Genomic DNA, 142654 nt, shown 5'->3' with positions numbered 1-142654 from the left:
TTCAATCATGCTATTGCCATGATTGTGGATAGAATTTTGAGGGACCAAGCATCACAAAACCATTGGACCACAGAAAAAGAGCAAACAAGATTTACAAAAGAAAAGAAAAAAAAAGTTGTGTGAAAGCTTGAAAGCACTAGAATTGTAGAATAAAGAAGAAGATTAGAATCAATAAAGTGAGCACTAATCACGCAGAATGACTATTAAACATCAACATCAGCTATGAAAGGATGTGTGCTAGAATGTGCTGAACTGTGAATTGATGTTCACTTGTAATTGCACAAGCTTACTGATTTTATGTGGTTTTTGATTCACAACTGATTTTAGAGCGTTGTTTCTTCAATTAAAGAACTTTTTCCTTCCTTTTTCTAAACACATACATATCAGGCTAAATGACATCAAGAATAAAATTATGTATACCAATTGAGACTCTTTTAATTTAATGATTATTATGATTATTATTATTAAATATTAATGATATGTTATTAGTAATTAAAATGTTAAAATCATAATTTTTAATACAGTGGAGTTTAAGCTTGCTTAATCAATACCCATGTTAAAATTAAACAAATAGAAATAAATTCTGGCAAGGAAATAGCTAGTTGAGGCATTAGTTGAGACATTTACTGTTATTCATAGGAATCAATGACAAATTTGTGCTTATACAGTTAAGCTCTGTCCAAAACTAAGAAAGAAAATGCATATCAGATCAATTCAGACTGAAATGTTCAGAGCAGTTCCATTCAAAAGGTTAATTAGCGATTACAAGCCATGTGAAAATAATTTAATGTCGCAGCCATTTTTATCAAGTTCTAAAGGACAAATGTCGATGAGATCAGTAAATAGGATATTTATTTTGTTATCTGGGGATTATAAAATTTTGAGAAAGGAGATATATTTTACCACATTTTGTTATAGATTTCATATGCACAATTTGATTCGATGAGCGAGAAAACTTCCAGCTTTTAGTAGTCATCCGTTAGACTGAACTAGTAGTCTAGCTCGTTAGCTTCATTAAAGGTTGAATACATTGCGGCTACTTCAGTAGCTTGACAAGCAATTCGATTAGGCTGCAATTTTAAGGGCATTAAGCAACATCCAATTAAGCTAATGATCACCAATTATGAGGAGCATATAGGGGCGCCGATGATTGATTAAAATTGTCCTGTAGAATTTCAATTATGTTTACTTTGAAGCATTTCGGTTGAAGAGTACCATGAGCAAGAATTGGGCTTGCTTGGAAATACAAGGAAGAGACTGAGGTCTTCGAGTAATCGACTAATACAGGAACAGAAAATACCTATGGAGTTCCACAAAAGCATCGTTAAAAGAACATTGATGAGAGTCCCGCATTGGCCCTAGTTCAATGGGAACAGCAGCACCTTCTTCTGGAAGAAAATTTAGTAATTTTCTCCCGCCAACGTTGTCAATGTTTTTATGGAGTTTTCTTAAAGAAAAATTACCAGCCCGAGATTTCCTACATAAGAGGTTCCCACAAGCTGCCCTGGAATGGAACTTGTGTGGGGCTCCATAAACAATTGGACATCTGTTCTTTGAATGCAATAGAGCAAGGGAAGTTTGGATCAATTCACCATTCTAAATCAGATCATCTTTCTTATAGGGCAGTTCCGTGATGGATATATGGACTGAACTTTCACAACCATCATTAATTGACCAAGGGCTAGATAAAGATTTTGTTCTCCTGTTGATTTCCTTTCTTTGGCAGATATGAAAAAGCCGCAATAATCCTATCTTCCAAAAAATAGTCCTTTTCAAGAGATTGCATCCTCAGCTAATCGTCACCATCAAGAGTTTGTATCAGCTCAAGCTGTAAAGGAGCCTCCTCAGTTAGGTAACCCAAGGTCTACAGTGGGCTGGGAACCTCCTCCTTCTCAATGGATCAAAATAAGTTTTAATGGTGGGACATCTAAACAGCAGAACCTGAACTCAATTACTGTAGTTGCTCGGGATAGCTTTGACAACCCTTGTGGATGGTCTTGTAAATAACTCTTGGCTCTGATTGATCCTCTTATTGTAGAAGTTGTAGCTTGTAGATAAACTATTCTATTCGCTAGAGCGAAAGGTGGAGTAGCTGTGGTAATTCAATCCTTGCAAGGGAACACCCCTTCAATTGAAATAAAAAAAGTTATTATAGATACTCTCGAACTGGCCAATGATTTTCACAGCAGCTCAGACGCTTGCTGCACAGCTTTGTAGTTGGCTTAATGGCCTGATGATTTCTTAATGAAATGACATCTTCCGAGAGAAAAAAAAAAGGGGGAAAATTATAAACTAATAAAGAAAAGGTACAAGAAGAAATGTAAAAGACGGTAAAACAAAAAACGTTTTGCCAAGAAAACATCAAATAGAGTAGTTAAGTCAGAAGGTTTTGATTTGAAGTCCTACCAAATTCATTTTATTTCCAAAGAACAAATCAACCGATCCTACGCTGCAACATTTGACTCTTGTTCTTGTAGGCGCACCTATATCAAAACAAAAGTGCAACTTTTGTACTTATTCGTGCAAGACACACATTAAACAAAGGCAAGACAATTAGAATTAGGCATCATGCCCTCCACTTCCAAATTCCCAAAAAGCAAAATCAGGAGCCCGCACCATTGTTGATCAAGGCTCTAACTACCTACACTTTTTTAAGGATGGTAAAAAATAGAACCTCCACCAACTTGGCCAAATCAGGGCCCTTTTAAGATTCATTAAGGCTATATGATTCATACGTAAGCAACACCTTCGACCTAACACTCGGTATTTGTTATTAAAACAACCTTGTCCATTCAGAGTCGTAATTCATATAATTAATTGATAATTATTTTACGATTCTAAATGAATCAATTATTTAAATGGATCAAGTATCAACCGCTCAATAAACACACTGATGTAAACCGAAGGTTCGACAGCTCAGCAAAGTTATCATTTGGGCAGCAATATCAGTCTAATTCACAAATCTTTCCATAGCCCATCAGTCGCATTTTACTTCACATGCCAAACCGTATGACAATGTACTACCAATTAATCCATTACAAAATGGCATCCACAACCAGGAACAGGTATATATATTCTCACCACTTAACTTCCGATAATAATAACCACTGAGAATAGAACAGCATACAGTCACACATCCCATTATCAAACCACATAGAATCCAAAAAAAAAAAAACGAAACAACAGAAGCAGAATTATGTAGGTGACATATCAAACCAACAAGACTTAGATTTAACAGCTTTAACACATGCTCGAGTTCAAACAGACGTTGAGCTCACATACAAGGGAACTGCACGATGCAGGGAGTTGATGCAGATTAGAAACCATGAATTTTTATTTTTTCCTTTTTCACAATGCCAGCCTGCCAAAGAAACAAAATATATTAAAATTTTGGAATACACTAAACCCCAACCAGAAAAGAAAGAATTACTAGAAAGAAGATTAATGGTTGAATTCACCACACAAAGTAGGTGATGGAAATTACCTGAACAAGGAATGTAGACACATTCTTCCGCTGATCACCTTGAAGCTGAATAACCTATATGAACACTAGCATGATTAGTCATTGAAGTATAAACACAGCGACCTGTTCAGATGCTGAACACACACCTGCCCTAATTCAGGGTCTTGCACCACTGTACCATTGCAGCAGAATTCCTTCTTGAGATCCTTGAGTATCTTATTGTAGCTGAATTCCTTCTTCAATCCCTGCACAGTAGTCAAGCTCTTTCTACCATTCCGTTGTTGTATACGAATATGCACATACTCTTTTGCACCAGCACCTGAGTCTTCAGCATTTGCATCAGCAAACGGATCTACCAGAACACAATATATTGTTAGATTTTCATGCTTCTATACATGAGAGCATATGAAGTCATGAGTTCAGTGGAGCCAGAAAAATCAGATTTGTAAACGCCCCCTGGTTCATGCAACTAGCTTACCAAAGGTAGAAGGAATCTGGGTTTCGAGCTCAGACATGAAACTTGGCTGACCAGAGAAGCCTAACAACCAGATGCTCAGACCTGAATTATGATATGCATTCCGTGTCAGTGACAACCAAAAGCTATAAATTCAAATATGCAGTAGATGTGCGAGAGACAAAAATGCTACTGTACGTCCTGGTTTAAGATCATTTCCAACACCCAAAGTATACATTTTTTTAGCAAAAATTTGCAATCAATACATTTTTCCATGAGCTGGTGCAGGCTAAAGAAAATTTCCAGCAGTCAAGAAAACCACAATTTACTGCATGTTTTCCCCAAGATAAACAGGTAAATCAGTTACTCCACCAACGAAAGCAGGATCGACAAATTTCCATAACAATAACCACCGTATAAGATCAAGTTACAAAGTTCCTCCAATATAATAATAATAATAATAATAACAATAATACCAAAGAATATGATAGGAACATGAGCTCATAAACCAAAAAAGAGATGCGGTACACAACTCACAACAGAAACAAGTATAAACAACCACAAGTCTAAATGCTCAAATTTGTCAAAAAAGATAATAGTATATACATACAAAAACAACAGAATACAGACCTCACCACACCAAGGCCACACTCCATTCACAAGAACCACCAAGAAAGAAAACAAAATCATAAACATAACCAAGCGCTCGGACACAAAAAAAAGAACAGCAAAGTATGCCACCACTCAAAGTGGAAAAAAATTATCACAACCACTAATTAAATCTCGAGAAATGATCACATCTTAAAGTCCTATAACAGTCTAAGGATTAAAACCGCATATTAGCACTACTATCAATGGCACATATCCAAAGGTAACCACAACTAACCACAAACAACAATCTATAACTAAACAACAATCACCAGAACTTACTGTAAAACAACAAAAACCATATCAAAACATTTTTTTTGGGCTAAACCCTTACTAATTAACTAATCCAATTACAAAACAGTTCTCAAAAGCCATGAAACTATAATCAAGGTACGAATAAAAAAAAATCCAATCTTTCCAGCCAAAAAGAAAAATTGAAACCGGAAAACTCAGGCTACAAAGATCTGATAGCAAACGGGAAACCCAATATTCAAAAAATTAACACAGAAAAAAGAATTTTAGCTAGCACAGAATGGAATGAAAAACAGAGATCGTAGGAGATAAAAGTATCACCTGATCCGAGGATTAGGGTTTCGCGAAGAAGATAATAAATTAGAAAGAAACCCTAAAATCAGACAAGTCTAAGCGCTCTGTGAAGTGTAGGCCGTTAGGGTCGCGAGAAAATGAGAGAGAGACCTTGAATACGGATGTGTGAGATATAAAAGAGTGGACTCTATTTTTATTTATTTTTATTTTTATTTTTCAATTAGGTCTGTTTTGTTTGTTTTTTCTCAATTGAAAACTTACAAAGAAGGGCGTTTATTGCTGATTCGATGTTTGGGGTTTTGTAGACCACGCGCTGAGTTCAGGTGTGCTGTTTGGTTTTCATTGGCAAAAACTATCACGTGGCTGTTAAGTATAGAGAGTGGCTGGAATCAGGGGATGATACGAGAGTGGATGTTTTTGAAGAAGGGTAAAACTGTCGATGAGAGAATATGAAGGAGGAGGAAAACGCCGTTCTCGTTCGGATAGATAGACATTGTTGTCCAACAAAGCTGCGTAGAAGCAAAGCTATTCATCAAACGACGACGTTTGCAATATTCCTGATATTTAATTGTCAGGCCGGCACTTGGCAGCGGCTGAACGGTGTCGTTTTAATTAAAAAAAAAAAAGAAAAAGCTAATTTCACCATTTCAATAATTATTTTTAATAAAATTAAATTTAAATAATTTTATTATTGGTTTAAATTAACTTGAATCGTTGTAGATGCAAAAATTCACTCAAATTAAAGATAACGAGTAAAATTAAGTCTCAAATATATATATATTTTTTAAAAAAGTCTCAAATAGATAACCTGTGTTATACTAGTAATTGAATTATGCATTGATCTGGTCCTCTAAGATATAGGATAAAGCAAGTCCTAATATTAGCAAAGTTGAAGACATATACATAATATAAAAGGCTCAAGGCTAGAAATATAAAAAGGAGAGCTATAGGCCCAAGAACTAAATTTTAAAAAGGCTTAAAAGAACTGAAAACCTGAGAGCCACTGAAAAAAGAAAATCATGACCCAAGTTAACCGCTGTTTGTTACCCTAAAAATTAAAAACAAAATTATATAATAAAATCGATGTATGTCACACATATCAATTTTATTTTAATTATTAATTATAATAAATTTTATGTATATTTTATTATAATAAATAATTATAATTAAATCATTATTGTACTAAATAAAAATTTTAGAAATAGAGAAGATACTACTTAAAAAATTAAAAAGGAAATCGACAGAAGTATCAGCAGTGCCAAATACAAGAAATTGCAATCTTTAACAAGGAATGGGATCCACCAAACCATCTTTCTTCTCTCAGAGTTGAACTACCGAAAAACCCACAACCCATAAGATCATCAACAGCCTTAGAAAGTGGTTCACGACAGAGTTCACGATAATCTAATCCTCATCCGATCTTAAGGGTTGGTTTCTGTTAACCGGATGGCATAATGGCTCCAATTATACCATGCACTTGAAGATAATAAACTCTCTGAAGATCCAAACTCAAGCCATATCAAGAGAAAACTCGACCTAGCTTTGCTTTTGTTGGACTAACACATGCTGATCAAAATAGGCATTCATCAAGTAGCAGAGCGATCTGCAGCAAAATCCTACAAAAGTTATTTATCCACAACCTTACCTGCTGTGAGAAAATGTTGTTGGAGGAGCCAATTATAGGTGTGCATTTTGGTTAATCAAACCAAATAGAGCAGAAAGTTTTGACTAACTAATTTTTTAACTGGCTTTTAAATAGTAATTAAATCAAACCAAAATTGAGAAAAAAAAATAAAACTTAACTTTTGTCAATTATCTTTATAATTAAACTAATTGAAAAATATAATATGTAATTTATATTATTACTTAATTAAATATAAATAAAAAATATATTTATAATTATTTTTATTTATAAAAAAAATGAATAATAGTTATTATTAATATAACATAATAACTCAACTCAACTAAGCCTTTATCCCAAAAATTTGGGGTCGGCTATATGGATTCGTTTTTTCCACTCTGAACGATTTTGGGTTAAATCCTCAGAAATGTGTAATGCTTCTAAGTCATGCTGTACTATTCTCCTCCAAGTCAATTTAGGTCTACCCCTTTTTTTCTTTCTATCCTCTAGCCTAATGTGCTCTACTTGTCTAACTGGAGCCTCCGTATGTCTACGCTTCACATGACCAAACCACCTCAATCTCCCTTCTCTCAACTTATCTTCAATTGGCACCACTCCTACCTTTTCTCTAATACTTTCATTACGGACTTTATCTAGTCTAGTATGGCCACTCATCCACCTTAACATTCTCATCTCTGCAACTCTTATCTTAGATGCGTAGGACTCTTTCAGTGCCCAACACTCACTACCATATAGCATAGGTATGGTAAAATTTTCCTTTTAATTTATTGGGAATCTTACGATCACATAAAACTCCTGGCACGTCTCCACTTCAACCATCCCGCTTTAATCCTATGACTAACATCCTCCTCACATCCCCATCTACTTGAAGGATCGAGCCTAGATATTTAAAGTGATTACTTTGGGACAGTGCCACTCCATTCAAACTAACTCCTTCCCTATCACCTTGGCCTTCACCGAACTTGCAATGCATGTATTCTTCTACTTAACTTAAAACCCTTTGACTCTAGAGTACTTCTCCAAAGTTCTAGCTTCCTATTGACTCCTTCTCGTGTCTCATCTATCGTAACAATATCATCCTCAAACATCATTCACCAAGGAATACTCACTTCTATATGTTTCTTCATCTAAAACTAATGTAAAAAGGTAAGGGCTTATGGTCGATCCTTGGTGTAATCCAATTGAGATCGAAAATCTCTTGTATCCCCTCCCACTGCGCACAATAGTAGTTGCTCCTTCATACATATCTTTCAATACTTGTATATACCTAATAGATACCCTCTTTGTTCTAACGCATTCCATAAGACCTCTCTTGGAACACTATCATAAGCCTTCTCCAAATCAATAAAACCATGTGTAGATCTTTATTCCCATCTCTATATTTCTCCATCAAGCTTCTAATGAGAAAGATCGCTTCCATAGTTGAACGACCAGGCATGAAACCAAATTGATTGAGAGAGATAGAAGTATCATGACGTAGTCGATGCTCCACAACTCTCTCCCACAACTTCATAGTATGGCTCATGAGTTTAATTCCCCTATAGTTTGAGCAACTCTGTATGTCTCCCTTATTTTTAAAAATAGGTACTAAAATACTCTTCTCCATTCATCCATTTTCTTTGAGTTTAGAATCTTATTAAATAATTTAGTTAACCATGCCACTCCCATATCTCCCAAATACTTCCACACTTCAATTGGTATTTCATCGGGTCCACAGCTTTACCTACTTTCATTCTCTTAAGTGCTTCCTTTACTTCTAAAGATCTAATCCTTCTAGTATAATTTACATTCTTTTCTATTGTTCTATAATCTATATTCACGCTATTTCCATTTTGACTATTATTAAAGAGATCATTAAAATAATTTCTCCATCTTTCTTTAATGTCCTCATCTTTCACCAACACTTTTCCTTCTTTATCCTTAATGCACCTAACTTGATTGAGATCTTGACATTTCCTTTCTACTCCTTGCTAATCTATAAATATCTTTCTCCCCTTCTTTAGTTCCAAGTTTCTCATATAACTTTTCAAAGGCGCTCTTGCTTGGCTAATCGCCTTTTGCCTCTTTCTTTGCTATCTTGTTCATATGCCTCATTATTATCACATTTAGGTAATTTCTTATACCATTCCCTTTTTCTCTTCAACGCCTTTGTACTTCCTCATTCCACCACCATCTCTCTTTTGAGGGTGGTCCATGTCCTTTAGACTCCCAAGTACTTTTCTAGCTACTTCTCTAATCTTTGATGCCATCTGTATCCACATATCATTGGCCTCCACATCTAGCTTCCATACTTCGGACTCAAGAAGCTCATTTTTGAACTTCACTTGCTTTACTCCTTTGAACTCCCACCACTTTGTTCGAGCTACACTATTTCTTCTGACCTTACTTGAATTGTTCCTAAACTTGACATCCAAGACCACCAACCTATGTTGACTTGTTAAAGCTTCTCCTGGAATGACCTTGCAATCCTTGCATAGAGCTCTATTTGTCTTCCTGGTTAAGAGGAAGTCGATTTGGCTTCTATGTTGCCCACTTTTGAAAGTCACTAAATGTGACTCTCTTTTTATAAAGTAGGTATTTGCTAGTATTAGGTCGTATGCCATAGCAAAATCCATGATGCTTTTTCCCTCCTCATTTCGACTGCCAAAACCAAAACCTCCATGAACATTCTCATAACCTTGCCTATCACTTCCTACATGTCCATTCAAATCTCCACCAATGAAAACATTCTCTTCATTCGGTATGCTTTGCAATATAACATAATAACATAAAAATAATAATCATTAAACTTTAAGAGAAATGAAAAATTAGATATATATTAGTAAAACAATAAAACAAAAAAACATCAGGTAAAAATAAATTTACAGCTATGTTAATCAATCCAAATTTTACATGACAAATAAGATCACTAATTTTGTTTGTTTGTGCAAATATAAATAAAATAAATTTTAATGTAAATGAAAAAAAACAATAAAAAGCTAAATAAAAGAAAAGACAAAGAAAAAAATGTTTATTGTATTCAAAAAAAAAAAAGAGAACAAAATATAAATTAAAAAATCTATATTATATGACCTATATTTAATTTCAAATAACAACTATTAATCAAATTTTAATTTATAAATTAAATACAAAAATTTAAATAATTAATTTTTAATTAAATTTTTATACTCATTAATGATCATAACTAAGTAATTTTAATACTTTAATTTAAATCATAATAAATAAATTATAAATTATTTGGTACTAATAGAAAATTTGTGAAGTTAATTAATGAAAATTTAAAATATACTATATCTATTTAAAATATTTTTATAAATATTTGGAGAGATCAATAAGAATTTAATAGATTAATTAATTAAAACCTAAATTTTAATATATATGTTTGGGGAGGCTAGGGCGTAGCCTCCTTGCCTCCACCCCTAAAGAAGGTCCCTCTGTCCAGATGGGATAAAGAAACCGCTGGAACTAGGGGTTAAGTCTATTTTGTTTGAACTAAATAAATTGAACTGAATCATCTTAATTCGATAATTCGGTTCGATTTTTAAGATAATTCGCTTTAGTTTGATTTTGCATTTTAAAATTTTCAATTATTTGGATTTAGTTTGGTTTTAGAAAAAAAAATATTATTGAACTGAACAGAACTAAATTGCTCTATTGAATTTTATATTTATTTATTTTTATAGGAAATTTATGAATCATATATATATAGTTTAATTTCATTGATTGATGGTTATTAGGTTCAAATCAATATAAAAATCAGATCAAATAACTTGAAAATCAAGTCTAAATTAAAAAAATTAATCAAAACTCAAAAATTGATCTGTTCGAACTGAACCGAAATAGAGCTATTCAGTTTGGGTCAATTTTTTATTCATTTTGGTTCAGTTTGGTTTCTAAAATATGATAATTCGGTTAATTCAATTTTAATGATTCAATTCAGTTCGGTTCGATTCGGTTCAATTTGAACTTAATGCTCAGCCCTAACTAGAACAACTCGAAAGAGGATTAGCACCAAGTAGAAGAGAAGATAATTTGATAGAAAAGTTCTTTCTCTATCTACTAAAAAGAGAATAACATTATGAGGAAAGTGGTTTGGTGATGCTGCCATAAGCATCCTTGAGGAACTTAAGGACGATGTCAGCTTACAACACACACAAAAGATAAGGTTGGCGGCTTATGGCTAGCCACTCCAATACTCAAGTAAGTGATTTGCTTTAAAAAAAGTAAGATTAATGAGAGTAGAATGTTATAATCAATCGAGCAGAGTAAGTATACCTGGCTTATGGTGCTATTCTGATGCCTTATAAATTGAAGCTTTAATAGCTATTGTAGGTGGTTTTAAGAATCTCTTATCATTCAATTGTAATACTGAGATCCTTGGCAGGCATGTCCATCATCTTCAGCTACATGATCCTCGAAGGTTGGTTACTCGAATTCTCTAGTTTGTTTAGCTAAACCCAACCATCGTTCGGATGGCTATTGCTTGATTGGATAACCAAGCCATCTAACGCTCAGGTCCTTTGGCCAAGCATGTTGACCTCTTGATTTTCTTGATCAAATCTCTTGACTTTCTGATTGAGCCATTTCACCATTTGACTCTTTGATCAAACTATTGTACTATTTGACTTTTGATTAAGCCATTTGACTCAATTTTAGAGGTGGGCTATATCATCAGGGAAAGAGAATTCAGACGATGAAATCCCAAACTAATTATAAAATGCATGATAGCATTTAAAAAATAGTATTCTCTTAAATATAAAATTATAGTTTTTTCTTATTCATAGACAATGAGAATATTAATGTATTTGCACACAGATAGCATGTATTTTGGGAGCATTGAATAAACTCTCGAGATCCTAAGGGTAAAGAAAAAACATGATTGGCTAACCAATTTGTGCAAAACTTTGCCCTTCTATATATATGCACTATCTGCACTTCCCAATTTAAATTCAGCAACTGTTTCACACTCGAGACCATAGAAGACATGGACACTGATACCAGATTTCTACCATGGATCATAGTAACAACAACAACACTGTCACTTTCCACAATTAATCTTCTAATGCCATCAACCCAAGCAAGCTTCAACCCTAACAAAATTGCCCACAACTCTGCCTTTAACATTGAGCAGAAAACTAACACCACTCTCTATAAATAACAATTCCGAAGAACTCCACCTGCTGCAGCTACTCTTAAGTTACCTTTGAAAGTGTTGGAATCCCACATCGAAAGAATATAAAGTAAAAGGGTAATATATAAATGGTTGGATCGCAACATTGATTTGGCTAGTCATTTTGATGCGTAAAGCAATCTAATAACTTATATAAGCCCAAATTAAATAAATTAAATTGTAATTTGATCAATACTCTTTCCGAATTTAACATGGTATCAGAGCCTGAACTGGATTGTGGGTTTCAGCTGCCCACAAGGCTGTATAATTGGGCCCAAATTTGGTTAAAAATAAAAAATATAAACTAATTGTCAAGTGATAACCATATGGTTGCACTTGAGGGGGGGAGTGTTGGAATCCCACATCGAAAGAATATAAAGTAAAAGGGCAATATATAAGTGGTTGGATTGCAACATTGATTTGGCTAGTCATTTTGATGTGTAAAGCAATCTAATAACTTATATAAGCCTGAATTAAATGAATTAAACTATAATTTGATCAACACTCTCTCCGAATTTAACAGTCTGACAAATTGCTGTGAGATAGGTGAGGAGAAATTTCAGAGCTTAATTAAATGGGCTGGGAGACATAATCAAAGATTGGTCCAACAAGTTTTCTCTCCAAGCCCATAGTTGTTCACAGAAAAATTCACCTCAGATACTTCAATTCATGCTCCAACTTATTTCCTTTTAGCTCTAAATGCATGTTGCAATTTAGTTGGAGATCCTGAAAATACACCTCTAAATATGGTAGGGTAGTATAGGAAATTAATTTGTTTCTAGATCATTCTTTCAAGCTGTATACTAACAATATACATAATCAATACAAGGGAAGCTTTTCTTGCTCAATTACAGAATTTATTAGTTTTTTTTCATGGTATCAGAGCACAACCTGTGCTACTGATATTGTTCTTCTCAACAATCCTAAAACCACTACAGAAACTGCTATTTTCTAATTGCTACAGAAAATGTCAGATGCACCCAGAGATGGAACTCAAACTCCTGATGGTGGAGACAAGACTCAGGTTGTTGATAGTGGAAATAATATTCTCCATTTGCATAATTCTGACCACCCGGGTATGATGCTTGTAAGTGCCCCACTTACTAGAAAGAACTACCTATCTTGGAGCAGGTCCATGGAATTAGGCTTCAGAGCCAAGGATAAGCTGGGTTTTGTAGATGGAAATTATGAGGCACCTGCTGCTGGTTCTGCTACTTTTGACAGGTGAAGGAAGGTGGACAGCATGGTCACCTCTTGGATCTTGAGTTCTCTATCAAAGGAGTTGGTGGATGCTTTCATTTATGCACCTTCATCAAAAGACCTATGGGAGGAGATCAAAGAGAGGTTTAGAGAAAGCAATGGACCTCTCTTATACTAGCTCAAACGTGAGATAAGTAATCAGACCCAAGCAAATGTATCAGTTATGGTGTATTTCACTAAACTTAAAAAATTATGGGATGAATTGGCATGCTTAAAACCATTACCAATGTGTGATTGTGGTGCAGCAAAATAAATAGATGAGACAAATAGTGAAGGCAAACTCATACAGTTTTTAATGGTGTTGAATCAGGCTTATGACAATGTCAGAAATCAGATCCTACTAATGGATCCTTTGCCTAGTGTTAACAAGGCATACTCTATGGTGTTAAGGGTGGAAAAGCAAAAGGAAATTCATGATGATGCAGCTGATGAGTTCAATTCAGTAATGACAGTGAAGGGACAAGTTCATAAGGAGAATTTTCAAGGCAAGAAGAAAGAATTTGGAAAGAAAGAAAATTAAGTTTTGTGACCATTGCAATACAAATGGCCATACCAGGGACACCTGTTTCAAGCTACATGGATACCCAGAATGGTTCACAGAACTCAAACAGAAGAAAGGGAAAACTAAGAACAATATAGCAGCAAATGTATATGAGAAACCATCTGAGGGAGAAAGCAGGGCAGATCACAATAATGAAGGACCTGATTGGGCAAGTCTAATACAGCAGGAAGTGGCCAAATATATACAGAACCAGTAATCTGTCATAAATGAGGCAAGCTGTGTTAATTTTACAGGCTTCGCAGGTAAGAATTCAAGTAACTACTCTTCTAGCAAACATGATAGGGATAATGATATATGGATAGTGGATTCAGGAGCTTCCACACATATGTGTCATGATTTTACCCTTTTCCAAAATATTTCAAAAATAAACAACCCAAGTTTTGTTACATTACCTGATGGAACCATAAAATGAGTGTTGCACAAAGGAACCATCGGAACCATCAAAATAAGCCCAAAATTGCACCTGCAAAATACATTTCGTACACCTAATTTCAAGTATAACCTAATGTCAGTAAGTGCCTTTACCAAAGTCACCAACATAGTTGTCGCATTCTTTGCTGACCACTGCCTTTTGCAGGACCCAGTGACTAAGGAAGTGGTAACAAGGGGAGAATTGCAAGGAGGCCTATACATAATAAGCAGTAAATCTTTTGAAAATAAGTGTAGTTCTAAAGCTTCTCATATCAGATGTACTGAACCTATGTTCCAAATGAATGAAGTTTATGAATCCTCTTCCAATTCTTATGAGTTATGGCATTACAGACTTAGGCATATGTCAAATACCAAATTATCACATATTTCTGCCATAAGTCCAAAGAACAAGTATCATGAAGTTATTTGTGAGGTATGTCCACCTGCTAAACAACAGAGGCTCAGTTTTCAAAAGAGCAAAATTACCACAAAAGAAGTTTTGATTTAATTCACATTGATTTATGGGGGCCACACATGGTACACTCCATTTCACAGTCAAAATATGTTCTCACTATTGTTGATGATTTTTCAAGAGTTACTTGGACATACTTATTGCATGATAAAACAAAGGTTTATTGTACTCTTCTTGGATTTTTTAATATGATAAAAACATAGTTTCAAAAGCAAGTAAAGGCAGTGAGATCTGATAATGGCACTGAATTTATAAACCAATAGTGTACCATGTTATTCAAAACAAAAGGGATCCTACATCAAAGAACTTGTTCTTACTCTCCACAACAAAATGGGATTGTGGAGAGGAAGCATAAGCATTTGCTGCAAGTAGCAAGGGCTTTGATGTTTGCATCCAATTTACCATAATGTTTTTGGGGAGAAAGTATTTTAATAGCAACCTATCTCATAAATAGGATGCCAAGTATAATTTTAAATTGGAAAACCCCCTATGAAATTTTGTTCAATAAAACACCAGATTACAGTCACCTTAGAATTTTTGGCTGGCTATGCTTTGCAACCAATATCAAGCCAAGAAAACATAAGTTTGAACCAAGGGCTGCCAAGTGCATTTTTATAGGATATGCTTCTGGTTTTAAGGCTTATAAGCTATATGATTTACAAAATAAAACAATAATAATTTCAAGAGATGTAGTTTTTTATGAAAATAATTTTCTATATTCAAAAAGGGCAACTGAGCAAGTGGATAACAACATCTTTCCTTTGCCAATTCCAGAAAATGAATCCACCCCTGTTCAACCTATACCTATAATGACTCCAACCCAAATTAAACAAATAGAAATTCCCACTACAAACATTAATTCTCCACCTTCATCAATTTCAAATAGCCCTTAATCAGATGTTCCCATACCAGTCAGGAGAAGCACCAAAACTGCTAAAAGACCACTCTGGCTAAATGACTTTGTAGCCTATGTTCATAAAGAAAATTTTATTGCTGCTCCACTTGCTACTACTTCCAAAAACCCTGTAGGTATGATTTCTTTGCCTACACCTTCTTATTCTATCCATTCTTTACAGTACAATCATAACTACATTAATTTTTTAGCAAATGTGTCGACTATCCATGAACCACATACCTACCATCAAGCTAGGGAGGATAGTAACTGGGTTCTTGCTATGAAGAATGAATTAAAAGCCTTAGAGAAGAACAATACATGGGAACTCACTTCTCTTCCGCAAGGTAAGAAGGCCATAGCTTCAAAAAGGGTGTATAGGGTTAAATACAGACCTGATGGCATGGTAGACAAATACAAAGCTAGATTGGTTGCAAAAGGTTACAACCAACTAGCAGGGATTGATTATCATGATAATTTCTCACCAGTGGATAAATTAGTCACAGTAAGATTGTTCCTAGCAATTGCTAATGCATTCAGCTGGCCAATACACCAGCTTGACATCAATAATGCATACTTACATGGATGCCTGGATGAAGATGTCTATATGCAGCCTCTAGAAGGCCATACAAAGGCTACACAAGGACAAGTATGCAAGCTTCTAAGATGCCTCTACGGCCTTAAACAAGCAGGGAGGCAATGGAACAAGGAATTGACCAGAAAATTACAAGAATTCGAATTTGTCCAGTCTGCATTTGACCATTGCCTATTCATCAAAGGGACTGGACATGATTTTATTTCACTAATTGTATATGTAGATGACTTGTTGATTGCAGGGGAAAATGAAAACCACATCAGATCAGTGAAGAGGCTCCTAGACAAGCAATTTACAATCAGAGACCTGGGCTACGCTCGATATTTTCTAGGAATTGAGATTGCCAGGTCAGAGAAGGGCACATTTCTAAATCAGTGAAAATATATCCTGGATATTCTCCATGATACAGGTCTACAAAATGCAAAAGCAGCAACCTATCCGCTGCCCAAAGGTCTCAAATTAGACAACGAAACTGGGAATTTACTACAAGAACCAGAAAGATATAGAAGACTTATAGGGAAATTGTTATACTTGGGACTTACCAGGCCGGATGTTTCCTTCGCAACCTAGAAGTTAAGCCAATTCATGCAAATTCCTTGCCAGCCACATTGGGATGCCGCTATACACGTACTCAAATACTTAAAAAGATGTCCTTCCAAGAGTCTCTTCTACCCATCGACAAATGATTTGAAGCTTCGAGCTTTTTGTGACGCAGACTAGGCGTCCTGCCCCATGACCAGAAAATCAATAACTGGTTTTTGTGTCTTCTTGGGACCTTCTTTAATCTCCTGGAAAGCAAAGAAACAAAGTACAGTAAGCAGGTCATCAGCCGAAGCAAAGTATAGAAGCATGGCGATGACAGTATGTGAACTCAAATGGATTAGTTACCTCATTGGTGATTTTGGCTTGAGACTGTCTCTTCCGATTGTTTTGCACTGTGACAATAAAGCAGCAGAGCACATAGCTGCAAATCCGGTATTCCATGAATGCACTAAGCATCTTGAAATTGACTGTCATGTGGTTCGAGATCAACTTAATGCTGGTTTCATCACCACCGTGCATGTTCCGTCAAGACATCAGCTAGCGGATCTCTTTACCAAACCCTCGATCTCTTTTTTATTCAACGAGCATCTTTCCAAGATGGGACTTCATGATGCCCATGTGTCTTCATCTTGAGGAGGGGCCTGACAGATTGCTGTGAGATAGGTGAGGAGAAATTTCAGAGCTTAATTAAATGGGCTGGGAGACATAATCAAAGATTGGCCCAACAAGTTTTCTCTCCAAGCCCATAGTTGTTCACAAAAAAATTCACCTCAGATACTTCAATTCATGCTCCAGCTTATTTCCTTTTAGCTCTAAATGCATGTTGTAATTCAGTTGGAGATCCTGAAAATACGCCTGTAAATATGGTAGGGTAGTATAGGAAATTAATTTGTTTCTAGATCATTCTTTCAAGCTGTATATAAACAATATACATAATCAATACAAGGGCAGCTTTTCTTGCTCAATTACAGAATTTATTAGTTTTTTTTTCAGAAAGAGCCATCAATGTTTAGCCAGCTTCACTCAGCCCATCAACGGCGCAATTCAGCTGATCCATTGGTTGCACCGGAGGTTATTTCTCGCCTTCTCAATCTGAAGATTGCATTAATGAAATATATGAAACTCTGAAGCTTGAAAAATTCTTATGTTCCTTCTATTCCACAAACACTAGCAAGGCACGTCGAATAGAATGTCCAATGCTACACTAACCCGCTTGTTCTTCATTTTTAAGTTCAGGTTTAACCGTCCATTATGAAGTTCTGCTCACTGAAAAAAATCCGTACATATCAGGAGGAATCAAAGATTGCCAAACCATACGAGAGAGGCAATAGTCTATTAGAACGTGGAATATGTCCTCTGCATGGCCTATGCAAACATCACAGGGCACTGTGAGGGGCCAAATGGTGCATGCCGCACTCTTTCTTTATTAGTGACAAGACGGTTCTGAGCTACCAGCCAGGACCACTCCATTGCCAGGTAAGTCTTCAAGTTAAGCAAGATAGTTGCTGAACCTTACGCAGACTTAACTGTGAACAAAACCGATTTCGAAATTTAATCATATGGTTGTTTTCTTAAATGACTGTTAGAATTTGATTATAATCATTATCTCAGTGGATTATGTTAAGCAATTTTGAAATTACATGTTTAACAAACTGCAAATTTCAAAACAGTATCGAATTCATTGCTTCAAACCCTGCAAATATATGTCAATCTAAATTAGAAAATGCGTTTGCCTTCATTAGTGAATCCTATTAGTGATTCAAAGAATTTTTTTTTTAAATAAAAATAAGGCTAACAATTATACATTTCAGTTTAATATAAGTATGAATAAATAATTTTTATTTTCAATTTATCCAATATATACGCACACATCAAATTTGCTAAAATTACGAAGAATCCAGCAAATAAACACCTCTCTAAAAGGAGCTCGAAGTAAAAATATCACATCAAATTAATCATATAATTAACTGATAAGAGCTTAATTTTCCATAGACATTGCCCATTGTCACTTGCGGATCTCTATGTAGGAACAAAAGCAAATATATAGTTGCTGGAGAATGGCAGTTGGGAACTTCTTACTTAGAGAGATTTAAAATATAATAGATATGATGAAATTCATACATAAGTAAAATTTATATTTTATATCTTTATCTATGCAATATATATATATATATATTTAGTGCTATGAAATAAATATTGCCTCCATCGCATCGCTTGTTGGCAATCCAAAATGATAAAAATTTAACTCTGACAAATATATATTAAAAAATGGAATAACAAAAACAAAACCTCAACAACTTTCAATTATGCCATTAAATCATATGGAAAAAGACAATGGCCTGGTCAATTGTTTGTAATTTTTTTTTATTTATTAAAAAAAAAGAAGGTTTTCGAAATTGAAATTTTGTTTAAGCATCACATTGAGCCTATGAATCCACTGATGTTCAACTGCTCTCTGATTTGCAAAAACTGGATGGATTGGGTTTTTTCTTGGCAATTTCACTTGCTAACCCAAAACAAAAGCTGTAAGCATATAATTTTCTACGTGTAGCCCTCGAATGTACGTGTAACCTTAGCTCACCATCTTCCAAATCAAACACTCATCCTCCAATCTAACACGTACTCGCCATGCAAAGCCTTTGCCTTCCCATAAATAGCCCTTCTCCTTCCCACCTCTCACCCATCATTACCATATCCCTTTCCAGTTTCCACTATGGCAAAGCTCACCGTCCTTATAGCCACCTTCATAGCCCTCCTCTTCGTGGTGGACGCCTCCATTTACCGTACCACCATGATCATCGACGAGGGTAGTGATGATACAGAAAACCCAAGTAGGCGAGGGTGCAGCCAACAGATCCAGCAGCAGCAAAATTTGAGGCAATGCCAGGAGTATATAAGGCAAAGAGTCCACGGCTCCAGAGGCCGAGGCCGCCCTGCAGCTGCATATGATGAAGTTGAAAATCAACGAGACCAATTTCGAAGGTGCTGCAACCAACTTCAACAGATGGATAGCCCGTGCCGATGTGAGGGTCTGAGGCAGGCGATTCACAGTCAACAAAGCCAGGGACAAATTCAAGGTCAAGATGTCCGTCAAGCATTCCAAGTGGCTCAGTACTTACCATCGGAGTGCGGTGTATCGCCAAGACGATGCCAAATCCAGTCGAGCTGGTGGATGTAAAGGAAATCTATAGTAGCTATATATAGCTAGGCGGCCAACCTCACTATATATATGCACATAGCAATAAACATCACTGCTCTGGCATTTTAGCTGGAGATTAGATGATTACTATTAGTCTTAATTAATAATAAGCACATTATCGTGTGTGGTTAATTTCTATGAAAGTTGTAGTCACTTTCGAGTTTTGAGAGTATATATGTTGTCAAATTCCCTGTTAATAATAATAATAATAATATCATCATCAAGAATAGCAATAAGAACATCTCTTTGTTTTTAATTTGTCTAATTACATCAAGGATTTTATATAATAAGGATTACATAAAATCCATCAATAATCAAAATTATCTATCAAATTATATAGTACTTAGATTAGATATAATGATTTTAAGTTAAATGAATTAATTAATGTCTTTTAATTATTAATTATTAATTAGTTGTGAATTATAATAATTTATTTTATAGATTAAACACTTTTATTTTTTAGTTCAATGGAATTTGAAACCAGGATTCGATGATATCCAACTTGAAAACATAGAATTAGAGAATACGTTTATTATAATTTCATGATTGATATTTTACATAATTATTTATTATTTGAAAATCATATTTTAATTTTAATCATAATATTTATTTTCATTTTATAAATTGAAATTTTTAAATATCATAAATTATATATATCTGTATAAATATGTGAGAATTTAAACTTTATATTTAAATAATTATATATATATATATATAGACGTTCAGAAAGTTCTTATGGTATCTTTTTATTAATTATTATTAAATAAATTATTAAATAAATAAAATAAAAATAAGATAATTATAAAATAAGAAAAATTATCAAAATTTAATATAAATTTTATTATATATACGAATTTCACTTATAAAATATATTGGAGGTTATATTTATATAAAATTAGTAATAGTGAATATCAAGTTCGTTCACTTGTATTCTATTTCTTTAATTTTTTTTAAAGCTATTTCTTTAATTTATTATGAAAAAGGTTGAGATATACTTTTACCATACATCTATATGACTAGTGAAAAGAAAGGTTAAATCAAACAGATATCCAAATAATATGTGTAAAATGGAACCTCACTCGATGTCCAAACAAATTCTCCGTAACAAACAGAATCATGAAGAGATGCAGCGATTGGAAAATGCAAAATCACCTCAGCACTAACACTCTTTTGGGAACTGAGAAAATGACCTCATTAACTTCAAAACCAAACAAAATCTAGAAAAGTTTTCTTCTTTGGCTGAACTCGCATGCTACTGTACGCGTAAACATTTCCCAGACCACCAAACCATTTGTAGCCACCCCATCAGAACACCAGAAGAGGATTACCATTATATCTTCCACGTTTTCAGCATGCACACAAAAAAATGCCCTCTAAAAACCCGAGTGATGAATATCCTAAACAGGTGCAACTCTTTGTTCAATAATGGCAAATAAGCTTATTCTCATCAGTGTTCTCTTGGTCATCATAGCCGCTGCATCTGCCTACAGAACCACAATCACTACTGTGGAGATCGACGAACCCAATCCCAGCTCCCAGGCTTGCCGCCGGGAGGTTGAAAGGAAGGACTTGAGCTCCTGCGAGGACTGCGTAGGACAGTCAAGGAGATCCCCAGTCTTGGCGCTGCGAAGATCAGAAAACCAGCAGGAGCAGGTCCCTAGGCAATGTTGCAACCAAATAAAGCAGTTGCGAGATGATTGCGAGTGTGAGGGAATAAAGTCTGTACTCCAGAAGCAGCTGGAGCAGGGGCAAGTAGGAAGAGAAGAATATAAGCAGGCGATGTGGCTTGCGTCAGCGCTGCCAAATCCAAGCAGCCTGGTACTAATGCACGCCGGCCGGTTACCATTCCGATGTGCAGATAAATAAAGTTCGCTTGTGTGAGAGATGTCTATCCGTGTACGTATAAAACTAAACACAACAGAGTGCGTTTTTGTACGAGTGTCGTCCTGTAATGTTGCTCCGAGTTTTCCTGGTGTCCTGTAATAAAAGCTGCGAGTTTTCTTTAGCTGATGCGATCAAGCACAAGCGTCTGGTTTCAAGTAGTCACAATAAAGAAAGAAAAGAAGAATGGAGAATATTAATTAATCCAGAAAATTATTAGCTTCGCTTACCCAAATCAACATACGATCATAAACTTTCAACTGATAGGCTTAGACTTCAGTGAAAGGTGATCATTTGGACCCGCTTGGATGGTCGATGATATTTAGGAATTAAATTTGGTTTTTCAGTGATTAGAAGCACACAGTTGAAAAAATATCCAGTTAATTGGAGGGTAATGGAATTAAATTATCACAAGGGATTAGACAAAACCTTTGGCTTAGCAATCCCAGTTAGCTAACAGAAGTCCCAAAAAAGATGCCTAGCTCGACCAACTATGCACATGAGACCGCCTACCATCCTTTTCAAGAAAAAGTGGACTGCAAGCGATGAATTACAAAGACCGCGAGTAATCAATGTGCACTAATAATAGAGATGACAGCAAGGAATTGCGATTTTAATCAGTAGTCATCCTTTCAATTGCAATTTTACATAACAGCGCAGATGAACCAATCAATTCTATATCCCCATCTAATACAGATGCAAACCATCACAGGCAGCATACATTGCCATAAAATATAATCACAAGCCAACATAGCATATGCAAAACGTTAATTTACAATTATCATCAAGTAGTTAGTTTAAATATGACATTTCACAGAAACTATTCCATCAATAATGTGGCACTTTTCCCACCTGCAGAAGAAAACCATTCTCATTCGGTTAGCAAAAAGACTTCTGCCCAACTCATTATTTCATTATGCCATTTCACAGTTCTTCATCCTTAATCCAGCTTCACGCTATCGCAATATCTCAATCCTAATCCAAAGTCGTAAAATCTAAGACAAAAGTTCCACAAAAGATCCACAATGCAGCCATGCACTACAAGATCTCAAAAAAAAGATGTAGAAGCAAACTAACACGAGAACAGCTAATGGAATATATGAAACTTACTTATATTCAAGAAACTTGTCTTATATTTAAGAAACTTCAAAAGAAATAACAAGATCCCGTCACAGGTTTTGCAAATTCCTAAAAGCAGAACTCAACGAACGGCTTCCAGCCACATCAACAGATTTCATTACAAACTAAAATCCAACATTTACTTAGAAGAAAGTTTGAAACTGGATAGGATGACCTACAGGCATCCCCCAGAATGACTCAGAAACCACCACGGAGGCGGAGGACAAGATGCAAAGTGGACTCCTTCTGAATATTGTAATCTGCCAGGGTTCGTCCATCTTCCAGCTGCTTCCCATCAAAGATCAACCTTTGTTGGTTTGGAGGGATTCCCTCCTTGTCCTGAATCTTTGCCTTTGTTGACCCCACAAGCTCAAAGGAGTATAGATTTTGATGATACCAAAACTCAACTAGAATCAAACTAACATTGTTTTAAGTGTTGTACTTTTCAAAGAATAAAGAAAAAGACACAAGAATTTCATGATGGAATCGTGATTTTGAAGAAAGGATGACATTCTAAGATAACACAGGACGAATCAAAGGAGATAAAAGAAGAAAAAGTTACCTTCCAAGGCTGCATTGAAAATCAAATTTGAAGGTACATATAGTATAGAAGTTAGATTTAACTTTTAGGATTGCTTGTGAAAAGAATTGAGGAGTAGAAGTTAATGATACTTATTTTTAATCCCTCAAAAGATTTTCTTTTAAATATCATTATTGGCCTAAAAGCATTTGATTATGATTTGGTGTAAAGTTTTAAAATTTTGAAAGTTATACAGAAAAGTTTTTCCTGGTATGCTAACTGGTTTGCTGCTTGTTTTAGTATGCTAACTAGTTTGCTATTTTTTTCCAGTATGCTAACTGTCTCAACTCTGCACAACATCGCAGAAAAAGACAAAATAACGGCTATTTTCTTGAAATTTGTAATTGTAACGTTCAAATGAGTTCTCAAACGGTCAAAAACGTTCCAAAGCTATAAATACACCTACCCTTGGCCATTTTGCACTTAATGAAAGTCTCTCCACTGTTCAAAATCATAAAAGCTTTCATTCAAAGTGCTCAAAGTGTTTTCATTGCTCATCATTGGCTTATCTACTCATCTCTCTTCTTTATAGATTCTGTTGTATTGAGTGAGAGTGAGTTTTAAACACCTTATTATCATTTATGAGAGGTCATTCAAGCACCTATTGAAGCTTGATTGTGGAAAAGTGTTTGGGATAACACTTGGTTGAAATGTGAAGCTACTTGTAAAAGCTTTGGTGAGAAGATTTATAAAAGGCTTTTTGTCTCTTGCCTTTAAAAGAGAAGAATAGTGAAGTGAAGACTCAAAGTGGGATCTTTGAGAGAGTGGATGTAAGCTAGTTGAGCCGAACCACTATAAAATTTCAGTGTTCAATTTTCTCAACCCTTACTCTTTACATTTATGCATTTTAACTTTATGATTGATGTGCTTTTGCTGATATGAAAATTAATGCTGTTTACTGTTAACCTTGCTACAAACTGAGAAAATTGGTTTACTGCTGAATCTGCTGATATCTGATTTAATCTGCTTATTGTTTGATTTGCTTTCAATTAAAATATCTGGTGTACTGCTCTGTTTGCTGTGTTTTGAACATATTCAGATTACTGAAATTCTTATTGAATACCAATATATTCTGTCAAATCAGTATACTGATAGCTTATGACCCAACCTTGAATCAACTTGTCAATAGAGCTGTATTGTTCATATTTCACATTAGAAAATTAGGTTGAACCAAGCAGCAATTTTCAAAGGTTTTGAGCAAGAACCGAAAATTGTTTTTAAAGTCCAATTCACCCCCCTCTTGGACATATTTTGGGACATCAATTTGGTATCAGAGCTTGTCTCTCTTGTTTGAGGATTAAACCCCTTAGAGTGATCCATACACATGGCTAGTTCATCAAGAAACTCAGCTGGTATACCTGCTCCCTTAGCTGAAGGTTATTCTATCACTAGACCACCACTTTTTAATGGCACAAATTACTCCTTTTAGAAAACTAGAATGAGAAACTTTATACAATCTGTTGACATTGATTCTTGGAGAATAATTAAAGATGGTCCTTATATTCCTTATAAAACCAGTGAAGGAACTGTACAAATTCCTAAAGCTGAAGTTGAATTTGATGATAATGATTGGAAGAAAATTTCTACAAATGCCAAGGCTATTAACATTCTTCATTGTGCTCTTGATATTAATGAGTATAATTGTGTTTCAGGATGTCAAACTGCAAAAGAAATTTGGGACAAACTAGAAGTCACATATGAAGGAACTGATGTTGTGAAAGAGTCAAAGGCAAACCTCCTCATCCGTGATTATGAGTTATTTGAGATGAAACCTGGTGAAACTATTGCTGAAATGAGTACCAGATTTACAGATCTTGTCAATCTTTTTAAAGCTCTTGGAAAAAGATTTGAGGAATAAGAACTTGTAAAGAAAATTTTGAGATCTCTTCCAAAGTCATGGGAAGCAAAGACTACTGTTATTCAAGACACCAAGGATTTCAGAAAATACACCTATGATGAGCTAATTGCACTACAAGAAAATTAATATTTAACGAGAGGAAAAATCATCGTTAAAAGTTAAAAAGTGGTCGTTAATAATAATTAACAACCACAAAAGTTGGTCGTTAAGTCGTCGTTATAGGCTCCGTCGTTAAAAAGTTTAACGAGGAATTTATATAACTCGTCGTTGATACTAATAACGAGGACACAATAAGCGATTGTTAAAATTATAGTATTAATGACTATTTTAGCCGTCGTTAATGTTATTAACAACGGAGAAAATGGTCATCAAATTTAAATTAAAAGATCGTTATTTTACAATGTAACGGCCTCTAAAAACTATTAACAATGAAAAAATTGGTCGTTAAAAAATATTAACAACAGCAAATAATGCTCGTTAATGGTTATTAACAATTAAAAAAAATCTCGTTAAAAAGTATTAACGAGAGCAAATGATGATCGTTAAAAATTACTAACGATAGTAAAAAGTAGTCGTTGAAAATAATTGAGGATGAACATTAAAAATTGATAACAACGATGCAAAATGGTCGTTAAAAATGATTAACAATCATAAAAATAGTTGTGAAAACATATTAACAATAACAAAAAGAGGTGATTAACAATCAATATGAATACAAAAATAATCATTAATACTTTTAAAACACTAAAAAATTTAATAAGCAATTAATAATAATAAATAATATGCTTCATAAATAAAATAACATTCATACATCAATATGAAAAATGTCATAACAACCGTCTCAAATGTCGGTTTAATATTAATTATTTACACTTAATTTGTTTATGTAAATAAGAAAACTATAAATACGTGAAGGCTGAAATAAAATTCAACAATATCTTCTAAGTTACTTTTGAACACCTTCACCCAAAAAAATTACTTCAATGCTTTTACTATTTGCATAATCACATCTGCACCACAATATAAAAATATAATTAGATTGCAATAACTATGAAATCCACTAATAGCTTGAAATAAGTTTCACATTTAACTTAAAATTTGTTAATATTTTATTTCTAAACAGTTTAAGTATAATATATCAAATAAAAAATTCGTCAAAATTCCATTTGTATTTTGAATATTTTCAAAATTTCAAACAAATAATTCAAATTCATAACTTGCATAAAACATAAATTCAAAAATATTCATCAACTTCCAATCCGATTTATGTACTCTTTAATTAAATTATATACATTTATCTTCAATAAATATATAATAGTGAATATTTATTTCCATTTGTAAATGTACAACTTAAAATATGACCTATATTAAAAACAATATAAAGAATATAGTAGATGAAAAAGAAGATAATTTACCTTATCACAATCAAGTAGATTGATCTGTAGATAGAGAAGTTCTAGATGGAGCATTAGAGTATTGGCTCAATAATAAGTCCTCCAGGTATTTCATCCTAGTTTCTACTTCAGACAAACGATCCTTAAGCAATCGATTCTCCTCTTGAAGGCCAACGTTGGAATGAGATTTCTTAACTTCTTTTGCCTTTATTCCACCCCCATAACCAATAACTTGATCACGATGTCGTGTTTCAAAACATTGTTCTACAACCTCCATATGAGACAAAGAAGGGTTGGATTGGATGACATCACGTATTTGATCCTATAATAATTATGATTAATCAATGACACAAATAAAACAATTTATGAAAAGACAAAGATATGCAATAAAAGTAATATAACATACATATTTCTCTTGAACATTAGAGTCAATCAAATTTGCACCCTTCTTATGAGTTTCAAAGAATATAGTTCTAATGTCTGGTGGATTGCCATCCTTGCCTCCCTTTACAAAATACGATATTGTTACACAATAGCATAATATATTTAATCTCTAAAATGCAAAAGCATGAAAAAATTTCACTAACATTACCAAATCATAGATAATTTGTCTGTAAGGTTTGCTACCAGTACGATGAAGCATAGTTAAATTTTTCCTATTTTCAAAGTTTCGAACACTTGTTTCCTACATTAAAAAAAGTATTTAAAAACATTATGTTAACCCTTCTAAAAAATAATAAAACTAAAGATAAAAATACTTATATTTAATTTACACAATTTCTAATATTGGTAAAATAAAATGTCATACCTTAAATTTTTTGGTGCAAAAATGGTTCTTAACTAACCACTCCCAATCTTCTTGATGCATCCCTTGAGGAACATTTTTCAACATCTCTGGAAAAGAACCACAAGGCTTTATATTGTGGCGTTTCAAATCCCCTCTCCAATTATTCCACAAATGATTCATATGCTCTAAAGTCTTTTCTCGATATAGCTCAATGTCAACATTTTTAAATTTCTCCTACAAAAAAAAAAGAATGAATGAATAGATGCAAATTAAATTAATCCAATGTTTTATTAAAAGTAAAGGTACCTTGACTGAATCCCACATATGATCTTTTGCATCTTCTCCAATTTGCTTCCATGAGTGCACTCTTATTGGACAAATATTTGGGTCACGCATTATTTTGCCCAAATGTCTTGACCATTCTGCATGATTTTCTCCAACAACTCGATTATTATAAAAAACCACATCCAGTTTCTCTCCATTCTTAAGTGCTGCAATCTTTTTACCCTTGTTCATTCCTCTTGTTTTTCTCTTCTTTTGTATAGTGGAAATACCTTAATAAAAAAGTCCTTAGAACTTCATTAATGATATAGAAATAATGCATCAATAATAAATATAAATTATTAATAATACATATGACAATAATTATTTGAACCTTCTTGTGTTTCTTCCTGAGCTGGATTATTATTACTTTGATGTTGCCTTGTTGTATTACATTCTGCAGTATCAAAATCTATCAATATTAAAAATAAAAAGTAAATTATTAATGTAAACTAAATTCATAACCCTGAATAAAATAGAAAAATAGGAGTTGAACCTTCATGCACTTGTTCAGGTATTTGTTCCTGTACTCCACCATCTTCTTCCCTATGATCAACATCTTGAAAAAGAGAGATGTCATTATGTGGCTCTAACGAACAACGTGCAATTGATGCAGTTTGACTTTGTGTGGATGTCATAGGTAAAAATGATCTTGATTGATGTCCATGTCCCCTTGCCCTTCTTAATGCACCCGGTGGTATAAATGAACTCTTCACTATATTTGTCCTAGGTCCTTTCTTTTTTTGTGACCCCATTTCTAGCGTCATTTACCTGGAATATTAGCACATCAAATATATGTGAATTTTTTTCAAACCAACAAAATATATCATGACATAAATAAATATGGGAAACAACATAAATAAAATATGGGAAAAAGACAAAATGAAATGTAAACTACATTGAATAACTTAATTACACATAAACATCCAAAATAAATTATGTATATATTATAGAGTTTATTTTGAAAAGAAACATTATACACTAGCATTCAAACAATAATAATTAAATAAACTTCATGATCCATGTTTTCTTTTCTTCTGTGTTGAAGATATATAAATTATTTGTGGCTCTATATCCATCCTCTTCCAACTAATTTGGTCATTTGCATCAGCTGTAGTTGTTTCTCCAGATTCAAGATTGACAGATTCATCAGCTTGATATGCTTCACCTAATTGATTCAAGTCAACGGGTCAATGTCTTCTTCTAATGGGATGTCATAAGAATCTCGAGGATGTGCCTTTATCACACAATGCCACCTTTGTGAATATTATGTCCGAACATAAAAGACTTGTGATGCTTGGTTAGCTAAAATGAAAGGTTCATTTGTTTTCAAAGTTCGTTTACAATTAACACTAACCCCCCCATATTCATCAATCTTAACCCCCCTCACTCGATCATAAACATCCCACCAATTACAACGAAATAACACCACACGTCTTCCTCCAAGATATTGCAATTGAATAATCTCAGTTAAGACACCGTAGTAATCTATGTTGTTAACTTCATCACCAATATCTCCAATTACAACAACTCCACTATTTTGTGTCCTCAAACCTTGGTCATGATATTTAGTATGAAACCTATACCCATTGACAATGTAACCATAAAAAGATGTCACATATCGAGCAGGACCGCGTGATAATGAGAGTAGGGCTCCCATCATTGGACTTGAGTCATTTTTATGCAACCACGCAACCTATAAAAAAAATTTGTTTGAAAAAGTGAAAAATCAATTCCTAATGGTTACAAACAATTGAAATAATTAATTACTCAAAATACATACAAAACTTAAAGTGTACTTACTTTCGTCTTAAACCATCTAACAAAATTTTTATTCCATTGACCTTCTGACATACCTACTAAATTGGTTGCTGGCAATTGTGAATACTCTCTAAGGGGCAAAAAAAAAAAAAGAGGATTATAGGCGATTGTGATAAATTAAAAAAAAAGAGTAAATACAATATGAATAAGCAAAAAAAAATATCATACTCGATGTATGGCTGGACTTCATCACAATTCTTTAATACATAAATATGAGCTTGCTCCCACTCCTGTGTATCAAGATCACGAGTTTTACTAGCACCTAATCCTCGTCCTACTTTGGAGAAAATTGATAAGCCTCCTTTATTTTTATTACTGCCACCATCATAGTTGCGCTCCATTCGATTGAACTTTGTCTCAATGCCATGCAAGTACCTTGAGCAAAGAGTCATGCACTCATTTGCAATGTATGCCTCTGCAATTGAACCTTCTACGCAAGCTCTATTACGAATACATGACTTAAATGAATATAATGCTCGTTCTATTGGGTACATCCAACGATATTGTACTGGTCCACCAATTTTAGCTTCATTAGCCAAATGCATAGGCAAATGCACCATAATGTCAAAAAATGAAGGTGGAAAGATCCTTTCTAGCTTGCAAAGAGTTATAGGAATTTGCTTTTCTAATTGCTCCAATACATCTACCTTTAATGACTTTGCTCCTAAATGAGTGAAAAACAATGACAGCTCAACAAGTGGTTCATATACTACCTTAGGAAGTAAACCACGTATTGCAAGAGGAAGTATATGTAATAGAAGAACGTGACAATCATGACTCTTTAATCCTGAGATTTTACTCTCTTTCATGTTTACACAAAGAGAAATATTGGATGAAAATCCATCTGGAACTTTTAACTGCTTCAAGAATTGGCAAAGCCTGTATTTTTCAGTAGTAGATAAACTGTACAATGCTGGAGGTATCACAACTTTATTCCCCTGTTGTACTGGGTGTAACTCTGGCCTTATATTTAATGCTTGCAAGTCAAGGCGAGTTTTGATGCCATCTTTAGTTTTTCCCTTTATGTTCATGATTGTCCCTAGTATATTATCGCATATATTCTTTTCAATGTGCATGACATCTAAGTTGTGACGTAGCAATAAGGTCCTCCAATATGGAAGGTCAAAGAATATACTCTTTTTATTCCAATTGTCCCCCCTACCATCATGTGAGATTGCTTTCTTCATATGAGGAGCCTTAGTTAATATGACCCCTTCAAGATTTTTCACTTGATCAAGTATATCATCTCCTGAAAGTGGCTTGGGTGGTAACCCTCGCTCCCTTGTGCCATCAAAAGATTCGTTATCATTTCTCCATTTGTGATTAAGAGGAAGATATCGTCGATGACCCATATAACATTGCTTGCCTCCATTAGCCAACCTCATCCAACAGGTGTCCTTATTACAACAAGGACAAGCCAACTTTCCCTTAGTACTCCAACCTGATAAGTTCGCATATGCAGGGAAATCATTGATAGTCCATAGTAAAACTGCATGTAACTTGAAATTACAGTGCATATGCATCAAATGTATCAATGCCAGTTTCCCATAACTCTCTTAGTTCTTCTACTAAGGGTTGAAGATAGATATCAATTGCATCTCCGGGACCCTCAGGACCTGGAATAAGCATTGATAAAATAAAATTTGATTGTTTCATGCACATCCAAGGTGGCAAATTGTATGGAATGAGTAAAACTGGCCAAACACTATATGGCATTTTTGAATTGGCAAAAGGTTGAAATCCATCACTAGCAAGGCCTAGTCTCACATTGCGAGAGTCTGAGGCAAAATTTGGATGTAGTTTGTCAAAGGAAATCCATGCCATTGAATCAGCAGGGTGTCTCATCACTCCATCATCTACCCTCTTATCTTTATGCCATCTCATCAAAGACGTTGTCTTTGTGGACATAAACAATCTTTGAAGTCTTGGCTTTAGTGGAAAGTAACGCAGAATTTTTTTTGGTATTCTCTTCCCATTGGTTTTAACCTTGTCTTCCCCATTATATTTATCAGTCTTCCATCTAGAATAGCCGCAAATCTTACAAAAATCTAGCCTCTCATCCTCTTTCCAATATAACATGCAATTATTTACACATGCATCAATTTTTTTGTATGAGAGACCAAGATCTTGAATTACTTTCTTTGCATCATAATACGATTGTGGCAAATTAGATCCTTGAGGTAATAATTCATCTTTCAATAATTGCAACAACATAGTAAATGACTCATTACTCCATCGACCAAGGCTCTTGATATGGAGCAATTTGACTAAGCAAGATAACTTTGAGCTCTTAGAACCTTGGTATAATGGTTGCTCAAAATCTCTTAGTAACCTATAGAATTTATTCGCTTCCTCATTCGGTTCCTCTTTATGAATATCACAAGCGAAGATATCCGTATCCATATCATTTGTATCTTGACCACAAAACTCTGGATATAAATCCCTTAAAATGTCATGCATCTCATTGCTAGGCTCATCTTCACTTTGTTCAACACTTTCTAAATTAGATTCAGATTCACCTACCCTTTCTCCATGGTGATACCAAAATGTATAATTACGTATTATTCCATACACCTTGAGATGTGTCCCTACCACTTCTCGTGTGGCGGAATATGTGTTACTACACTTGACACATGGACAACGTATTTTCCCATGCTTCCCAGTCTTCTTAAAAGCATAGTCTAAAAATTCTTCAACTCCACATAAATATATATTATTAAGACGATCACCAACAAGATCCATCCATCCTTTACTAGGAGCCATTATCTAATAAATAGATAGTTAGAAATATAACCTAAAAAAAATGCAAACACATTTGACAAAGAAAAAAATTTAGGTTACATTATTAAATAAATAAACATTAAAAAATTAAATAACATTGATCGCAAAAAGGATGGTGCCATGAAGGATAAAGAGGCCACTAAGCATTGTATAAACACGATAAAAGAAATTACTGTACCTCAACAAGCAAAGCAAAGAAAACCTAGCACTTTGTTTTATTAAATGATTTTTAAATTTGGACAAAAATTTTAATTTCAGTTTTGATAATTGAATATTTAAAATTAAAATAAATATTAAATATTAAGGATTAAAACAAAAAAAATTATAAATTTTAATTAAAATTATAAAATACATGAAGAAGCTTGAATTTTTTTAATCATAATTATGTCAAGAAAAATGTATATGGATGTTATTATTGATATTGAGAGACAACTCATTTCAAAATAAGTATACTTTGAGATAAAGCAAAGAAGTAATAAAGTGCAAATAATATAGTGATTTTTTTTTTTGAAAGACAAAATGAAAACGCATGCATGAAAGGGAAGTTTCTTAGCATTAATAGTGTAATAGGTATTACTTCAACTAAAATTTTATAATTATCAAACATTTAAAAACAATTATGGATTTTTAACTTAATATTATTATAATTATTTTTAATAAAAGTTTAAATTAGTCCTTCAGAAAATTTTACATGAAAGAAAATTTTAATTTTATTATTAATACTTGATCATTAAAAGCTATGTTTATTGTAGTGGTACTAACCTTGATTCAAATGTTTAACTAAATAAGCATAAGAGTGGCAATCTTCAATTCCCTTGTAACCAAGATAGTATCAAGCAAATTAGTAAACAAGAAACAAGACATTGCTAAAGTATCCAAATAACATAGGGAGAATTTCATTAAAAACAAAGACAAATTTCACTGGACATGACCAAGAACTGTAGATGCCATTTGAAGTCAATTTTCATGGCCAAATTATATATATATATGGTGTCCTATTTTACATATTATTCTAAAATTAAAAAAAAAAAAACAAGAAAGAATTTCTGGACTAGTAGCTTGAGCTTGGACAAAAATTTTAACCCGTTTACATTTTTTTTAAATAACCAATATTTTGGACTAGTTAAAGGGTCTCATTCAAAGCACTTTATAATTACATAATAATAACCATTATTGTGGAATGAGGTGTATGAAAAGGCCAATAAGAAACATAGCTTTATAAGTTTGTGGTTACACAATCCATCTTAATCTGCTAGGAATAATTTTTTTAAACAAAATTAACCCTTTAGCCTAACTACCTTTTGTCTTAAGATATCTTTTTTAAGCTTGGCAAAGTGCAATCCATCTACATGACTAGAATCATAAGTTGCTAATTGAATACCATCTCATTATGCATTTGGTGCTCTTGCTAAAAAGAAAGTATAATCGAGCAAAGGATAGATATGCAAGATTTTGACTGGAAAATATTTAAAAGTTCCTTATGACTCAAAAATAATAGATTATAGATTTATAATCTATATTCATGTTGAAGGCTGGCCTAGCAACACTTAAAGCAGCAATAATCTCTACCAAGTAATAAAATTCATTCTACAACTTAAGTATGTGCACCTCCATGACTAAACTAATTCCATCCTTCAAAATAAAATCCAGTAAATTCACAAATGGCAGAATCCACTGGTTTTAGGATTAAGAAAGATGAGTTATTCCATTTTTTTAATCAATAGCAAAGATACAATGCATTAGAATATCTGACAGAAAATCAAATTTTCTGCAAGGAATCCATTTTCAATAATTTCAAATCCACGTTTTCAAACTATAGAAGGGTCACCATAAACTGCACCCTAGGTTCCTGGTACTGCAAATGCTGGAAAAATAAGGAAGAAATTCATTAAGAAAAAATAAACCTTGGTTTCCATTAGCTAATCTAAAAGTGACCGTGTAGAACACAAAGAACACTTAAAAGGGAAGCGAAACAAATCTATAGGATCCCATATACACAAATACTTACAGATTAGTATCTGTATCTCTCAATTAGTTTGAGTTTCTATAAAAAATAGATAAGCCAAGATTAACAATGCAATTATTATAAATCAAAGATAAAACTAGGTACTGTTGATGTGCTGCACTCTTAACAAGTCATCTTTCATAAATCTCTAATTAATTTTCCTTCATTCTAATCCATTTGTCCACATTTAAGTTTATACCATAATCTAGTTGTTCCTACAGTACCACCCTCCATAATGGCATACTTATCCCTAGAACACTCATTGTTTGGGATGTTGCTTTACTGTCAAAACTTAGTCAATAACATCTATAAATCCAACTTCCCAAATCACATAACTTGAGGCATAATTACCAATATCAATATAAATTTGAGGCTTTCGAAAGTTAAAAGGATTACCAATAGAAATTCATTTCAATATAAGATTTTGAATAAATCACCTAAAGGCATTTTAAAAGAACAGAGACAATTAGTGACAATCAACCAAATTAAATTCATAAACCAGCATCAACCCTCAACCACAATTTGTTGCTAAAACATATAACCAAGTCTACATAAAATAGGGGTAAAAACAGATACATGAAAAAAATCAAAAAGAACAACAGAACCCACGAGGAATCTCTATAAAGAAAAAATTAGGAGAAAACAGCACCAAATATGGGGAAACAACCCACCGATTGTAGCACTTTCAATTCCAACAAAATTAAAAGAAAAAAAGGGTACAACCATGGATCATATCAATTTCTCCCATTACAGACTTTTTTCCAAAATCTAAAGTTTCTAAATGAATTAACCATCAAAGGGACTCAACAATTGGAATGGAAATTGTGAATGTGAGGCATACCTATATATGGAAGACACACACACAAGGAAGCTTCCAAATCCACACTTGGCACAGCAGAGGCTTCCAATGAGAATCGGGAGTAATAGACTTTCAATTTTGCAAAACCCTCGGGAGGAACTCATTAAGCCAGTGATAGACTATTTCAGTTTTCCAAGTTGCGCAAGTATACGGGAGTTATTAATTAGAAACCTTTTATGAAATAACCTCTTAAGAAAGAAAAGACCGCTAGAGGTAAAAGGAAAATCTAAAAAAAATTCATTTACGAGGACAATTTTGTCCTTGTGATAGACTTCTAAAATCAGGAAATTAAAATTTATATAAAAATTTACATATAACGACTAATATTTTAACTTTTAACAAGGGTTTTTTAAAATGGTAGTTAAAATTGTACATAATTACGACCAATTGTATTATTGCTCGTTATTTATATGTCATTAATGAGGAAAGTTTTATTTTATCGTTAATTATTGGTCGTTAAAAGCCATAATTTTTGTAGTGTTGGTTCTCTCATTGCACATGAGATGATCTATAAGAAAGATAAGAAAGAAGGTGATCAAAAGAAAAAGAAAGGTATAGCCTTCATATCCGAAAAGGTAGATGAGAAAAAGAAAAGTGTTGCTTTTAAAGATAGTTCAAGAGATGATTCAAGTGCTTCAAGTGATGATGATGAAGATATGGCTATAATAGTCAAAAGATTCAAAAGAGCATTTAGAAAAGGTGGAAGCAAATACAAGAAGTTCACAAAGAAATATGCTCTAAAGACTCCAAATCATTCAAGTGAAATAGTTTGTTATGAGTGTAACAAACCAGGCCACATTAAGCCAAAATGTCCTACATTGAAGAAGAAAAATAAGTTTAGAAAGGATAAAAGTAAAAAGGCTATGGCAGCAAAATGGAGTGATAGTGACTCTTCATCAAATGATGAAACAAGTGACAAAGAAGCTGCAAACACTTGTATGATGGCAATTGAAGAAAAAGGTGAAAGCTCACACATCGAAGATAGTGAAAATGAGGTAAATCTTAAACTTTCTAATATTAATGAATTAGAACTTGCATTTGTAAAGACATATGATAAATATAGAACTTTTAAAAAGAAATGCAAAATTTTGGTTCATGAAAATTGTGCTTTAAGATCATAAAATATTTCCTTGAGTATGGCTTCAAAGGAAAATGAATTTTACAAATCTCAAATGAAATTATTTAAGGAAGTTAATGATGAGCTTCAAAGATCAAAAGAAGTGTGTGAACAACTTCTTGAGAAAAACAGAATTCTTGAAGCAAAAGTTAAATCTTTGACAAGAGATTTAACTAAATTTACAAAAAGAAAAGAAACACTTGATATACTTCTTGGGAATCAAAGATCCACAAATGAAAAATTTGGAATTGGTTATGATGGATTTATGAAATTTGGAAAATACAAACATTATTTTGTTAAAGCTACATCTTTTTCTCAACCAAATATTACATGTTTTTATTGTAATCATAAAGGTCATATGATTAATGCTTGTCCTATTAGGAAAGGAACCTTTAAGGCAAAGAAAGTATGGGTGTCTAAAAGAACCCTACCTAATATTGCTAACATTCAAGGACCCAAAGTTGCTTGGGTACCTAAGAACGATTAAGCGATTTGTGTCCGCCTAAGGAGTATCTTTGAAATGAACATTGGTACATAGATAGTGGCTGCTCTAGGCACATGACAAGAAATAAAGGCAAGTTTTCCTCTCTTACTTTAAAAAAAGAAGGTTATGTCAAATTTGGTGATAAAAGTAAAGCTAAAATTATTGGATGTGGAACTATTGGTAAAAATCCTTGCATTGAGAATGTTGCATTAGTACAAGGATTAAAATATAATCTTTTAAATGTTAGTCAACTATGTGATAATGGTTTTAAAGTCATTTTTACTTCTACACATTGTGAAATTCATGAAAATAATGTTATGTTTGCTGGTGCTAGAATAGATAATATTTACCTACTTGATTTAACAAATCTTGAAGAGAATTGTGAAACATGCTTTATGACTTCATATGATAATGCATGGTTATGGCATAGAAAATTAGGACATGCTAGCATGAATACACTTGCTAAACTCTCTAGAAGGAATCTTGTTAGAGGACTTCCAAAGTTAAGATTTGAAAAAGAGTTTTAATGCAAAGCATGTGCACTTGGTAAGCATACAAAATCATCTTTTAAATCAAAAAATGTTGTAACTACGTCTAGACCATTGGAATTATTACATCTTGATCTTTTTGGTCCAATCACACCTAGAAGTCTATGAGGCAAGGCATATACATTTATAATTGTTGATGATTTTTCAAGATTCACATGGACTTTCTTTCTTGCTCATAAAGATGAAACCTTTGATATATTTGAAGCTTTTTGCAAAAGAACTCAAAATGAAAAAGGATATTGCATTACATTTTTGAGGAGTGATCATGGAAAAGAATTTGAAAACAGTTTGTTTGAAAATTTCTGCTCTCAAAATGGTATTTATCATACGTTTTCAGCTCCTAGAACTCCATAACAAAACGGAGTTGTTGAAAGGAAAAACAGATCTTTGCAAGAAATGGCAAGAATAATGCTGAATGAAAATAGTTTATCAAAATATTTCTGGGCAGAAGTTGTAAATACAGCATGCTACATTTTGAACAGAGTTTCCATTAGAGCTATTTTAAAGAAAACTCCTTATGAACTTTGGAAATGAAGAAAACCCAATATTGCATATTTTCATGTCTTTGGTTGCAAATGTTACATTTTGAATAACAAAGACAGCAATCTCAAGAAATTTGATGCTAAATTTTGTGAAGGAATATTTCTAGGATATTCAACAAATAGCAAAGCATATAGGATTTTCAATAGAAAAACCTTGACCATGGAAGAATCAATGCATATACTTTTTGATGATGCTAACACTTCCGTGCAAAGGAAAGATTCTTGTGATGATGAAATTGAGCAGATTCTAAATTCAAAGAATTCAAATAAAGATGAGCTTGATTCAAAACAACTAGTGGAGGATGAACAAAATGATAAAGAAGAAGAACTTCCTTGCTCCACAAATGTTGAAATTCAAGAAGACTCCCAACCAAATGTGGAAGAATTACAAATTGAGGAACCTCAACATCAAGACATTCCACAAGAATGGAGGTACCATAGAAATCATTCCAAAGATGACATTCTTGATAGTCCATCACAAAGAATGATGACAAGAGCTCAACTTAGAAGATATTTTCGTAATATTGCTTTTGTTTCTCAATTTGAACCCAAAACATATGATGATGCTCAAAATGATGAAAATTAACTTTTTGCTATGCAAGAGGAATTAAATCAATTTGAAAGAAATAAAGTGTGGACACTTATTCCTAAACCTAAAAAGCATTCTGTTATTGGAACTAAATGGATATTTAGAAATAAAATGGATGAAAAAGGACATGTAATTAGAAATAAAGCTAGACTAGTAGCTCAAGGATACAACCAAGAGGAAGGTATTGATTTTGATGAAACCTTTGCTCCGGTTGCTAGAATTGAAGCTATTAGAATATTGTATGCTTTTGCATGTTTTAAGAATTTCATGCTTTATCAAATGGATGTTAAGAGTACATTCTTAAATGGATATATTGATGAAGAAGTTTATGTGGCTCAACCTCCTGGTTTTGAAGATCCTCATTTTCTAAATCATGTTTACAAGCTTACTAAAGCTCTCTATGGTTTAAAGCAAGCTCCTAGAGCATGGTATGAGAGACTTAGTAAATGTTTGCTTCAAAATGATTTTAAAAGAAGAAAAGTGGATACTACTCTTTTCATTAAGAAACTAGGAAAAGACATGCTTATTGTGCAAATCTATGTAGATGATATTATTTTTGGTGCTACTAACCATTCTCTTTGTAAGAAATTTTCCAATATGATGAAAAGTGAATTTGAAATGAGTATGATGGGTGAACTTACTTTCTTCCTTGGATTGCAAATTAAACAAACGAAAGAAGGAATTTTTATAAATCAGTCTAAGTACATAAAGGACATGCTAAAGAAGTTCAAAATGGGAGATATGAAAAGCATTGGAACTCCCATAAGCTCAACAGTTAAATTGGAGAAAGATGAAAAAGGTAAGGAGATAGATAATAAACTTTATAGAGGCATGATTGGTTCTTTACTCTACTTGACAGCATCTAGACCAGACATTCATTTTAGTGTATGTTTATGTGCAAGATTTCAATCTTGTCCAAAAGAATCTCATCTTGTAGCAGTTAAGAGAATTTTTAAGTAACTCATTGGCACTCATAACATTGGCTTGTGGTATCCAAAATGTGAATCATTTGATCTTATTGGTTATAGTGATTCAGATTTTGCTGGTAGTAGACTGGACAGAAAAAGCACTTCTGGAACTTGTCAATTTCTAGGTCATGTATTAGTTTCATGGCACAGTAAAAAGCAAACCTCTGTTGCACTTTCTATTGCAGAAGCTGAATATATTGCAGCTGGAAGTTGTGTTGCACAGATTTTGTGGATGAAACAACAGCTTGAAGATTTTGAAATTAAATTTGATCACATTCCCATAAGATGTGACAATACTAGTGCTATAAACCTATCAAAAAATCCTGTCAAACACTCTAGAAGCAAGCATATTGAAATTAGACATCATTTTATTAGGGATCATATTCAAAATGGTGATATTCAAATTGAATTTGTCCCTTCTGAAAAACAGCTTGCTGACATTTTTACAAAGCCACTTAGTGAGGAAATTTTCTGCAAAATAAGAAGATAACTTGGTATGATTGATGCTCTTGATTAAGTTTTGATGCATTCTCATGTTTCTAAATGAAAATGAAGTGATATATGTTGGTTTGTAGTGTTAAATATGTGTTCTGATATTTTTAGTGCAATTTGAAAAATTCTGGGTCTGATCAGATATGAACAGTATTCTGCAGAATTTGATCACAGTGGCATATTAATTTGTTTGCTAATTTTCTTGTTTGCTAAATGCTTTACCACTGCTCCTAACTTTTCGTTGGCAAACTGGCAGACAAGTTTGATTGTACTAAAACTCTAAAATTTTTTTTTCGAGTGCCTATTCTGCATGTTTAAAAAGCATATTACTTAAATACCCCTCTATTTAGAGTATTGCATCTCTATGTGTTTTAAAGGCAAAATAGACTTTTGACATATTAACCAGCGCGGAACTCAAAATTTTTCAGAACCATCAATCTTCTCTCTGCTTCTCCACTGGTACACGGTACCCATCACTCTGCCAAAGTCTCCATTTATGTCTTTTCAGATTTAAAGATCAAAATTTCTTCTCTTTTCGTGGCATCGCCTCCCACAACCTGAACGAATGCATCTTCTCTCCATTTGCTAACCCATTTCGCTCACAACTCTCACAACCATCATTTCCCTTCATCTTCCTTAAAAATTTCTGAAACCCATTAGCTGTGAATCAAATCAATTGTTCCAAGTTAGAAAATCCCCAAAGTGATTCTCTAAATCTGCCGAAAGAAACCATTCAAAGTGATTCTCGTTGGATTAAAATTTTCTGACGCATTCTCTTCTGTCATCATCGATTCGCATTCTCTGTCTCTACAAGTCTCAGGTATTGAATCTGAAACGTTAATGGAAATGTGTTTTATTTTTTTTTTTTGTGTGTGATTGTTCTGTTTGTTTTGCTTTTGAAGTTAGCTATTAAATTTTCTTATTTTGAATATTAACTGTAATGGCCCGGCCCACTAGTGATATTGTCCGCTCTGAGCCGAAGCCCTCACGGTTTTAAAACGCGTCAATAGGGGTTAGGAACCTCCATCTTATGAACCCAGCATCTCTCCCGTGTTTTGTCGATGTGGGATTTGCCTAGGGTGTTACAATCCACCCCCTTATGGGACTCAGCGTCCTCGCTGAGGTTTGCCCCACCACCGTTCAAGGTTGCACGCGGAGCGGCTCTGATACCACAAATGTAATGGCCCGGCCCACTAGTGATATTGTCCGCTCTGAGCCGAAGCCCTCACGATTTTATAACGCGTCAATAGGGGTTACGAACCACCAACTTATAAACCCAGCATCTCTCCCGTGTTTTGTCGATGTGGGATTTGCCTAGGGTGTTACAATCCACCCCCCCTTATGGGACTCAGCGTCCTCGCTGAGGTTTGCCCCACCATCGTTCAAGGTTGCACGCGGAGCGGCTCTGATACCACAAATGTAATGGCCCGGCCCACTAGTGATATTGTCCGCTCTGAGCCGAAGCCCTCACGGTTTTATAACGCGTCAATAGGGGTTACGAACCACCAACTTATAAACCCAGCATCTCTCCCGTGTTTTGTCGATGTGGGATTTGCCTAGGGTGTTACAATCTCAAATGTAATGGCCCGGCCCACTAGTGATATTGTCCACTCTGGACTGAAGCCCTCACGGTTTTAAAACGCGTCACTATGGATTATGAACCATCAAATTATAAACCTAGCATCTCTCCTGTGTTTTATCGATGTGGGATTTGCCTATGGTGTTACAATCCACCCCCCTTATGGGACTCAGCATCCTTTTTGAGGTTTGCCCCACCATCGTTCAAGGTTGCACGCGGAGCAGCTCTGATACCACAAATGTAATGGCCCGGCCCACTAGTGATATTGTCCGCTCTGAGCCGAAGCCCTCACGGTTTTAAAACGCGTCAATAGGGGTTAGGAACCTCCATCTTATGAACCCAGCATCTCTCCCGTGTTTTGTCGATGTGGGATTTGCCTAAGGTGTTACAATCCACCCCCCTTATGGGACTCAGCGTCCTCGCTGAGGTTTGCCCCACCACCGTTCAAGGTTGCACGCGAGCGCTCGATACCACAAATGTAATGGCGGCCCACTAGTGATATTGTCCGCCTGAGCCAAGCCCTCACGGTTTTAAAGCGCGTCAATAGGGTTAGGAACCTCCATCTTATGAACCCAAAGATCTCTCCCGTGTTTTGTCGATGTGGGATTTGCCTAGGTGTTACAATCCACCCCTTATGGGACTCGGCGTCTCGAGGTTTGCCCCACCATCGTTCAAGGTTGCACGCGGAGCGGCTCTGATACCACAAATGTAATGGCCCGGCCCACTAGTGATATTGTCCGCTCTGAGCCGAAGCCCTCACGGTTTTATAACGCGTCAATAGGGGTTACGAACCACCAACTTATAAACCCAGCATCTCTCCCGTGTTTTGTCGATGTGGGATTTGCCTAGGGTGTTACAATCCACCCCCCTTATGGGACTCAGCGTCCTCACTGAGGTTTGCCCCACCATCGTTCAAGGTTGCACGCGAGCAAACTCGATACCACAAATGTAATGGCCCGCCCACTAGTTATATTGTCCGCTCTGAGCCGAAGCCCTCACGGTTTTATAACGCGTCAATAGGGGTTACGAACCACCAACTTATAAACCCAGCATCTCTCCCGTGTTTTGTCGATGTGGGATTTGCCTAGGGTGTTACAATCTCAAATGTAATGGCCCGGCCCACTAGTGATATTGTCCGCTCTGGACTGAAGCCCTCACAGTTTTAAAACGCGTCACTATGGATTATGAACCATCAAATTATAAACCTAGCATCTCTCCTGTGTTTTGTCGATGTGGGATTTGCCTAGGGTGTTACAATCCACCCCCCTTATGGGACTCAACGTCCTCGCTGAGGTTTGCCCCACCATCGTTCAAGGTTGCACGCGGAGCAGCTCTGATACCACAAATGTAATGGCCCGGCCCACTAGTGATATTGTCCGCTCTGAGCCGAAGCCCTCACGATTTTAAAACGCGTCAATAGGGGTTAGGAACCTCCATCTTATGAACCCAGCATCTCTCCCGTGTTTTGTCAATGTGGGATTTGCCTAAGGTGTTACAATCCACCCCCCTTATGGGACTCAGCGTCCTCGCTGAGGTTTGCCCCACCACCGTTCAAGGTTGCACGCGGAGCGGCTCTGATACCACAAATGTAATGGCCCGGCCCACTAGTGATATTGTCCGCTCTGAGCCGAAGCCCTCACGGTTTTAAAACGCGTCAATAGGGGTTAGGAACCTCCATCTTATGAACCCAGCATCTCTCCCGTGTTTTGTCGATGTGGGATTTGCCTAGGGTGTTACATTAACATTACGTAAAAATGCGCTATATAGCAAAATCATGAATCGGTTGCCATTGATTCTCAAAAACCCGAATATTTCTTACTGTCAGTCTTATTTTTTATATACATGACATTGTGCTAAATTGTGCTAGAAATGTGTTGATATGCTTCAAATGATTATACATTGGCTGCTCACATTGTTAAATTTGTGAACCTAGCTTTCTCTATCCCTACTGCCAAATTTTCTTGTGGGTTGGTCATGGCACGGGCAAAAGGAAAAGGCAAAGCAAAAGTCACTACATATTCATCATCTTCAGATTCCACTGATGCAAGTATTCCTGCATCTCCTCCTCCACAAAGAGAAGCTCCTCTAGTAATTGGAAAATCAAAAGAAACGCCCAAGAAAAGAACCAGTGAGCATGTCCAAGAAAAGGGAACCAAAAAGAAAAAGACTTCAAAAGCTCCAGTTATGCATATGGAAAGGGCCATTCATGAACCAAGGTACATCCATTGGCCTACTTTTACTGAAGTCTCTGTTCCTTTACAATCTTTGTTTGAATATCAAAAATGGGACAGATTGTGCTCTAACACTGAAGGAGTATATGTGGACTTAGTTCAAGAATTTTATAAGAATTTAAGAGTTAATGATTCTGAAAGAGATGAATCTTTTAAGGTGAAAATGAAAGGAAAAGTCTATGAAGTGACAGTAGATAGATTAGCTAAAGCCCTAGGAATCCCAAACAGTGGGAATAGAATTTGTTCTCACAAAGAAGTTTTTGCTGTCGGCGGATTCAATAAAAGAGATTTTGAGGCTGAAGTGTTTAAAGGGAAAGTAAAAGATAAGACTAGCATTACCCATGCTCACCAACACATCAAAATTCTTCATAGTTTTATCATCTATGTGCTGAATCCTAGAACTGGCAGTCCAAACTATTTAAGTACACTTGATCTCTGCATAATTTGGCATATTGTGAATCAAATTAAATTTAATCTTGCCTACTTTATGCTGAAGCAAATTATGAAATGGAAACCACCTTACAAGCTACCCTATGCCCATCTTCTTAATGGCCTGTTTAGAGACTTTGGGATACCTCTGAAAACTGAGAAACTTAGGACAAATATTATCCCAATTACAAGTCTGCAGAAAGATGATGATGGGAGAAAACTTAGATTTGAACAAGGTGCTAGTTCCAAGGATAGTGCAAGTGGTACTTTTAATGTTGAAGGAATTTTGGAAGAAGTGAACAACTTAAGGGAATTTGTTAAAATTGAACTTGGAGAAATATAGAAATTTAGAGCTTTTCAAACTGTTCTTATGAATGCTCTTGATTCTAAAATTGATGGCACTTTGATGTTGATGTATAAAATTGTGGAAGAACTATTTAAAATCAAAGTTCATCTGGGTATTTCAAGCACTGAAGCTGGAGAAACCAGTAAGGTCACTCATCGGTTACATTCTCAAATGTAAAAGAAGAAGAAGAAGAAGAGGAAGAAGAAGAATCTACAGAAGAAGAGGAAGAGGAAGAAAAGGAATAAGAGGAAGAAAAGGAATCAGAAAAAGAAGAAGAGGAAGAGGAAGAAAAGGAAACAGAAGAAGAAGAAGAGAAAGAGGAAGAAAAGGAAGAAGAGGAAGAAGAGGAAACTGAAAAAGATGAAGATGATTCTGATGATGGAAATGGAAAAGGAGGTAGCAAAGAAGGAAATGAGAAGGATATGAGTGATTCTGAATCTGAGCCAGAACCACAGACTCCTACTCATGCTGCTCCTGCAAAAGAAAAGGAAAAAACAGCTCAAAAGGAACAAAGAAGCAAGCAGAAAGAGCAAACTGGTAAACCATCTGGCAAAAAGGCTAAAGCGGCAAAAGTCTACAATGTAATGCGTACTACTGCCGCGAGTTAGCGGTGGCCTGTTATTCCCTTAACACCAGGAACTGCAATAGCTGCTGAAATTCTTCAAACCTTGAGTGATAAACCTGTCAAGCCAAAAAGAGTGAAGATGGCTGCTCCAAGACCAATCAGAAGAAGCTTTAGGCTAAAAGGATAGATAACCATACTGCATGTTTACTGATTGAATTTTGTCTGACAGTTTGTCTCTTAATTTGCTACTTAGTTTGCTGTTTTTAGTTTTCTAAACTTTAATTAGATTGACATATTATCTACTGTTTTGACTGTTTTATTTACTGCACTTAAACTGGATTTTGATTTATACTCATATGCATGATTTCTCCCATGTTCTTTTGATGCTGACAAAAAGGGGGAGAATGAATGAGTAATCTTGATGGTATAACTTGTGATTGATATAGTTTGTGATTAGTATATTGTTGATATAACTTTATCTTGTGATTGATACTTGTGATTAATATAGTTTGTGATTAGTGTGCATATTGTGCATATTTAGTTAGTATTTTTAGTCACACTTGACTCCTTAAGAAAATGCTTATGAATATTTCATTGAAATTATTAAGGGGGAGTTATTTGTGATTAAATGTTGATATAAGCACATACATAGGGGGAGTTATTCCCATATATACTTTCATACACATACTCACACTTGTCAATATTTACTTGGTGATTCGATTGAGTTTTGTCATCATCAAAAAGGGGGAGATTGTTGACCCCACAAGCTCAAAGGAGCATAGATTTTGATGATACCAAAACTCAACTAGAATCAAACTAACATTGTTTTAAGTGTTGTGCTTCTCAAAGAACAAATAAAAAGACACAAGGATTTCATGATGGATTCGTGCTTTTGAAGAAAGGATGACATTCTAAGATAACACATGACGAATCAAAGGAGATAAAAGAAGAAAAGGTTACCTTCCAAGGCTGCATTGAAAATCAAATTTGAAGGTACATATAGTATAGAAGTTAGTTTTAACTTTTAGGATTGCTTGTGAAAAAAATTGAGGAGTAGAAGTTAATGATACTTATTTTTAATTCCTCAAAAGATTTTCTTTTAAATATCATTATTGGCCTAAAAGCATTTGATTATGATTTGATGTAAAGTTTTAAAGTTTTGAAAGTTATGCAGAAAAGTTTTTCTTGGTATGCTAACTGGTTTGCTACTTGTTTTAGTATGCTAACTGGTTTGCTATTTTTTTCCAGTATGCTAAATGTCTTAACTCTGCACAACATTGCAGAAAAAGACAAAATAACGGCTATTTTCTTGAAATTCGTAATTGTAACGTTCAAATGAGTTCTCAAACGGTCAAAAACGTTCCAAAACTATAAATACACCTACCCTTGGCCATTTTGCACTTAATGAAAGTCTCTCCACTGTTCAAAATCATAAAAGCTTTCATTCAAAGTGCTCAAAGTGTTTTCATTGCTCATCATTGGCTTATCCACTCATCTCTCTTCTTTATAGATTCTATTGTATTGAGTGAGAGTGAGTTTTAAACACCTTATTATCATTTATGAGAGGTCATTCAAGCACCTATTGAAGCTTGATTATGGAAAAATGTTTGGGATAACACTTGGTTGAAGTGTGAAGCTACTTGTAAAAGCTTTGGTGAGAAGATTTGTAAAAGGCTTTTTGTCTCTTGCCTTTAAAAGAGAAGAATAGTGAAGTGAAGACTCAAAGTGGGATCTTTGAGAAAGTGGATGTAGGCTAGTTGAGCCGAACCACTATAAAATTTCAGTGTTCAATTTTCTCAACCCTTACTCTTTACATTTATGCATTTTAACTTTATGATTGACGTGCTTTTATTGATATGAAAATCAATGCTGTTTACTGTTAACCTTGCTGCAAACTGAGAAAATTGATTTACTGCTTAATCTGCTAATATCTGATTTAATCTGCTTATTGTTTGATTTGCTGTCAATTAAAATATCTGGTGTACTGCTCTGTTTGCTGTGTTTTGAACATATTCAGATTACTAGAATTCTTATTGAACACTAATATATTCTGTCAAATCAGTATACTAATAACTTATGACCCAACCTTGAATTAACTTGTCAATAGAGCTGTATTGTTCATATTTCACATTAGAAAATTATGTTACAATTTTCAAAGGTTTTGAGCAAGAACCGAAAATTGTTTTTAAAGTCCAATTCACCCCTCACTTTAACATATTTTGGGACATCAGCCTTAACATTATCAATGATGTCCGAGCTTTCCACCTCCAAAGTAATGGTCTTTCCTGTCAGTGTCTTGACAAAAATCTGCATTCCACCACGCAGACGAAGCACCAAATATAAAGTTGATTCCTTTTGGATATTATAATCAGCCAACGTACGGCCATCTTCAAGCTGTTTACCAGCAAAGATTAATCTCTGCTGATCTGGCGGGATCCCCTCTTTGTCTTGAATTTTTGCCTTCACATTGTCTATGTTGTCCGAACTCTCTACTTCCAACGTGATGGTTTTCCCAGTGAGTGTTTTCACAAATATTTTCATACCACCTCTTAGTCGAAGAACCAAATGTAAAGTGGATTCCTTCTGGATGTTATAGTCAGCAAGAGTCCTCCCATCTTCAAGCTGCTTTCCAGCAAAGATCAACCTCTGCTGGCCAGGTGGAATGCCCTCCTTGTCCTGAATTTTTTGCTTTAACATTATCAATTGGATCAAAGCTTTCAACCTCCAAGGTGATTGTTTTCCCAGTAAGGGTCTTCACAAAGATTGCACCCCACCACGGAGGCGCAGCACCAAATGCAGGGTGGACTCTTTCTGAATGTTGTAGTCTGCAAGAGTACGGTCATCTTCAAGCTGTTTCCCAGCAAAGATAAGCCTCTGCTGATCAGGTGGGATCCCCTCCTTGTCCTGAATCTTAGCCTTAACATTGTTAATGGTATCAGAGCTTTCAACTTCCAAAGTGATGGTCTTCCCTGTAAGAGTTTTCACAAAGATTTGCATGCCACCTCTGAGACGGAGGACCAAATGTATTCCTTCTGAATGTTATAGTCAGCAAGAGTGCGGCCATCTTCCAGTTGCTTCCCAGCAAAGATGAGCCTGTGCTGATCTGGTGGGATCCCTTCCTTGTCCTGGATCTTGGTTTTTACATTGTCTATCGTGTCAGAGCTTTCCACCTCAAGGGTGATGGTTTTTCCAGTGAGAGTTTTCACAAAGATCTGCATCTGTTAAATGGAAATAAGTAAATATTAGCAAAATTTAAGAACATATTGGCACGTATGAAAAATTTAGCATTGCAATAAAACACTCTTGCTGAAATATCGTATCAAACAATATTTTCATATGAATATGAACCCCACAATCAGAACACCGTAATTACTTGCAACAAAATCTCTAAGGCTGATATATAAAAATCCCTCAACAAATGAAGCAATTAACAAACCTTCAAAATATTCCCTTGAAGGATTCTGAAAACTATAAAGAAAGAAACAAAGATCGATCTTCAAGAAGATTTTTCAGAAATCCAACAGCAAGAGAATGTTTTCCGCACAAGTATAATACGAAATCAACCCAAAATTGAAACGGCCCATAATTACCACTGCTCTCTATCAAGCTTGAAGATCTTAGATCAAAAATAACACAACAATCCAACAATTTCTATAAAGACATTACGCAACTCGACCCTAAAACCTACAAGATATAAGAAAAAGAGAATAAAAAGACAGTACCTTGAAAACAGAGGACTTCGAATATGTTCAATAGATCGAGGGAGAATTCCTTATATGTTGAGACTAGATAGAGAGAAAAAAAAAAAAATCGATGGTGCACTTGGGAACCTGGCCCAGCACGCAAAGATTATTCCAGGTTCTTCTGCTGATCGACAGAACAGTTTTATTTGGGACTGTTCTCGCCACGCTCTGGCTTTGTTTTATGATTATTGTTAAAAAATATATATTTTTTAAATATATTAATAAAAAATATTAAAATAAATTTAATCAATTTTAATGTATTATAATAAAAATTTTAAAATAAAAAAAATATTTTTTAAATTATTTTTTAACAATAATTAAAATAATATTTATTTTAATTTTTTTTTAATTTAGAACTTTGATATTTCACATTAAGTTTTTGGATTTAAATGTTTTTTTTAAATCATTTTAGATATTAAAAAAAATTGTTTGAAAAAAATGTTTGTTATTTTAAAATTTTTACAATTAAAATATATAAAATTTAATTTTAATATTTTTTAATTAATATATTTAAAATATAATTTTCTAATAACAATTTTAACAAAAATATTAAATAAATTTTTAACTGTTTAACAACATTTTATTATCAGTTTAGTTTAATTATATGATAAAATTTATTTCATTTGTAGATAAATTTCATAATAAAATTTATTTACGAATGAATTTTTTATTTAATATATTTTATTTTAAATGTAAAATTTATTTTTAAATAAAATAAATTTTATATTTAAAATAATTAAAATAAAATAAAATAATATATGATAGGAGAATAATATTACAACTTAAAATATATATAATTTTAAGTTTAAAATTCATTTATAAATACTATTAATTTTGATGAAATTTAATTTAATTATAATAAATTTTATGAAATTAATTATTAAAAATTTTAAATAATTTTTCATTTAAATTAAATACTGAAATTTTAAATTTATAAATAAATTTTATAAAATTTTATGAAATTTATTTATACCAAATGTTACTGAAAATATAAATATTCATTATATGGTTATGAAAAGTATTTTTATAATAAAATTGATTAATTTTTTCATATATTTTTAGTTGAGATTCAAATTTTAGATTTTATGAATGATTCTAATTTAAAATTTATTGGGTAACAATTAATTTTATATTATTTTTTTATTTTTGTGAAAAGTGCACCAAAAAATTACTATTTTAAAATTATTCCTAATTTTTTTTTTACTTTATTTTATATATTCATTTGATTGCATGTGTAATGTTGATTTGGAAATGGATTGTGAAGACGTGGTTAGTGCAGTTCATTTATCCAAAGAAGATTCATCTCAATTTGGCCATATTATTATTGATTACAAAAATTTTCTCTCACAAGGATTTAACTTGACCTTAACTTAGATTTGAAAGCAAGTTTACTCAACTGTTTATAGTGCAATTTTTTATAAATTAGTCCCACTGTTTCATCTGAGCTTTCAAATTATTTATATAATATTTTTATTTTTAATATTATATTATATTATATTTTTTCACTTAACATTTTACCTACAGTCTAATTTAATTTGAATTTTTTTATTAAATTTTTCCTGATTATTGATAATATTTTATTTTTAAAAAAAAAAGTTTTAGGGCAATTTGATCATTGCCTTCAGGAGATTCCAAGGATTGAAATTAGAAGGAGCTTCCATGAACACGTGGATAATTTATTGAACAAGGACTATTGGGCGAAGGCCCCTCTGGGCCTCACTCCATCTCCATTCCGCTACGGAAGAATAGCAACGATCAGTTCACACAGGACCCGAACTCTTTTGTAACTTTCACACTTCAAATCTCTTAATAACAATGGCTCCTGGTGTTCCCCGATCCGGTGATGCAATGTTCGCGAGTGTCGAGCACGTGGTGAGCTAGACCTCTCTTTGTTTTCCTTTCCATTTTCTAAGAAACCAAACGAGAAACTCAAGATTCTACTGTATTTTTATTCTCTGGTTTATTTCTGGTTCCGTCACAGTTTCCTTGTGTCAAATTTTGTTCCCTGTAATTGTTTGATTAGGCCTAGTTGATTTCTAGAATTGATTTGGATTTTCGATGTCCTTCCATTTCCTGCACTTTCTGGCTATCCAAACGGAAATTTTCTATTGGGATTGGTGGTTGCTACTATTTTATATGTGTTGTTTGATACTGGATAGTCAATTTGTGTAGAATGTGGAGATATTTACTTTAACATATGGGGCGATTGTACGCCAATTGCTTGCGGATCTGGAGGAGGTTGAAGAAGTCAACAAACAGCTAGAACAAATGTATGCAATGCTTATATTCAGCTCAACTCAATAATGTTTATGTCGTTTTGAAAGTCGAATGCAATGTCAAGAATTAAACTATTGAAATTGCTCCATTGTGATTTCAGTGAGAACCGTGGCATTCTTTTGTGGTTTTAGAGCTGAGCCACGAGCAGGTATTGCAGTCACTACAAAAGGTTAGTGGATCAGCATAACTAGTGGAATGATTTTCCATTAGCCAATATTAATATACTTATGATCACAAATAGGAAGTGTTTAAGTTTTGAATTGCTTCAAAGGACTAGTATGGGAAACAGTCATGTCACCCTGCATATTTGCATGCAGAGTCTGTTGCATTTCGCATTGCACTGGGCAATGATGCAGCTGGTAAAATTGCGGATTGCATATGTGTGCACGCATGTGAACAGGCTTATGGGTGGGATGACTCTCAGCCTAGATATAGTACCAAGGTCGATTATTGATTTTCAAATGCAATTGTAAAAAGGTAAATTGTCATAAAATATGTACTTCATTAGCTATAGCCTTGGAAGTGCGATCAGGGATAGTCATAACTATGTTTTTGTTATGTTTAACATTCTGCAATGTAGAACTTCTTATTTAATTTTGCCCTGAGGTCAGCTCTTGGTTTTCAGATGATACTGTGAATTAGAATTTTCTCCATGAGGTGATTATACAATGTGGAATCATAACTCTATCATTTGGCTATATAATTAATTTGCAGGGGTTATAATATTGGAATTCGACTGGTTGATGAGTTTTTAGCAAAATGTAATGTCTTGAGATGTGTGGACTTCAGGGAGACAGCTGAAGTAATTGCAAAGGTCTGTGTATGATATTGATTCAATATATACCAATAAAGTTTGGTGTCCTAAATTTTTTGGATTGGCTTTTGTCTATCAACTCATGAACTGTTGCCAAAATAATCTTGATTTATTTCTTTTCTAATACTGTAAGCGGATTATTGACATCTCTGTTATCTTTACTTTTGTTTCTTTTTGCTTTTTATGTGGGGTGTACAACTTGATCATGTAAAAAGATGGGACAAGCTTGAGTTGGTAGATGAAGAACTTAGTTTGTAGCATAATGGAACTGCTGACTCGCCATCTGAAACTTTTTTCATCATATACAAAAGTATGCCTTGTAGATTTACTGGTTTTTTTGTTTCTTCATTGAAAATCATATGATTGTACCATTGATCCAGTTTGGACTTAGCTATCTGTAATTAAGCATGATAGTATTTAACTTGCTTACTGTATAAAAAAATAGATTTTGAAGGGAACTTTTTTGTTATCAAATCAAGGGGGAGAAGATATTCAGTTGATAAGATGAAATGAAATGTGAGGGAGCAAAAAGAGGTTCTTATTCATTATCTTCTTGGATGTGTAATTTTCCAGCCTGATCTGAGAGATGCCTTTATCTAAGAAGTAAAAGCAGGGTGAGAATGCATTTTTGTGGGCACAGGCAACAAAACAACACAATATTAACCTTTTTCTGTTTCCTCTCAATTTGCTTCCTTGTAACTCTTTTCTATCATAGTACTTTTGTTCATCTTTCCATTTTGGGTATCAAAATATTTTATCCAATTCCACTTTTCGAGTTATGGTGGTTCTGTAATTTGACAATTTTCCTTAAAACTAAACCAATCAGCCAGGTGGCAGCTTCAGACATATTTTCTGATATTCAGTGAAGGGATTACTAGTACTAGAATGGTTGAATTGTGATGGAATGCATTTATATTTTTTTCTGTGTAGTCAAAAATGCAAAAAATACTTGCTAAGGCACAAAAGTGCAGCGATAAATAGGAAAACGCTTTTACATATGCTAAGTGAAGCGTTTAATGAAGTGAGGGCTCTTTGTGCTTAAAGCACAAAGTGCAAAGTGCCTCAACTTCAAGGCCAACATTGGAAGCATTGAGATTGATTTAGATGAAGATTTTGGTGGAAATAGATCTTATTTTGGAGATGAGGATGAAGTGTTGAGGACATTGATGGGAAATCTAGTGAGAACTCTAGGTTATGACTATGAATTTGAATGCCAAAAACATTTGGATGTTTGATGATTTCTTAGGAGTTTAAATTTTATATAGAGGATTTATTTTCTCTGCATATTATATTATTAGCTAATTTTTTAATAATTTTGTGCTTCCTTAAATGAAGCAAGCGCGTTTTTTGCACTTTGCACTTAAGCAATGGAGTGATGCATCATTTTGATTGTACCTTATGCTTTTGACTACCTTGATTTTTTTGCTTTCTTTCAGCAAGTGTCTAATTGGTGTATTGTTGGCCATTGGACATTCATTTGTAAAGTCAAATTATATTTCAGTTTCTCTTTAACATCATGGAATAGAACCTTTTGATATTGTAAATGGCTGTTATACAGGTGGGTTTCAAAATGTTCCTAGGGTTGAGTGCATCTGTGACCAATTGGGATGCTGAAGGGACATGTTGCAGTATGGTTTTGGAGGATAATCCCTTGGTAGACTCTGTTGAGCTTCCTGATACATGTCAAGGCCTATACTACTGCAACATTTTAAGTGGAGTCATTAGAGGGGCACTGGAGATGGTGAGTGTCTTTCTCTTCCAAGACACATTTCCATCTTCCCCTTTGGACTCTCTTCCACCCCATCCCCCTCTCTCAATTTTGTGATTTTTTTTTTAACTGGCAGAATACATGGCCATATAACAGTAGAAACTTCGTCTTGTACATGCCTTGCATTTAGTAGTATTTTTATCAAGTAAACTATCCAGTTCAGGTTTCGTTGGATGATAATAATAATTCTTTATTACATTAATAGCATCACTTAAGGATAAAAATGCGAACTTGGTGAAATTTCGTCAACTTCTAATCAAAAGTTATCTAGTGATTGAATATAGTGCTGGTGACTGTAGTTTCCTTTTATTTAAAGTGCTGAGTATCATTTTGATCCTCTATTAGATGGAAGGTGCAGTTTTTTTAAGAAGCTTCCGTTCTAAGTTTTCCCTTGATACAGTAGATTAATGTTTGTACCAGGCAGTAAGTATTGGTGTTCTTATCAGTTGGGAAAGATAATATGTCTGTTGCTTGGATTGAACCAGCTTAAGATTATGCAAATAATGCTCTGACCTAAATATTTTCTTCTTTTTTTCACTTGAAAAGGTAAGATTATAACAATTTAAACATCACTTATTTTCCTCTACTCTTTTGCCCCACAAGTAGAGATTCATGTAATGTTTTGGTTTTAGGTGTCAATGAAGACTGAAGTGACATGGGCTCGTGATATGCTTCGAGGGGATGATGCATTCGAGTTGCAGGTGAAACTTCTAAAGCAAGTTCCAGAAGAGAACCCATACAAGGATGATGAGTAACATCTTGTGTTGGCCTTTCATTTCACGTGTCCTGTATACAGTTGATTACTTATATTTCTATTTATACCTAAAGAATACAGTTTTAACTTCTTGTCTTCTTTGAATACGTGATTAACAAGAGCTTTGAATATGTTAAAATTATGATTCAAAATCCTAGTAAAATTTGGAGAGACCTTTTTCTAATTTGAGTAGGAGAAATATTCCTCAATAAGATGGAGAAATATTCCTTATATTGACTAGAACTCTTATTTTAGTGTTATTCTAAAATTGAGTGGGACTCCTAATCAGATTAGAATTGAGGAAATTTACACTATAAATAAGAAAATAGTAGAAAAGTTATTTGGTTTCACCCATAAGGAGCGGCTTTGCCTATTGAAGAGAGTAGCTTTGCCCATCGAGAGTGGTTTTGTCCATTGATGAGGGGCTCCTGCCCATTGTAGCCCCATGGAGGGAAAAAGGTTTTGGCCTAAAGTGGAGAAAGGGCATAGAATTCAAGAGGAATGAATTCTTGTCTATTGATGAGAAGGCTCTTGCCCATGCAGTTAAAAATGCCCTTTGTGGTGTAGCAGTTAAAATAGTAAATATATTAGGTTATGTTTAGAGGGAACTGAGAGGGAATAACTAATATATTTACTGTAGTGTGGGTTCTCTTAGATATAATTGGATTTATGGGTAGTATAGTTTGAAATTGGAATTAATTATTTATTGTTGATAGTGGAAGATGGCATGCCTATGGATATAGCCCTATGTGAAAAGGGTGAATCAGGTAAATATTATTGTTTTGTGTGTTTGCTTTATTTCTTTACAGTTGACACGCTTTTGAAGTGCACGACAAATTGGTATCAGAGCGTGGAGATGATCTTGATGAGTTTGGTTGAAGGTGGAGCTGCTATAAATATATAGAAAGTCGTACATACAATAATGGTGACGATGGAGAGTTAAATTTAAGGTGGAGCTCTTAATGCTAAATCAAGAAAGTTGATGACTCGAAGATTTTCTGAAAAAAGAAACAAGTTACACCCAAGATGAAGATTAAAGAATGAAGATTCGAAGGATTCAAGTTCAAGCATGGAGATTTGATGATTTGATAACACTAAAGAATTTGAGGTATGCAATAGTTGATAGATTTTGAGTCAACATGGAGATTGTTAGAATTATGACTCAAAATCCTAGTGAGATTTGGAGAGACTTTTTTCTAATTTTAGTGGGAGAAATATTGCTCAATAAGATAAAGGAATATTTCCTATATTGAGTAGAACTCTTATTTCAGTGTTATTTTTAAATTGTGTGAGACTCCCAATGAGATTAAAATTGAGAGAATTGACATTATAAATAGGAGAATAGTAAAAAGGTTATTTGGTTTCTCCCATAGGGAGCGGCTTTGCCCATTGAAGAGAGTGGCTTTGTTCATTGATGAGGGGCTCCTGTCCATTGCAGTCCCATAGAGGGAAAGAGGTTTCAACCTAAAGTAGAGAAAGGGCATAGAATTCAAAAGAAATGAATTTTTGTCTATTGATGAGAGGACTCTTGCCAATGTAGTTGAAGATACCATTTGTGGTGTAGCAGTTATAATAATAAATGTATTGATTTATGTCTAGATAAGATTGAGATGGACTAAATAATATATTTACTGTAGTATGGATTCTCTTGGGTGTAATTGGATTTATGAGTAGTATAGTTTGAGTTTGTAATTGATTATTTATTGTTGATAGTGGAAAATAGCATGCTCGTGGATGTAGCCTTATATGAAAATGGTGAACTACGTAAATATTGTTGTTTTGTGTATTTATTTTATTTTTTTGCAGTTTGTACGCTTCCGCAGTGCACAACAGAATAGAATTAACTTATTAGTTGTATCATTTTTTATGTGTAGGATTGAGCACATACTTGGTATGAGGTTGTGTTACTTGGTTAATCTGGAATTATGTTAGGGGAGTGCATGAGGATCAGTTACCAACCTTTTATGTTATAACAATAGCTAGACTGTTTCAGTCTGGCTGTACGGAGCTTGAACTACAATCCTGTAATTGGATTTTTTCCTACAGATGCTGTTAAGAGGTATAGCAGGCTTCAACAAAATCAGTGTCGGCTTGCTTAGAAAATAGAAAACATAGCCTAGGTGTGTAGGGGTGGTTGTTTTAATTTCTAGTGTTTGAATCGTGCTGGGAGCATATCCGATTTTGTTTTATCTTTGTGGCTTCTGTAGGGCGGCTGACAATATTGTCATTGACCTTCTCACGAATATGCCTATGGATTCCAAAAAGCCAAAGACAATTTGTATCTACAGCTTCTCTCCTTTCAACTTCTTTTAGCCTATTCTGGTCCTTCACATGCAACATTCTTAGGTTTTCATCTGATAAGATACCAAATTCAAAATTTATTTTTTCCTCCTTTATATAGGAAATTATTCAAAATATTATTGTATAATTATCTCAATAATTGTTTTTCTTCAAACTAACAATAAAGTGGCTTTCTGAAGTGACTTAATTATATTTTAAAATTTATCTCAATATGATCTGAATCTTTTTAGTGAATATAAAAGCTTGTCATGGCAATTGGCAATTCGGCATGCATACATTAACATAACAAAGTCATGAACCAATTAATTGTTGCATCTTCTAATGAAATATAATTTAGATAATAAAACTTTTATTCAATTAAAATAAATTATATATATTTATTATAAGTACTTCTCCCCTTGCCAATTTTTTAGGTTGCCGACATCCCTGACTTATAATCTTCAAATGCATGAGTCGTGACTGATCGTGATATGTTGTATCTTTTTATAAAGAGTGTTAGGAAAGTAAACCCAACTCGTTTTCAACATAAAAGCTTTAATAATTCTATGCCTTAAAACATTTTCTCCCAGAATTTGACAAAATTTTAATTTAATTAATTATCATATTTAAAATAAAGGAATTTAAAATTTTTTCTTTTAAAAAAATTATTTTTCAATAAATAGAGATTAAATATAATTATATGAAAATTCAATTAATTTTTTTATCGCAAATGATTTATTTCAAACAAAAATTTAAAATAAAAATCAAGATTTTAACTCTAAATTTTTTTTCATATTATAATAAGATATAAATATAAGTATTCAATTAATTTTTTATATATAAAATTGCATTAGATCTTAATTACTAAATTAATAACTTAATATTCAATTTTGTTTATATATATGTCAGTTTATTGATGTTTGACTGAAGTCCTTCGCCTTATCGTTCTCTTAGTTTTAGTCCATATATGGCTTTTACTAATTATTATGGCTTTTCTATTTCATGTTTCTTCTATTTCATCAAATTCTGCCTTTTATTTTGTGTTTATCCAAAATCACCGTTGCCATTATTTTACTTCCTAATATTTTTTTTATCACCAAATTTTCTTTTTTTCCCCTCTAATAGATGATAAATTATCTCTATATTCATATATATCTCAAACTGATTAAAAGTCCTCTCTTTTCAACAACAATCCTCTCTTTTTTCTTTTGTATAATTGATTTTGATTCGATTCAAAGTCATACCTCACAATCCTGAAGACTCCTCTAGTACTATTGAATTAAAACTCAATGATATCCTCTCTTAAGTTCTCAACACAATCAAGTCTCATAAAAATTTTCTCTTGCTACATATTAATGGGTTCTCATGGCTCAATTCTTACAAGGTCTCCATAACTAATCTCAGCAGTCGAGTTCAAAAGGCATTCATTTGCACTCCCACTACAATGGAAGTGGAATACCATACAACTTCTCTATAAATATTTTATACGCAGGGATCACAAACAAGGATCTTTAATTAGTTTGAACATGTTCAGTTCATGTAAACGAGGATCTTTAATTAGCTACCAACATACCCAAGTAGAGGTCCTATGCTCACATGCTTTAAAGCGTATACAATCAGCGTGCTGTCTGCTGAGACCTTATCCTTCTCATTTTTCCACTGACCGACTTATGCATACAAAAACAACAAAATAATATCTTATGACAAAGATGGAACAGACGTACGGCTTGATTATGTATATATGATAAGAATGCATATGCATTGTTTTAGTCTAATAATTTGGAAGGTCGACCAAGATGCAATTGATGCACAACCTGTTTTGTCATTATCAGTGATGTTACATTTTACTTTTTGACAAGTCTTTGTCATTTCCTATCAATATTATTTTTTGGTTGAATGCATTAAATCATTGCTAGTTTCCTCGATTTAATGCAAGAAAAAAAGCTATACAATACAAGCACAAACAGTTCCTCCTGTTCTGTGTCCATGTGTTCTCTCCAAGAATAAACAAGTTTGATGGGAAAGATGCAAGGATTGATGGAGTGAGACTGAAATATTCTTTGCAAATCGAAAAAAAAAAAAGACTGAAATATTCTTTACCCTAATACTTTTTGTAATTTATAAAATAAAATGAAAAGAAAGAAGAAAAAGAGAGAAGGGCTCTAGGCCTGATGGTTCATAAGCAATGTTGGTAAATTAGAATCTAAGCCTGTCTAGAGGTGGCATCCAGTGAGGTTATTTAATACACCTCCACTTAAAAAATTTATACATTTGTATATAATTCATCTTTTAATTCATAAAAATCAATTCAGTTGGATTAAAATATTTAATTTAAATTTTTTAAAAAAGAAATTCAATTTTAGTTATATTTTATATTTATCATTAAATTTTAATTTAATTTTGTTATTATTTAACAGTGTCAAAAAATTAAACAATTAAAATTTTTGTTTAATTTCATTTGATTAATCAAATATTCACTTTGATGACAATTCAATAAATAACTTAGACCTATTCGCAATTTAAAATGATTAATTGTATAAAATGGAGAAAAAAACAAACTTAGAACGACTTGCACGAATCCCTATCTGATGCCATTCATTTGGGTACTGTAGTTTTAACTCTTATATATATAAACTAATTGGGGACTGCCGACATTGGCGAATCTGTTATAAATGCTAGACTTTTAGCTCCATCACTTCAATTATTGGTCACCTCAGTACGTATCTCCCAGGAGAGCTGAGGCCTGAGGGGCATGCTTTGATGTGAAACTTGGAGAAGGCAACCAATACCTTGATGTTGATGCTGTTAATAACACTTCCTTCCAATTCCAACTCTCTTTTTGTTATTTTCATTAAGGTAATTCCTTACATTTACTAGCGATAGCAATGGGTAAAAACGGAAAACTATCGTTATATGGAGATGGAACTGATGAGGCTTAATTAATTTCTACTTAATCTGAGGTAAAAAAAATTAATTTTTACTTAATCAACTAGCAATAGAAAAGCAAAGGTGAAACGTGGAGGAATAAGAACCAGATAAAGAACCCTCATATATGATATCCTCTTATGCTTGTGAGATGAAAGAAACGGTCCTACTCTTCAATAATTCTTGCCTTTTGCAAGATGTATGCTCCCTGACATCTCCGATGCTCCTTTTATAATTTCTGTGCTTTCATGGCAATAACCTAGCAACCAAAACAACATTATTTTTGTTTTCTTCTCTCTTTTAGCATCTTCTCATCATCCATCTCTTGTTAATCATTTCGTGGACTGTGGAAAAGCTGCCACCAATTGTGTCATCAAGATTAAGGGGTAGCTAGCTAGCTAGCTACCAACGTTTGGCTCAGCCGGCCATTCCAGACATTGCAGGTGGGGGTATCTTGCGTTCCCAGATCCTTCTTGGTTCTGCAGCGGTCCCCAATCACTGGATGCCTTCTCCCTTTGCTTCTACTAAGTGCTTTGCTTGCCCTTTCTTCTCTTCTATAAGTCCTCTCACTATTCCAAGGCAAACCCTTTATTCATATCTATACGTGCACGCCAGTAAAAAAAAAGAAACCCTACATGTATCTTTGTGGCATATCTAATTACTTAATGATGATTGTGATTTGGATTCTTTCTTATTGTGTTGTAATGGGAAAAGGTTATGTTTTTACGATTGCCCTTTAATTATGAGTTGAGCTCTTACCCCATATATGTTCTAAACACAACTAATCAAGATATAAACTTGAGTTGTTCTGAATTTGGATTCTCTCGTGCTATGTTGTAAATATAGATGTTGTTCTGAATTTGGATTCTCTCATGCTATGTTGTAAATATAGATCACTTATCATATTTTTACAATTATAATCCTTCAATTCAAATTAATAGTTGAATTGTTCTAAGTTTGGATTCTAATTTATGTTTTAGTTTATCATTTCTATTTGAATTTTTGTCCACATATTCCTTCTTTCATTCTATTGTCTTTCTCTGTGTGTCCTTTAAGAGTTTTCCACTAAAATTGACTATGTGGTCACTTCAATTTGGATGTTGGTTGCAGATATACACACATTAGGAGAAAAGCAATATGTATATGAAATCATTATTACAGGTGAGGAATCATATTTTGTTTAATAATAATAATAATTTACTCATTTTCTTCATGTGTGATCCGCCATGTATTTCCATGTCTTATTGTTGAATTACAGGATATGTAGATGCAGCAACTTATATGCGGCAGATTTTCGAGTTAAGTGCCAATTTATTTAGTTCAGCTAATTTTAGTAATACGATCACTGAAGATAAACTTTCAGTAACAACAGAGGTAATAAATTTTCAGATTTTGATACACATTTTGCATGAATATAATTAATGACTTGAATTCTATGTCCAAGCTCAATTATCAGAAGAAAAATAATAATTAATAATAATAATAATAATAATAATGCATGACTTTTCTAGAAATACTCTTTTTTTTTCATTGTACTTTTCTAGAAGAAATAATAATTTTCCAAGCTCAAAAATAATAATTTTGCATGACTTTCATTGTACTTTTCTAGAAGAAATACTCCTTTTTGTTTTTCTGAGGAATAGAAATACATTTGCTTTAGTGTAATATTAAATATATAATTCAATATATATATATATATCCACTGCAATTTCTCTTATCTATTATTTATTATTTTTTATTAATTTAAACAATTAAAAGAATTAATTATTTAGACATAAAACAATGAAAATTGTAAATTTAAAAATTAAAATAATAAAAATAAACTATACATAAGATACAATAAAATAATAATTACAAATTAGGAATACCAAAGTGCTTGTTTTAGGTCTTATATAATGTGCTAGTTAAACATTTCGAGTTGAAAATATATTTGCAGAAATTAAGATTTAATATGAATCTTTCATCATTTTTTAAATTGAATTGAGTTATTTGCACAACCTCAATGTTTATGATATTTGGTCATTTTTAAAGGGCAAATAGTTTTATACTTGATATTTTGGAAAGTAATAGTTCAACAAATTCCCATTTTTAAAAAAATTTTTGAAATATAAAAAAAAATTAGAAATTTTTAAATACTAATTAATCACAATTAATAGACCTAATTAGAACTTGTGATATTAATTGAAACAACTTAATAGAAGAAAGCTTGATAACCTCCCAACCTCTTTCCCTCTAAAGTTTCTGCTTTGATTCATAGCAATGAAAAATCATCCGGCCAAAGATGCTGCATAAGAGAGTTACAAGTGAAAGATAATAGTCATGTAAGGTTTTAATAGCAAGCATATACAAGCAAAACCATTACAAGATCTTTTAACAAAGTTAAATTGATCACTTGAAACTCCTATGCTAGCTCATTAATATCATCAACCAGACCTTCAATCTCAATGGAGTGAGGCGCACCTTGTAAGGCTAGAATAACATTAAGAGCATATAGTAACCTTTGAAAAACCATTACTCCCTAGCCTTGAACAATTAATTGTAATTATCAGCTTCTTAAATTATACAGTTTTAATTATTAATATATAAATATAATATAAATTTTAGTTAAACAAAATACGTACTATATATTTCATACTCCAAAATGTAATATCTCATATTAATTAATTTTAATAGTTGAATTTCTCAACTGCCATGCCGTCTGGTATCGGAGGAAATAATACATATATAATATAGAAATACAAATAATAATTTTTTGTTATTAATTTACAGTATGCAATATATACTTAGCAAGTTATAATAAATATTAAAAAACTGCACATTATGATAAGTTCGTCTAAAAAAATAATAAAAATACTATAAGCTTTTGGAAAAAAAAAAAAAAAACTATGAATTATCGACTTGCCATTTTTTGTTTTTATCATTCTTGTGTTTATATAGTTAATTATCATTGTTTCCTTTCTCATAAAATGCAATAAAACAAAAAACCTTTCTTTGATTTTTTAAAATTTCACTAAAATTAAAATATTATTTTGCTTCTTTTCATTTTCCCTTGAAGGGTGGCATTTGATAAAATATTCACGAAACAAATACGCATTTCAGTGTATATAGAGTAATTACAGAGGCCGAAAACAAATATGCATTTAAGTGTTTAAGTGTATATAAAGTAATTTGAATATCTTCTTGTCAGTAAAACATGACCTATTATATTTTTATGATATCTATTTAAATTCAAATAATTTTGAGATTTGATAATTTATATTTTAAAATTTTATTACAATATTAATTAGTGCTTGCATATTAATTCGATAATGAAGAAATCTTATTTATGAAATTATGCAAATACGATGAGTTGATACTTTGTAACTTTGATACATTTTTTCTTTTTGGAATAATCTTTCAAGTTTAGTACCGAGTATTCAATATGCCTGGGCTGATACTTTCATTTCTACTTCATGAACTAACCAAAAAAAGCCTTACAAATTAATTTCAGTATTCATGGGTAAGATTGATCCTCCATTTCAAGAGACTTACAAGACCCTTTTCAAGGACTGTCTTGTAAGGGCAACAGAAGGCAGGAACCTTCCAATGGTGGAAGAATGTGAGCTGCCGCTCATCGATATTAATCGTTTATCTTGGGGACACCCAGAAAGAGAAAAATGTATTACAGAAATGGCTGAAGCAGCAAGTAAATGGGGTTTCTTTCAAGTAATCAATCATGGGATCCCAGTAGAGATTTTGGAAAGGATGCAATATGAACAAAGGAAGGTGTTCCATACATCTTTTCAAAACAAGTGTGAAGGGAACATCTTGAATTTATCAGCAAACAGATACCTCTGGGGGAACCCTAAAGCGACTTGTTTGAGGCAATTCTCTTGGTCAGAGGCTTTTCATATACCTCTTGCTGATATCTCAAGAATGGGTTCTGAACAATTAATTGTAATTATCAGCTTCTTAAATTATACAGTTTTAATTATTAATATATAAATATAATATAAATTTTAGTTAAACAAAATACGTACTAGTGGTATATTTCATACTCCAAAATGTAATATCTCATATTAATTAATTTTAATAGTTGAATTTCTTAGAGTCCAAGTATCGGAGAAATAATAAATATATAATATAGATACAAATAATAAATTAAGTTATTAATTTAAATTATGAAATTATAATAAATATTAAAAACTGCACATTATGATAAGTTCGTCTAAAAAAATAATAAAAATACTATAAGCTTTTGGAAAAAAAAAAAAAAACTATGAATTATCGACTTGCCATTTTTTGTTTTTATCATTCTTGTGTTTATATAGTTAATTATCATTGTTTCCTTTCTCATAAAATGCAATAAAACAAAAAACCTTTCTTTGATTTTTTAAAATTTCACTAAAATTAAAATATTATTTTGCTTCTTTTCATTTTCCCTTGAAGGGTGGCATTTGATAAAATATTCACGAAACAAATACGCATTTCAGTGTATATAGAGTAATTACAGAGGCCGAAAACAAATATGCATTTAAGTGTTTAAGTGTATATAAAGTAATTTGAATATCTTCTTGTCAGTAAAACATGACCTATTATATTTTTATGATATCTATTTAAATTCAAATAATTTTGAGATTTGATAATTTATATTTTAAAATTTTATTACAATATTAATTAGTGCTTGCATATTAATTCGATAATGAAGAAATCTTATTTATGAAATTATGCAAATATGATGAGTTGATACTTTGTAACTTTGATACATTTTTTTCTTTTTGGAATAATCTTTCAAGTTTAGTACTGAGTATTCAATATGCCTGGACTGATACTTTCATTTCTACTTCATGAACTAACCATAAAAAGCCTTACAAATTAATTTCAGTATTTATAAAGGTCAAGATTCATGGGTAAGATTGATCCTCCATTTCAAGAGACTTACAAGACCCTTTTCAAGGATTGTCTTGTAAGGGCAACAGAAGGCAGGAACCTTCCAATGGTGGAAGAATGTGAGCTGCCGCTTATCGATATTAATCGTTTATCTTGGGGACACCCAGAAAGAGAAAAATGTATTACAGAAATGGCTGAAGCAGCAAGTAAATGGGGTTTCTTTCAAGTAATCAATCATGGGATCCCAGTAGAGATTTTGGAAAGGATGCAATATGAACAAATGAAGGTGTTCCATACATCTTTTCAAAACAAGTGTGAAGGGAACATCTTGAATTTATCAGCAAACAGATACCTTTGGGGGAACCCTAAAGCGACTTGTTTGAGGCAGTTCTCTTGGTCAGAGGCTTTTCATATACCTCTTGCAGATATCTCAAGAATGGGTTCTGAAAACAGAAGTCTCAGGTATTTGCACATTTTACATCTCTCTATCAGTACTACTAAAACTTTTAAAGTGTCAATAAGTCAGCACTCGGTGGTATCTTTCCTAAGGAAAAGGCAAAAGATCCATTACAAGATGAGTGATTAATGGATTCTGCTTACCCATTTGATATTTACTTAAAGAAGGAGTGGTGTAATGTAATTGAAGAAAAGAAATGAGAGAAAGTGAAGCTAGCCAATGGATAAAAAATGAAAGTCGATGGTATTGATAGAGTGAAGATCAAGCTGCATGGTGATTGGGTGAAATTATTTGATGAAATGAGATATGTTCTTAAATTTTAAAGGAATTTAATTTCCTTGAATAAGTTGAAATCTGTGAATTAAGAGTGTTCAATTCATGGTAAAGTTATGAGAATTAGCCTAGGTGCTCTTATAATCATGAAGGGTGAGAAGATTAATGCAAAAAATCTCTAGAAATTGGAAAGAAACATATTAATTGAGGCAAAAGACAATATTAACAATCAATAATGTAAGAAAATACTCAAGAGAAAATTAACTTTTGCAGAATTATTGAAGACTAATTTCATTTAACTTGGAGGTGAAAATTATTAGAGTCCAAGTTAAATTGAAATTAAGAGATAAATAAAATACAAAATTTAGTATAATTTAAATTATGAAGTTAATAATTAGAGTCCCAGAAAGATTATGGTTTTTAGTGGCCTATGTATATGAGTAGTTAGTTGGCCTTTGTATTGTAAAGAACTCATGAAGTAAAGAGTATGTCGAATTTCATGAGTTTTTTGTTTGAATGATTTTTAAGGATGAGAAAAATAATTACTGGTTGTAATTTTTTTTTTAATAATAGATTTAAATGATAAAGTGGATTTAAACTGAATCACATTAAATTTTATATTATTTAATTTGTGTGAATAAGATTTTCACAACAATTTCATATAGATGCATACTAATAATTATTGTCTTGTTTAATGTCAAGACTTCAACAATTTCGTACACTTCATTAATTCATTATTATGATTAAATATATAGCTCAATTGAGGAATCTGGAAAATAATTAAGTACTTGTTAATAGACCATTAACAATAACATATGCATTTTTCAGGTGTATCAGGATAAAATTTTAAGAAGTAAACTGCACAGTGAAAAAGGAATAGGCCCAAATATAAACATGACTAATGAATCATAATACAGTAGTAAACATGAATAATGACCATCATATATGAGTTATTATTAATCTGTTAAACCCAATTAAGTATAAACATTGTAATAGTCCATAATAATTAAGTGTTAGTGGGACAACACTTTGTCTTTGAGTGGGGCAATAATAAAAATACAACATAGTTTCATTGAATTTTTAGTGAGACAGTGGGGCAATTGCCCATTGCCTCTCATGTATATCCGCCTCTAATTTTAAATAGGTAAGTGATGATAGTTGGAATTTTTTTTCTTTTTTTATTTAAAGATAGTTGGAGTTCTTTATTACAAATTTAGGATTCTCTGTCTTTTAATCTCAATCTTAGTTACCCTAAATTTTAATTTCCATATGGGTGTGATAGAAATCCCTCTAAATGTGTGATATCAAGTACGAATTGTTGGCTTTCAATCACTCATTAAACCCATAATTTATAGTCAAAAGTGTTTTTTTTTTTTTTTCCTTCAAGGACAAAAGAGGAATTTAGACTCTGCCATTCATTATATTGAAAACGAAAAGGTTTTGCAAAGTTGTTTCATACATAAATCATAATAGAATGAGGAATTTATCATTTGAATATGAATGATATCTCTGTTTGGTCTTAATATATAATTAATTTTATTTTCCTGTATTCTGTTGGATCATTTTCAGATCAACCATTGAAGCATTTGTGCAAACAGCAGCCACTTTGGCTCAAAGCATAGCTGAGATTTTAGCTGAGAACTTGGGTGTTAAATCCAAATTCTTTGCAAAATATTGTACACCAAGCACTAGTTATCTGCGTATGAATAGGTATCCTCCGTGTCCGTTCTCTTCTGAGGTCTACGGATTGTTGCCTCACACAGATAGCGATTTCCTAACAATATTATATCAAGATCAAATTGGAGGATTGCAATTGATGAAAGATGGGAGATGGGTTGGTGTTAGACCTAATAACAATCCTGAAGCCCTGGTAATCAACATTGGTGACTTGTTCCAGGTAATTAATTGATGCTTAAATTGGTTTAAATCCTTTTTTTTATTATTAATCATTACGCACGTTTAAAGTGAAAAATTAATGAATGCAGGCATTTAGCAATAATATCTATAGAAGTGTTGAACACAGAGTGATTGCCCAACAAGAAATAGAGAGGTTTTCTGTTGCATATTTCTTCTGCCCCTCTTATGATGCTGTAATAGAAAGCTTTAGCAAGCCAGCAATATACAGAAAGTTTAGTTTCAGAGAATATAAACAGCAAATCCAGAAAGATCTTCTAGCTACTGGTGATAAAATCGGGCTCTCCAGATTTCTCGTGTGACATAAAATATTTTGTCACAAGAAGCAGTCCAATTTACATTACCTTCTGAATTTGTGCATGCAAATATGTATATTGTTTTTAATTATATAAGTGCATATCAAGCAGCAGTCTTAAGATGGGGTTTCATTTATTTCATTAATTCTGAAATTCAGTTTAGTAAAATTACAATAAAAATCATCCGTACGCAAGTATGCTTTCAATTATAAGCTAGTAATCACCTTTTATATAATCTGGAGTCTTCTTTATTGTCTATTGGAATGAGATAGCACTCAATATTAGTAATAGGCCATTTGACAATCAGACATATTAAAATCCAGGAATTAAAATTAATAGATTTTAATTTAGTGATATTAAAGTCATTTTTAAAGTTACGAAATTTCGAATTCGAGTTCAATTGAAGTCATTTATACTAAAAAATAAATTAAAAAAATTAAAAATTTCAATTATTAGATTTGACAATCGATCTAATTGGTTCAAATAATTTTTAGAAATAATTAATTTAAATTATTTTTGATAATTAGGCTTGAATTATATAAACTCATACAGATTTTTTCTCCGATGTTATAATTATAAAAATTATGAATTAAATTTTTTTAAAATTATTATTAATCAAGATTTAATTTTATTAAAAAAATTTAAATTATTTAAAATTTTAAATGCACTCTATGATATAATATATCTATAAAATGCTTCAAAAAATCTTGATTTTTAATTATAAGTATAATCATAAAAATTTATTTTTTAAAAAATAGCATAACTCAACTATTTGAAGAATCCAGTTGACAACTATTTCAAATTTTATGTTGAAATTGATTATTTAATACGAGTTGCTTGCTAAATTTGGCTTTAAAAAAAAAAAGCAAAAATAGCAAGTCATTTTGATTATTAATAAAAGTGGATTATTAATCATTCAGCGGTTGATTAATCTTCCCCACTTTTACACGTAGGGAGTAAAGGATGTAGTGAATTCGAGTATCATTTATCTAATTTGACGTTTATCATTTTATGACGAAAAGAAAGAAGACTAATCCCGTTACGTAGTCTGAAATTATTATCTAATCCATTAAATTTTCATTAAATAAATTAAAAGAAAAAAAATTATTATGTGTCAAGAATGAAATTAGCTTTGCCAAGAGATGAGAAATTTTTTTTCTTATTAAATAGAGTTTGACTCCCATCCAAAGCATTTCAGAGTTACTTATCTTAATTGCAGTATACTGATAGGAATGCATCTTTAGGACCGGTGAGGGGTTCACCATTTGTCTCTCACGTGATCACGTGACTTTTATCATTTGCATGCACTTTTCGGTTTTGCTTTGCTGACTGCCACTATCCAAACCGGCCGACCACCCTGTCCCCACTCATAAAACCCCCTCCAATTCTTTCTTTGCACAACAAGAGTCTAGGAGGAACCAAGTACAGCCAGGCCCAGATCTGGCTTCATTGGGCCTTATATGATAATGATTTTTTTCTTCCTTCATTTCTTATGATTTAAAACGTTGGAATTAACAGATAATAAATAAGATTCTCCAAAAAATTTTCAATTATATAAATAGTGTGGATTTAATTTAGCCACTTTACCATATTAGTTGTGGTTGAGTGTGTGTGTTAGGTTACATGAGAATAAGAATCTCTTTAAAATTGCCATGGTTTTGGAGTGTGATTCATTTTCATTATTAACCTTGGATGCGTGTGTCCGTTTCTACTTGGCATAAAAAAACAAAAAAAGATGGCCTCGAGCCAAGGGTAGTGAGCCCCGGTGTGGCCTAAATAATTGAGGTCCTTCTCTGTGTAGGGCGTGCCCATTTGAAATGATCCTTCAAAATTTCACGTCGGTTATGGATAGGTGTGCGTGTTTGGTTATATGAGAATAAGGATTCCTTCAAAATTGTCATAATTTTGAAGTATGATCAATTTCTGTCATTGACCTTGAGTGTGTGTGTCCATTTCTACTTGGCAAAAAAAAAAAGACGGCCTCAGGCCTAGGGTAGTGAGCCCCAGTGTGGCCCAAATGGTCGAGGTCCTCCTATGTGTAAAGCGTGCTCATTTGGGGTGGTCCTTCAGGATTCCATATCAATTGTGGATGGGTATGTATGTTTTGGGTTATATGAGAACAAAGAACCCTCAAATTATCATGGTTTTAGGGTGTGGTCCATTTCTGTTACTGAACTTAGGTGCATGTGTCCATTTCTACTTAGCAAATAAAATTTAGCCACTTTTTAAATTATTTCATTTAATTTTTTAAATTATTTAGAGATAAAACATCACTATTGACATTTTTTTTTCTTCAAATTAAGAAATTTAAGAGGACAGTTAATTGCAGCTAAATTGTGATATTCATGTTCAAGCTATCAAATTCAATGTACTTTTTTTCTTTGGCATTTTTTTCTCATCATAATGATGGAATGAAATATATATATATATATATATATATAAAATAGGTTTTGGAGTTAGAAATGGGTATATTTCTTAGAGTAACAAAGTGAATATGAAATGCATGAATATTATGTCTTGGCATGAAAAGTAATACTTTTAGATAACTAAAGGGAATCATTGGTTTTGTCCAATGCTAATCGAATAATGAATTTTACTGGATTCCATTCCTATTCATGAAAGCATATTCCTGTTTTACAATCTTCTTGCCGAACCAAATTTGAGTAATGGATTTTAAATTTTTTATTTTAATCGTTAATATTTATTAAAAGCTCTACACTTTTATTCATTCATATATAAGAGTATATATAAGACTAAATATTTTTGTTGCTATTTAGTTTGTAATATTTAAAATTTAATTACATTTTAATTTGTATTACTTAAAATATTATAAACAATACTTAATCCCTCAAAAAAAATCTTATATTTTTCATTATAATAGATTTTAGAAGCTACTTTAGAATCCCAAATTAACTAAAAAGAAAATTAAAATTAAGCAATAGAAATGGGAACTGCCGACACAGTAATTAAGTTAGAAATGGACAAATCAAGAGCTACAATCCACTGTCCTTTGTCATCTCAACATCACTTTTGTGGTAGAACAGGAGGGCCATGAACATCTACTTCTATCAAATATAAAAGTAGAGTCCAAAGGCCAAATTGATGAGAGAAAGCAACCAATCCTCCTCAAAAGAATAAGATTCATCACAGTATATTTGTCCCTTTTATGATACGATAATTAACTCCTGCTTTCTTCAGATCCGTGGATATTTGATTCTGAAAAAAGATATGATGAAAAAAAAAAAAAAATATATATATATATATATATATATATATATATATATATATCGAAGATGCCAATTATTAATATAACATGAAAGAAATGTGATGTGGGAGGAATATTAACTCTTTTCTAGAGGATCTTCTTTTATTCAAGCTTTGCCAATCAAGTACGCAAGTATTGCTGTCAGCATATTTGTCTTCCAGAATGAAGCTAAGAATAGCAGTAGAGGGATCAACCACTTCTATTTGTGTACAGAAATTAATCACTAAATTACCATTATATTAGATTCTGTAAAATTCTTACCAAGTAAAATTTTCACTTAATATATCATCAGCAATTAATAGATAAAATGATTAAGTAATATCAAAAAATTAAAGCAGGTTTCAAATTCAATATAATAGATACAATGATTATCAATGAGATTGATGAGTTAGATGTCTGATTTATCAAAAAAAAAAAAAAAGATGTTCTATATATTGAAAGCTACCAAGAATATCACAACACAAATTAATTCTCAGCTTGCTTGATTAGTTATTATATATAGAGGGCGAGAAACTTTTTTTTTTTTTTTTTGAAAACTAGAGGGCGAGGAACCATTATTTTACTTTATTTTATTTTATTTTTATTAAGGTGAGGCTTTTGGCAATAGAATTAAGAAGATATAAGAGACGTGGAGAAAGAAGAACCAAAAGAACCCTTCCAAGGCTGACCGAGTTTAAGCATATATAAAAGATTCTAGCTAGATGATCTCCAAGGTTGTAGAGATTTTCAAGATTATTGCTCTCTCTAGAATTAGTGACATCTTCTCTTCGATGCCATAAATTCCTGAACTTTCAGTTCATGGCCTAAGTCAGACTCGGCCGGCCCCCAAATTTTTTCTGCTGATACCATTCCTTCAACCTCCAATAACCCTAAAATACACCAACGGCAGAGATACAGAAGAAGAAGAAGACCTCTTACCTTATAAATGACATATATATATGATTTTTTTATGTAAAGCTGAGTAATTTTACTAATTATGCTCTCTCTCTCTCTCTCTATGCTTGTCTAGGGCTCTCAGCTTATCCATTCTATGATTTCCCTTTTGTAGAATGACCCTATTTTGGTATGCAGCGCTTTGAGGATCCTCCTACGGGCATCAGTAGCCTGCTTCTTCATGATATCTGTGGGGTTTCCTACCCACGTTTGTGTCTGATGTAATCTGCTTATTTTCTCCCCTTTTGTCCAAAAAAAAAAGACAATAATTCAGCAGTGAAGAGGATCAGGGTTTCAAGCGATCCTCATTTGCACATTCTCCTTCTCTCTCCATGAGTATTGATCCTCCATTTCAAGAGACCTGCAATGCCCTTTTCAAGGGCCCTTTTGTAAGAGCGGAAGATGAGAAGTTTGTCGTGGTTGAAGAATGTGAGCTGCCTCTCATTGATATGAATTGTTTAACTTTGGGACAGAAAGAGAGAGAAAAGTGCATAAAAAAGATGGCTGAAGCAGCAAGTGAGTGGGGTTTCTTTCAAGTTGTGAATCATGGGATTTCACAGGAGGTATTGCAGAGCATGATATATGAACAAATTAAGGTATTTCATGAGCCCTTGAGCAAGAAGACTGAAGAGAACTTCTTGAATTTACCATCAAACAGCTATCGCTGGGGGAACCCTGATGCTACTTGTTTGAGGCAATTCTCGTGGTCAGAAGCTTTGCACATTTCTCTTGCAGATATCTCAAGAATGGATGGATACAAGACTACTCTCAGGTACATACATATACCTATTACAGATCGATCAAGTTTTATTTTATAATATTTAACAAACAATTTTTTTTTCTAAACATCAACTCAAAGCAATATAGAAATTATTAGAATCCCATGAAAATTATCACGCTGGAAAAGACATTAGAACTATTGTAGCTTCAACATCTGGAGGAAGGGGCAAAAAAATATCAAAGGTTTCCTGCACATTCCGAAAATGTGTGAAGGTATATATAGAAAGAATATTCGTTTGGTGTTGTTTGCAAACATCTAAAGTTGGGAAAAGATAAAATTATTTTGCATGATTGTGAGATTTTAAATTTAAATTTCAATTATAATTAAATGAAAAAATTACTTAAAATACACATAAAATTTTGTATTGAGAAACAACTTATGCATTGTAATAGGATTAAAAGTCAAATTATCAAAGGGTTAATTAAGGCATAGAATTAAAAGAGAAAGCAAATTAAAGAGTGAAGGTGTCATATGTTGAAAATTATACAGCATAGGACACAAACCTTGGGCATAAAGTAGACAAAACAAGGCAATATGTCACTATCAAACCTTATCTCTGGGTGTTGTAAACCTTATCCTGATCAATATCAGGGTCGTGCAGGTACTCAATTGGTCATGCGTAGTCGTTTCACCACCCAACTGCCATTTATTTGTTTGCCCTACCTCTCCTTGACTCCATATGCGTAGGAATCCTGACCTACTGATCTCATTCACCATGCACTTGATCAAACCATTTCTCAATCTTTCCTGTGGCTATGGAAGGTCAGACACAAATAGCTGTTTTCGGTTGGCGTGACACAAATCAAATCGCGGTTGGTCTTCTCCTAATTCCCAACCCAACCAATTCTTAGGATATGTTCGGTTGTTATAAGAATGATAAACTGTTTATATAATAGTTTAAAATAAAAATAATTATTAAATATAAAAATAATTAGAAAAAATAAAGTTTCATAATGCATACCTTCAACCTTTAAATATGAATATAAACATTTATTCACCAAAACAAAAGAGATAGGTCACCTGATTTAGTTTTTTTATATATATATTTAATAAAATTATTATTACTCAAGAAAAAATTAGATACTCTTTAAAAAAAAATTGAGAAAAAAAAATCAAACTATACCTAATGGGAAATCTTTAATGTCTATTTGATAAAGAGATGAAAACTGGTATACTTTTTTAAAATATAGTGCAATCATGTGAAAAAGAGTAGTTCTAATGGTGGGTGTTCTCTATCATACTACCGCATGCACATGAGGTGATGGAGATAGGTTCATATATAGTGGATTTAGTTTCAGTTGCAAAGATTTGAATACTAGAAGCGCAGTCATGGTAGATATGTACATGGGTTTTTGTCTTATCGAAGGGGGGAGACTTTTCCATGCAATGGATTGTTGGATGTTCAGAAAGAGATCGAGATTCTCGATCATACGTCATGCTTCAATCACTAGTGATCCAACATAAAGATTGACATAGATTATTAATTATCACCCTTAACCTTTCTTGTTTCCTAAGATTTTCCTAGCATTATGATTTCTTAATTAAATATATATATATATATATATAAGATTCATTTAAAGCTGGAATTCCGTAATATTAAAAGGAAAATGTTGGGTGGTTGGAATTTTGACATGTACGCACACAAAAATAAATAAACAAATAAATTGTAGTGTTGGAAAAGAAAGAAAAGAGAAAACACTATTTTGTATTCTACATTTTCTAACTTTCAAGTACAAAGGGATATATATATGAGTTTAGGCAACCTTTCAAGTTCTAGTTACATGAACCTAAATTAATATCTAATCATGAACCATCCAAGAAACCAAAAAAGCCCATACTTTGAACTATTACATTAATTATATTTAATCATCAAGAAAAAACTAAAAGACATATGAACCTAGACATATATAGGAAATTATAAATTATTTTTTTTCAACACTCCCTCTTAATTTACAATTTTCTTTTTCACTCCAAGATTAGCACGTAATCTTTAAAAAACCTGAAACTTGAGTGGCTTGGTAAAGATATCCACAATTTGATCTTGAGACTTCACATAATTGAGCTCTACTTCCTTTTTAGCAATGCATTCTCTAATAAAATGATACATTGTATCTATATGCTTGCTTCGATCATGAAACACCGGATTCTTAGCGAGAGGTTGTGCGAACTTATTGTCAATACAAATCTCTGTGGCTCCCTCTTGAGTTAAATGAAGCTCTTTTAACAAATCTTCTAAGCCAAATAGCATGACAAGTACAAGAAGTTACTACCACATATTCCGATTCACAAGTTGACAATGTAACAATGGATTGCTTTTTAGAACTCCATATAATTGCACAGTCACCCATAAAAAGTACAAAACTAGTTGTACTTTTTTCATCATCAACATCTCCAGTAAAATTGCTATCACAAAATCCCACAAGTTTGGACTCATTAGATGAAGAATAAAATAACCCAAAATCAATAGTACCTTTAAGGTAACGTAAAATTCTTTTAGCAACGTTCATGTGAGAGGAGGCAAGAGCTTCCATAAAACGACTTACTAACCTAACTGCAAAGAGAATATCAGGTCTTGAGAATGTCAAGTATCTCAAGCTTCCTACAAGACTTATAAAGAGAGTGGGATTTACTTATTCCCCATTATCGAACTTTGACAACTTAACTCCACATTCCATTGGCATGTTTGCAGGATTGCAGTCAAGCATTTTGAATTTATCCAAAATTTTCTTTGCATAGCCTTCTTGAGAAATAAAAATGCCATCTTCCATTTGCTTCACCTCTAGGCCTTAATAGTAAGTCATGAGGCCAATGTTGGTCATCTCAAATTCAAGTGTCATTATTTTCTTAAATTCTTCAAACAAGTTTGAATTGTTGCTCGTGAAAATGAGATCATCCACATATAGACAAACAAGCAAAATATCACCATTAGCATGCACCTTCACATAAATAGTATATTCATGAAGACAACGTACAAACCCATTATCTTGAAAGTACTTGTTAATCTAGCTATTCCATGCTCTTAGTGCTTGTTTTAGCCCATACAAAGCTTTCTTTAATCTCAACACTTTATCTTCATGCCCTTCAACCACGAAACTCAATGGTTGTTCTACATAAATCTCCTCTTCAAGATAGCATTGAGAAAAGCCGACTTCACATCAAGTTGAAAGATTTTTCACTTCATTTGTGCTAAAATAGCTATAAGTAAACGAATAGTCTCCATGCATGCAACTGCTGCAAACACCTATTCATAATCAACTCCATGCTTTTGTTTGTATCCTTTAGCAACAAGCCTTGCCTTGTATCTTTCCACCTCTCCTTGAGAATTCTTCTTTGCCTTGTACACCCATTTGACGCCAATAGCTTCATGTCCTTTAGGAAGAATTGTTAGATCCCACATGATGTTTTTCTTTATGGAATTGATCTCTTCTTCCATGGCTTGTCTCCATCTTGTATCTCTCATGGCTTCATCAAAATTCATGGGCTCACTGCCAAGAAAAAAACAAAATAAATCATTTATGTCAAAATTAATGATCTCCTCGGTTTCATCATAAAGTTCTTGAATGCTCTTCATCTTTTGTGGCCTTTCACTTGAACTTTCTTAAGAGGTAGGTGATGTAACATAATTTGGAGAAGGAGGTGGAGTTGTCTCTTGTAAAGGCACCATGGTCTCTTGATCTTCCTCTCCAAATTATGGAAAGAAATCATAGACACCTTCTTCTTGTTGCTCCCATTTCCAAGCCGCTTCTTCATCAAACTCTACATCTCTACTCACCACAATCTTGCCATTACTTGGGTTGTACAATTTGTAGCCTTTTGAATTCGCGTTATAACCAATGAAGACATGATTGACACTTCGATCATCAAGCTTGGATCTCTCTTGTTGTGGAACATGAGCATATGCTATGCTTCCAAAAACTTGCAAATGATCAGCACAAGGCTTCTTTTTGCTCCATACTTCTTGGGGAGTCTTGTCTTTCACACTTCTTATTGGAGATCTGTTGGATAAATATACTGCACCAGAGATAGCTTCGGCCTAAAAATCCTTGGGCATACATTTAGCTTTTAACATACATCTAGCCATGTTAAGAATTGTTCTATTTTTCCTCTCTGTAACACCGTTTTGTTATGGTGATCTTGGAACTGTTAAAGGATAATGAATTCAATGAAATTAACAAAAATTATGGAATTATTTGGAAGTGAACTTGCCTCCTCTATCGATTCTCAAAATTTTAATTAATAGCCACTATTTTTTTCCACAAGTGCTTTAAAATTTTTAAAAGCGACAAATGTATCCAATTTTTGCTTCAAAAAATAAACCCAAGTCTTCCTACTATGGTCATCAATAAAAGGTAGTAAATATTTATTTTTACTAAATGAAGGTAGATTGATTGGCCCACAAACATCAACATGCACAAGTTGGAGTGGCTTGGATGCTCTTGTAGTGGCTTCTTTTGGAAAACTCCTTCTTGAATGCTTCCCAAGTAGACATGCTTCACACAATTGATTTGGATGGTTGATCAACAGCATCCCCTTCATCATCTCTTCTTCTCCCATCACCTTGAGTGCGGTAAAGTTTAAATGGCCAAATCTCATATGCCAACGCCATGCTTCATCTTCCACACTATCTTTTAAGCATCTTGCTTCAATAGTCTTGAGATTCAACACAAACATTCTATTCTTTGACATTTGTACCTTAGCAATCAAATTAACACTTTGATCTCTAAGCCAAAGACAACAATCTTTCATATGAATCTCATACCCTTTTTCAAGAAGTTGGCCCAGACTCAAAATATTACTCTTCAATTTTAGTACTTAATAAACATTGGTAATGAGTACATGCCTCCCATCCTTTGAAGAAATTAGAATTGTACCTCTCCCTTGAATTTGTACTTTTGAAGAGTCTCCAAAAAGAACATTTCCATTGATCTTCTCATCAACTTCCACAAATTTTTCTTTATAGCCACACATGTGATTGCTTGCTTCATTATCCAAGTACCACGAACTATGGTCATCATGATCTCCATCTTTGAGTGCTAGCAACAAGCTTGGTTCCTCTCCATCTTGTTTATCAATAAGATTGGCTTTCTTCTCCCTATCATTTGAAGTGCCATGACATTCCCAAGAATAATGACCATATTTGTGACAATTATAGCATTCAATGTTAGACTTTTCAAACCTTCTTTCATTTGATCGATAATAGTTGCCTCTTCCTCTTCCTCTTCCTCTTCCACGACCTCTACTTGATTGTTGGCTTTTATCTTCATTGTTGGCATAGTCTTGATTGCTTCTTCTTTTAGATGCTTGACCACGACCAAGACCACATCCTCTACCTCTTCCTCGTCCTCTTTGGCTTCCACCATCATTCAAAGAAACCTTGGTTTTAAGGATTTGCTCTAAAGGCTCTTTTTGTCTTCTCTTCATTTTGTCTTCATGAGCTTGCAAAGACCCTCTAACTCCTTAATTGTCATGCAGTCCAAATCTTTTGATTCTTCAATGGCACACACGACATAATCAAATTTTGGTGTCAAAGATCAAAGAATTTTCTCTACCACATGAACATCTTCTACCCTCTCACCAAATCTCTTCAATTGGCTCACTATAGACTTCACCCTCATGCAAAAATCTGAAATGGATTCAACATCCTTCATTCGCAAAGCTTCAAATTCACCTCTTAATGTTTGGAGTTGCACCTTCTTCACTTTGTCAACTCCTTGGAGGGAATTTTTCAAAATCTCTCAAGCTTGCTTTGTATTAGTAGCATCGACCACCTTCAAGAACATAGATTCATCCAAACCTTGATGGTGAGAGCAAGATCCTGCTTCCTTGCTTTTGCTAAAGCATCCTTCTCATTTTGAGATAACGATGCTTCATCTTCCGATGGAGTAAAGCCTCTATCAACAATATCCCACACATCTTGTGAGCCAAGCAAGGCTTTCATACGAATGCACCAACTCTCATAATTTTCTTTTGTAAGGCAAGAGAATTGAAAAGAAAGAAGACCACTGCTAGCCATTTCTGAAATTGTTCAAGATTGAGGAAAGAGGTTCTAATAACACTTTGTTGGAAAAGAAAGAGGAGAGAAAACACTATCTTGTATTCCACACTTTCTAGCTTTCAAGAACAAGGGATATATATATGAGTTTAGGCAATCCTTCAAGTTCTAGTTACATGAACCTAAATTAATATCCATTCATAAACCATCCAAGAAATCCAAAAAGACACATATTTTGAACTATTACATTAATTATATTTAATCACCAAGAAAAAACTAAAAGACAAATGAACCTAGACATATATAGGAAATTGCAAATTATTTTTTTTCAACATGTAGATCTTCAATTTGTATGAGGTATTCTTTGCAAGGAGTTCTAATTTAATTTGAGCTCCTTATAATTACTTCCAGATCAACTATTGAAGCATTCGCTGGAACAGCTGCCACCTTGGCTCAAAGCTTAGCTGAAATTTTAGCTCAGAACTTGGGTGTCAAATCCAATTACTTCGGAGAATATTGTACACCCAACACTAGTTATCTACGAATGAACAGATATCCTCCATGTCCATTCTTCTCTGATCAGGTCTGTGGTTTGATGCCTCACACAGACAGTGATTTCCTCACAATAATCTATCAAGACCAGACTGGAGGATTGCAACTTAAGAAACATGGAAGATGGCTCACTGTTAGACCTAATCCTCAATCTGTAATCATCAACATTGGTGACCTATTCCAGGTAATGTTTTAATGGGTAATATAATTTTTTTTTCCATATATAAATGTAGACGAATTCATAACTTCAACTTTTCCTAGGTTGGGTGTAAGGGGTCTGCTGACCGTGTTTAAACGGATGGCACAAGCTAAGTTTTCTTGGATTAATCAAAATTAATAAATTTAATTTTTCTTATAAAAAGCTTCAATTTTTATCCAAGCTGGAAGGTACACTTACCATCAAGTTCTCACATTAAGGTACACTTACCATCAAATTCTCATTCACATTTGTGAATGTCATAAACTGCATTTATTGCAGGTGTTGAGCAATAATGTTTTCAGAAGCATGGAACACAGAGTGCTTGCCCCACAACAAGTTGAGAGGTTTTCTGTTGCATATTTCTACTGCCCATCATATGATGCTGTAATACAGTGCTACGGGAAGCCAGCAATGTATAGAAAGTTTAGTTTCAGAGAGTATAAGCAGCAAATCCAAAAGGATGTTCAAGCTACAGGTGATAAAGTTGGGGTCTCAAGGTTTCTCTTGTAAAATACATATATATATGCGCCTCATCATTGCAACAAAACAGAAATATTACGAAGATGATCAATAACAAAAAAAGATTAAAGTTTGGTGGGCAGCCCTGCTAGTGCTGGTCCCCTGATGATAAAGACCAAGAAAAGAAAAACACCTTTTATCTCTCCAGTACAATTTATCTCGTGAAGACTATAGGCAAAGAAAATGGAAACATGTACTACACTCGTTTACATACAGACATATTATGATTCTCCAAGTACCAACATCTTTTGAAATTGCAACTCCTTCTACTTGTTTGTGTGTGGGGTTTTCTTATTCTCTATTCTCTTCATAATTAATAATTTACTAGAGAACCTTGATCATATAGCTGACTTTTTACACTCAGTCTGTTTTTATTATTTTTCTTTTCCTATTTTTTGGCTTTAAGAATCACTAAGGTTTAATTTTTACCATTTGCTGCACTCATTTTTTTTAAATCAATAAGCAATTGTGTTACTAATAGCACTTCTATTTCAATATCAAGATAGACATTGATGGACCTTCTAAAAATAGAAATTGTGCCAGCCGAATACTCAACAAATATTTGATAAAATTATTACAGGTTGAAAACTAAGTTTCCGGCCCATTGGATGGTAGGGGGTTGACAACTAGGTTTATAATTAAGCAGCGCTCTGACCTAAATGGAAAGGCCAGGCTTGGCCTGCAGCCGTCGTTTTTGGGCACTTCTTATTAGTAATTTGGACTTCCAAGCAAGCCCACAAACTTATTATTCAAATATTTAAATTTGTTAAGCTTTGATTTTTTTTTTTTTAATGTTTCCATATATATTCAAATAAATTTCCAATTTATAATATTTTTTTTCAATTTCCATATATAAATTTTTAAATCAGAATAAAATAAAAATTCTTTTAGGAGAATAATCATAGTAAATTGTAAAAGAATTTCCGCACCAAACAAATTCAAATTAACCGTCACTTACTTTTTCTTTTACAGTGAGAGACCGGATGGGTCTCAGATATGTACAATTCACATGGGAGAGTGTCAGATAGTCATTTATTACAGGTCAATGGGAACCTGTTGCGCTGCTGGCCTTGTCTATGCCTTACCATCATCGGCCTGTGCACTCAATCATCTCCATTGCCTCAGTCCAATTGGTCAGAATGGAAAACCGAGGCACCACTACCTGTAGCTTTATCATTGCCCACAAAAGCTAAAAAATAAACAAATCCAGGGACCCTCAAGACTCGAGTCGTCTAATTATTCTTTCTTTTACAGAAGAAGAGAACAGAGCAACACCGAATATCTCAGCAACAAATCTAGCCCTGCACAAGCCTACATCTTCGTCTTCTTCTTCTTCTTCTTAGACCCTTTTAGGGGCTTCACCGGAAAACCTCCTTTCATCACCGGAAAGCCATGACAGATTGCTGCAAGAAGTGCTGCAGCTTCATATTCACTCTAGGCTTGGCTGCTCTTTTCATGTGGTTAAGTCTGCGTCCCTCGAAACCCAAATGCTTACTCCAACAATTTTACATTCCCGCCCTTAACAAGACCCTAAATCCTCCAGGAAACACCACTCTCTTCTTTCAGCTCAGACTAGAGAACACCAACAAGGACAAGGGTGTCTATTACGATCCCGTAAATGTAACATTTTTTGACAGCCCAAACAAGACTCACTTCATAGGGAATTTCACCATCCCCAATTTTTATCAAGGGCATAAGAAGAAGGCAACGAAGAATGGTAGTTTTAACGCCAGGGGACTTGACTGGGAAGCGGTTTCGCTGGCTGTTTCTAATGGGTCGGCGGTTTTCCGGGTAGATATGGCGACTTCGGTGAGGTACAAGATTATGGCATGGCAAACTAAGAGGCATAGGATCTTGGTCGGAGCCAATGTGATTATCAGTAATCAAGGCACTCTGGTCAATCCCAAGAAGGGTATAAAGCTCAGTTCAAACGCAGAAATGATTGGAAGCTCTGTTGGGAACATAATAGGGATTTTATCACTATTTTATTTGCTCAATTTTTGTTAAGTTTGGATTCTTATTATCATTTTTTTTTTAATTTTCAAATTTGTGTGGGTATTTAGCTACTTGTTGGAGCAATTCTCATATTCAAATTAGTAGTTTTTTGAATTGAAATTGGTATTCAATATTCATATGCTCCAGTGACCAGCTGTTCTGACAATTGATTAATGGCATTGTCGTATTTTACTGGTAAGGTCTGATGAGCTTTGAGCTTGGCGATGTGAATTATTTGTTTTGTGTATGCTACATATAAAAAAGGCTCGAACCAGAGTAACGTTAGAAGCAGACTCATGGGAGATTACAGGGTTTGCTTAGTGGAGATTACCCATTGCACAATTTTTTAGCTTTCTGGGAGACAACTTGTTGCATTGAAGCTGGTTGACGTTTAAGGGAAAGAATATAAGTTGATTTGAAGCATGCGAGAATGTTTATGAAGACGTGACATTCACAAAATTAAATTTGACATATATACCCATTAGATTTTATTCTATTGAGACTATCTGTCTATTAGCTGATATGGTAAAGAACATGTCGTTTTTAATTAATAATAAATCTATGAAATTAATATATATATATATATATATATATATATATAACATAAGAAGTAAATGATTTTGACATATAAAAAATGTGCATATTTTATTTGATTAATATTTAGGCTCGTGAGTGAGTTCAAGTATAAGTTACTCAATTATAAAAATATTTATATTAGATATGTTGATTATTATATTATAAATATTTATTATTTTTATTTATAAATATTTTAAAAATAATATATTATTTAAAATTATAATATAATTAATATATAAAATGTAGTTATACAGTATAGTTATTTATAATTTAAATTTAATATTTTATAAAAATTAAAATTTTTTATGAGATTTAATGAAAATTATATATTTTGAATTTCATAGCCCAAGGTCTCTACTGAGTTGCTTGAAACTCGTTAGATAAAGGTTCGGCTTGCTCGACTCAATTCCTTTAAAACTTTTTTTTTTTTTAAATTAATCAAACTTGAATTTATTGATATTAGGTTCGAATTCCATATGAATTGAACTTAAATTCGGTTTGAACTCAAAAATATTTTGGAGAATCAAGTTCTGAAATTCTTCAAAACTCGGTTTGATTCGTTTACCGCATCCAGCAATTGCTTGTTTAGGGCACAACAATCTTAATTTGAACAAACATATCTGAAACTGGAACGGAGTTAGATTATCATTTTTGAGCTGTCGCGATCCGGTGGTCGATGGCGAAAATCGCGTTAGGATGCGACCCAGTGGTGGGTTCACTCGCCTCCTCCAAGAAGAGGGAGTACAGAGTCACTAACAGACTGCAGGAGGGCAAGCGTCCCCTCTACGCCGTCGTTTTCAACTTCATCGACTCTCGTTACTTCAACGTCTTCGCCACCGTGGGCGGCAACCGGGTTTGTACCGCTCTTTCTTTTCCTTACCAACACGTTGTTTTCTTGCCGACGAAACCGACCCCTTTTTTTATTTAGTCCTACTTTGGTTATTAATTAGAATTTTTCTGATTGGGATTGTTATTTAGAATCTCCACCTTGTTCAAGGTTCAATTTCATTAAATGTTTGTTCATCTTAGCTGAATTTTGTAGTCTTGAATTGCCATACTGTAAAGTACAAACCTCCAAAATGAAGGATTTTTGGCTGTTCAAAAATCCCTGTTCTTGTTGGAATTTTTACCTTAGTAATCAGAGTGGCAATGCTTGCTTGTTTCCATTTTCGTGTTTCTCTTTTTCTCTTCTTTGATAATATACAATCTTATTTCTATTTTTTACAGGTGACTGTTTATCAATGTCTTGAAGGAGGCGTCATAGCGGTTTTGCAATCGTATGTTGATGAAGATGTAAGAAAAAACACCAGTTATTCTGGGTTTTTTTTTTGTCTTTTTTGTTGATATTATTTCTGCGCTTGCAGGTTGTTTTCCTAATGTAAATATGTGCAAATTTCCTTAAAAAAGTTTGGAATATCCATGTGCTTTGTAGATCAGAAGGATGAGTCTTTTTATACGGTGAGCTGGGCATGTAACGTTGATGGAACTCCATTTGTTGTAGCTGGAGGAATCAATGGTATCATCCGTGTAATTGATGCGAGCAATGAGAAGATACACAAGGTGTCTTATCTTGTTTCTTGAGCTTATTATCAAAATAATTATTGTTTTTACGATAATGGGACTTAGAACAGCTTTACCCCTTGTTTGGATAGTGGTTTCCCATGGTTTAGATGGTTTAAAATTTTTGCATTCTATTTTATACTTACACAATTTATAAAATTTCAATTATACCATATTCTTTTTATTTATAAACGTTCATTATCACTCATTTTCAGTCTTTCTCTTCGGTAAAAAATCTTCGGTCTCTCACATCACAAATCCTTCATAGCCCCTTTCAAGTTTTAATAATTCTACAATTACACTTTAATACCCCTCTCTACTCTTGCTCTAGCCACCAATTGTGGGTGTGGGTATAGTCCAAACTCATCACAAGTGTGAGTTAATGAGTTTTTATTGGTAATTATCCTTTTTGTTTTTGTTTGATTGTTGGATTTGATTTTCTGATTCTTTATTACCTGGCTCTAGAATCTATTTTCTTGTTTGTTGGTGAGTGATTTCATTTTGTATATCTATTTCATCTATTTTGTTAATTAGGTAATCAACATTGAACTCTTTGGTTTTAGAAAAAATTTATCGTTTTTCAAACAGTGTAAGCAAAGTTTAAAACAACTCTTTATATATTTAAAACGGCAATAAGGATATTTTAGTAATCTTCATATTTATTATATTGTATCATACTATCTAACCAAACAAGAAAAGGTTGTGAAATCATTCTATACCATATCATCTTTCCAAACATGTTAACAATAAAAACCATACAATACAATGTAGCACAGTATGATATGATACATTAATAAACCACGCTGTACTCAATCCAAACACAGTGTTAATAGTAGGAGAGATAGAGAAGGAATACTACGTATTCTGCTTTGTTCAGTTTCATTCTTCTTTTCAGTTGCAAACAAAATTATACGACTATATTCTATTCATTTTGAAGTGGCTTTTATGCGTTGTACATCCAATTCCAAGACTCAACTCAACTTAACTAAACTTTTATCCCAAAAATTTATTTTGGTCGACTATATGGTTTCTCTTTCTTTACTTTAAACAATTTTGGGTTAAATTCTTGAAAATGTGTAATGCTTCTAGGTCATGTTGTACTACTCTCCTCCAAGTCAGTTTAGATCTATCCCTTCTTTTCTTTCTATCCTCTAACTCGATGTGCTCTACTTGTCTAACTGGAGCTTCCATATGTCTATGCTTCATATGACCAAACCACCTTAATCTCTCTTCTCTCACTTTATCCTCAATTGTCACCATTCTTACTTTTTCTCTAATACTTTCATTACGGACTTTATCTAGTCTAGTATGGTCACTCATTCACTTTAACATTCTCATCTCCGCAACTCTCATTTTAGACACATACGGCTCCTTCATTTTCCAACACTCACTACTATATAGCATAGCCAATCGTATAGCTGTACGGTAAAATTTTCCTTTCAACTTATTCAGAATCTTATGATCACGTAAAACTCCCTTGGCACGTCTCCACTTCAACAATCCGGCTTTAATCCTATGACTAACATCCTCCTCATATCCCCTATCTACTTGAAGGATTGAGCCGAGATATTTAAATATTTAAAGTGATTACTTTGGGGCAATACCACTCCATACAAACTAACTTTTTCCCTATTACCAGTTCGGCCTTCACTGAACTTGCAATGCATGTATTATGTATTCGTTCTACTTAACTTAAAACCCTTTGACTCTAGAATACTTTTCCAAAACTCTAGGTTTCTGTTGATTACTTCTCGCGTCTCATCTATTTAAACTATAACATCCGCAAACATCATACACCAAGGGATACTCTCTTGAATATATTTCACAATTTTTCTAGAATTAATGTGAAATGGTAAGGACTCACAGCTGAATTTTGGTGTAATCCAACTGAGATAGGAAAATCTCTTGTGTCTCCTCCCACTGTGCGCACAATAGTAGTTGTTCCTTCATACATATCTTTCAACACTTGTATGTACCTAATAGATACCCTCTTTTGTTCTAACATTCTCCATAAGACATCTCTTGAAATATTATCATAAGCCTTCTTCAAATCGATAAAAACCATATGTAGATCTTTCTTCACATCTCTGTATTTCTCCATCAAGCTTTTAATGAGAAAGATCGTTTCCATAATTGAACGACCGAGCATGAAGCCAAATTGATTGGGAAAGATAGAAGTGTCATGACGTAGTCGATGTTCCACAAACCTCTCCCACAATTTCATAGTATAGCTCATGAGTTTAATTCCCCTATAGTTTGAGCAACTTTGTATGTCTCTCTTATTTTTAAAAATAGATACTAAAATACTCCTTCATTCATCAAGTATTTTCTTTGAGTTTAGAATTTTATTAAATAATTTAGTTAACCATGACACTCCCAGATTTTCCAAACACTTCCACACTTCAATTGGTATTCCATCGGGTCCACAGGCTTTGCCCACTTTTATTCTCTCAAGTGCTTCATTTACTTTTAAAGATCTAATCCTTTTAGTGTAATTCACATTCTTTTCTATTGCTCTGTAATCTATATTCACGCTATTACCACTTTGACTATTATTAAAAAAATTATCAAAATAATTTCTCCATCCAATTCCAAGACATGAAAGAAAATTTTATTCCTCATTTTTGTGTCATTACATGTTATGCATGTGCAGAGTTTTGTTGGCCATGGAGATTCAATAAATGAAATCAGAACTCAGCCCCTGAAACCTTCACTTGTGGTGTCCGCAAGCAAAGTAAGTGACAATTTGCTTTTTTCATGTCTTCATTTTGCCTTGCATAACAAATATTAAGAGTGGACCAGGATGAATCAGTTCGACTGTGGAATGTTCACACTGGAATTTGCATTTTGATATTTGCTGGAGCTGGGGGTCATCGGAATGAAGTTCTGAGTGTGGTAAGTGACAGAAAGGAGTGGCACATCCACTGCTGCACTATGAAGACAGTTTTATGTTTTAGCAGTTTTGTCACATTTTAGTTCCTAGGTTAATTGGAAAATAAATTGCAAAATTGTGGTGGTTGCTGTAGGACTTCCATCCATCAGACATATATCGGATTGCAAGTTGTGGAATGGACAACACTGTCAAGATTTGGTCAATGAAAGGTAAGCTACACATGATTCACAAGGTTTTTTTTTTTTTATTATTAAACAAGTCTTTTTAGATACAAATGAGGCATTGGACTATTTCATTAGTGATAGCCTAATCCTGTCCAATTTTACCAATAAATGCCACTAAATGCTGTGTGAATTTTGGGATAAAAAAAATAATGAAATGTGAAATGTAAATGCTGTTTCATTACATAATCAACTAATCATCATTATATTCATCTGTTTATTATATTCCTCAGTCTTGTTTTTTACCTGTCTGCAGAGTTTTGGACATATGTAGAGAAGTCATTCACGTGGACAGATCTTCCTTCAAAGTTCCCAACAAAATATGTACAATTTCCTGTGAGTAGCATTTTCTCCCTTTTTCCTATCATATAGGATTAACGTGTATTTCGTGTAATATATGGGATTAATTTTTTCTTTGCAGGTGTTCATAGCTTCAGTTCATTCAAACTATGTTGATTGTAATAGATGGCTTGGTGACTTTATCCTGTCAAAGGTAAATCACTTGGCCGTTGCTCGTTGAATAGTAAATTTTTTTATAAATGTTTGACATAACATGTGACTGCATGGCCTTTGTGATGCACTTAACTTGAGTTAGCTTGCCATTGCCTTCAAAGTTAGCTTTTTTTCAAGCCGTATGAAGTCTTTTTTATTGGTGGTACAATTGGTGTTTGTTATCTAGTTTTATGCTTAGCATGAACCTTAAGATGATGAATTATGTTGGCTGCTGTAAAGACTTCAGGTCCCTAAGATGAAAGTAAGTTAACCTGACGATACACCTCAATTTTCCCAGAAGGCCATCATTTACTTAATTTTAGAAGCTGACAGCAAGACAATCGTTTTTTATCAGTGACTAGAACATGATCCATTATGTAATGGAAGCTTAAATAAGAGTCTTAATTCTGAGAAATACATTTAGACATGCTTTGTGCAGACTTCTTTCCTATGCTTGTGTCAGTGATTTGTGTTGCATAACTGCAGAGTGTTGACAATGAGATTGTGCTATGGGAGCCAAAGATGAAGGAACAGTCTCCTGGGGAGGTTGGTGTTTCCTCTTTGATATTTCTTACTGTGGACATCAGTTCTTTTAGTCTTGGATATCTAATCTACTTTTGTTTATGGATGCTTCTTTGTTTCTTGTTTCTTGCTACTTTTGTTTGGCCATTTTAATCCATTGGAAATCGTCTCTTCTGTAGGGTACAGTTGACATTCTTCAAAAATACCCTGTTCCTGAATGTGATATTTGGTTCATCAAGTTTTCTTGTGATTTCCATTACAATGCAGCTGCTATAGGTAAAGCAAAGTCAAATAGTGGTTCCTCTCTTACTTTGTATCCATTGGAATAATTTCCTGCGATAATCACTACTACTATTACTCCCTCTTAAGCTTTATTTTTTCAAAAATTGTGTAATTACTCATGGAATTTAGTCTCTATCTAACAGGGAATAGGGAAGGAAAGATCTATGTTTGGGAATTGCAAAGTAGTCCCCCTGTTCTCATTGCAAGGTTTTTAGGCTCTTTACAGTTCAGCTAACTTTACATCAAAGAAACTGGTAGTTCAATATATGAACAGGTTCTCATGCTTACTCACTCATTCGTATTGGCTCTTCCAGGCTATCTCATAGTCAATCCAAATCTCCGATAAGACAAACTGCAATGTCATTTGATGGGAGGTAATTCCCGTTGCCACATGAATAAACTGTTCACTTACATTTTTATCATGGCAATCTTTGATTTAATAAAATATTGAAACTTTCTTCTTGTACGTCGCAGCACCATACTTAGCTGCTGTGAGGATGGAACCATATGGCGTTGGGATGCAGCATCATCTTCCTAGGTCTATCCAAGTGTATCCGACCGATTCCTATCATAGCTTATTTTTGGCGTGGTAGTTTGTGGATATTTTACTGTGCTGCCTTTTTTTTTTTTTCCCGATTAGGAAAAGTTAAATTCGACTGTCAAATTATGTATGAACAGGTATTAAAAACCTAATTTATCAAAACTATTCTAAGGTTAACGGCGTTGAAGGTTGGTGCAGATAAAGATAACTAGCTTCGCTCTTTGCAATAAGAAGAGTAGCCAAAGACATAGGGTACGCAATTATAACACTCGATAGGTATGAACAAGAAAATTCATTTACAAGAATGCAACTGAATTTGCTCAGAAATACCGAAGAGGACTCTTGTTCAGCATGAAACTAAGATAAAAACAATGCAATTATTAAAAGAGAGATACTAATGAAGAGAGTAACATGGCAATTTGAAGAATTAAAACAAACTTGCTCTGGTAATACAGCAAATGCGTTTATAAACAATAATGCACAACGAATATCATCTACAGGATACAAAATTTGTTTTACTACAATTGAACGGCTTTCATTTCTGCCTTATCACCACAATGCTCAACCTGCATCTATAATTATATACCTATATACAAGAAAAGAATTGTATACCATATGATCCCAAAATTGCACAAGATGGAAATAGCACGACCAACGCAAATTAAATTCGAGTCTGTAATTGCTTCATTAAATTCTGCATTCTTTCAAGATTCTGGCTTAGTTGTTTGATTTCGGCAAGATACTGTACAGACGATTCTGAAGCGGATACATCAGTAATAAGGGCAGAACATTTAGCTTGTGAATCCAAAACTGCCTCCTCAAGTGAATCAACTGTTGATTCCAACATTGTCGGCAAAGTCTCGTTAATCATATGCGACGATGGGGAAAAACCAATGCTACGAGGACTATCCCTGCTAAGCCTCTGTGGGGAGAAAATTTTGTCAAAGCTTTCACTTCCTGCAAGTTATAAATTGCGAAATGCAGAATCAACCAAGAATTCAAAGTTAAACCTGGGATGCATGGCTAACCAAGTGTTCATTCTTCTCTAGGAACTGAATTGTATATGCCATAAGTAAAACTTGATGTCAAAAACATAGTCCAAAATGTTAGGGTTGAAATAGCAAATAAAATGAGAGACACATCCGAAGAAGAAAGCCCACAGAATGAAATTGACATATTTAAATTAGCAGCAGCAGCGGCTTATCTATACCAATTAGAGCTTCAGATGAATGTGTGGTTAAAGTTCAACTTGATAAAACAGTAATGATAACAGACGTGAGAATGTTTTGAGAATATCCATAAAATGCCTCATGGATAACATGTTGTAATTATCTCAGGTTTCAATAGGGCCAAAACTCAAAATTTGGAAATTTAGAACACATACAGATTGATTTACAATTTCTTTTCACAATTTAGAGAGAAATATACAAAAAAGTATTAACAGTAAATTAGTTGACCATATCTTCAAGCACTATGAAGCAATTTCAGACAATTCTATTTTGCGTCCATTTCTTAACAGAAGAATCAGCCAGTTTTCCTGATAGCAAACAAAACTATTTTCCTTAACATGGATTGCATTTACAATTCTCTGCTTCAATTAAATTTATTAATGGACCACCATAATCCAAAATAAAATAAATCGCTTTCAGTAATATTTCACGAAAGCATCAATAACTGGTTCACCATTTTTTATTCGTCAGTTTTCACTCTTTATATATTTAGTCAGTTTGCAATGCTCTTGTTAATGCTCATATTTTTTGTTGCTCTATGCTTAAATTTTCAGCTCATTTTGTTCAATTAGCCAACAGTCCCATTCCACTGTATCAGGCTCCCAAGTCACAACACTGACACTTGACTCATCTGTGGTTAACCAAGTGTTAAACGATGATATATTCCCAACGCACTCACAATTTTTAACATCCAACCTAACAACTTGATGAATATTAGGAAAGCAATTCCAAACAGAAATGACGAGGAATTAGTTAAACAATTAGACATACCAAGGTTGCTGAGTTGGTATATGGTTGCCTGGCCAATGGAATGCTCCAGTTTGAGTAGCTTGAGGACCCCGGCAGCTATCCGACCCATTGCATCAACTTCAGACTTGCACAACAAAGCAAGGTGCTGGAGCTCATCTTTGGTCACAACAGCCTCAATCTACAACATAAAATTATCATAATGTAAAATGTTCCATCCAATAAGAGAATTCTAATATAGTTGGGAAATTCTGATCTCATTACCGGTTGCTTAACAGAGAATTTCAAGTTTTCCAATACCCATGTGGGCATCTCATCATCAATATTTTCCCCTGACATCACCATGTGAACTTCAAGATTTATCCCTCCAGATGTCTCGACTTGTTTCACACCATTCTCGGACACAGAAATGCCCTTTTGTCCCAGTGGCTTCAAGATCTGCAAGCCTTCCACACCAACCTACAAGCACCTCACACAATCACCAATAGCAAGCAGAGAAATAAGGGAGAAGATTCATTGAAGAATTAAGATAAACGTAAATCCAGGATTACAGATGGAACTTTCTTGATTTAGATAAAATTGACAAGGAAACTAAAGTCTATTGCATTGATAAGAAAGTAACATTGTTGGATCAATCCTACCGGAAATTCCAGTCATGTCAGAAAAGTTCAAAACTCAATCTCAAGTTGCTTCTTTACCTAAGTCTTAACCCTCAACCTACATGCTTTCTTAACCAGGACCAAAGCAGAAGTCCAACAAAAAAGATGACCAAATGACCAAAGAAAGGTTAAACACAACAAACCAATAATAACTCCATTTAATGACAGGGTGGTGGTAGAGATATCCTACAACAAACACCCACCTAAACTGAAGCTACTTCCAAACAGGTTATATGTCTTGGCATTGGGAATCAGTAACTACCTAACTTACTACCTAGGATATAATATAGGTTTCAAAGACAATCTTCATATTAAGTGCCAAAGATTTTCCCAACCTAAGTACATTCATAAAAAAATTCTATCAAATCACACAATAATGTTCTGTCGATAAACATTTTAAAAAGCCTCAAAACCAACAGTATTAATATTTATTAATTCCGAAGAAAAGAAAAAAAGAGGAAAGGATGGAGAAAAATGGATACTTACTGTGACCAATTCCACTGGATATTTCTGTCTTCCATGTGACTTCCCTTTTCCATTCAGTTCATGCCTTGGAATGTTTTTTGCTTTTACAAACAAACTTTGGAAAGTTGTGTGCCAGCACCTCTCTTCTCTGCCCACATCTTCAGGGTTGGAAAACCACCACCTTTCTGCAATCTCTTGTGCACCCTCAAGTGCAAATAACCAATCTTTCAATTCTATACACACATCCAAATCATCTGGCATTTCCAAGTGCAAAAACCCACCATCTTTCCCATTTTCTGAATGCTTATCTGTAGAAAAACTGAAAACTTAAGACCACAGCAGCGGATGTAGAAACCTTGAAACGATTACACAGAAGTAGTACAGTAAATAGATAATAAGAAACCATTTAGATAAAAATTTTGAGAGGCGATCTCATACCCTCTCTTAACTCAACTGTGAGAGGCGATATTTTGAAAAGTTTTGATAGCGGCCCTGTTGATAAATTCTTTAATCCTTTTGAAAGCCCTTCTCCAGGACCACCATCGGGCCCAAGTATTCCAAATCGATGCAACAGGGTTTCAGCATAGTTCATTCCACCACCAAGGCGAATACCAGAAATACAGGCTGACACACTTAAACTATGGCACTCTTTATCACGTTCACTGAATGGAATGACATGGACTATGTTAACATCCAGAAACGGAATTGCCTGAGCAATACCATTTTGTTGATGCTTCCTCTGGTTATGCACCCAAAAGATGGCTCGTAATTGAGGATAACCATTTGCGGACACCACACAACCATTCTCAACAGAAGTTAAAATTGTGCAATTTTCATGCACCAAGCTTCCATCTGTCTCTACACAGTCCACCTCAACAGTTTGCCAGTGTAAAGTGGATGACACAGCCATGGCACCACCAAGGGTTCTGTGAGAAACTTTGATGAAAAGATATTCTCCAATAAATTGAACCAAAGGCAATCCCTCAATATCTATTGTGGAAGATTCTAGAAATCTAACCTGAAGAAGCTTCACTGCTAGGCTTACTGCAGTATCACAAGGAACCTTATCCATTAGCCTACCACCTGAAGATTCATTCCCACTTCTCTTTGGTCTCCTATTTTTGCCAACGGAGGCAACCTTTTCACCAACTCTGCCAAAGTAAGCATAAAGATCCAGGACAAAAAATAACTGCTCAACAGAAGTGTTGGATAAATACTGTTGACAAGCAACACCTACTCTGACAACACCTCCAGGAGGAGGAACATTTGTTAATGGACTTCCGTCAGCAGTTACCATGGCTACCTCAATAGAAGCATCTTTTAGTTCAATGCATCTCCACAAGCCTGAAGCCAACCCATGAGAATTCAGTTGCCCATTAGACCTGCTAGAAGTTTCCAGAGACAAACCAAGGTGTGATGCTCCAACAGTCCATTTCTTCTGGCTTGCATCAATAGGCTGACCCTGCCACAAACAGAAGCAAGCAGGATCTTTCTCCAGCTTTAGCAGCCTGAGTTTTAAGGAAGGTGACTCCGAGAAGAACAAATTCTCAATATGAAGCCTTGCTCCAGTAAAGGAATTCTGGGCAATGGAATTCTTGTTGGCAACTGGATTATTTAATTTACTCATGTCCAGAGGAACAATGACATCTAATTCCTTGAGAATGAACATTAAGGAATTTACTGAAAAATCGGGTAAAACATCTCCACGACTGACAACAATTCCATCAGCTAAGAAAGAAGATATCCGCAAACATGATTCTTCCTGGAGGTGAATCTGAGCAAAAAATGAAAAATCATAATTAGAACTAAGTATATCAGATGATAAAAGCTTATGTATTGATATTATCAACTCATACCATAAGAGGCTCACAAGCAATAACTGTTTCTGAAGCAAAAGATGGTGGGACTGGAGAAGGCTTGACCTGAAGTGAATGAAGGCATATCAAAGGAATACCTACACTTAGCTGCCACTGCTGGTCTCCCAAAGGATATATTGGGGGGCAAAAATTCTTAGCTGTGAGGACGATAAAACAATTAGACAAACTTTAACTGACCTACGTCCAGACCTAACTACAAATACATTCATTAAATTAGAACTTCAAACTTCATAGGTTTAATAATACCGAAGGCAGGAATCTGCACATCATTTTCTGTGACAGGCTCCATTGATGGTTGCACCAAAGTACATGGAGGGCGCGAAAATGTGTCCCTGCATTAAGCAATTCACATAGTAATTACAATCAAGTTATTTGATTATACAAATCAAGCTCCATCACCCCACACCTTTTTCTCAGACCCACAAAATCAGCCATCTGACATCCTTGTACCGTATAACAGACATAGGAAGGAAGCACTTCACAATTTAACGAATCTTTCTTTCAATATCAGAAGTCAGGACTAAAAGCAAGCCAAGGAATTGAAGGGGAAAACCTTCCAGTTTTCCCTATTTCCCTCCCAGTATTGATGATTGAACTGCAACTACTAGTATGGGATGGAGTTAATAACCATGGCTACATCAGGTTTCCAACTTATGAACTTCAATGATTACAGATTTAGAGCAATCATTTTATGAACTTTTCCTCTAAAGCCACAGATTTGAAGCCTCTTAGTTTGAGTAACAGCCTTTTCCATGGTAATATAAAATTGCAGTATCCATATTGGCCGATCTAGACTAATACATATGAAACAGGACATGCTAATACATATCAGTGTCTCCTGTATTTGGAAACCCACAAAAAAAAAAAAAAAAAAGAGACTGGCCTATAACCATAGCATCCTATTGGATGGCCTCTCTTCCTTTTCCTCCTCCTCCTCCTCCTCCTCCTCCTCCTTTGATTCTTCCTCTGTTCCTTCTTTTTTCCCCTCCTAGAATTGAGGAGGGTGATGAGAGATTGGATCTAATAGTTATGCTGTTATCAATTGAAATTATTGCACGATGGCCTTGAATATTAGTCTTTCTTCCAATAAAAGAAAATTTTCTTAGAAAGTAGACAAATAATGATTCGTAAGTAAAGGAATGCCACATGCATAAATGTTCCAACACCACCATATAAGCAAATCTAAGGTTGCAGCAATGGATCCTTTCTAAAAAAGAATAATTGAACGAGTAAATGAGAGAATATTTGTTAGTACCAATCTATAAAAGGAGTAGCAATGAAATTTACCGTAAGAACAGTCCACCAATCATAACCTTAGTCAAGTTCTTAGCAATTTCTCCATCAGAAACTGTTGCCTAGAATAAAAGATCTCAGCATAAGATCTTGCACTACTAAAAATCTTAACAAATAAACCTTGAACATAAATGCATAGAAGCACACAGGACAATGGTCAAAAAATTCAAGGATCTCGGATCCTAGATGCAGGAATTGCAGATAAAGCAATAAATTTATGCAAATTGCCAATAATACATAAAAGGTCCACCAGATCTCAATAAAATGGAAGTTCTCCAACTACATTTGAAATTGAAGGCACTGAATCACTAAAAAATATTCTGAGAATAAATATTAAAAAAAAAAAGAGAGAGAGATAGAGAGAAAAATTAAACTTCATTATTTTCTCATAAAGCTCAACTTAATGACTAATGCAAATTATTTATTCCTCAGTTACCATAATTGATTGGCTTGATAGTAAAAAAAAAAAAGCAATTTTAAGGAACAAATTATACATTACTCATCCTCAGGTCTCTAGAGATGCTATAGCTCCTTCTAACAAAATCTTTGATCAAGTAAAATGATGCCATTCAAGAATGGAATGTATGGTAACTAGTTATGACATTATAGAACCTTACCAACAAAAATTGGACTACTTAAGTGATATTATGTTATTCAAAAGTTTAACATTTATGATTTAAGGGACAATACCCGAGAAAAGAAAAGTGACTGCATCAAGAGCTCAAGCTGGAACTCTGCAAGTAAAATTAAAATGAGAACAAATGGTCAATTGAGGAAAATTGTAATCTAATAAAGGACAACTATCTTGGTTTGTGGTATATTATCCCCTCCTTCACAATACATAAAAGTCCAAAGGGAAATTGTGGTCTCAGTCCTGTGGAACACACAAATGAATGGAGGGACAAACATCCACACAACTTAACACAGGATACTTTATTCTAAGCCTCTTATAAAGTGCACTTTACAAATAACAGGGAGTAGAAATGAAAACACAATTGATATAGTTCAGATATATTCCAAAAAAAGTATCAACAGATAATAATAAAAAAATTGTTTTAAAAAAGCCTTCTATATATTTTATTAGTAGAACAATAGAAAATAAAATACTAATAGGGAAAGTAAAGAGAATTGGAAAACTAACTAACCAGCATCCTTAATGCAGAAAAAAATGTGATCTACAAGAATAGAGACTAATGAACATCCTGCTGCTTCTGTAGATTGCTGCCAAGTATAAAAGCAGAGTCATAAAGAGTGTAATTGAGATTGATCCATGGCAATTTAACAAGAAATACTACAGCAGATGTTAAGCGTAACAGTATAGGCAACTTGAAACCTGATGAGCCTTCAGATCCACATCTCCTCTATTAAGACATCCGTATAATCCAGTCATGAAGCGAAGAAGAGCTCGAAGTCCTGCTCATACAATGTTGATATTTATTCTGTATATGATGAAATCTGAGCAGAGAAACTGGTTGCTGGAAACATTTCAATTATACCTGGTTCACTTAATGCAGGACAGATAGCTTCAGTAATATGTAATTGAACCTCAAGTCCAAGGGGATTGTTTTGTTCAGTCCTCTGTACTGTGATCTGATACAAATTATGAAATTAGGACATGCACAGGACTACATACTCCAAAATAAAGCAAAAACTCATCAAGAATTTACTTAAAGTGTACAATTTGCATTACATGAGCTTCTCCTGATATTCCTTCCAAAAAGCGTTCTCCACCAAAGAAAACTCGCTTTGCACCATCATCATCTCTATGAGTTGAACCTTCTTGAGAACGTGCTAAATTGGCATCGGCAAACATATCAGGATGAGGCAGAAGATCAATAGATAAAGACTCCCATTCTAATTTCTGTAAAGGAATGAATTTAGCATCATTATATATTTCATAAAAAAAAACTGGACACTGACACAGCCTCACCCCCCGAAAATAAATAATGCAATATAATCTTTCTAAACATGCATACATATCATATGGTGTCTAAATTATCGAAAAACTTGCATGTTACCTTGAACACATATATATTCCCTTTGTTATGGGAGAAGTCACGTGCTTCCTTAAGATTTACAACCTGCTACATATAACTACCCACGTAAGTATTTGAGCTAAAGAAAGCACCCAATATTGAACATATATCAAGATTACCTGCCAATTTTCATTTGTGGTGCATAATAAAAGGTTGCGTATGGTGATGGATGCTAGAGGTGATGCCCTGGAGAAGCAATAAAGATGATGATATAATGTCCACAAAGGTGACTTCATCATCTTAAATTTCAAAGCATACAAAAATAATAATAATAATAACAAGAGGTTTTCTTAGGCCATTTGACATAACCAAATGAAAATACACCCTAGTGACAGCAACATTAGTTCCTATTTTACATTGAATCTTATGTTGCTCAGAGAAGCTGAGGAAAACAAAAATATAGGAACAGAGATATAATGTTAAGTGATTAGTACACATATTCCAGTTGATACAAACAGATAACTAATAGCTGGATGTCAATACAAAGCTGGTGAAAACAATAAGCACTTACCAAGCAGCACCACCCTCACGTCGAGCACCCCCACGTGTTTCAAGAAGAAGATTGACAGTGCTAACCTGAATTGTCATTCCATCTGCAATCTAGTATTCAACAAAGGCAAATTTTTATGTCCAATATATCCATCCCATTGCATTTCATTAACCACAAGATCAGTAAAGATAAATTGTGTTGGGTTGCTAGGTTGAGTAAACAAGCCCCAAATGTGTTTTCTTCTAATGAGAATTGCCTAAGTGCATACAACTTGTGAGAAAAGGGAAAGCAATGCACATATGCATGTATATAACTGATAAAAGTCAATTTATTCTCAGCAATCCACATTTTAAGACATAACAAACATTTTGTCTGGTAGCTGTCTTATTACACAGCTTTACAGTTGAATTTTCCAGCAAAGTTTAAGCTTTAAAATAAACATTATATTTAAGAAAAATGAAAAATCTACACATCATTCAATTTTAAATAATTCTAGCAAGTAAAAAGCCTTGGTTTCGGAGGGTTGAGGCATTTGGGTTTAGAAAAAGAATCATATTTCCAAGAGGCTGACTACAGTAATTGAATTCCAACTACCAAAAGCTCAATGCAACTGCACCTAACATAGCACCTAACCTTATCAGCAAATCCATAGCCACTAGCCTTGCTGGAGCCAGTAGATGACTGTGTGCTGCAATATCGTAAAAAGAATCAGTAACAGATTCAATTAAAATTATAGGCATCATTCTACAACTGACTGAATGTGAACTCACAATACCTGTTGGAGCTGCTACATGCATCCAAATCATGTTTCTCCTCCAGAACCAAATCGAGCCTATCAATTTGTATAACAATTGGCTCTACTTGCACGTTACTTACATAGGGGAGCTGTGGAGGAAAAAAAAAAAGGGCAAATAATCACAGCAATTAAACTAGATTAGAAAGCAACAACTTGCAAGTTAGAGAAAAATAAAATTTAAGAATGGAATAAAACCCCATCTGATTGCTATCAAAAAAATATGATGAAATTTTACATGAAGACTTTCAACATCAAATTGCAATTTTTTTTTTCCAATTTGCATAGCCCAGAAAAGATCAACACATGCCATACCAAAATTGCAGTCCCACCAAAATAATTTACTTTCACATTCTCACTGCCATAGTTTCAGTCTAAAAACAATTTAGTTAAAAAGACGGGAAAGGGTTCCTTCAGGCTTCGGTCAAATAACCTAAGCTCGTTAAAGTCTACAGAAGTAAAGTTAATACATTTCTTTTTTTCTAGTAATTACACGGCCAAATAAAATGCAAACTTCAACATCTTTTCACTATCAATCTCTTCAACATCGTTATTAATTAACAAGTTTCAGAACAATTTTGTAAATTCGCAGTAAGAGAGGAAAAGGAAATAATGATAAAAATAATAACAAAAAAAATCTTAAAACAAAGAGAGAGAGAGAGAGAGTGAAAACTAACAATTATCTCGAATTTGCCCACTTTTGCCTTTGTTACATTCAGCGCCGGTGGCAATCCCATGCTCGCATGCAGGGCATCTCCATTTATATCTAAATCCAAACAAATAAACAAGATATATAGACCTGAATTCAACATTTCTATCTAAGCTATTACTTTAATATACACGCGCGCGCACACTAAACCTTCAAAAAAATTAGACCAAACTGAACTTCAATGAGATTTCAGGAAAAAATAAAAAATAAAAAGCAGATAGCCAACCAAATTCCTTCATTAAGCCATTAGGAAACTCTGCTAACCTAAATTGGATAGTTGTACGACACGTCCTTGAAGCTTTAACTGATCTCTGGAGAAGGATTTGAGCCAGTACTTGAGCGTGTACTCCAAGGCTCTAGCCAGTATCGCCTCCATTGCCGACGACGCAGCCTCCTAGAGACAACTTCAACAATCTCCCAAAATTCACACCTTCCAGTAACTCCTCGATCCAAAATCAAATCACATGAAGCGATTTTCGCTTGAAATCGAGAAATGCGAAATGAGAATTTGGGAAACTGAAGTTCGGCTTCCTCTTGGTATGATTTTTTGCTCAACAGTTTGGGGAATGAGAAAATAGTGAAGGCAGAGAGCGTGGCACGTGAATACAGAAAGTTGGCACGCGTGGATGGATGTGGCACGTGCGATGGGACTGTTGCAGGCGCATCGGATCTCGGAGGCGTGCGTCTGTCAGGCTGGCGGTGGATTTGTCGGTGTGTCTTTGTGCTCGGGAAAAGTGTCTGTGAAGTCAGGCCGATATTGGACTTAGCAAAATTGCTACTTGCTCTACATTTTTGTAGAAACTTTTGTGCATATCATTTAACTTAATTCTCATATTGTTGTAGAAACTTTTGAATGGTGTAATATAATATGATGATGAAAAAAGGGAAATAATTAAAGGCATTAATATAATATGCTTTTGGCTTTATAGATCCAATGATCAAACATCAATATACCGTTAATCACTATACCGTGTCAATGTCATTAGTTATAGCCTATAATTTAATTATTAATATACAAACTTTCAGAATTTATTTGATCCTATAACAATAATAATAATATATAGCCGATTCACTATTAGAATGTAATTGCGCCTTCACTATTCAACAGCGGTTGGCGAAATGATACGCTAGAATTGTCGTGCTGGACACGTGACGCTTAAACTGAAGCCAGAGACAGCCTGCCCGTATTTTGTGGCTGTGATTTCTGTGTCCAATGCTGACGTAGACATCTAATCTCCTTCCCCTTTCCTTTTTTCGACTTTGCGGCGCACATGTGACCCAAGTACCTCGCCGCGATCGGATATGTTCGGCTACCATGGCTCGGCTTCTCTAACTGGCTTTCTACTTTCTTTCTTTTTTATTTTTTTTTCACAATTATTCTAATATTTACTTTAATCTGCCATAAAATCATTCATTTTAGAGGAACTATTATTTCACATTTTAATGTTCGTATGCTAGTGATTTAAGTTGTTAATAATTATTAGGTTCTTAATGATTAAAAAATATACCTTATTAAATAATTAATATAATAATTAAATATAAAATATCAAAATTTAAATATTTACTCCTCACATAAAGAGTGAGAAATTTTAAATTTAAGTTTCATAAATTATTTATTATAAGATAATTTAAATACGTAGCCTATAAATTATTTCTCGGTCTATTAGACATGTGTTGAATAAAAAAATATTTACACCTTATATTAAATAAAAAAAAATTTACACCTCATATTAAATTGTTTGATTCATTAAAAATTTTTGAAAATTATAGTGATATGAAAATGGAAAATGTGAATTAATTGGTAAAATATTGAATTTAAGTAGACTTGCATGCCATGTATCATATTTTTAAAGAATTTTTTTTTCTCGTGGATTATATTTAGAATAGAAAAATGTATTAATTTTGATCACAATTCTTATGGATACGTAAATGCTATAGCAAAAAACATATCATATTGAACCAGAAAAGGGGAATTAAGAATTCAAATCCCACTCAACCACCCACAGAATTTGGCATGCATTCCCAAAATTCCAAATTGGCTACCTGTCTTGATGTAATAATAATCAGAAAAGACGTCTCCTTAGGCATAATAAATGGAGGGTTTTGTTGTTTTCGTGTAGAAAAACACAATAGCCACATGCCCAAGTAGAGATTTGCCCAAAAAAGTTGAATATAGCTAAAGAGAGAGATTCCATTGGGTGGTTTTATGTCCAAAGAAAGTAAAGGGATTGCACAAGCCCAATTGCTTTAGCTTGTCTATTAAGGGCAATTTAATGAATTGTATAATCATGGGGAGTTTTTTTTTTTTCTTTGTAATACCAATTGGTCCAAATGTAGAAGGTGCCAAAAGAAATTGAAATATGGTTGAAACTTGAAAGTGACTTTGGCAATTGAAGTTTGCATCAAAATCCCATGATTTGCAATGCTTTTGATATTTATGGGAAACCAACTTGCCATTTCCTTTAGCTTTTTATCCAAACCCATGTAATATGGTATGAGTTTCCTAGCTGCTAATAAGTGATATCTTGAGAGAACGTTTCACGTCACGTGATGTGTTTCCTATATGCTATAGTTTTGTGTAGATAAAAAGGTAAAGTTTGCATATGGAAAGGGATTTTTAACGTCTGTAATTGTTTATTTTATATGGTAAAATGGAGTGTACATTATTTATTAAGCAACTCCTAAAGGGTACTTATAAAATCATACAATATTTGGATTACTAAGCTCAATCAAATTTACAAGCTGTGTGTGTCTATTTCTCAAATGTGTGACCTTGAGTAAAAGTAAAAAACGAGACTGAGTGTCCCAGCATTACTATAGTTTAGATTCGTGAGTAGGTCAAGCGTGTTCAGGGACAAGTGTTTTGAGATTATACATCGATTATGGACAGCATGCGTATGTGGCTTATATGAAAACGAAAATATTGTTAAAATTATTATGATTTTAACAAACATTCATTTCTATCACTGAATTGTGTGTCTTTTGAAAAAAAAATAATTTTAAAAAATAAATAATAAAAAAAGAAGCTGAATGCTAATCACATTCAAGTAGCATGGAACTGAAAAGTTAAATATGGGAAAATGCTTAATGGGCCAATCGAAACAATGATGAGGACGAATATCTGAAGGCATCATTCCCTTTTTTTTTTTTTTTAATTGAAGTCTGAGACGGTCTGTTGCAACCCAAGTCTATTTCATCAGTCTCAAACAAAAACCTTTTCAAATGGCTATTTTGTTCTCTATTCTCAAACCAATTTCCAACTTAAATTTTGGCACCAAGCATTTGACTTGAATCCATAACAACTTTGTATCCAAAGTCCAAGGATAGGAGATATTTTCTCAAATATGCAGAGAGAATAAATGTCGTATGCTTGGTAACCAAGAAAAGAAAAGAAAAACCTCCGTTTATGCTAGCCTAATTTCAATTTTCTCTGATGCTTCACGGCCCATACACTCCCAGTGCTCCTAACATCACCACATCAGCATAGTCAACCTCCATGCCAAGGCCACCAGAAACGCGTCCTCAGTTTAACCGTGCAAGTAACAAAATTCCAGCTGGGAATATAATATAATCAATTTTGCTGCCCGGGACGTTTTAGAAAATAAAAGTTCACCCCTCTCTCTGTTTTTATTCAACGAATTTAGTGCGGTGACTAGTTAATTACATTTTGATTTAAAAATCAGTTTAATTATTTTGCTTTTAATAATTTATAATTTGATTTTAATCTTACATTAAATTTGATTCTGAATATTAAATAGTATTTGATATGAATGAATTTCATAAAATTTTATAAAATTTATTTATAAATATAAAATTTTAGTGTTTTATTTAAATGAAAATTTATAGAATTTATCATAACTAAATTAAATTTATAAATAAATTTTAAACTTAAAATTATATATATTTTAAGTGGTAAAATTATTTTTTTATTATATATTATTTTATTTTATTTTAAATATAAAATTTATTTTAAAATGAAATAAATTTTATATTGAAATAAATTTTATATTTAAAATAAAATATAATAAACAAAAAATATTTATTTATAGAATTAAACCAATAGAAAAAGTGTAAGTAATTAAAAGATAAATAATAATAAAAAAGAGAAAGTGTATGGAGAATTATAATAAAAAAAATTATGTTTAAAACAATAAAAAAAATAATATATATTTTTTATATTTTAAATAAAAAATAATAAATTTAATAAATATATAAATAAAAATATTTATAATTCTCATCCCCCATTCTTTATTCCCTTCACCTCTATTTAAAATATAATAAAATTTAAAATTTAAAATAATATTTATCTTTTTTTACTTTTATTTATCCCTTTTTAGTTTTATTTATCTTCTCCAATACTCATTCAAATAGACCATTGGAGTTATTGAGGGGAGGCAAAGCAAGGGAATGAAAAAGAAGGTGAAAACTGTTTGACCCAATTAGTCAGAATCAAAAAGCCAATTATCCTTCAATTCCTAAAAAACGGAGAAAGCATAATAGCAATGAAAAAGCTGACCCAACTACAACTTTGATAATTTCCTTAAAAAAAAAAAAAAAAACCTTGGAAAACAGAACAGAGAGAGACGTAAACCGAAGCCTTTTCCATTCCCCCATAAACCCCCAAAATACATCATTTCTATTCCTTTTATTATCCATTCCCTTCTCTCTCTCTCTCTCTCTCCATATACCCCCTCTGCTAATTTCCCCTTAAAATAAAAAAATCAATCTCCCTGTATCATACAATTGGGATTTTGTTTTTGCATATAAGTTACTTTTATATGTATCTCAAATCTATTATAATTAATACTTTAAAATTTGGTTCCAATTTGAAAGTATTTATTGGATTGTAAATTTTTTCGTTTGTTTAAAAAAGAAATTGTAATCTCTTTGAAAGGAAATCCTTAATATATTTTGTTTTATTTAATTTATTAGTTTTTTGAAATTTTTTTATGGGTTTGTTTTTGGAAAAGCCTTAAAAGCTGAACTGGGTTTTGTTTATATTTGTTTTTCGAAGCTCTTTTCATTGTGTTTTTGGCAAAACCCATAAAATTATAGTACCGCGGATTTCTAAGACTATAGCCTGTTGGATAGTTTTGTTCCAATTAGGAGTTTGTTTTGTGTGTTTATTTTGGAATTTTGGACTTTTCTATTCAAGCAAAATCGACGCTTATGGATACGCTTGGGACATGAAATTTTTGAATCAAATTCAAGGCTGTTTCTAATTTCGATTAGTTTTTCTTTTTTGGGTTTAATTTTCTCTATATGAACAGCCTGATGTTATGCTTAAAAGAGAAATTGGAGAATCGGGGATTGTAGCAATTTGGGTTTTCGTTGCCTTTGTTTTTTGGTCTCTTGGGACTATTATGAGGAATAGTAGTTATGGGCAGCAGCTGCAGCAGAAGAATTCGCAGGGGCGACCGAACAATGGATTTTTACCAAGCTCGTTTAGGGCGATTTCTAGCTATTTGAGGATTGTTTCGTCTGGGGCGTCTACGGTGGCGAGGTCTGCTGCCTCTGTCGCGCAATCCATTGTGGATAGAGATGGTGATGGTAACAATGATCAGGTAAAGTAGTCTTTTTTTTTTTTTTTTTTTTTTTGCAATTTCATTTTCTTTGGAGAGACGGTGAAGATTTTGGCGTGCCCTTGTTGAATTTGATATATAAACTGGTGTTTGAGGAGTTATACTTGTCTATTTCTGCTTTGGTGTGCATAGATATATGTATGGAAGATTTACTTTTTTTTTTTTTTTTTTTTTTTGGGGTTGGGTGGGGGTGTGGGGGTGGGGTGTTTGTGAATCAAAATTGAGGTTTCATGGAGATTTAAATGTGTAATTGAGCTCGTATGTGGCGTTGCTGTACAATTCTAAATAAACATGAGCTTTAGCTAGAAATGGTTTAATTCTGATTATGTAGGGTAAAATTATCGCAAGTGATTATGTTTTGAGTGCTATTGCAAAAGCATCTGGAATTTATTGTTGTTCTTTTAAAACTTGTCTGGCAAGGGTGTGTAGTTTGAGTGTTTCCCCATTTGAATAATTTGCTTTGAAATGATTTGTCAAGCTTAAATAATTTATACCTTAGTTTACGGAACTAGCTGTCACTGTCAGGTGTGATAAGAATCTGTTCATCTTGGTTGAGGGTATTCAAGATATATTTATGATTTTGTTAATGTCAAAGTATCTCAGTTTGCTTCTCTCTCTCTCTCTCTCTCTCTCTTTTCAATTTCAGTTTGTAATAGGCATAATTGTTTATTGATTGATTTTTATTCTATCTTTGCCACCCTTAGTCATGATGTAAATATGTAAATAGGATGAAGTGTCAATGTTATGTGAATCTGGCCATTGTGAAGTCTAGAAAACAGCACAAAGTCCAATTTCTACATTGGAAGAGATAGCATTGTTAAATATCAAAATGTTGCAGCATTCATTTTTCTTCCTTTTCCCCCCTTGACTAATGTAGGAATCTTATTTTTCGGTCGACTAATGACTTTACATCTTTTCTATACTTCTAGTTTTGATCTAAACTTCAGTATCAGAACCTTGAATATGTGAACTGGGTAATGTATGTGTTTTTGGCTGATGGAGTTATGGAGGTGCTATTATTACAACGCTTTTCCCCCTCCCTCCTTTTAAATGAAAAGGATTTATTGAGAGAAGGGAAAGTAGGGTACTACAAGGAGGATTAGGGTTCCTTCTGAAAGAATTTGAATGAAACAAACAAAAACAGGATCTCTCCTGACAGATGTTGGCTAGCGAAAATGCCACTAAAAACTCCTGAACACCATAAGGAAAAAAAATAAAATAAAACTACGATAGAATTACTTCACAGATGTGTCATCCTTTAAAAGTTTTTATTTGTATCAGTTTGATGTAATTATTATATTTTTCTCTGAGAAGCTTGTTTTTATTTTATTAAGGATTAGTCTATGTTGAAATAGAAGAGTAAATATTTTTCTCTTAAAACAATTATGAAGTTTATTGAGTAGGTGCATGTTATTTTGTGTGATCTCAGTTAAGTTGACTCTAGAGTCTAGAACGCCCAAATGGCTCTAAATGCTTCAGTTTGGTGGTTGTATATGTGTTCACAGTTTTTGTTTTATCCTGCATTTGAATGTCCTGTGCTTCTTTTCTTTCATCATCTTAATAAGAATATTTTGAGTTCTCTTCGATAGTTTAGGTTGTTTTGTTACCTTTGCACTTTTGCATTGGGGTTTTGGTGAGGAAAATGTAAGTTATTCCTAGTAAAGGATTGAAAGCAAAGGAGGGTTGTCAACCTTACTCTGAATTTTAAAAAATATTTGGGAGGTTAATCAGAATAAAAGAATGGAAACTAAAGAAGCATTAATTAATCTTACCCTGTTTATGAATTTTAAGAGGAAGTGGATCTTCTTCCTTTTTACATGGTACCAGAGCCTACAGAAAATTGTGGGGCTTCTCCTTTGTTGTTGTCCTCCTTCTGCATAAAGCTATGGGTTCGAGTCTCAGAAGTTATTTTCCTTCTTCTAGGTTTAAGTCCCAAAACTGTGAGTTTTAGTCTCAAGCTATTCATCTTCTCCTTCTCTTTCTTCATGATTTGAGATCCAAAGGTTGAAGTCCCTATTCTGTTTTTTCTTGCTCAAAGCCTGAGAAAAGCCTTCTCTATTTCTCTGAACTTCACTGCTATTTTTTAGTTGGAATTTTTCCAGAGGGAGGTGGACTTGACAACCAATACAAGAAGGATCTATAACTGCCAGCCCATGTAGCACGGAAATGCAAGCACGAGGAAACGACATTTTCAAAAATATAAAAAACAGAAACATAGGGAAACACATGTACATGCAACCCCATCACGCATCTTTCTAAATCAATCAAGTTTTTTTTTTTTTTTAATGCACAAAAGAGGGTAATTAAACAAATGGTTACCTAGTGTGTCTTCAGCTTTAAATGTGACTTACGTGCAACCCAAGCATCGTAGAAATAAGTGTTTGTAGGAGTTGTCCAACTCGTAGTGTCTTCAACTGTATATGTGGTTTTGTCGCTGATGATCCAGCTACTGTCGGTCTTCTTCTTCTTCCGTGTGACGCGGTTCTTCTTTTGTCTGCGATAGGTCCTGCGTTTTTAACCTAAACATTTTTTTTAGAAACGCGTTTCTTAAGAGGAAACACGTGTCCAACTTTTGTAACTTACGGACACGGCCTTGACATGTTTCCTGGTCGAGTCCCGAGGTTTCCGACACGGAAACGTTTGACCATGTCGTTTTCATGCTTCAGAGCCGCTGGCGATTTTGCCTCTGAAATCCGATCACCGGATTCATCGCCGTTAGCTCCTATGCGCCATCATAGCCATTTTGGACCTGCCACATACGTTGGCACGTGTGGACACCTTTGGCCACCTTTTACGGCTGGTGTTCTCTCCAGCAAGGTTGCATGACACAGTGATTGCTCCTAGCTGGTCGCCTCCACCTACTCCTAAGAAGAGGATTTCTATCTTTACCTATGCGCCATCATAGCCATTTTGGACCTGCCACACACGTTGGCACGTGTGGACACCTTTGGCCACCTTTTACGGCTGGTGTTCTCTCCAGCAAGGTTGCATGACACAGTGATTGCTCCTAGCTGGTCGCCTCCACCTACTCCTAAGAAGAGGATTTCTATCTTTACCACAGCTGCTTATTTATTTTAAAAAAAAATCTTGATTCCATAACTTCAAAAAAATCTCATCAAGGGGAGTGTTAGAATTGATGAGATTTCCGTAATTTAAGGAGAATATTACTCCTTAATTCAAGGAATGAGTTGTTGGATTTAGGAGCAACATATGGAACTATATGTTGTATCTTCCATTATAAATATGGAAGCTTATGTATTATGTAAACAATTAATGTGAATGAAAAATGTAGCCTTTGTGTTCTTTCCTCCTTTCTTCCTCTTTTTTTTCTTATTCTCTTTTTCTAAAATTTAATAGGGGTAAAAAAGTAAAACACCTTAAAAATTTAAAATTCTAAATTTCTCTACATTACCCCTTTTGGAATATGGTTCTTGTGAGGTTAATGTGTGTAAATGGTTAATCTCTGTTAACCTTTTACTTATAAGATAGACTCCCAAATAAGGTTATGAGGTTAATCTTCGTTTACATTACACCTTTAAATCTCATTAAAACCTCTCTAATACAAGGTGTTAGAAAGTGGATGAGTCACAGAATGTGGACTTGCCACTTTTTCCCTGTTGATAATTAAAAGATACCTGATGGATTCATATGTTGTCTGGAATTGGAATCTGCCAAATTAAGAACTGTGAGGATGTATAGTTCTTATCATGTTCCATTTCTGCAATTTGTAGGTCCAGTGGGCTGGGTTTGACAAGTTAGAAGATGGTGGTGATGTGATTCGGCAGGTTCTTCTGTTGGGCTATCGGTCTGGTTTCCAGGTTTGGGATGTTGAGGAAGCTGATAACGTTCGTGACCTTGTTTCTAGACATGATGGTCCTGTTTCGTTCATGCAAATGCTACCAAAACCAATAGCATCAAAGAGGTCAACAGACAAGTTTGCAGACAGCCGACCTATTCTGGTAGTTTGTACTGATGGGACCCTTTCTGGAGGTAGTACCACTCAAGATGGATTAGCTACTCTGTACAATGGGAGCGTCCCTAACCACTATGATCTGGGTAACAGTAGTTTTTTGCCCACCATTGTACGGTTTTATTCCCTGAGAACTAAATCTTACATACATGTGCTGAAGTTCAGATCAATTGTTTGTTCTGTGAGGTGTAGCACTCGAATTGTTGCCATTTCTCAAGCAGCTCAGGTTGTTAGCTAATGGAAAATATTCTTTTGGATCATTTGTAATATTTGCCTTAATTGGAGGTTCAATAATGAAGTTTTATTTGCTGCAGATACACTGTTTTGATGCAACGACATTGGAGAGAGAATATACAATTCTCACAAATCCTATAGTCTCAAGTTATCCTGGTTCTGGAGGTACAGGCTATGGTCCTCTTGCAGTTGGTCCCAGATGGCTGGCTTACAGTGGAAGTCCAGTTGCAGTCTCTAATTCTGGACGTGTAAGCCCACAACATCTAACACCTTCACCAAGTTTTTCTGGTTTCAATTCAAATGGTAGTTTGGTTGCACATTATGCAAAAGAATCAAGCAAGCAACTTGCTGCTGGAATTGTGACACTAGGTGACATGGGATATAAGAAGTTGTCCAGGTATTGCTCAGAGCTTCTACCTGATTCCAATGGTTCCCTTCAATCCGGGAGTCCTGGCTGGAAAGTCAATGGTACTGTTAATGGCCATTTGCCAGATGCAGATAACGTAGGAATGGTACATGGCTTTTCCTTTTGTGTATTTTCATTTTTAAAACTTTTGTTTTATCACTCCTCTTAGGGAAGGCAACCTTTTTTTTTTTCTATTGATTTTGCTAAATGTCATGTTTTAGTTAGCTTTTATGGGCTTTGTCAACTGGCAACTGTGGACAACATTAAATTGTGATGTAAAATTATTATGTTTAACTCCACACATGGATAATATGCAGTTGCTGGGAGGTGTGAATTCTTGCTTAGATATCAAAGGAAGTAGTTATGGATAAGATTATCCTTGCTCTCTCTCTCAAATGAACTGTCAGCAAACTTGGATCTTTTTTTGTTTTGTACTTACTTTTCCTTTTTTCTGTTTATTCTTGTTGATCAGGTGGTTGTCAGGGATATTGTCAGTAAATGCGTCGTTGCCCAATTTAGAGCACACAGAAGTTCTATTTCAGCATTGTGCTTTGATCCTAGTGGGACCCTCTTGGTTACTGCCTCTGTTCATGGTCATAACATAAATGTTTTTAAAATAATGCCTGGACTCCTGGGAAGCTCCTCCACAGGTGATGCGGGTACATCTTATGCACATCTTTACAGGCTGCAACGTGGATTTACAAATGCAGTAAGGGCAGCATAATTGTTTTGAATTTTCTTTTTTTTTCCCCATAAATATACTTCAAGATTAGTGTTTAATGTCGTTTTTCCTAAAATTTTGTTTTCTGGATTTATATTCTCAGGTTATACAGGACATCAGTTTCAGTGATGACAGCAACTGGATTATGGTAAGTTCCTCAAGGGGGACAAGCCATTTATTTGCTATTAATCCATTTGGAGGATCAGTGAACTTCCAAACTTCAGATGCTAGTTACACCACTAAAAATAATGGATTTGGTGTAATGACTAAGTCAGCTGTTCGTTGGCCGCCCAATTTAGGTTTACTAATGCACAATCAACAGAGCATTTGTGCAACTGGTCCCCCAGTAACACTCTCAGTTGTCAGCAGAATAAGGAACGGAAATAATGGCTGGAGAAGTACTGTAACTGGTGCTGCAGCGGCTGCAACAGGCAGGTTGGGTTCCCTTTCAGGTGCTATTGCTTCATCCTTTCATAACTCCAAAAGTAACAATGATTTATATGTTGATGGCACCACTTTGAAGACAAAGTACCACCTTCTTGTTTTCTCTCCTTCGGGTTGTATGATACAGTATGTCCTGCGAATATCAATGGGTATAGATTCAATAAATGTTGCGTCCGGATTAGGGACAGCTCATGAATCTGTTCCAGAAAGTGATGGAAGGTTAGTAGTTGAGGCAATTCAGAAGTGGAATATTTGTCAGAAACAGAACCGAAGAGTGCAAGAGGATAATGTTGACATATATGGTGAGAATGGGAATTCAGACAGCAATAAGATATATCCAGAAGGCAAAAAAAATGGAAATAGTGTTCATCGCGAAGGTAGTGGTGCAGCTACAAAAGCGAAGATCAGCCTTGAGGAAAAGCATCATTTGTATATTTCAGAAGCTGAACTACAAATGCATCAACCTCATGTTCCAGTATGGACAAAGCCCGAGGTATTTTTTGTGTTTGAGGATATCAAAGTGCTAATTAATTCATGCTTGTTTTTACTTTGATTTGTGACTTGCCCCTCGTTCTTGTCAATATCTTGCCAGATATACTTTCAATTGATGATGGCAGAGGGGATAAAAATGGATGTTGAAACTGCAATTCGAGGGGAAATTGAGGTTGAAAGGATTCCAATCCGTATGATTGAAGCAAGGTCGAAGGATTTAGTTCCAGTTTTTGACTATCTTCGACATACAAGGTGTGCTGAAATTTTTTATTAAACTCTTCCTTCCTTTTGATTTTATGTCTTGCTTTGAATTTAAGGGAAATGTCTTGACATGTTGCAAGGCTGGGTTGGGAAAGATGGTCAAATAATAAAGAAATGATCTTAGATGCCTAATGTGAATGACTGTATCCTCTGTTCTGTGGTCAAACAAATCCAATGCCGTGAAGTATATTTAGTTGGTTGGTCTTTGGGATGGAATGTTTGGATTACGAGGGAATATATTGTATATGTGAGCTACTTAAATTGAATTAGTTCTGAGGGATGTTGTCAATCATGCTGAGACAAGTTTGGATATTTAGTCATGCATCAAATTTATAAGCCCAAGCACCGTGCTTTATCAGCTAGTTGCTGTAAGGGATGACTACTTGCCAAAATGTATTTTATTATTGAAAACCTTTATTAGAATGTGGATTATCAGATTCATTTAGCTGCGGCTTTTTTTTTACTCTTTCTTTTTTAACCTTATTCCTTGGTGTTTAGTGATAATCCTGAATTTGTCTTATGCGTATAGGATTCCTGTGTTAGATAGTAATGTGAATGGGCAACTGCACCATCAAAGGTCTGTGCTGTCTGAAAATGGCAGGCTTTCGCATAGGAGCAGCTCTGGCTCGCTTGATTCCATGACTGATCGTGGTGTTGTAGCTGCCGATCATCAGAATGGGGTTGAAGAGGCTGGGTGGAATGGTCCTAGGATGCCAGTAGAAGCTATGGGCTTTGTAAATAGTAGTGACAGCCCCAAAAGAGATAATTGGCTTGAGAATGTAAATAATAGAGAGCACTTAAGAACAGAAGCTCAACTCAAGTTTGTAAATAGTAACAATGGGGGCCCAAAAGTGGAGAATCATTTTGAAGATGAGGACGATGAGTTTGATTAGAGGTAATTTTGTATCTTCCTCATTCAAAGCTTTTAGTTCGTTATATTGAGGTGTCTTTTGTTCATTAGCATGGAGTATATTTGTACTGAATTAAGCAAGTATATGATTACACATTTCAGAATTCAGACCCTATCGTTTCTTTTATTCAGGTGTGCAGCTATTCTTTTATTTTGCTGGAAGGTTCATTAACCATGTTAATATTTGTGGATGGAATTGTAGACAAGAATGAGAGGCTCAGAGGGCTCGACCGTGAAGCGGAAATGTGGATACTATAGCAGTCTTCTGTTGGCGTTGTAGATAACAGACATATATTCACAATAATCAGTTGTAATATGTAAATAAATATAGAATAACCTTATAGAACTCTCGGTCGCTTTTTTTTTTTTTTAAATTCTATTAATTGCAAATTTCAAATGTTACAATTCTTGTGCGAGACAAAATTTGTGATATAATATGATTATAAGAGGGGTTGGTTTTTAAAGTGCATTTTCTTTTCATATTGCAAATGTGTTGGGAAAGCATCAATTTGAGCTGTTCTTTCAGTTCTTAATTTTAATGATAAATCTTTTGAATAGCAACATTCAGATTCGAGAATTTGAAGGCTAACGTGATCATAAGCATACAAGTTACAGCATCTTGCTTATTGCTGCGACGAGATCTGTGTTAAACTTTAGCTATTTGGTAGTTTCCATTGATCGTGAGCTCCCTCCTTTCTTGGATGAATGAACGGAGTCAGATTATTTTCCTTCTTTCATCTTTCTTTGGATTTGATCATTTGAATGTCTTTATATAATTGATGGGATTGAGAAAAAAATGGGACTGCGATTTGTTCATTCCTATTGATGTTTGATGGGGAAAGCAAGACGAAAATGTGAAAAGATTGATTTTCCTCTTGGGAAGAATCAGGGTTCGTTCATATCATTGTCTTCAAGCTGTACAATGATTCTTTATGGAAGTCTCATGGTCAAAATCATCCTAAACCTTTAAAGCATATAATAACGTGCAGCACATGGAAGCTGCTGTTAGATTTTGAAATTGGTAAGAGATTTCAACTGGTATGGCTGGCTGAAAAATATCCACATAATGTCTTCCCATTTGTTTATCAAATCTGTATAATGGACAAAAGTTACCCTGTACAATCTCCTGTCACTGAGCAATGGAGTATGATAAACATGGTCATGAGCCATTAATATGATTTCTTCAGGACGAAAAAAAAAAGAAGAAAAAACTCATAATTCCTATATACTATCTTTTTTTTTTTAAGACAAACGGCATTATAATATCAGATACAAGTACTGGCTCCGGCCAGTCAGCAGGCGTTTGAAACCAACATCAAACCAAGAAGTCAATCGAAATGTTTAGTTTGAGTCCATCATCAACCAAGAAGTCATATGGTGAGATTGTGTGTCAGGGTGACAGGCCTTCAGTTGCCTTATGCAACTCATAAGCCTTCAGTTGCCTGTGGAGAATTAGATGACGCAGGAAACCAAGTCCTATTTCGTAATAGGATCCTTACATGTTATCTTCAGCAATCCTGATATTTTGAGAAAATCCCTGTGTCCATTTTTTTTCATGCCTTGCATCTTGCCATCGTCTATCTTTCCAGGTCTTTAGAAGACATATTTTATCACCTTTCATTTGAATGTATTACTGAATTGAGATGTACGGCGGAAATGAATGAATTGGTTGAGATAAGAGAATATGAAGTGTAATATAGACTTACTTGGCTTTGACTTACTAGAATATTAGAATTAATCAATTAATTAGCTGGCCCTCGACCTTTGTAAGTCTTTTAAATTCTTTATTATTTTTCAACTAGGTTTTTGTCAGGACATTATGCAGTATAATTATTATTGATATATTACGTCATTAATTAAGTGAAAACATGGCAACATAGGTTTCTATATTTATATTTAATTTGTTTGAAATGTTATAAGAAATAACCAAAATGAGAGCAAAACTCTAATTTTGTACTTTTGATCCTTGTACAGTCACCTAGCTCCAATTACTTCAGGTTTCGCAACTGTCGAAGTTGAGCTTTCCAGTTTCCACAATTCATTACTTCAATTGTTTTCAACTTAACAAGGCATCCTCCTTTTGTGGCCATTCCTTTCAAAACTATTGCTAGTTTCAATTTCTCCAAGGCGGGAGACATGTTCTCATTTATTTTCCCCCTTTCTTAGATAGACTCAATATACATGGCTTTGTTTGACAAAAAAAATGAAATAATTTAATTTAATTATTACATAATCATATTGTTACAATCCCAACTTTATTGAGCTGATTTTCAATGATAAGTTATACCTACATGGCCTATTCTCTCGTAGTGCAACCTTAACGATTTGTAGTGCTTAACAGTTCATATCAATTGATATCAAAATCAATCATGATAACTCCATCTTTCGAGACTCTATACTCAAAGTGGTGACCTAAATTCATTGTGTAAGAGCAGATAATCCAATGTTTATGTGTTAATCATGATAAATGCGGTCGTGACCAATGAGAATAATTGTTCTCCAAGTGTTGAGTTCATATCAATTGGAAACACATATTCATCTCATTTTGAATAAATTATTTGTAAAAAAATAATTCAATTGAATTTTCATATAATTATACTTAATTTTTATTTCTTTTAAAATGAAAATTTAAGTTAAAAATAAATAAATTATTTTATTTTAAATATGGGAATTAATAAAAAATAATTAAATTTTTATAAAATTCTAGTTGCTAAAAGGAAATTATTTTTTTTTGTCTTATTTCTATTTTTTTAAATAATTTTCTTTTTAAGTTAAAAGATATTCTTTTAACCTATTGGCTTTATTTAGAAAAAATTATTTGTAGGAAAGTAATTCAATTCAATTCTTATATAATCTTATTATTTTTATTATGATTTTTATTTCTTTTAAAATTAATTTTTTTTATATTAAAAAGAATTGAACTCTTTCACTTATTGGTTTTGTTTGAGAAAAAAAAAATATAAGAACAAAATTCAATCCAATTTTCATACAATCATATTATTTTTTGCATATTTTTATTTCTTTTAAAGTAATTGAATGACAAAAGAAATTAATTAAATTCTTGCAAAATTCTTGATTTTTTTTTACTTAAAAAATAATTGAATTCTTTCATTTATTCACCATGAAAACAAGAATTTTGCAAGAATTTAATTAATTTTTTTTGTCCTACTTGGCAATGAATTTTAAGGTAGTGTTTAGTATTTTAATCCTCTTATTTTAGTGGCATAGTATAAATTAATATTTAGAGGTTGAGAAATTAGCTCATGAAAAGCCACCCTCTTAACTTTTAGAGGTTGAGCAAGTGTTTTGACTATAGTTAACAATTATATCACTATTTTTTTATTTAACAATTAATCTAACAACAATTTTTATCGAAAACTTTTATTTTAACAGCTATATAAATAGCTAACCACTAATAGTTAATATTTACTAACTAGTAAAATAATTAATAGCTATTAAAACAGCCTATAACAACTAACGTTATAGAACAAGTCAAATCTCATGTTTGGAATAAAATGATTCAACTATTTTTGACTTTAAAAAAATTCACTTTACAAGAAAAAGAAATTAAGTATGGTTATGTGAAAATTTAATTGGATTTTTTTTATAACTGATTTTTTTCTTTCCAAAAAAAGCCATTAGATTTCCAAATATAAGAATTGGCAAAAAAGAAATGAATTGAATTAAATTCTTATAAAATTCTAGTTTTCAAATAAGGGATTAGGTTTCCAAATATAAGAATTGATAAAAAAAGAAATCAATTAAATATAATTTTTATAAAATTTTAATTTCCAAATAGGGATATTAAAGTTTCCGGGCATGGAGATTCGGTTTCCAAATATGAGAATTGATAAAAAAAAAATAAATTGAATTAAATTTTTATAAATTTTTAGGTTTTTTTTTTTATAAAAAAAATCTAGGGTATTCCCCTTACCTCTATTTTCATAGCTAGATGCAAAAAGATGGCAACAAATTGGGTATTTAAGGGTACTCGATATCTGATCAAAATCAAATAGGACGGATTTGAGTATTATATAATCGGGTTTAGGATGAATTTAAATTTGAAAAATAATATTCATGTCGGATTTAGATTTTATATATTGAATACTTGTCACACCTTACCCCTCTGTAAGGCATAACATGATTCCGTAGTATACCTAATGAATTACCGTACTTCGCCTATCGATAACTCATTAAATATACTACAAGGGATTTTAAAACCATCTTCTTACTTTTTGGAAGTGGTGAGCATTTTTTGTAGGAATTTAAAATATTTAATTAAGGTTTAAAAGTTATGTAAAATTTCTGTTCATTTCCATTTTTTCGCAAATTTTATGAAAATTTCGGCAGAGTGTAGCTGTATTTGAGAAAACCGAAAAATTTTACTTGTTAAAAACACTTCCAATATAACACTTCAATCAAAATCAACCACCAAATTTAACTCAACATAATTTCTCCCAACTCCATAATTCAAATCAATATTTCACAACTCAAAATGTCAATTCAATTATTTCCATAATTAGTAATAATTAAATTCATACACATTGCATTAAATAAAAATTCATTTACATTCATCAACCCAAGAATTACATTAGAAAATCTAAAATAATATTATTACAAAATCTATACAACTGTTCAAGACCAGTTTATACATGTACATACAGTTACATACATCAAAATAAACATTACAATCAGGGTATAAAATTATACCCGACAAAATCTTAAGGATGTAGCTCCGAGATCCTCAGCAGCTCACTCTGCTGCTTTACTAGTATCTCTATCTGCGACAGCAATAAACAGCTATAGCTGAGTACTATGACTCAGTAGTGCACAACATACTAAAATAACATTTTATGCACAATTCAAATCATATTTATTCAAATATGGTACTGAAAATGAAAAGTAGATACAAAAGACAATTTATAATTTTAGTTAAAACAGTCTCATTTTGGAAGTCTCAAAATAGATTTCATAAAAATACACAGTTATATCATGCCATCAGAACAATGTTCATCTCAATATCCGGAGGCTTATGAGGAATCTCAAGGCTAGCTAGTTCAATCTATGGATACCTATTCAATTTCTTCCTCTACTGGCACACACCTCAATAATTCAGCTAGAGAGGAAATTAAAATTCAAAACTAATTCCTCCCACTAGTCATACTAGTGAGGCATTCAAATATATGGTCATGACACTGTGGATTCAAAACTATCTTAACAATTTATTAAACATTTATTGACAATTTAAACACATACAATTAAATTTTCAATAATCTAGGTCAAAAGCATAATATTCATTTCAGTCACAAATTTGCAATCAAAATAAATAACAATTTATTCATCAAAATAAATTGTCAAGAGAATTTACAGAAAAATTTTATGTTGTGCACAAATCTCGTACGAGTCACCTTTAAGCCTTGACTCGGTGATTCAAATTCTTTCCCAGTATTCTTTTCAATTAAACACACAATTTTATAATGTTTCAGTATCATAACTTATAATAAATCCAATAAATAAATTCACAATTACTTATGTCTAGCCTTAATATGCTTAAATTAACGTTCTTTGCAAATTTGTATTTCGGGGTTACTATTCATGATGCTATTCAAGTCAAATTGTTAACTTTCTTATGCTTAATAGGTATGAGAATTTCAATTTCACTCACATACCACATTTTGGTTACCAATTTTGTTGGTTTTAGTTTCTCCTTAGATTTTTAGGTTTCCTAGGCACAATTTCAAATTTTTCAGATTTGGTGTCCTGTTTTATACTGTTTCATTGGTCATGTTGCTGTTAGAATTTGGCAAAGTGTTCTTCATAAAAGTTGTTCCTTATTGTCTTAACTTTAATTCTCTTTTTGAATCACTCCATTTAGAGTTTTGTAGTCAAAGTTATGGCTATTTGAACATGGTTGGCCGGATTGGTTTACCCAGAATTTCTGGGCACCTAATTTGGTTCTGTCAGTTTTGAATCACTAAATTTAGGTGGCAAAATGACTGGGTTATGGGCAGAATTTAGGTTAGTGTCCTTCATGAAAGTTGTAGTGCTATGTCATACATTTCCAATGCCGCAAAAATCAGGCCATTTGGACCTGTATAGCTCCAGTTATGGCCACTTGTTCATTTGGTCATTTTGGTACAGTGACAGTGCACTACACTCGAGTTTAACCTAATTGTTCACTAGGCTATGGTTATTTTATGGGCATGCTTCCCAAACGAAAAATGGTCCATTATGTGTCTAGTTTCCCAACCCAAAATACCAGTATGAACAGTGCACGTGAACAGTAAACTTATTTTGGCCATAACTTGAGCTACAAAACTCCGATTGAGGTGATCCAAAAATGAGAATATACTTAAGACAATAAGGAACATTTTCTTTGAAGGAAGTTTTGTCAAATTCCAACAGTAGATCGACCAATGGAACAGTACAACTTTGAAGCACTAAAACCGAAAATTGGCAATTTTGCCAAAATGACCTAAGCTTTGAAAAAGTGACCAAAACCAACAAGTTTGGTGACCAAAATGTGGTATGTGGGTGAAGTTGGAGTTCCCATACCTATTAATCCTTAAAAAGTCAACAATTTGACTTGAATAGTGTAGTGAATAGTAACCTAAAACACAAAAACTTTGAGAACGTCGAATTTAACGCAATAGAGCTAGTTAAAGTGAAGTTAAATTTATTTTTTGACTTATGTTAAGTTATGGTACTAAAATACTATGAAATTGTGTGTTTTAGCTGAAAAAGACTTGGAAGCTTGGAGATACTGAATCAAGGCCTAAAGGCGACTCCAGTCAGGTTTGTGCACAATAAATTTATGTAATTATTTTCTAATTGAAAATTTGAGTTGCTATACTTTATGAAATCGCTGTGTTATTTATGAATTGTGTTGCCATTTTGTGACTACAAAAATGACTTTGAAAATTGTTTGGGATCTCTCATAAATTATTGAAAATAATTGTTTTAAATTGATTTTGAATTCACACTGAGCATGACAGTATCACATTTCCTCCTCCATTTATGGGGTTGAGATCGTTTATTTTCCTCCCTCTATGGCTTGCCAGTTGAGGTTGTAGATCGAATGAGTACTCATTAGCTAGCTAGCCACCTCCCTCATTGACTTTGATTAATGGGGTTGAGATTGCTTTGTCGTGGTGTACAACACGGCATTGATCGGAAATTTTGTGTCATGACTTAAGTTGTGTATGACTTTGGCAAAACTGTGTTATGAAATTGTTTGACTAAACTGTGTTTAATAGATTATTTGACAAAATGGTGTTATTAGGAACTTTGATAATTGTTGAAATGTGTTTGAGAAATATTTGAATTGTGTTTGGCAATGAATGATTTAATTATTACATTTTAAATTTTTATTGTGCACCACTGAGTATTTTTATACTCAGCGATGGCTTATTTTGCTGTCGCAGATAAGAGCAAGGAAAAAGCAGCAGAGTGAGTCACATCGAGTTGAAGATCACATCAAGCTTTTGTACGGGTATTATTTTATACCCTTGTAGATAATTTTGATGTAAATATGGAAATGTTATATGTATCAATGTAGTTGAGCAGTTGTAAATAAATTATAATAATATTATTTTGGGTTGCTTCTGTAAATTTAATATTTGGAAATATGAATTTTCTGCTTTATGCCTTGTTAATGAAATATTAAAAATTTTGTGATGACCAAATTTGATTAAATTGTGGAAATTGCTTTGAAGTTATTTGAATTGGGTTGATTTGAGTTTTATTGGAGATTGGGAGTTGTGGAAAACTTTTGGAAGTGCTTTTTACAGGTCTTTGAAGAACTGGTTTCTCAAAATACAGAGGAAACTCTGTCAAAATTTTTATAAAATTTGCGGTAAAATTTAAAATGGATAAAATTTTTTACTAGTATTTAAACTTGAATAAATGGTTTTTAATTCCCACTAAAATGCTCACCACTTCCAAAATGTAAGAAAATTGTTTTAAAATCCCTTGTAGAGTACTTAATGAGTTATCGGTAGGTGAAGTTCGGTAGTTCATTAAGTATTCTACGGGATCATGTTATGCCTTACGAAGGGGTAAGGTGTGACATGTTTTAGTGGTATCAGAGCATGGTTTTTCAATAAATTTTGACTATGTGTATGAACATTTTATTGATAAGTACAACTGCTCAAGTGTCTTAAATTGATACATATGACGTATTTACATCATGACTATGCACTAACGGAGGTCAACCTCCTTGTGTTTAATCTCAGAAAGTAGAAAATTTGAGAAAACGGAACGGAAGGAGGAGATCATTCCGAAGAACAATCTGTTGAGGCTGAGGTTCAAGAGGAAGCCCCAGCACTCCAGAACGTGAGTGGGTCAGCCACTCCAGCTCCTGCTCGACCGCGATTTCCTGCTCAATTTATGCAGCAGATGGCTGCCTTCTTCCAGCAAATGGCGGGTAATGTGCCACCCCAAGCTCAGATGCCAATACCTGTAGCCCAACCACAGCCCTCAGCTCGGCAGTATGAAAAATTGATGAAATTTGGGGCCATTGAGTTTAAAGGCACTATGGATCCACTGGAGGCAGAACAGTGATTGGAAAGAATGGAACGAGTTTTCAGGAAGCTACGATTATGAGAGGAATTGAAGTTTGAGTATTCTGTTTCCTTGTTGCAAGGGGATGCGTTTGAATGGTGGAAGACCATCCCCCACAGCCTGGTTGAGCCACTGTCTTGACATGGGACAGACTTTTGAGGAGTTCAGCGAAATGGGTTCCCGATGCATATGTGGATATGAAGTTGAAAGAATTTTTGAGTTTGAAACAAGGGAACCGAACTGTAGCAGAATATGAGAGAGATTTCTCAAGGCTAAGCCACTATGCTGGAAGCTTAGTCTCCACCCCCAGAGACAGATGCAAGAGGTTTGAATTCGGGCTAAGGCAGAGTCTGAGGATGCAAGTTGTGGGTTTTGGACATCGAATTTTCTGAATTGATCTCACAAGCCTTGGAATTAGAAAGGATAGAATCAAGGGGCGGTGAAGAAGGGTTCACAAGAGAAAGAAAAGCGAAAAGACTCTTGAACAAGCATCCGAAGTGGTTGCAGGAAGATGAAAGAGTTTGGGGATCTAGCTCCCGTAGAGGCAGAGGCAGATTTTCTAGCCAAAGACCACCCGATGCAGTCGTGAGACCAGTGAGCACCCGAGGATCTCTATCGGTCCGGCAGTGTGAAACGTGTGGTAGAACTCATGGTGGGGTTTGTTTCAAGGCTACTGGTGCATGCTTTAATTGTGGAGGAAGCGGACATTTCGCTAAGGATTGCACTAGTCCGCGCCGGTCTGGATCTTTTGCCACACCTAAAGAATCAACTCAAATCTCTGCACCCAGAGGGTCACAGTCAGCTGCTAGAGGCAGAGGTAGAGGTAGGGGTCCTGGTAACACCCCCGGAAGTCAAAGCACTGTTAACCAGCCAGTACCTAGTGGCGCACCAGTCAGAGTGTATACCATGCATCAGAGGGAAGAGGCTGAAACATCAGATGTTGTAGCTGGTATTTTCTCCATCCTTGACCAAGATGTGTATGTGTTATTTGATCCTGGCTCCACACATTCGTATGTTAGTGCTAGTGTGATGTGTCCTACTGCTATTCAGTGTGTACCAATGGACTATGATGTGCTAGTAACTAGTCCATTAAGCCAGGAGGTCAGGGTAAATAGGCTATATAGAGATTGTCCTTTGGTAATCCAAGGACACACTTTTCTGTCTAATTTAATTGAAATGCCCTTCAGAGATTATGACATTATCTTGGGCATGGATTGGTTAGCCAGGCATCACGCCATGATTGACTGTAGACTGAAGACAGTCACTTTTGGTCTCCCTCAGTATGGTGATGTAGTAATACATGGGGAGAGGCAGTTATTGCCTTCAAACATCATTTCAGCTGCACTGGCCAGAAAAATGATTAGAAAAGGGTGTGAGGCGTACTTGGCACATGTGATAGACACCCAAGTGGGGAGTCCAACATTGGAGGACATTCCTACTGTATGTGACTTTCCGGATGTATTTCCTGAAGAATTGCCAGGATTACCTCCAGAAAGAGAAGTGCAGTTTGAAATTGATGTTATGCCTGGTGTGGACCCAATCTCCATAACACCATACAGAATGGCACCTGCAGAATTGAAAGAGTTGAAAGTGCAGTTGCAAGAACTGCTTGACAAGGGCTTTATCTGCCCTAGTGTGTCACCTTAGGGAGCGCCAGTGTTGTTTGTAAAGAAGAAAGATGGCACTCTCCGTTTGTGTATTGATTATCGGCAGTTGAATAAGGTGACAATAAAGAATAGATATCCATTGCCCCGCATTGATGACTTGTTTGATCAGTTGAGGGGTGCAGCTGTGTTCTCCAAAATTGACCTGAGATCAGGTTATTATCAGCTGAAAGTACAAGAGCAGAGTATTTCTAAAACTGCCTTCAGAACCCGTTATGGCTATTATGAGTTCTTGGTTATGCCATTCGGGTTAACTAATGCTCCGGTTGCTTTTATGGATCTGATGAACACTATCTTCAGATCATACCTCGACCAGTTTGTTGTGATATTTATTGATGATATATTGGTTTATTCGAGGAATGCAGAAGAGCATGATAGACATATGCGGATTGTACTGCAAACTTTGAGAGAGAAACAGCTATATGCCAAATTGTCGAAGTGTGAATTTTGGCTGAAGGAAATATCTTTCTTGGGGCATGTAGTATCAGAAGAGGGTATTAAGGTAGATCCTAGCAAGATTGAAGCTGTCCTTAATTGGAAACCACCCAGAAATGTCACAGAGATTCGCAGTTTTCTAGGTTTAGCTGGATACTACCGTCGGTTTGTGAAGGGATTCTCGATGTTGGCATCTCCATTGACCAAGCTACTTAGAAAAGACGTGAAATTTCAGTGGACGGACAAATGCCAGCAAAGTTTTGATGAATTGAAAAGATGTTTGACAGAGGCTCCAGTCCTGACTTTACCCACACCGGGTAAAGAATATACGATTCTGATGCTTCTCACAACGGGTTAGGTTGTGTGTTGATGCAAGATCGAAATGTCATTGCCTATGCATCACGCCAAAAAACCGCATGAGAGGAATTATCCGACACATGATTTGGAGCTTGCAGCCATTGTATTTGCTCTTAAGATCTGGAGACATTATTTGTATGGGGAGAAGTGTTATATCTACACAGATCATAAGAGTTTGAAGTATTTGGGCACCCAGAAAGAGTTGAATTTGAGACAGAAGAGGTGGTTACTATGATTGTCTGATAGACTATCAGCCAGGGAAAGCTAATGTTGTGGCTAACGCCCTAAGTCGCAAGACTATGGCAAGTCTACGGGTTACTCCTTTGTCTTTGGTACATGAGTTGAGGTTATTACATGCCAGTTTAGAGATTAATGATGATGGGCAGGCAGCAGTTGCATGGCATGTACAGCCAGTGTTGATTGATCGATCGTAATGGTCGCCGTAATGATAAAAGGTATCGTGTCGTTGGAAGAAGTCCGGCAGGGCAAGAAACCAGAGTTCTCAATCAGAGATGATGGTTTACTGCTACACCAAGGTAGAATGTGTGTTCCTAATGATGTTGATTTGAGGCAGATCATTTTGAAGGAAGCACATGAGTCTCCTTTTGCCATGCACCCTGGTGGTACAAAAATGTATAGAGGGCTAAAGGAGCATTACTGGTGGATGGGTATGAAGAGAGATGTGGCAGAGTTTGTGTCCAAATGCCTAACTTGTCAGCAAGTAAAGGCAGAGCATCAAGTACCCACTGGGTTGTTACATCCACTACCAGTGCTGGAATGGAAATGGGAAAGAATAACAATGGATTTTGTAATGGGACTTCCGCGGACACAGAAGAGTCATGATGCAGTATGGGTCATTGTCGACAGACTGACTAAGTCTGCTCATTTTCTGCCAGTCCGGATGGACTACAGTTTGGACAGATTGGCCAGGTTGTACATTGATGAGATTGTGAGACTGCATGGAGTGCCAGTATCTATTGTATCAGACAGAGATCCTAGGTTCACTTCTAGATTCTGGGGTAGACTTCAGAGAGCCCTAGGAACTAGATTGAACTTTAGTACTGCATTCCACCCACAGACAGATGGCCAGTCTGAGACGGTAATTCAGATCTTGGAGGACATGCTACGGGCTTGTGTGATTGAGTTTGAGGGTAGTTGGGATACACACTTGCCTTTAATTGAGTTTGCTTACAACAACAGCTACCAATCAAGCATTGGGATGCCTCCATATGAAGCTTTGTATGGCAGAAAATGTAGAACCCCGTTGTGTTGGGATGACGTGGGTGAAAGAAAAATGATTGGATCCGAAATTGTTCAACAGACTGAATAGAAAATCAAAGTGATCAGGGGTCGACTTAAAACTGCATCAGACCGTCAAAAGTCCTACGTTGATTTGAAAAGAAGGGATATTGAGTATGCAGTGGGTGAGAAAGTTTTCCTCAAGGTTTCTCCTTGGAAGAGAATTATGAGATTCGGCAGGAAGGGGAAACTAAGTCCTCGTTTTATCGGGCCATATGAGGTATTGGAAAGAGTGGGTCCTTTGGCATATCGCTTGGTACTACCTCTAGAGTTAGAGAAGATACATAATGTCTTCCATGTGTCTATGTTGAGGAGGTATCGATCAGACCCATCTCATGTACTACCAGTAGAAGAAATTGAAGTAAATCCAGACCTCACATATGAAGAAGAACCCATAAAGATTCTGGCTTATGAGGTGAAGCAGCTACGGAACAAGCAGATACCATTGGTAAAAGTGCTATGGAACCATCATTCGGGCCAGGAGGCTACTTGGGAACGAGAGGAGGACATGAGGAGACAACACCCACAGCTGTTCAGAGATTGATACCAGGTAAAATTTCGAGACGAAATTTGAAACACCCTCCCGGTAGCAACTCCGTACATTCTACTGTTCCGGTGATCGGTGTCGGTCCGGGCAGCTAGAATGTTCAAAAAAATATTTAAACTAAAGTGAGGAACCATAATTAACTCAAATATTAATAAGAAAAATTTAGTAAAAATTTTAGAAATAAAATACAACCAAGTCAAATGAGCCGGTGCCCAAGCGATGGGTAACCGGAGAGAAATTGCGGTTCTCGCAACGAAGAGCCCTAGACCCGGGGAAAAATTCATGAAATAATTTTTGGGACTTCAGAGAAGGGTCATTGAGGTTCCTATGGCATTAGAATGCCAAGAAAATATTTAGAAAATTTTGTCAATCGGTACAGACAATTTTGACCCGTTAAGCCAAACGGAGGGCATTTTGGTCATTTCGCCTTCAGAGACGATTTTTGGCCGACTTGTCCAGTTGAGTAAATAATTATTATGATCTAAAATATGAATAAATATTAGTAAAAATTTAATTAGAAATGAGTTAAAGAAGGAAGAAAGAAAAATCAAATAAAAAGGCATTAATGACATAAGCTTGATGTAATTAGAACCCTTTAGCCAATCAAATTAAAGGAAGACATTTATAATACCTAAATGGGCAGAAAAAGAAGACCATTTTAGAGAATTTTCTGCAGCTACTCTTCTTCCCCAATAAAACGTTTCATGCTTCTCTTTTCCCTTCTCCATTTTCATGCTGACAAAGCTTGAATCCACACCCTTTCTCACCTCAAAACCCTAAGTTATCTTCACTAAAATTAATCCACACACCCTAAGGAAGCTTTTGGCAGCCAAGAAGAGGAAAGAAAGTGAATGTTTAACAAGTTGGGAATTTTATCAAATAAGGTTAGTGCATATTAACTTCCTAATCTTGTTTACTTATTGAAATTTAGTTTGAATATGAATAAATAATTAAGAAATTGAAGAAAATCATGTGTGAAATTGAGAAGCAAATTTTGGCCAGCACTTATAGGATGAGGAATTGATGAGTTTTATTGGGGCTAAAACCTAAATACAAGCTTAGATAATGACATATGAATGATTGATGACCTTAATTGGGATGTGTTGCATGATTCATGGATTGGAAGCTAGGGTTTTGGGAGTGAAAAATTTGATTTGGCTTATGAAATGGTTAAAGAACATTCTAATGGTCAATTAGTGACCATTTGAGGTATGTTGACCATAATTTGAGGTGCATTAGAGTGTTACAAACCGAAATGGTAGGCTGCCTTGTGAGTGCAGCAGGGTGGCTGGAATTGTAGCCCACTTGGACAGCCATAACTTTGGCTGTGTAAGTTCAATTGGTGTTTGGCCAATTGGACATGAAACTAGGCTTATAATGGCACATTTTTTATGAGGAAACCATGCCCAAAAGACCAAAGCAAGAGGACTAAAAGTTGGCCCCAATCCGGACACCCTGCAACAGCACCTGCAGAAATGACCAAATGAACAGTAACTGTTCATTTGGCCATAACTCACTGTAGATTTGGTCAATTGACCTGAAATTTTTACAGCAACAAGTTAAGACATAGACAAACAACTTTCATGAAGAAACCTATCCCAAATTATGACCAGAACCTAATCAAATCATTGAGCAAAGTAAAGTTTATTGTACTGAGATTTCCAGAATTTTCATTTGAGCAGTAATGTTTGGAGGACTATAACTCTCTCTAGAAAACTCGGATTTAGGCGATTCTTGAACCGATGGAAACCTAAGGTATGGTAGAACATTTCATAAGAAGAAAGTTAGACCAAATTATGAACTTAACTTGATCAAATTACTGACCAAAGTTGGACCAAAAATCTGCCAGACCCAAAATCTCAGCATGAGCGATTGCGTGAACAGTAAAATTATTTTGGCCATATCTGGAGCTACAAAACTCCAAATGGAGTGATTCAAAAAAGGAAATTCAACTAGACAAAATAAGAAACAACTTTCATGTTTACCATTTCCTCAAATTCCCACTGCAACAGGGCTTAATGGAACAGTAAAGTTGGGTCACAAAAACTGAAAATTCTGCCCTCTTGGTTTTAAGTTTGGAAATGGTATTTGTGACTTATTCCAACAAGTTTTAAATGCAAAATGTGGTATCTTTGAGAACTTAGGTTCAATAAATTTATTGTGTATGAAAAAGTCAACATTTTGATTGACTAGTAAGGTGAATAGTAAACAAAATGACACATATTACACAAGTAATACAACTTGAAATATAAATTGTAATTAACACAAATGGATTGTTTAGAGTATAAATGAGATAAAGTTATCATTAGGATTTACGTCTTTGTTTCAAATAGGATTATAATACCTTGTACAAAAATTGGTACATGAGAGGTAATAATGTGAATACTAATTCATATAAATATTGTAACGATTAGATGAATCACATGGATGTGTAAATGGGTTAATTGCTCTCATCATGAGAGAAATGGAAATATTTCGATGTACAAATGGTACATGAAAATCGATTGATGTAAATTGCAATTAACGTGAATGGTATGATGAATGCATAAATTATATAAAAATGAGATTTGAAGATTTATGCTTCTACTATAAATAAAATTAAAATACTATGAACGATAATTGGAACATAAAATGAAATAATAAAACTTATGAACATTTAATGATATTATGTGCCCTTGTATTGCCTAGACATGTGTGTCGGATTGGATAGTTTGGCATGCCAATAGGGTATTGTTTTAGCAGTACTGCGAAAGGCTTTATGCCCGTATTCATGGCTTTTATGCCGATTTCATGGCTTTTATGCCCGATTATGTGATATCATGGCTTTTTAGCCATCGATCGCATACATGGTAGGCGTTATGAGTCCCATGGTATGACGGCGAGCACGCGGTGTCGGTGCCAACGACCCGTTATCCATCGATCGTCTAGTATAGGTTACTTGGGCATCAATTAAAGTATTATTCAATTCGATGCTAAGTTAAGTTAAGTATAATGAAAATCCAAGATAATTAAATTAAGTATTGAATGAATAAGCAAAAGAGATTAGCAAAAGAAACATAACAAAAATATAAATTGCGTAATCGCATGCACTTGAAATACAATACAGATAGAATAAATTATATACCTGCTAGTATTACTGAAAAGTTATAAACTAAGCACTTCCAAAGAGGAACAAACTAGTATATAAGATCGTTGATACTAGAAATAACATCCAAATTAAATTGATTCTTGAGTATCTGAATTATCATTTATTTCTTTCTTTACTTGTATATATTATTTCTGGTTATATTATTGCACCACTAAGCAGAAATGCTTAGCTCGATGGAATTGCTTCCTCGCAGTAGTCAAGGTAAAACAGTGGTATCATTGAGATTTTTGGAGTCCAGATCTGCAGAAGTGTCAGAAGAGTTCAAGATTGTCACCTCCTCAGCAATGCATGTAGATAGGGCTCATTTTATACATGTTATGTATATTGTTCATTCCTAGCACATTGTAAATTATTTGTATCATGTAATTAACCTATGAATTATGGAAACTATTCAAAGTAAGTATTTTAGTATGTGAATTGAATTTGAGTTATAATGAGATTATACTTGTGAATATTGAGATATTGAAAATCTAATGAGATTTCTGAGAAATCTGGATACTGTATTGAGATACATTATGTTTGAAAATTTTTGAGACTATTAAGTTTGAGAAATTGAGTATATATTGAAATTGTCTTTGGCAGGTTCAGAAGAACTGTTAGTCCAAATTACAGCGACACTTTGTCGGATTATCGTTAACATTTTTGAAATTTCCAATTTAGTTAGATTTTGATAAAAGTAAAAATAGCCTAAATCTTCAATAAAGTTTTTAAATAAATAAATCAAGGACTGTAATGAAATTAGATAAAATAGAGTGCTCCGGCACACTGAGTGGCATAACTTGCTCGGCTACACTGTAGTCGGGTAAGGGGTGTCACATTTAGTGGTATCAGAGCGCGGTTTAGGCGTTTCTGGACCTAGATAGATTGCATATCATGCATTGCATTCATAAGAGTCGAGGTGACACTATTGCAGATCTGTATTTCCTGTTTATTTTAGGTTAAGGTATGGAATAAGAGAGTGAAGAGACAATGAGATAGCGATGGGAGATGAGAAGGAGACTGTATTTAAGATGAAAAAGGATGAGTACATAACTGTTTGAGGATAGGATTGAGACTAAGGAGAAAGTGAAGTAGGATAACACGGAAAGGTGAAGAAATAAAGAGGTATTAGCTCCTCGGCTATTTACACTGGGTAAATTTCGAGGACGAAATTTAAATTAGAGGGAAAGAGTTGTAACACCCTCCCGGTAGCAACTCCGTACATTCTACTGTTCCGGTGACTGGTGTCGGTCCGGGCAGCTAGAACGTTCGGAAAAATATTTAAACTAAAGTGAGGAACCATAATTAACTCAAATATTAATAAGAAAAATTTAGTAAAAATTTTAGAAATAAAATACAACCAAGTCAAATGAGTCGGTGCCTAAGCGATGGGTAACCGGAGAGAAATTGCGGTTCTCGCAACGAGGAGCCCTAGACCCGGGGAAAAATTCATGAAATAATTTTTGGGACTTCAGAGAAGGGTCATTGAGGTTCCTATGGCATTAGAATGCCAAGAAAATATTTAGAAAATTTTTTCAATCGGTACAGACAATTTTGACCCGTTAAGCCAAACGGAGGGCATTTTGGTCATTTCGCCTTCAGAGACGATTTTTGGCCGACTTGTCCAGTTGAGTAAATAATTATTATGATCTAAAATATGAATAAATATTAGTAAAAATTTAATTAGAAATGAGTTAAAGAAAGAAGAAAGAAAAATCAAATAAAAAGGCATTAATGACATAAGCTTGATGTAATTAGAACCCCTTAGCCAATCAAATTAAAGGAAGACATTTATAATACCTAAATGGGCAGAAAAAGAAGACCATTTTAGAGAATTTTCTGCAGCTACTCTTCTTCCCCAATAAAACGTTTCATGCTTTTCTTTTCCCTTCTCCATTTTCATGCTCACAAAGCTTGAATCCACACCATTTCTCACCTCAAAACCCTAAGTTATCTTCACTAAAATTAATCCACACACCCTAAGGAAGCTTTTGGCAGCCAAGAAGAGGAAAGAAAGTAAAGGTTTAACAAGTTGGGAATTTTATCAAATAAGGTTAGTGCATATTAACTTCCTAATCTTGTTTACTTATTGAAATTTAGTTTGAATATGAATAAATAATTAAGAAATTGAAGAAAATCATGTGTGAAATTGAGAAGCAAATTTTGGCCAGCACTTATAGGATGAGGAATTGATGAGTTTTATTGGGCTAAAACCTAAATACAAGCTTAGATAATGACATATGAATGATTGATGACCTTAATTGGGATGTGTTGCATGATTCATGGATTGGAAGCTAGGGTTTTGGGAGTGAAAAATTTGATTTGGCTTATGAAATGGTTAAAGAACATTCTAATGGTCAATTAGTGACCATTTGAGGTATGTTGACCATAATTTGAGGTGCATTAGAGTGTTACAAACCGAAATGGTAGGCTGCCTTGTGAGTGCAGCAGGGTGGCTGGAATCGCAGCCCACTTGGACAGCCATAACTTTGGCTGTGTAAGTTCAATTGGTGTTTGGCCAATTGGACATGAAACTAGGCTTATAATGGCACATTTTTGATGAAGAAACCATGCCCAAAAGACCAAAGCAAGAGGACTAAAAGTTGGCCCCAATCCGGACACCCTGCAACAGCACCTGCAGAAATGACCAAATGAACAGTAACTGTTCATTTGGCCATAACTCACTGTAGATTTGGTCAATTGATCTGAAATTTTTACAGCAACAATTTAAGACATAGACAAACAACTTTCATGAAGAAACCTACCCCAAATTATGACCAGAACCTAATCAAATCATTGAGCAAAGTAAAGTTTACTGTACTGAGATTTCCAGAATTTTCATTTGAGCAGTAATGTTTGGAGGACTATAACTCTCTCTAGAAAACTCGGATTTAGGCGATTCTTGAACCGATGGAAACCTAAGGTATGGTAGAACATTTGATAAGAAGAAAGTTAGACCAAATTATGAACTTAACTTGATCAAATTACTGACCAAAGTTGGACCAAAAATCTGCCAGACCCAAAATCTCAGCATGAACAGTGCACGTGAACAGTAAAATTATTTTGGCCATATCTGGAGCTACAAAACTCCAAATGGAGTGATTCAAAAAAGGAAATTCAACTAGACAAAATAAGAAACAACTTTCATGTTTACCATTTCCTCAAATTCCCACTGCAACAGGGCTTAATGGAACAGTAAAGTTGGGTCACAAAAACTGAAAATTCTGCCCTCTTGGTTTTAAGTTTGGAAATGGTATTTGTGACTTATTCCAACAAGTTTTAAATGCAAAATGTGGTATCTTTGAGAACTTAGGTTCAATAAATTTACTGTGTATGAAAAAGTCAACATTTTGGTTGACTAGTAAGGTGAATAGTAAACAAAATGACACATATTACACAAGTAATACAACTTGAAATATAAATTGTAATTAACACAAATGGATTGTTTAGAGTATAAATGAGATAAAGTTATCATTAGGATTTACGTCTTTGTTTCAAATAGGATTATAATACCTTGTACAAAAATTGGTACATGAGAGGTAATAATGTGAATACTAATTCATATAAATATTGTAACGATTAGATGAATCACATGGATGTGTAAATGGGTTAATTGCTCTCATCATGAGAGAAATGGAAATATTTCGATGTACAAATGGTACATGAAAATCGATTGATGTAAATTGCAATTAACGTGAATGGTATGATGAATGCATAAATTATATAAAAATGAGATTTGAAGATTTATGCTTCTACTATAAATAAAATTAAAATACTATGAACGATAATTGGAACATAAAATGAAATAATAAAACTTATGAACATTTAATGATATTATGTGCCCTTGTATTGCCTAGACATGTGTGTCGGATTGGATAGTTTGGCATGCCAATAGGGTATTGTTTTAGCAGTACTGCGAAAGGCTTTATGCCCGTATTCATGGCTTTTATGCCGATTTCATGGCTTTTATGCCCGATTATGTGATATCATGGCTTTTTAGCCATACTGACTGCATACATGGTAGACGTTCTGAGTCCCATGGTATGACGGCGAGCACGCGGTGTCGGTGCCAACGACCGTTATCGATCCGATCGTCTAGTATAGGTTACTTGGGCGATCAATTAAAGTATTATTCAATTCAGGACTAAGTTAAGTTAAGTATAATGAAAATCGGTATAATTAAATTAAGTATTGAATGAATAAGCAAAGAGATTAGCAAAAGAAACATAACAAAAATATAAATTGCGAGCAAATCATGGACTTGAAATACAATACAGATAGAATAAATTATATACCTGCTAGTATTACTGAAAAGTTATAAACTAAGCACTTCCAAAGAGGAACAAACTAGTATATAAGATCGTTGATACTAGAAATACCATCCAAATTAAATTGATTCTTGAGTATCTGAATTATCATTTATTTCTTTCTTTACTTGTATATATTATTTCTGGTTATATTATTGCACCACTAAGCAGAAATGCTTAGCTCGATGTAATTGCTTCCTCGCGCAGGTACTGAAGGTAAAACCAGATGGTATCGATCGAGATTTTTGGAGTCCAGATCTGCAGAAGTGTCAGAAGAGTTCAAGATTGTCACCTCCTCAGCAATGCATGTAGATAGGGCTCATTTTATACATGTTATGTATATTGTTCATTCCTAGCACATTGTAAATTATTTGTATCATGTAATTAACCTATGAATTATGGAAACTATTCAAAGTAAGTATTTTAGTATGTGAATTGAATTTGAGTTATAATGAGATTATACTTGTGAATATTGAGATATTGAAAATCTAATGAGATTTCTGAGAAATCTGGATACTGTATTGAGATACATTATGTTTGAAAATTTTTGAGACTATTAAGTTTGAGAAATTGAGTATATATGGAAATTGTCTTTGGCAGGTTCAGAAGAACTGTTAGTCCAAATTACAGCGACACTTTGTCGGATTATCGTTAACATTTTTGAAATTTCCAATTTAGTTAGATTTTGATAAAAGTAAAAATAGCCTAAATCTTCAATAAAGTTTTTGAATAAATAAATCAAGGACTGTAATGAAATCAGATAAAATAGAGTGCTCCGGCACACTGAGTGGCATAACTTGCTCGGCTACACTGTAGTCGGGTAAGGGGTGTCACAAAATTTATTTAAAGGGGAGAGAATTGTAACACCCCTATTGGTATAGCCTGGTATATTTCATTGTTCTGGTGACCGGTGTCGGTCCGAATAATTAAGGAGATTAGAGCGACACTTAAGACAACTTGAGAAGCCATAAACACAAATAATTAGTAATGTTTAATTAGTTAACTATAAATAAGAAAAACAGAACATAAGAGGTTAAACGAGCTGAGAGTCACAGCGATGAGTGACCTCCTCGGGAACGACTGCGAAGTCGTTTTAAACTCAAATTTCGAACCGTAAAAAATGACGCTGCGGTCCTTAGGACCCTTATGAACACAGTGGAAAAGAGAAAATCACGAAAAAGAACTGTTAAGCCAGTCAAATAATTAGGTCAGGGAGCCGGAAGAAATATTGGATTATTTGTAAACCTGGATGAACCGGCGAGGGGCAATTTGGTCAATTGACCCCGAGAGCTGACTCCTGACCTAACTGTCCAATAAAATCGGAGAAAAAAAAAATTTCAGAATCAAGAATTAAATTAAAGAACTAATAGAAAAAAAAAAGAGATGAAAATGAAAAAGTCAAAAGTTATGACATCATGCATGATGCCATAACTAAATTAATAAATTGAATTATTTAATTGGGTTTTTTTTTGTGGTCTTCCATAAATTAAATTAGATAAAGGAAAAAAAAAAAGAAACAAAAAGGTCTTCTTCTTCCCTTGGTTGCCGCCCACCTTCTCCCTCTCATCTCTATGAAATTTTCTTCCTTAAGCTTACAATTAAGCTTGATTCTCTCCACTTAATCAACATAACTCCCTTAAATACCTCACTAGAACTTGTGATCTCAACTTGAAAAGAGGATTTCAAGAAGAAAGAGGAGTTAAAGATAGTGATTTGAAGCTTTAAGTGAGGTTAGCATATCAAACTCCTTATTTTTCCATTTACATGCATAACTAGTGGTTAAAATGAGCTTAGAACTTGATTTAAATGAAATAAAAATGGGGGAAGAACCAAACTGAATTTTTGGGCAGCTTGAGAGGAATATGATTTGCATGAATATGATACATTTGAATGAGTTTAGAAACCTTCCTTAGTTGAATGATTAGTATTAATACCATTAAGTGTGATTAATTGCAACAAAGTAGTGAAATTGATGAGTTAGGGTTTTGAATGCTAGGGTGGTGAACCAAATTTTGGAAAAATGCATAAATGGCATGTTGGAACTATTGTGAAGTGAAATAATGGTCAATTATGACCAAATAACTTGTGTGGGAATGATAGGAAACTAAGTTAAATTTAGAGGTAAATGGTCATGCTACTGGCAGCATGACCAAACCCACTTTAAAGGACCAAAACTCAAGTTTTACAAGTCCAATTGATATGCCACCAATTGGAGATGAAAATAGACATAAAATAGCACAATTTTCATTAAGGAACCATGGCCAAAAACTGACTAAAACTTGGTGAAACAATTGACCAAAGTGAAATGAGAGCAGGCTGCCATCGCATTAAATCGACCAAATGAACAGTAACTGTTCATTTGGTCATAACTCGAGTTAGGAGGGTCAAAATGACCTGAAATTTTACCAGCAATTAGATAAGACATAGATCTAAAACTGTCATGAAGAACACCACCCCAAATTATGCCATTAACCCATTCAAATTATTGAGCAAAGTTAAGTTACCAAACCTGCAACTCTGCAGAAATTTCATTGAGCAGCAATGTTTGAAGGGTTATAACTCTCTCTACAAAACTCAGATTTAGGCGATTCTTGAACCGATGGAAACATAAGACATAGTGGAACATTTCATATGAAGAAAGTTAGACCAAATTATGAACTTAACTTGATCAAATTACTGACCAAAGTTGGATCAAAATCTGCCATAACCCAAAATACCAGTATGAACAGTGCACGTGAACAGTAAACTTATTTTGGCTATAACTTGAGCTACAAAACTCTGATTGAGGTGATCCAAAAATGAGAATACACTTAAGACAATAAGGAACAATTCTATGAAGAAAGTTTTGTCAAATTCCAACAGTAGATCGACCAATGGAACAGTACAACTTTGAAGCACTAAAACAAAAAATTGGCAATTTTGCCAAAATGACCTAAGCTTTGAAAAAGTGATCAAAACCAACAAGTTTGGTGACCAAAATGTGGTATGTGGGTGAAGTTGGAGTTCCCATACCTATTAATCCTTAAAAAGTCAATAATTTGACTTGAATAGTGTAGTGAATAGTAACCTGAAACACAAAAACTTTGAGAACGTCGAATTTAACACAATAGAGCTAGTTAAAGTGAAGTTAAATTTATTTTTTGACTTATGTTAAGTTATGGTACTGAAACACTATGAAATTGTGTGTTTTAGCTGAAAAAGACTTGGAAGCTCGGAGAGACTGAGTCAAGGCCTAAAGGCAACTCCAATCAGGTTTGTGCACAATAAATTTATGTAATTATTTTCCAATTGAAAGTTTGAGTTGCTATACTTTATGAAATCGCTGTGTTATTTATGAATTGTGTTGCCACTTTGTGACTACAAAAATGACTTGGAAAATTGTTTGGGATCTCTCATAAATTATTGAAAATAATTGTTTTAAATTGATTTTGGATTCACACTGAGCATGACAGTATCACATTTCCTCCTCCATTTATGGGGTTGAGATGGTTTATTTTCCTCCCTCTCTGGCTTGCCAGTTGAGATTGTAGATCGGATGAGTACTCATTAGCTAGCTAGCCACCTCCCTCATTGACTTTGATTAATGGGGTTGAGATTGCTTTGTCGTGGTGTACAACACGGCATTAATTGGAAATTTTGTGTCATGACTTAAGTTGTGTATGACTTTGACAACACTGTGTTATGAAATTATTTGACTAAACTGTGTTTAATAGATTATTTGACAAAATGGTATTATTAGGAACTTTGATAATTGTTGAAATGTGTTTGAGAAACATTTGAATTGTGTTTGGCAATGAATGATTTAATTATTACATTTTAAATTTTTATTGTGCACCACTGAGTATTTTTATACTCAGCGATGGCTTATTTTGCTGTCGCAGATAAGAGCAAGGAAAAAACAGCAAAGTGAGCTGCTACTGAGTTGAAGATCACATCAAGCTTTTGTATGGGTATTATTTTATACCCTTGTAGATAATTTTGATGTAAATATAGAAATGTTATATGTATCAATGTAGTTGAGCAGTTGTAAATAAATTGTAATAATATTATTTTGAGTTGCTTCTGTAAATTTAATATTTGTAAATATGAATTTTCTGCTTTATGCCTTGTTAATGAAGTATTAAAAATTTTGTGATGACCAAATTTGATTAAATTGTGGAAATTGCTTTGAAGTTATTTGAATTGGGTTGATTTGAGTTTTATTGGAGATTGGGAGTTGTGGAAAACTTTTGGAAGTGCTTTTTACAGGTCTTTGAAGAACTGGTTTCTCAAAATACAGAGGGAATTCTGTCAAAATTTTTATAAAATTTGCGGCAAAATTTAAAATGGATAAAATTTTTTACTAGTATTTAAACTTGAATAAATGGTTTTTAATTTCCACTAAAATGCTCACCACTTCCAAAATGTAAGAAAATTGTTTTAAAATCCCTTGTAGAGTACTTAATGAGTTATCGGTAGATGAAGTTCGGTAGTTCATTAAGTATTATACGGGATCATGTTATGCCTTACGGAGGGGTAAGGTGTGACATTCATTGTCTACATACTTCATTCAACTAAAACAACCAATCAATTGCACCAAAATTATTCATTTAAAACCCTAACATAAGCTAGCCGAAATTCCATTTGGTCCCCCAACAATTGTTTTCTTTTGATTTTAAGTTAATTTCTAAGTTACTTACACCAAGAACACAAGTAATAAACTAAAATTTTTCAATTCAAACTACTAACCTTTCTTTGATGTTTAATTATTCACTTTCTTCCTTTTCTTCTTTTCTTTCCTTCTTCTAATACCTCCTCAAGTGAAGATAACAAGCTTTCGTGGTTTAAATTTAGGGAATTTTAGGGTTTAGTTGGGTGAACTCAAGCTTTGCCAAGCTTTAATGGTGGTTTTAGCAATGGAGGAGAGAGAGAGGGTGAGGCTGCCGAAACTTGTGGTAGAGAAGAGTGAATTTTTTTGTTTTAATTTTATGTCTTTTAGGTGTATTTTTACTTAATTGAATTGGTCAAAATTGGTGAAAAATAAGAAAATCCATTTATGATGTCATATTTGTGAGATAAGCATTATGTAAATAAAGTTTTCTTTTCTTTTTCTTTTTCAATTATTTTTCCTTATTTTTTTAATTTAATTCCCGATTCCGCAATTTTCTTTTCTTCGATTTTATTGGACAATTAGGTAAGGAGTCAGCTCTAGAGGTAAATTGACCAAATCGCCCCTCGCCGGTTTAATCCGGTTTGCACATTATTCGATATTTCTTTCGGATCCCTGACCTAATTATTTGACCTGCTTAACAATTCTTTTATGTGATTTTATCTTTTCCGTTGTGTTCGCAATAGTCCTAAGGACCGTGGCGTCACATTTTCCGGTTTGAAATTTGAGTTAAATTTGACCTTGCAGTCACTTTTCGGGAAGGTCACCTATCGCTGTGACTCCCGGCTCATTTAACTTTTTATGTTCTGTTTTTTTTTACTTATAGTTAATTATCTGACAATTACTAATTATTTACGTTCAGGGCTTATCTAGGTGTTTTAGACATGGTTCTAATACTCTTAATTATCTGGACCGACACCGATCACCGGAACATTAAAATATACCAAGCTATGTAAATAGGGGTGTTACAATACTCATTACCTGAATCCGTTCAATATAAATTATATTTTTTTAATAATAATATTTATAAATTTTTATATATTATATTTTAAATAAGTAAAATTTAAATATTTTATAAAATTATTAAAATTTCAAAATATAAATTAGTAATTTTAATGTAAATTATTAACTATAATATATAAAATTAAAGGTTCGGATATTACTCAAATAATGATAATTAGGTTTAGAGTAAATTTAGATAATTAAGGATAAATTTTAATCGAGTATTGATAATATTAATCATATTTAAATTTAAATACAATAATTTTTGTGAATTTCTTATTCATTATTATGAAACGATTATTTTTTTATAAGTACATGAAATATAAATGTGAATTACCACTCAAACAACCATTTGTCGACACCATATTTTGGCCGATCCCCAAAATCAATAAAACTTTGAAACTGACCCCAGTACTAGGTCTCCTTTTGACAGCTAACCTCATTTCCGATCCCTCTTTGATAGACAGTCACGTTTCCTATCTCTCCTCAAAGAATTGAATCAATGCTAAGTCCTCACATCAGTCAAATCCTTACCAGTCTATTAAATCGCTCACCGATCTCTCTGACCCGTTGTAGTATAAACGAAGTGAACTGACACTAGAACTTTTCTTACCAGTTTTATTGCCGATCTCCCTTTCAAAAGTTTAAGAGCTAAGGTTTTGGTCCGGTTTAATGAGGATTCCGATCTTAAGTGTTCAAGTCAAATTTCCAATTTTAATCAAGTCCCGTTCAGCATTTCTTCCTTACCGATCTCATGCTCATCGTGTTTTCCGATCTCTCACACTTAGGTTAATAATCATTTTCAGTTATTTCAACATACTCAGGCAATCAAGTGTTTAATAATTTAGAAATTTTCCGATCATAACCATTCATCGAACAAAAAGGGCATTCCACTTCATTTCATTTCAAAAAATTTGTACAAAGTCATTCGGCTGGGGGTGATCTACATTTTGCTCATTTTCTCTCTCACCCTCGGCCTCCTCTTCGCTTTCCTCCTCGCCTTCGGGAGCCAGGTCGGCCATCCAAGAAAAGTCCTCCCCCGGGTAACGCTTCTGGAGCTCGGCTAAGAGATCCTTGTGAGCGTTCACATAGGCACCGGCTATTCCTGTCACCATCTCTTCATCTTTGGCCTTAAGCTCCTCAGCAAGATGAGCGACCTGAGCAGCTTCGTTGGCCCAGAGTGCCTGGACTTCTCTAAGAGCATGATCCCTTTCAGCCAGAACATGAGTCTGTTCGGCCAGCTTATCCTCATAGTACTTCATCCGCCCCTCAATTTGAGATATGTAATCCTGAGCGGATGAGAGTTGGGAACGGAGGGATGCCACCTCTTGACTCTTTTTCTCGACCTCCTTACCCAGGCGGTGCGCCTTTTCCCGGACTATGTGCTGGTTCACCAAGCACTCTACATTCAGGCTCATGGATCGGGTTAGGATGTCGTCAAGATTGTCCAGAGACAGTCTGTCCCGATCCTCCCGAAGGCAGATGGAGGACCCCAAAACTTTGGCAAAATCGGGGTTCTCCGAAACGATCGGTTGTTCTCGAGGAAGCAATCGAGACTTGAGCGCCACGAGAAGGGGGCCTAGTAGGAGGTCGAGAATGACCCCCTTATGTGCTTGGAGCAACTGGAGGAGGTGGAGGCGGCTCTTCTCATCGAGGAGGAGATCGGACAGCTTCCGCGATCGGCGGTCCCGAAGGTCGAGCCCTTGTATCTCCCCAGGTTCATGGCCGGGTGTTTGAAGTAGTGCCGAACGCTTCATCTCCTTTATTTTTCGAGAAATCTCTCTTTCTTTCTTCCGCTTCCTAGAACCTTCACCACCCGCCATACCTGCACAAAAAAGAGGTCAGTGAGATCGCTAAGGTCCAAAGATCTGAGAAATAGAAAAATACCGATGCCAAGATCAGAGAGCGGAAGCCCGCGACTTTCGCCCGTGATCAACTCCATCGTCCAATGATGCAATTTCGGCGATCACCGCATCTAAACAGGAGTACTTTTGAGTGGCAGCTTGATTCTTCAGTTCCATCACTATTAGGCTTTCCTCCTTATTCAGGGTAATGCGCTTCGGAATCAAGGGCCCCTGGTGCCACCAGCTACGGGGGAAGTCCTCAAAGCAGGTCGGATTTTTGCTCCTCAGAATAAAAAAGCGGTTCTTCCAATTCTTAAGGGAGGAGGGCAGATCGGTGAAGAGCCCACAATGAGGCTTCGCCTGAAAGAACCAGTGCTCGTCATCCTTTTGGCGAGTTAGCCTGTGCAGTTCGGCGAACACCTTAGCCGTAGGTCTGATTCCCTTAGCTCGGCACAGGCCTCGGAAGGCTACCAAGATCCGCCACGAGTTAGGGTGAATTTGGGCAATGCACACTCGGTGAAATTTTAGGACCTCCTTGAAGAAGTCGTCCAGAGGGAACCGAAGACCGGCCTTTAACTGTTCCTCGTATACCATCACCATGTCATTCTCTTCAAAGGAGTGATCGGCTCGGTGATCGCCGTGACACCGGATAAGTTCATATGAATCGGGCTCAATGTTGTACTCCTGGCTAAACGATTGCAGATCGGATTCTTGCAAGATCGACGGCAGCTCGTCCATAGGAAGATTCTCCCTCCCCAAAGGAGGTGCATGCCTTGATGGTGCGATCCGCCCCCGAGCTGGAACGGAGACCCTAAGAGGTTATGGTTGTGCGCTTGGCCCGACCACCTCTTCTTCATCAGACGACCATGAAACATGGACGGAAGGTGGGCTTGCCGCTCTCTGACCTTCGGTGCCGCTCATTTTTAAGGAAAACAAAGAACTTAAAGCTAAAAGAAGGATTAAAACCCTTACCGGAGCTTGAACGGAGTCGGAAGAGCTTGAAAATCGGGAGAGTTTTGGAATTGCTTGCGAGAAACATAAAATGGCATAAGTAAGAAACTGGCTAACCCCTACCCCTATTTATACTCGTCCGAGCATTTAATGCTCACGATGTCCCAGGCAATGCATCAGTTAATGGGATTCGCCAGCTGTTCTGACACGTCTCTCAAATTCCATAAAGAGAACGACTAATTAGAGATCGGCATATTAAGATAAATGTTTCGAATTGCGGATCAGTTAAGGGTTGTTCAGTTGGGAACCAGATCGGATAAACACATCAGAGATCGAAAAATAATCAATGCAATAATAATAAGATGATAATTGACTTTTATTTCCAAAAGATTGGATTACATCATTTGGGCGATCTCTAGGGATCGGAATAATAGAGATCGGAAGATGGGAGATCAGCATGAGAGATCGGAATAGGAGCATGGGAGGGATCGGAAGGCAAAAAGAATAAGACAAATCCCAAATAACCGTCCTCAGAATCAGAGCCGAGGTAGTTAAAGCGTGGCAGACGAGATCTCCACCGCACGCCTAAGAATCGCCCGCAATGCTGACAGGTGCTAGGGTATGTCATGACAGTCCTGTACATCCCAATCTCCACCGTTGATCTCACTTGTAAGGACAAACCCGGAACCCTTGGATCAAGAGACAAGACGACAAGACCAGCGTCATTCGCTCTTAGCCCTCAGATCACTCCTGACACGAGGATTTGAGACCGTCCGATTGAAAGAAGAAAAGGACGAATATTCTAAAGAATAATCTCAGCCGTTCATTTTGGTTCTCTTTAATTCTCAAGCATCCGATCATGTCCTTCAAAATCCAGGCCCTCCATCTCCCTCAAAATAAATCCTGACCCTTCATGGAGAGCACCCGATTCCTATAAATACCTGCCTGAAAACTGTTCAAAGGGAGGAAAAAAGATATAGACAAGAAGCAGTAATTATAGTGGAATAACTCTGAAACTTAATTCAGTTTGTTACTCTGCTATTTTTTGGTGTTTCGTAGAAAAAACTTTTGAAACTAGTTTTCTGAAGTGTTTTCTTGCAAAAGGGATTCTTGAATACTGAAATCTTTCATTTTCAGTTCGTTCATTATCCTGTGGCACTCTCACTTTCTGTCTTCTTTTTATTTCCATTCATATTGTCTAAGCTCAACTCCACTCAAGCTTGGTTATTTTGACCTGTTTACATTTTAACAAAGAATACTGCGTTTCGAGGCAAACCATAGTCCTCCGGCTGCCAACCTGCAATCTTACTACTTTTTGCGATTCTGTAGTTAGTTCAATAGACTCGACTCCCTACAGGTCAGTGTTAATATTGTCATTTTATTAAGTCTAGTTCTCATTTTCACGTATTTCCTTTGTTCTTTTTCTTATGCCTGTTGTTTTCTTTAAGTTCATGTCACGCTAAAAAAAAAATACAAAGGAAAGATATGCTCTAGTTTACTCCCGTGCTGGCTAACCCACACTTTTGTTAATCTTTATTATTTCTGAACGCAAGTCATCTAGTCCCGAGTTACGTAGAAGCAGTTAGACAAAATGTAGGTAACTGTATTTAAAGTGTCTCTTTTTTAAAAAAGGAGGGTCTAAATAACACGTCAGGGAAATAGCAAAATTGAATCACTGGGTTGACATGGAAGGCGATCCGGCATGACGCCATAAGGCGGAATAAAAATTAAAACTCAGATAAGTAAA

At 34.2% G+C, this 142654-nt stretch overlaps 14 protein-coding genes and 1 pseudogene across 26 annotated transcripts; 8 read left to right on the top strand and 7 right to left on the bottom strand.

Annotated features, from left to right (window-relative positions):
• Window positions 1–3070: 3070 nt before the first annotated feature.
• On the bottom strand, window positions 3071–5305 carry LOC110668805 (protein translation factor SUI1 homolog 2). The gene is made up of 5 exons (XM_021830178.2): window positions 5139–5305; window positions 3942–4022; window positions 3610–3815; window positions 3485–3538; window positions 3071–3361 (listed from the first exon to the last, which is right to left on the bottom strand). The coding sequence occupies exons 2-5, from the start codon at window positions 3976–3978 to the stop codon at window positions 3317–3319; spliced, it is 342 nt and encodes a 113-aa protein (XP_021685870.1). The 5' UTR covers window positions 3979–4022; window positions 5139–5305; the 3' UTR covers window positions 3071–3316.
• Window positions 5306–19329: 14024 nt separating this feature from the next.
• Window positions 19330–20029, top strand: LOC110668785 (2S seed storage albumin protein-like). Its single transcript, XM_021830154.2, has one exon. It carries the CDS (start codon window positions 19372–19374, stop codon window positions 19834–19836), a length of 465 nt encoding a protein of 154 aa, XP_021685846.2. The 5' UTR covers window positions 19330–19371; the 3' UTR covers window positions 19837–20029.
• Window positions 20030–21282: 1253 nt separating this feature from the next.
• On the top strand, window positions 21283–21723 carry LOC110668794 (2S seed storage albumin protein-like). The gene has a single exon (XM_021830160.2). It carries the CDS (start codon window positions 21283–21285, stop codon window positions 21721–21723), a length of 441 nt encoding a protein of 146 aa, XP_021685852.2.
• A 955-nt stretch (window positions 21724–22678) lies between these two features.
• On the bottom strand, window positions 22679–27332 carry LOC110653810 (uncharacterized). Its single transcript, XM_058137164.1, has 5 exons — window positions 27282–27332; window positions 27096–27194; window positions 26817–27011; window positions 23064–23208; window positions 22679–22776 (listed from the first exon to the last, which is right to left on the bottom strand). The coding sequence occupies exons 1-5, from the start codon at window positions 27330–27332 to the stop codon at window positions 22679–22681; spliced, it is 588 nt and encodes a 195-aa protein (XP_057993147.1).
• A 532-nt stretch (window positions 27333–27864) lies between these two features.
• LOC131174102 (uncharacterized) lies at window positions 27865–28564 on the bottom strand. The gene is made up of 4 exons (XM_058137163.1): window positions 28294–28564; window positions 28132–28209; window positions 27921–28030; window positions 27865–27888 (listed from the first exon to the last, which is right to left on the bottom strand). The coding sequence occupies exons 1-4, from the start codon at window positions 28562–28564 to the stop codon at window positions 27865–27867; spliced, it is 483 nt and encodes a 160-aa protein (XP_057993146.1).
• Window positions 28565–29064: 500 nt separating this feature from the next.
• Window positions 29065–32381, bottom strand: LOC131174101 (uncharacterized). The gene is made up of 4 exons (XM_058137162.1): window positions 31157–32381; window positions 29787–31059; window positions 29601–29688; window positions 29065–29493 (listed from the first exon to the last, which is right to left on the bottom strand). Exons 1-4 carry the CDS (start codon window positions 32379–32381, stop codon window positions 29065–29067), a joined length of 3015 nt encoding a protein of 1004 aa, XP_057993145.1.
• A 12825-nt stretch (window positions 32382–45206) lies between these two features.
• On the bottom strand, window positions 45207–47694 carry LOC131174100 (ubiquitin-like). The gene is made up of 2 exons (XM_058137161.1): window positions 47362–47694; window positions 45207–45269 (listed from the first exon to the last, which is right to left on the bottom strand). Exons 1-2 carry the CDS (start codon window positions 47692–47694, stop codon window positions 45207–45209), a joined length of 396 nt encoding a protein of 131 aa, XP_057993144.1.
• On the bottom strand, window positions 47635–48968 carry LOC110653651 (uncharacterized; annotated as a pseudogene).
• A 1597-nt stretch (window positions 48969–50565) lies between these two features.
• LOC110653650 (uncharacterized) lies at window positions 50566–56812 on the top strand. 4 transcript variants are annotated; one of them, XR_009144097.1, is made up of 9 exons: window positions 50566–50768; window positions 51069–51166; window positions 51274–51342; window positions 51888–51987; window positions 52203–52297; window positions 53546–53728; window positions 54388–54456; window positions 55319–55617; window positions 56384–56812. XR_009144097.1 is itself a non-coding variant. In XM_021809386.2 (5 exons), exons 1-5 carry the CDS (start codon window positions 50712–50714, stop codon window positions 54508–54510), a joined length of 561 nt encoding a protein of 186 aa, XP_021665078.2. In that variant the 5' UTR covers window positions 50568–50711; the 3' UTR covers window positions 54511–54680. The 4 variants fall into 4 exon arrangements, 1 of the variants encoding a protein (XP_021665078.2); XR_009144096.1 differs by lacking the exon at window positions 56384–56812 and adding an exon at window positions 55883–56295; XR_002494595.2 differs by lacking the exon at window positions 56384–56812 and having other exon boundaries at window positions 50567–50768; window positions 55319–56295.
• A 2684-nt stretch (window positions 56813–59496) lies between these two features.
• Window positions 59497–67659, top strand: LOC110653648 (gibberellin 2-beta-dioxygenase 8). Of its 5 annotated transcripts, none has more exons than XM_058136817.1 (6): window positions 59497–59645; window positions 60825–60875; window positions 60973–61012; window positions 64579–65045; window positions 66883–67210; window positions 67299–67659. In XM_058136817.1, the coding sequence occupies exons 4-6, from the start codon at window positions 64600–64602 to the stop codon at window positions 67527–67529; spliced, it is 1005 nt and encodes a 334-aa protein (XP_057992800.1). In that variant the 5' UTR covers window positions 59497–59645; window positions 60825–60875; window positions 60973–61012; window positions 64579–64599; the 3' UTR covers window positions 67530–67659. The 5 variants fall into 5 exon arrangements, with proteins under 5 accessions (XP_057992800.1, XP_057992799.1, XP_057992798.1 ...); XM_058136816.1 differs by having other exon boundaries at window positions 60973–61088; XM_058136815.1 differs by lacking the exon at window positions 59497–59645 and adding an exon at window positions 59679–60157.
• Window positions 67660–71376: 3717 nt separating this feature from the next.
• LOC110653647 (gibberellin 2-beta-dioxygenase 8) lies at window positions 71377–80006 on the top strand. Of its 2 annotated transcripts, XR_009144414.1 has the most exons (4): window positions 71377–72493; window positions 78906–79230; window positions 79308–79433; window positions 79525–79671. XR_009144414.1 is itself a non-coding variant. In XM_021809382.2 (3 exons), exons 1-3 carry the CDS (start codon window positions 72054–72056, stop codon window positions 79753–79755), a joined length of 996 nt encoding a protein of 331 aa, XP_021665074.2. In that variant the 5' UTR covers window positions 71377–72053; the 3' UTR covers window positions 79756–80006. The 2 variants fall into 2 exon arrangements, 1 of the variants encoding a protein (XP_021665074.2); XM_021809382.2 differs by lacking the exon at window positions 79308–79433 and having other exon boundaries at window positions 79525–80006.
• An 818-nt stretch (window positions 80007–80824) lies between these two features.
• On the top strand, window positions 80825–81958 carry LOC110653646 (protein NDR1-like). The gene has a single exon (XM_058137309.1). The coding sequence runs from the start codon at window positions 81157–81159 to the stop codon at window positions 81769–81771; it is 615 nt and encodes a 204-aa protein (XP_057993292.1). The 5' UTR covers window positions 80825–81156; the 3' UTR covers window positions 81772–81958.
• Window positions 81959–82682: 724 nt separating this feature from the next.
• On the top strand, window positions 82683–89033 carry LOC110653645 (polycomb group protein FIE1). Its single transcript, XM_021809380.2, has 13 exons — window positions 82683–83188; window positions 83563–83628; window positions 83773–83895; window positions 86549–86629; window positions 86698–86790; window positions 86922–86997; window positions 87266–87345; window positions 87431–87502; window positions 87988–88047; window positions 88203–88299; window positions 88449–88512; window positions 88620–88679; window positions 88780–89033. Exons 1-13 carry the CDS (start codon window positions 83012–83014, stop codon window positions 88841–88843), a joined length of 1113 nt encoding a protein of 370 aa, XP_021665072.1. The 5' UTR covers window positions 82683–83011; the 3' UTR covers window positions 88844–89033.
• Window positions 89034–89244: 211 nt separating this feature from the next.
• Window positions 89245–99938, bottom strand: LOC110653644 (uncharacterized). Of its 3 annotated transcripts, XM_058137307.1 has the most exons (20): window positions 99409–99938; window positions 99113–99201; window positions 98418–98527; window positions 98276–98330; window positions 97664–97752; window positions 97272–97338; window positions 97135–97197; window positions 96807–96977; window positions 96613–96706; window positions 96450–96529; window positions 96262–96337; window positions 95807–95850; window positions 95111–95178; window positions 94070–94155; window positions 93803–93960; window positions 92385–93720; window positions 91968–92254; window positions 91087–91281; window positions 90847–91003; window positions 89245–89803 (listed from the first exon to the last, which is right to left on the bottom strand). In XM_058137307.1, exons 1-20 carry the CDS (start codon window positions 99518–99520, stop codon window positions 89508–89510), a joined length of 3633 nt encoding a protein of 1210 aa, XP_057993290.1. In that variant the 5' UTR covers window positions 99521–99938; the 3' UTR covers window positions 89245–89507. The 3 variants fall into 3 exon arrangements, 2 of the variants coding, with proteins under 2 accessions (XP_057993290.1, XP_057993291.1); XR_009144413.1 differs by lacking the exon at window positions 89245–89803 and having other exon boundaries at window positions 90856–91003; window positions 91087–91291; window positions 99409–99932; XM_058137308.1 differs by lacking the exons at window positions 98418–98527; window positions 99113–99201; window positions 99409–99938 and having other exon boundaries at window positions 97664–97745.
• Window positions 99939–103672: 3734 nt separating this feature from the next.
• LOC110645771 (autophagy-related protein 18f) lies at window positions 103673–112628 on the top strand. Of its 3 annotated transcripts, none has more exons than XM_021799015.2 (8): window positions 103673–104708; window positions 108458–108922; window positions 109011–109442; window positions 109809–110045; window positions 110161–110994; window positions 111094–111245; window positions 111784–112149; window positions 112367–112628. In XM_021799015.2, exons 1-7 carry the CDS (start codon window positions 104424–104426, stop codon window positions 112145–112147), a joined length of 2769 nt encoding a protein of 922 aa, XP_021654707.2. In that variant the 5' UTR covers window positions 103673–104423; the 3' UTR covers window positions 112148–112149; window positions 112367–112628. The 3 variants fall into 3 exon arrangements, with proteins under 3 accessions (XP_021654707.2, XP_021665064.2, XP_021654708.2); XM_021809372.2 differs by having other exon boundaries at window positions 103674–104708; window positions 112297–112628; XM_021799016.2 differs by having other exon boundaries at window positions 103675–104708; window positions 109011–109178; window positions 112297–112628.
• The last annotated feature ends 30026 nt before the right edge of the window (window positions 112629–142654 follow it).

Source organism: Hevea brasiliensis, chromosome 15, assembly GCF_030052815.1.
Source record: "Hevea brasiliensis isolate MT/VB/25A 57/8 chromosome 15, ASM3005281v1, whole genome shotgun sequence".
NCBI classification, from domain to species: domain Eukaryota; kingdom Viridiplantae; phylum Streptophyta; class Magnoliopsida; order Malpighiales; family Euphorbiaceae; genus Hevea; species Hevea brasiliensis.
Note: the sequence above shows the minus strand (reverse complement) of the source record. Positions and strands in the feature narration are given on the sequence as shown.

Bases quoted from the DNA above. Each gene is read 5' to 3' on its own strand.
- LOC110668805 (XM_021830178.2), bottom strand. From the start codon at position 3,978: ATGTCTGAGCTCGAAACCCAGATTCCTTCTACCTTTG. The intron at 3,816-3,941 runs GTAAGCTAGTTG...GTGTTCTGGTAG, and splicing joins CCAGATTCCTTCTACCTTTG to ATCCGTTTGCTGATGCAAAT. The intron at 3,362-3,484 runs GTAATTTCCATC...TTTCTTTGGCAG, and splicing joins TGTCTACATTCCTTGTTCAG to GCTGGCATTGTGAAAAAGGA.
- LOC110668785 (XM_021830154.2), top strand. From the start codon at position 19,372: ATGGCAAAGCTCACCGTCCTTATAGCCACCTTCATAGCCCTCCTCTTC.
- LOC110668794 (XM_021830160.2), top strand. From the start codon at position 21,283: ATGGCAAATAAGCTTATTCTCATCAGTGTTCTCTTGGTCATCATAGCC.
- LOC110653810 (XM_058137164.1), bottom strand. From the start codon at position 27,332: ATGCTTCATCGTACTGGTAGCAAACCTTACAGACAAATTATCTATGAT. The intron at 27,012-27,095 runs GTATGTTATATT...TAATTATTATAG, and splicing joins CTAATGTTCAAGAGAAATAT to GATCAAATACGTGATGTCAT. The intron at 23,209-26,816 runs GTAGAAACTAGG...GGGTCAACAAAG, and splicing joins TTAAGGATCGTTTGTCTGAA to GCAAAGATTCAGGACAAGGA.
- LOC131174102 (XM_058137163.1), bottom strand. From the start codon at position 28,564: ATGACGCTAGAAATGGGGTCACAAAAAAAGAAAGGACCTAGGACAAAT. The intron at 28,210-28,293 runs GTTCAACTCCTA...TAATATTGATAG, and splicing joins ACCTGAACAAGTGCATGAAG to ATTTTGATACTGCAGAATGT. The intron at 27,889-27,920 runs GTTGTTGGAGAA...AGAATGGTCAAG, and splicing joins TGGTTTTTTATAATAATCGA to ACATTTGGGCAAAATAATGC.
- LOC131174101 (XM_058137162.1), bottom strand. From the start codon at position 32,381: ATGGCTCCTAGTAAAGGATGGATGGATCTTGTTGGTGATCGTCTTAAT. The intron at 31,060-31,156 runs GCATTGATACAT...CGAACTTATCAG, and splicing joins AAGAGAGTTATGGGAAACTG to GTTGGAGTACTAAGGGAAAG. The intron at 29,494-29,600 runs GTAAGTACACTT...TTTTTTTTATAG, and splicing joins TTAGATGGTTTAAGACGAAA to GTTGCGTGGTTGCATAAAAA.
- LOC131174100 (XM_058137161.1), bottom strand. From the start codon at position 47,694: ATGAAAATATTTGTGAAAACACTCACTGGGAAAACCATCACGTTGGAA. The intron at 45,270-47,361 runs GTGAGGGGTGAA...TTGGCTTGACAG, and splicing joins ATGTCCCAAAATATGTTAAA to GTTTATCACTCAAGGTTTGA.
- LOC110653650 (XM_021809386.2), top strand. From the start codon at position 50,712: ATGGCTCCTGGTGTTCCCCGATCCGGTGATGCAATGTTCGCGAGTGTC. The intron at 51,167-51,887 runs GTATGCAATGCT...ATTAATTTGCAG, and splicing joins AACAAACAGCTAGAACAAAT to GGGTTATAATATTGGAATTC. The intron at 51,988-53,545 runs GTCTGTGTATGA...GCTGTTATACAG, and splicing joins CAGCTGAAGTAATTGCAAAG to GTGGGTTTCAAAATGTTCCT.
- LOC110653648 (XM_058136817.1), top strand. From the start codon at position 64,600: ATGGGTAAGATTGATCCTCCATTTCAAGAGACTTACAAGACCCTTTTC. The intron at 65,046-66,882 runs GTATTTGCACAT...GATCATTTTCAG, and splicing joins TCTGAAAACAGAAGTCTCAG to ATCAACCATTGAAGCATTTG. The intron at 67,211-67,298 runs GTAATTAATTGA...TAATGAATGCAG, and splicing joins ACATTGGTGACTTGTTCCAG to GCATTTAGCAATAATATCTA.
- LOC110653647 (XM_021809382.2), top strand. From the start codon at position 72,054: ATGAGTATTGATCCTCCATTTCAAGAGACCTGCAATGCCCTTTTCAAG. The intron at 72,494-78,905 runs GTACATACATAT...AATTACTTCCAG, and splicing joins GGATACAAGACTACTCTCAG to ATCAACTATTGAAGCATTCG. The intron at 79,231-79,524 runs GTAATGTTTTAA...CATTTATTGCAG, and splicing joins ACATTGGTGACCTATTCCAG to GTGTTGAGCAATAATGTTTT.
- LOC110653646 (XM_058137309.1), top strand. From the start codon at position 81,157: ATGACAGATTGCTGCAAGAAGTGCTGCAGCTTCATATTCACTCTAGGC.
- LOC110653645 (XM_021809380.2), top strand. From the start codon at position 83,012: ATGGCGAAAATCGCGTTAGGATGCGACCCAGTGGTGGGTTCACTCGCC. The intron at 86,998-87,265 runs GTAAGCTACACA...ACCTGTCTGCAG, and splicing joins CAAGATTTGGTCAATGAAAG to AGTTTTGGACATATGTAGAG. The intron at 88,300-88,448 runs GTAAAGCAAAGT...TCTATCTAACAG, and splicing joins TTACAATGCAGCTGCTATAG to GGAATAGGGAAGGAAAGATC.
- LOC110653644 (XM_058137307.1), bottom strand. From the start codon at position 99,520: ATGGAGGCGATACTGGCTAGAGCCTTGGAGTACACGCTCAAGTACTGG. The intron at 98,528-99,112 runs GTTAGTTTTCAC...TTTCCTCCACAG, and splicing joins TGGGCAAATTCGAGATAATT to CTCCCCTATGTAAGTAACGT. The intron at 96,978-97,134 runs GTAACATGCAAG...ATTCCTTTACAG, and splicing joins GGAATATATATGTGTTCAAG to AAATTAGAATGGGAGTCTTT.
- LOC110645771 (XM_021799015.2), top strand. From the start codon at position 104,424: ATGCTTAAAAGAGAAATTGGAGAATCGGGGATTGTAGCAATTTGGGTT. The intron at 109,443-109,808 runs GTACATGGCTTT...CTTGTTGATCAG, and splicing joins ATGCAGATAACGTAGGAATG to GTGGTTGTCAGGGATATTGT. The intron at 110,046-110,160 runs GTAAGGGCAGCA...TTATATTCTCAG, and splicing joins AACGTGGATTTACAAATGCA to GTTATACAGGACATCAGTTT.